Genomic DNA, 144,179 nt, shown 5'->3' on the forward strand with positions numbered 1-144,179 from the left:
ACAGGGCTTGCTGTGACTGTCTCTGCATACCAATAGACAGATTTTTACAGACTGTAATATGCATCCAGTCAGCCCAGAAGAGCTGTTATCATCACCTCCTTAGTGAAAAATATGGTACCTGCCAGCTACTTTATTATTTTGATTTCATTAGATTCTGCAAACATTTATGGAGTACCTAAAACATCTGAAATTTTGATGAGGATCAAATATGAACACGACAATGTTGTTGTCCTCAAGATTTCACAATCAAGCGGAGGGGATGAGAAATTGGTCACAATTATTCTAATATCAGAAACATGCTAGAATGTACTTTTGAAAGAACTACGAAGTGCTGCAGAGGTTTGAAGGAGGGATCATTTGCATCGGGGTAGGCTTTGTGAAAGAGGTAGTCTTTCAAGGGCAGACTGAGCAGAGATAGGCACTGCAGGCAGTGGGAACATGAGCAAAGGCACTGAGGGAGAAGAGAAATATTTGTGGTATACTACTATGTGTCAGGTACTGTACCGGTGCTTCATATATGTTTGCTTGTTTAATCTTTGCAACCACCCTGTGATGTGCATGATACTATTTCCATTTTGCAGGTGACACCAAGACCCAGAATTGGTAAATAAGTGGTAGAGCTGGTATTGAACCCAGATTGGTCTGACATCAAAGTCCATGTTTTTTCTTCACAGAGGCAGGAGAAGGTGCAATCTATTTGGAAAAAAGAAGGAAGAGTTACTTAGACTGTGGGATCTCTGAAATATAGAATAGTAGATAACAAGATGGTCAGTGAAGTTCATATAGAACCAAATGAATTCCAGTAGTAAATAACAAGTATTCTGGACAAACAATGTCCCATGGTCAAATATATATGGAAAACACTGCATGCTATAGTGTAGGGCTGCCACATATAGGTTGCACACTGCTTAAATGGGTGATATGTAATAGGCTATAATGTGAATATTTGCACAGTTGCACAGTGAATGTTGCCAATCAGCTGTATATCTCTCTTGGACATTCATAAATCACCTCAGCATGTGAAGAGTTCGAGAAGTCTTACAGTAATAAATTCCATTTAACCTATTAAATTTCAAAATTATTTGACCATGGAAGGAAATCATTTTATTGTCTATTACTATCATATGGAATACTAGTATTCTATGAAATGCAGTTTGGAAAACACTGGGTTACCCAGTTGTACTTGACAAGTCAGGATAAAATGGAGTGACTTGGCCCATAACCTGTCTAAATATTCTGCCGAAGACACTTATGTATTAGTCCAGATGATGTGGTTTTCACATGGTGCGCATTTTCCTTTTCCAATTCTTAGTCTGGGAAGCAGGGCTATCTAGAGCAGAGCTTGTGTGCTGATACGGGTTATGGTGTGACAAGATATTTATTCCCTCATTCTACCAGTGGCCTGATGGAATCTGGGACAGCTGGAGTCCCTGGGCTAATAAGCTCCTGCCCAGGCAGCCTCATCTACTGATCCCGGTGTGCTGTACAAACATTGTCATTTTCTAGGTTTGCCATGATATGGGAAAGGTTTGGAAGCACTGCTTTTGAAAATGGCAGCAGTTACTTGTTAAAAACTCTAGTCTAGATTTATAATGAAGAGGGATTTTTTTTTTACATTTTGTTTAGCAGCACCAGAGTTATTAGGTGATGCAGCCAGTGTTAGGAGAAAACAGCATTATTACAAAATATACTGCAAGGAAAGAAGAATCACATATTTGAGAATGATCTTTTTTTTTCTTTTTGTCATTTTGCTTATCAAGTTGTGAACATCACATTAATCTGTTTTCCTCTCATGATTAAAACTTTTTGGGATAACAGCAATTACTCATTTATGTGCAAATATCTAGAAGATGAGCAATGTAAATCCATAACAGTAAAGAAGGCATTCAGGATGAGGTGGCACAATTCCTTAAACAGTCATACTTCATCTCAATTGAAAAATGGTACACAACTGAAAGAATGACAAAAATGCTATTGTTAAAGAGAAAAAACACTTTGGAAAGTTATGAATGTCTAAAATTTCCTGCAGTTATTTTTGCAAGGATTGATTCATATTCAGATTAGCTTCCTGCCAGATGGAAGAAACACACAGTAAATCAGCTTTTCCAGGAGAGAAATCAAAAAGAAGCACAAGCTGCTATTTAAAGGATTTTCTTTCTTTTTTTCCGTATTAATAGTACATTAACCCACAGGGAGTGTTATTGCAAGAAGCTAAACCACGGAGACTACCATTCCATCCTTTAGGAAGAGTATTTTTCAGTCCACTGGGTTGGGGAAAATTATCTCCTTGGATGGTACATCCAAGAATGTATTTCTGTGTAATGATGATCTAGTCTGATGCATTCCAAAGCAGAAATAAAAACAAAAAATGTGTGGAAAATGGAGATAAATTCTTCCTCTTGAACCCAGTGAACTATTGCTTTATGTGGTTGGTCTTAGGAAGGTTTAAGCATGCACTAGGTGAGATGAATCAGGGTCCTCAGGGGTTCTCTAGATCAGGGATGTGAGGTTTGGGGGTGGTGCTGGTGGAGCCATGTCGTGCCTTTGAGGAGCTACCTTTATTCTGGCCGTGTGAGCCAAGTGCATAAGCGCACCATCGTAGCACGTGCCCAGTGCTGGAGATGAGGTTTCCTCTCTCCAACGGGAGTCACACTCCCCACTCAGTTCTCTTTTTCCTGGCTTCTAATCTTCAATTTTTCTTGTCATGATGTCTTTGTCCTGCCCATTCACCTCCACACCTATTTTTGTTTGGCTTGTGCTGTAGGTTTTTGTAACGATAATACTGTTCTCTTCACTGTAGTAATAAATATCTAGGCTGTGACCCTCCAGGCTTGACCTATCCCTAAGTGCTCTCTCACCCACATGCTGACTCGATGGAGACAGCTTTCACTTGGCTTATCTCAACCTTGAAGAAAACTCTGATGATAATGATAAAATCTAGCTATTAACATTTGTTTATTGAGCACCTACTGTGTACCAATCTTCTCAACAGAGCTGTGAAAGAGGTATTATTATTCCATTTTTATAGCTGAAGAAATCAGGTTTAGGGAGTTTAGGAACCTGCTCAATGATCACAGAACTTGTAAGTGACAGAACTTGGCTTCAGATGCAAATTGGTCTGAATTCAAACCCTGTGCTCTTAACCACTGTGCATAGTGTGCCAGTTAATCACCTGGGAATCTTACAAAATGCAGACTCTGATTCAGTAGGTCTGAGCTGGGACTTAAGAATCTTCACATTTAACAAGCTCCCAGGAGATGCCAGTGGTGCTGGTTCCATGCACCAGACTTTGAGGAACGAGGGACTATATGGGGTATATTTCAAGGAAACAGGAGCTTTAGAAATCCCTTCCACCTCAATTTCTAGAAGAGATGGAACAAATCCACTAAACCACATCTGAACATTATTTATGGTGGATGAGGGATTTAATGAGTGCTTTCTTGCTTCCAGTCACTGTTGTAAGTACATTAAATATACTAACACACTTAACAATCCCATGCAAAAAGTCATAAAGCTAGTAAAAGCAATGGAACTGGAATCAATGCCTAAAGAATCTAGCTCTAGAGCCCATATATGACCAATATGCTCTTTTTAAGTATAGCAGAGTGGTCTGAAATCAACTTAGGACAATGGTTACAAGAGTAAGCTCTGACACTAGTTTTGAATCTAGATCCATTATTCTTAGTTGTGTAACCTTGGATATATTCTATAACCTTTCTGTGTTTACTTTTCTACCACTTCCAGTGTCTGCTCCAACAAGTAAGAAGCTTGGAAGTTGTTACTCCTTCCTAACAAGTAAAGAGTTGAACAAACTGAAAAATCAACAACTCTTTTTAGATCTTAAACTGTCAGAGAAGTGAAGTCACAGGGTAAACTGCTGCTCCCCAAATTGGACAGACAGGCAGATGCAAATAATCACAACTTACTGGAGCAGAAGCCCGCAAGCAAAAGCCTTCACAGGAACTGGAGCCAGGGTGAGAAAACATAAACTGTAATTGATGAAATGCTGAAGGTTCAGAGTGGACAAGTCTTAAGAGTTAAAAAGTTCAGTCATAGGAGTATCCCTACACTCTTGTGAGTTTTACCTCCAGGAGCTATACCAGGACCTCATAGTAAATATCAGGAAAAATCCCCGCATTCCTCTAGCAGAGGGAGGAGAAACAGAACCATTCTGAAATATGCCAAAGCATTCTGTTTTTCAGAAGGCCTGTCATCAGAAGAAACTATTTTACTAGAGTCTAACCTGCGGGAGGTACATCAGAGCCTTACCTACCTGGGGGAGAGGAAATACCCAACTCCAGCCCACTCTACACAACCCCTCCTACATAAGTGGGGAGGGGAAATGCTAAGCACTGGTGAAGTTCACAGTCCAGAGGACAGGTTCACCAAAAGACTGAAACTTACAGAACTATAGAACACTTCACCCTTCCACAGACAAATTTTACCACTCCATTACTAAAGGCCTATTTTTACTGCAGTTCCTTTCACCCAGTATATTATGCCCATCTTTCAACAAAAAATTACAAGGATTCTAAAAGGAAAAACACAGTTTGAGGAGACTGAACAAGCATCAGAATCAGAGTCAGAAATTGGGTAATGGACACAAAGAATGATTATGGTTTGTAACGATGAACTTGCTAATAATACTGTTTTGATCATTATGTATTGTGCACAAATACTGATATTCAACTCTGTACCCCATAAATATGTATAATAAATTATGTTTCAAGTATAAAATTAAAAAAAAATCAGAGTCAGATATGGCAGTAATGATTGCATTATCAGATCAGGATTGTTTTTAAAAAGAAAATTATGATTACTATACTGAGGACTTTATTGAAAATAATATAAAGCATGCAAGAATAGATGGATAATGTAAGCAGAAAGATGGAAATTCTAGGGAAGAACCAAAAGGAAATGCTAAAGATAAAAAATGCTGCAACAAAAATGAAGAATGCCTGGGATGGGCTTATTAGCAAACTTGACACAGCTGAAGAAAGACTCACCGAGCTTGAGGGTATAATAGAAACTTCCAAAACCAAAAAGAAAAGAGAAAAAAGACTGAAAAGAAAAACTCAGGATAGAATTTTCAAGACCTGTGGGACAATTATAAAAGGTGTACCATACAGATAACGAGAATATCAGAAGGAAAAGAAACTGAGAAAAGAAGAAATATTTGAAGTAATAATGACTGAGAATTTCTCCAAATTAATGTCAGACACAAAACCACAGATCCACGGAGCTTGGAGAATGAAGCAGCATAAATTCCAACAACAACAACAACAAAAATATCTAGGCATATATCATTTTCAAACTGCAGAAAATAAAAGATAAGGAAAACATCTTGAAATAAGCCAAAAGGAAAATATACCTTATATATATAGGAGCAAGGATAAGAATTACATCTGACTTCTCAGAAACCATGTGAGCAAAGAAAGTGGAGGGAAATATTTAAAGTTTTGACAGAAAAAAAAAACAACTTAGGATTTTGTACCCTGTGAAATTATCCTTTAGAAGTGAAGGAGAAATAAAGACTTTCTTAGAAAAAAATTGAGGGAATTTGTTGCCAGTAGATCTGCATTGCAATTAATGTTAAAAGAAGTTCTTCAGAGACAAGAAAAATAATATATGTCAGACACTTGGATCTACATAAAGAAAAGAGCATCAGAGAATGAATAAGTGAAAGCAAAATAAAAACTTATTTTTCTTATTCTTAATTGATATAATATAAAGGATAAGGTTGTTGAAAATAATAATAGCAATGCTCGTGTATTTATATGGTTATGTGTAAGTGAAATGAATGACAACAATGTTACAAAGAACAGGAGGGAAGAATTAGGAATATTTTATTATTATGAGGTACTTGCAGTACCTGTGAAGTGGTATAGCGTTATTTGAAAGTGGACCTGGATTAGTTGTAAGTATATATTGTAAACTTTAGGAAAACCACTAAAAAAGTTAAAAAATAAATATAATTGATATGTTAAAAAAAGGAGAGAAAATGGAATCATATAAATGCTCAGTTAAAATTCTGAAAGGCAGAAAAAGTGAGGAAGACAAAAATAGGAACAAAAAAACAGGGCAACACAAATAAAACAGTAATAAACCTGGTAAATGTTATCCTATTGTACTGCTAATCACTTTAAATGTCAATAGTCTAAATATATCAATTAAAAGAGATTGTCGTAGTGGATCAAATCCAAAAACCTAACCATACTCTGTTTACAAGAAACCCACTTTAAATATAAGGATGCTTATAAGTCGAAATAAAGGATGGAGAAAGATATACCATGTTACCAGTTATCGAAAGAAAGTGAAAGTATCTCTATTGATATCAGACAGAGCAGAATATAGAGCTAGGAAAGTTGCCAGGGATAAATATGGGCATTACCTAATAATAAAGGGGCCAATTCCTCAAGAAGATATAACAACCTGCTATGATCAGAATGTTTCTCTTCCCCCCAAATTCATAGGTTGAAATTCTAATCCCCAAGGTGAGGGTGTTATGGAAATAGGGCTTTAGTGGATAATGAAGTCAGGAGGGATGAGCCCTCATGAATGGAATTAGTGCCCTTATAAAGGAGATCCCAATGAGATTCCTCCCTCCCTTCACCACATGAGGCCACAGCTAAAAGACAGCAGTCAATGAACCAAGAAGCAGCCCTTACCAGACACCAAATTTGCTGGTGCCTTAATCTTGGACTTCCCAGCCTCCAGAACTGTGAGAAATAAATTTCTGTTTATGAGTCACTCAATTTGTGATATTTTGCTACAGCAGTCTGAATGGACTAAAAACACCCTTAACGTGTATGCACCTAACAACAGAGCATCAAAATAAGTGAGACAAAAACTGATAGAGCTGCAAGAAGAAATAGATGACTACAATGTTATAGTCTGAGACATTTTTCCTTTCTGTAAAATAGGAATAATATCAGTGCTTACTCAATAGAATGAATGTGAGGATTCAATGAGTTAACACAGGTAAGGCCCTACATGTAAGGCCCTTAGACTAGGTGCCTGGCATATTGCAAAAGCTTTAAAAAATGCCAGGCATTATTATTACTATTACTGTTATTATCATTATTACAGTCTACCCAGAAACATTATTATTTTCTGTGTTTGACACACAGATCGCTATACTAATCTGTCACCTTTGCTTCTCTTCTGGAAACCTAGTAAAAAGGGAGGGAAAGAGAGGAGTATAGAGATGTTATTTAAAAAGAAAAAGATCACAAAAAGAAGCCATTTATTCTTCGAATGCTACCCTTGACATGACCTCTGCTGAACTGAAGGGAGAAAGAAAATTGCTGAGAGAAGAGATCAATAAAAATTATTCTTCCTCACTGTCTTCTCCTGCCGTTTAAATCCATCCCTTAGGCTGGCCATATGGCAAGATTTAGGAAGCAGAGGAAATGGGATCCTTCCCTAGTCACTCACTCATGCTACACTTTGTCCAGCCTTGGCAGAAATACTGTGGGACAGTAGGTAAGGTGGCACATGAATTCATAAGAAAATTGGAAAGAGGGTAAAAAATACATTTGGAGCAATAAAAATGAAAGAGAAGAGGTGGACAATATACATTTGCTTATAATAAATGCTAATAGGTAGTATTTTGTTACTGTTAGGGGAAACAAATTTCTGTTACATGGAAAAACTTCTGAAAAATTTAAGTTTGGAGGAAGCCTATTTTTTTGTTGTTTTCTATTTCCTGTGCATGAGACCGCATTAAGTGTAAATAGCAGTGCCTTTGTCATGGGAATTAGGTAGGAGCCAACATTTATTGAGCACCTACTATGGGAAAGGTGCCTAAGTTTCACCATCCCCTGAACAAACCAATAAGGTAGTTTTTGTCCATTTTACACATGTGAAAACTGTGATGCATAGAGATTGAAGTCAATTGCTGAAGTACACGCAGCAAGTAAATTGCATATCCGGAATTCAAATGCAAACCTGTCTGATTCCAAAGACTCTGATGCTCTCATACCACCTTCATTTAAAAAATACTATGTACCTAAAAGAAGAATTTGGAGATCTCCTAGAAAGACAGTATGTGATATAAATTGTACTTCTTCATACATGACCAGACTTGGGACCCAAGTTTTGGTTCCTGGTGCCTGGAAACTTCCATACTGGTCACAGGTCATCTCCATCCAGAACTCTTCAGGTAGGTCAGGTTGACTCCTCTGAGACCATGCAGGCTGGTGTAGGAAAAAGAGCACTGGGTTTGAATGAGACAGTCCTGAATTCTAGCCTTAGCTTCATAATTTCCTTGTCCATAACTTTGGGCAAGTTTCTTAGGCTCTCTGAGCTTCAATGCCCTCCTTATAATTCTATTTTACATCTCCCTTTTTCCTAATAAGAGGCATCTGTCTTCTTATCTTTGGTCAGTTCCCTTGTGTGAGTTAAATATTGCTACAATAATTATGTGTAGCAATAGTCCTTCAAACTCTGCAGCATGAAGTTGTAAATTATTCTCATGAATCTGTGGGTTGGCTGGGTGTCTCTTGTCTCTATTTCAATGACATAGCAGCTAAGGAAATTCTGCTCCATATGTTTCCTTCTGGGGCTCAGGTTGAAGGGTGAACAGCTACTCTGAGTACGTTTTTCTCATTGTCATTGCAGAGGCACAAGAGGGCAAGCAGAAGTGTGCAAGTTCTCCTAAGTTATAAAGTCAGAACTGTCATACTATTACTCCTGCACCATGCTGTTGGCCAGTGCAGCTCACAAGGCCAAGCCAAAGTTAAAGGATGGCAATGTACATTCTCTGTCCATCTGTGGCATGGAGAAAGTGTAGATGCACTTGCGGGTGAAGAATAGGAGTTGACTTGTCAATCCCTGCTTGAAACTACTATATTTGAAATTTTCTGCATCCTTCTCAGGCTTACTATATTCTACTTTACCAGGAATAGAATCCTTCAGTTTTCTGACTTTCTACCTATGAGCTTTCTGTGTCCATATTTAACCATTTTCTCTTCTCTTTCAGTCTCAGATTAAGATATGTCGTTCAGCCTGTGCATTGAATTGCATTTCCTTCTCAGTCCTCTGGGGATCATCAATTATCTTCTTTCTCTCCCATATACTCAACTTGTACTTGTCTGTATTCTCCTTCTTTTAAAATGCCAAAGTTTTCCCACTCTTAAACAACAAACAAAAAACAAACAAAAAAGTTCATTTGACCCAACATCTTCCCTCTAGCAAGTCCCCTATATTTTTATTTCCCTTCTCAGCCAAACTTATAGAAAGAGTTGTCCCATTTTCCTACATTACATTTATTCTTCAGTGTCTTTAAATCTGGCTTCTGTCCTCATCACTCTATTGATAATGTTCTCTCAAATACCACTGTAGATCATTCCTTTCCTGAAACACTCTTCCTCTAGTTTATGTGATTTTACACTCTTCCCGTGTTCCTTTTACATCATTGTATGTTCTTATTTTTTTTTCACTGAATCTTCTCTCCTGCTTGCTTTTTAAAATGTTGTTTCCTAGGCCTGAGCTACAGTCCTTATCTTATTTGCCATTTTTTTCCACAAATTATCTAAGCTACTTTTCTGGTTTTACTTATGTGTTAATACTTTCAAAGTCTCTATCATAATTTAAAATCTCTTTCCTAACCTTCCGTTATCTCCAAATGGATATCACACAGGTAACTGAAGCCCAATCTGTTCCATTATGAATTCACTAACTCCTACATAACACACACTAATTATTTTAGTTCATATAGGGCTAATGTTGCCAGCTCTTCGCATTCATTCTTCCTCTTTTTTCATCTCTTCACATCCAACCAGTCACCAAGTTAGATGGAAGTGAAATCAGTCCTTCACTACCACTGCCATAGTTTACACTCTTGTCATTTTTTGTTTCTTTATTGTTTCATTTTGTTGCTTTAGGCAGGAACTATTCAGTAGCTTCCTAATTGGTTTCTTTCCCTTTTGCTTTTTAGAGGTAACATTTTAAAAATGAAGTGCCTGCCACAGTATTTGATATATTGTGGTGCTCACTGTGAGGATGGCCTCCCTCTCTCCCTCATCCTCAAGACAAACCCATAGCAGTGTGCTTGGCACAAAATGAAATTAATCCTATGATTTGATGAGCTGATTCTTCTTTTAAGAAGGGGTATGTGTGTGGTGTGTGTGTGTGTGTGTGTGTGTATCTTAACATGTAAGGATTTATTCTCTTAATATCCTTCTATGTTTTTACTCAATCACAGTTTTCATCTTAGAGATTACCTTATGACCCAAAATGCTATAGAAGCATCTCTATATTGTTGCAGCCAATTGATTTGATCAACTCCCTTCAAACAAATATCAAGGATATTTTATACACTGTGTTCCTTTGCATCTCACTGTGTGTTCAATCACACCAGCTGCTAGGCAGGCTGGGAAATGTAGTTTTAAATCTGGGTGGTGATGGATGTAGCTTGCAATTGGAATTCTCTGACTAAGGAAGGAGAAGAGAAGTGCTGAGAGATAACTAGCAATTGGTATGTGCAGCACCTAGCAAGGAATCTGGACTATTGAATGCCCAGTTAATGTTCAAGGATTGAAGGTTTCTTAATGTACTTTCCTGAAATTACTGAGCGCTATTTGCCTTATTTGTCTTTGAACTGTCAATCTTTCCTTTGGGACTTTTGAATCTGACCTATTTTAAACATGTTGCTATTTATGAATCCTTAGCCTATTTTCCAGAAGGGTTTTGGGTTTTTTTGCAAAGTGAAAATTCAGCTTATCTGGCATCTCTAGCCTTCCATTTACTTTTTGCACCTTGTTCCCTTTGCTTGGATCTCAGTGTACTCATTTTTTCCACTTCTCTTTCTCTATCTGGTCATGTTCTCAGGATAGGTTATGATGAACACCATTAGGATGATTAAGTTTAAAGCATGACTTCTTTCAGGATTAGTATTTTAATAAGCTCCAAAGCCTTAAACTAAAGGAGAAATTCTCTAATAGCAGAATTTCAGGACTAAGTAATTGGTTAATGGAAGTGTTAATGGATGGTATTGGAGGTATCCTAAAATCATAGCCAAGTCTCTGGCCTGCTGCCATCCTCAGGCCAGTTCTGTATCTTGTTATGGAGTTAATGCTATAAACAGCAATTATTTAAGAGTCTTCTCTTCTGTGTGGAAATGCAAGAAAGATTGCAGTGGCAGCTCAAGTGCCTTCTGCCATCAAGTTCAGTTTCCTACAGTAGCTTCCAAATTGTTATTTTAATTAGTCAATTCATACCCATATTACTGTTGGTGGATTATAATAAAAATATCTTGTTGACTGAATAATTTTTGAAACAAATTGGAGTCTGAAGGTGAATTTGATTGTAAATATAGACTAAATTTGAATTAATTTGTAAAAAAACAGTGTTTAGGACAGCAACATCAATTCTGAATACATAATCATGAAATTCAATGACCTTGAGCAAAGATGTTGTTAGAAAAAATTAGGTTACATGAAGAAATAATAATGAGTAGTGGATAAAGAAATAGGTTGCTAATTTTAACTATTGATTTAAAATTTGAAATGGCAGTGAATAATATTGTCATCTTCATTTTCTCAAATGAAAGAATAATTGGAAAGACAGATTGATTTATAACGCATGCTGGAATCATGTCTAATAGGCTGCTTATATTGTTTTGCTGGAAATCAAGAGAAAAGATCTCCTTTATCATGACACATATTAAAAATAATTTGTGCCCGTTTTTCTGTCTGCTTTTTTCCATCAAGTTTTATGAAAGCCTTTTCTTTTGTTCCATCCTCAGCACAGAGGCTCAAAGGAGAGTTGTTGTTTAAGAAAAAAAGTCTACATAAAAGAGATTCTGGATGTAGTACTGCAGAGAATGTATCCTTAGTATCCTTAGGCTCTTTCCTTTTGTTGGAAATGATTGATGAAGTGTTAATTTCAGATTTACTATATTTGAATTGGTATTACCTGAAGATAAACCCTCAAAGTGAAGAGTTGCAAGAAAAAATGCTCAGGACTTCTGATCAAGATGGTGGAATACACGGTCCCCAGCATCACTCTCTCCCACAAATCAACCAATTTACAACTATAAAAAAGCAACAAGAACCAAGCTGGGGCCACTAGAGCTCAGGGGAAGAGGAGGAGAGACCTATAGAGTGCATGAAGGTGGGAGAAGCCACGATGAGAGAAAGAAAAAACTGCTCTGACAGTTTCGAACCCTCACTGCTTCCACGCTGGAGCTGCTGAGTGCATGAAGCAGGGGCTGGCAAAAGGTGCAGCTGTGCCCTTCGGATGAAGTTGCTTGGAGACTGCGGAGAAGAAGAGGGCCTTGGTGGCCCCCAGGCCAGTAAGACCACTAGTAAGGTTCCCGTGGACCCACATAGGAGTGAGGAGCCAGGACAACTGAAAAAAGGAGCCACTCAGAGGCCAGTGAGTCATCGCAAGGGACTGGAGCATGGCCTGATCCATGGGAAGTGTTTGCAGCATGGGTGGTGGGGGAGATGGGCCCACCAGGGGAACAGTGGGGCACGGCAAAGACAGCTGATCTGCTCCCCAATCAGCATAGGACCACTCAGAGGAGACTGGTCAGGAATGCAGAATTGCATGGGGGGCAGTTTGATGAAAAGACTCAGGCCCAGACCAGAGTTTCTACAAAACTCAGGTGCACCAGATTTCACTAGATCAGGAAGAACCTAAAAGTCAACATTAAAACCTGAGCTGCACAAAAAGCCTTCCCTAGGGAATCAGCAGCAAAGGAGCAATTTAGCTCAACCACAGAGCTCAAGTACTGGTCCCCACAGGAAGTTCCCCCATTTTAAAGCAAGCAAAGGACAACAAATTAATTCCAGTGCAGAGTTTAAGTGGTGGAAACAGCAAATAATCTAATACCAAACTGAAAGAAAAAACAAAGTACCCACAACCAGAGAAAAAGTTTGATATTAACTAGTAAAGGTCTCATTTCATCAAAAAACGCCTATAACACCTAGAAGGACCAGTAGTCCCCTGGGCTACTAAGCCAGAAAGGGGGGAGGCCCAGGGGCCTCATCAATGCCCCCCGACACCCACAACCAGTCCAACAGTGGGGGCCTTGGGCCTTGGCCATGCATCCCTGACACCCACAGCCAGCCCAGTGATGAACACTGAGCTGCTACAGGAGCACCCCAGGCTCTCCTGAGCCAGGGTGGTGGGAAGCTGAGGGCCTTGGCCATGCATCCCTGACACGCACAACCAGCAGAGTGACGACCACCAAGCTAGGGTGGTGGGGGGCCTCGGGCCTTGGCCATGCCCCCCTGACACATGCAACCAGCCCAGTAATGACCACGATGCTGCAGCAAGAATGGCCCCAGGTTCCCAAGCTGGGGTGGTGGTGGGCAAGGGCTTTTGCCACACCCCCTTGACATCTGCACCCAGCCCAGCAATGACCAAACCACTGCTAGAAGTCCCTGGTCTCCCCTGTGGGAATGAGGGAGGTGCCACAGGCCTCAATCCTGCTGTTCCTCTTTCCTCCTTCCATCACATTTCCTTCCCCTTTTCCCTCTCCCCCTCCCTCGCAACTCTCCACAACAACATCCTAGAATATGAAAGAATAGTATTAATAAAAGAAAAGAAAAGAAAAAATACTCAGATACTGATATCTTTGGTTACATAGACTTGATGTTGACATAATCTTAGGTCAGTAAATTTCTCATTAGTTTTATATTTCCAACCAGACAGACATGGATTTGAATCTCAACACTGCTAGTTACTATAAGTGATTTGGGTAAATCTTTGATCTTGTCTTCCCATTTGTAATATAAAAATGGCATGACTTAACTTATGGGGGCATTATGATGGTTAATGAGATAATTTATGTAAAAGTATAGGTACTCCATAAATGCTAATTCCCTGAATGCTCCCTCTTTGACCATGCCCTCCATTCCTCACAGGTAAGAAGTATTACTGATAATTATACAAATAAACAAGATTTCATATAGCTAAATGCATGTTATCCACTTCAAAGTAGGTCCCTTGAGAAACTACCGACTTTCTAATGGTATTTCCAACATTCAGTTCAAAGCTGCTCTTTGAGAACTCATTTCAAATCAGTCTGCACAAGCAAACCAGTTTTATTACTTCAAATCCACAACTTTTTCAGTAAGAAGCAGAGAGTAAAAATTATGTAACCAAGTTTATTCACCCACTTCAAATTTTTATTGTGTATATTCTTATCTCTTTTTCTTTTCTTGAACTCCAAAGATGTATGTACTGTAAGATTTTATATTGTCCCAAACTCATTATGACTGTTCATTTTTTCAGTCTTTTTTCTTCTCTGTGCTTTAGTTTGGATAATTTTTATTGCTATGCCTTCTAGTTTGCTGATGTGTGTTTTTGTAGTTTTCATCCATTAATAATTCCATCCAGTGTATTTTTATTACATATATTTTATTTTTCATATCTTAAAATTCTGTTTGGTTCTTATTCATAGCTTTAATACTACTCTACTATTCTGAGAGGCATAGGATTGCCTGTATAATCTAATGTTTCAGCTTAACCATTAGTAACAAATTGTTTCCTACTCTTTGAGTACTGACCTTGGTAATCATTTTACCAAGAGAGCCTTTTAGACCTCTCTGATTAGTTCACATCCTCCCTAGCACTAGTACTGCTTCTTCACAGCCCTCATCAATGCTGTAATAATACATGTTTGGGTTCAACTTAATTAATGTCTGTCTTTCTTAGTAGATTGCATATACCATGTCTATTTTTGATCAGTGACATATCTTCAGTACTTAGCACATTGTAGTGCCTAGCATATTGTTGGTATTCAAATATTTCAGTGATGCTTTCCGGAAACTTAAAGACTTAAGAACATTTTCTCAATGTTCATTTGAAGCCTTTGTATACGGGAAAAAAAAAAAAGCTGCAGAGTTAATGGTGAATAAACTCACCTATAATGATCGTGACATAATGGATCATGAAGTCTGCTTTTGTAATTTTGCATGGCTTGAACATTGTAATTTGTAAAAGTCCTATAAGGCATATATCCAATTTATTTACTGACTTCTGTTTATGAAGTACATTTCTCTCAATTAAAAAGCAGATGGCCATAACATACCTTATAATGAATGAATAATTGTACTTTAAAGTAGTAGTCTTTCAGGAATACACAGAATCCTAACTTTCCCTCATCTTAAACTGAAAAAAATATAACTTTCTGCTCAGGAAATCAAGAAAGGTATTATGCCACCTAGTTAATTTTTGTTTTAGTTGATCAGGCCAAAGTTTAGGCTTTTGGAGTTGCCAGTAAAGAGCATTTTTATGATGATGTACAATGTTATTAGCATCATCAGCATTGCTACCATCCTGCCAGCATTGTCACTTACTAAACATCTGTTAATGATCAGGTCAATACTGTTCCCATATATACCATCTTGAATCATTTGAACATTCCTACATGGTTGGTATTATTATCTTCATTTTTGTAGTTGTGGACAATGAGACTTAAGAGTGGCTAATAACTTGCCCCAGGTAAAACAGCTAGTTAAAGTCCCCAAGTTGATATTTAAATCCATGAGTAGGGATCAGAAGGGTTGGCTTTTGTTTTACTCTGGTAACATGAACATAACATAAAATTTATTGTTTTAATCATTTTAAAATGTAAAATTCAGTGATATTTAGTATATCACAATGTTACGCAATCATTACCACTATCTGGTTCCAGAACATATTTGGCACGCTAAAAGAAAACCCTATACTCATTAAGCAGTCACTCCCCATTCCCTGCAACTGATTTTTGAGTATTGATTTTGTACCCTGCGGTTTTCTTGCAGTCATTTATTTGCTCTAGTAGCTTTTTGTGAATTTTAAAGGATTGTCTCAATATAAGATCAAGTCATCTGTGAAGAGAAATCATTTTCTTGTCTTCATCTTTTTCAATTTGATTGCCTTTAGTTCTGCTTCTTGCCTAATTGCTCTGGCTAGAAATATCAATACAATGTTGACTAGCAGTGGCAAAAGTGAGCATCCTTGACTTGTGCCTGATCTTAGGGAAAACACTTTCAGTCTTTCACTACTGAGTATATTAGATGTGAGCTTTCCGCAAATACCCCTTACCATGTTGAGAAAGTTACCTTTTAGTTCTAATTGGCTAAGCGTTTTATTATTATTATTATTATGAAAAGGTGCTAGATTTTCTCAAATGCTTTCCCTGCATCAGCTGACATGACAGTGTGATTTTTTTTCATTCGTTCATTTAGTGTGTTTTATTACATTAACTGATTTTCACATTTTGAACCTCACTTTCATTCCTAGGATAAATCCCAATTGATCGTGTTGCATAATCCTTTCAGTATGTTGCATGTTTTGGTTTGCTAGTATTTTGTTGAGGAAATTTCTGTCTATATTCATAAGGGACATGAGCCTGTAGTTTTCTTCTATTGCGTTGACTTTGTCTGGCTTTGGTATGAGCATAATGGTGGCTTCAGAGAATGAGTTAGGAAGTGTTCTCTCTTATTTTTCAGAAGAATTTGAGAAAGATTGATATTAACCCTTTAAAATTTTGTAGAAAATTCAACAATAAAGCCATCTGGCTTTTTAAAACATGTTGTTTAATTACTGATTCAATATTTATATATGTTGTAGATATATTCACATCTTCTATTCCTTCTGGAGTTGATTCTGATAGGTTGTGTGTTTCTAGGATTTTGAGTCTTCTCTTCATCTCTTATTCTTGATAATGGTTTATCAATTTCATAAATCTTTCCCATGAACAAACTTTTGGTTTTATTGATTCTCTCTATTATGTTTCTATTTTTTCTTCCATTAGTTTCTGCTCTAACCTTTATTTCCTTCCTTCTGAAATTTTTGGGTTTGTCTTCTTTTCCTAATCACTTGAGTAAAGTTAGGTTATTGATTTGATATCTTTCATCTTTTTGAATGTGTGCATTTACACCTGTAAATTTACCTCTGAGCACAGCTTTTGCTGCATCCCATAAATTTTGTTGTGCTGTGTTTTCACTTTCATTTGTGTCAAATCTTTTCTAATTTCTCTTGTGACCTATTTCTTTGACCTATTGGTTATTTAAGAGCAGGTTGTTTGATTTCCATATATTTCTGAATTTTCCAGTTTTCCTTCTGTTATTAAGAAGATGGTTTGTGTGATTTCAGTCTTTTAAGATTTATTGAGACTTCTTTTGTGGCCCAACACATAGTCTACCCTGGAGAATGTTCTGCAGGCACTTGAGAAAAATGTATATTCTGTTGTTGGGTGGAATGTTCTATATATTTCCACTATGTCTATTGGTTTATAGTGGTGTTCAAGCCCTGTATCTCCTTACTGATATTCTGTCTAGTTGTTCTATCCATTATTGAATGTGGAGTATTGAAGTTTCCACATACTATTGTAGAGCTGTTTATTTCTCCCTTCAATTCTGTCATTTTTTTTCCTCATATATTTTGGAGCTTGTTGTTACATGTGAATGTATTTATAATTATTGTATTTTCTTGTTGGATTGACCCTTTTATCAATATGTAATGCCCTTCTTTGTCTCTTGTAATAATTTTGGACTTAAATCACATTTTGTCTGATATTAGTCTAGCCATCCCATCTCTCTTTTGATTGCCATATGCATGAAATATCTTTTTCATTTCTTTTACTTTTAACTTATTTGAATCTTTAGATCTAAAGTAAGTATTTTATAGACAACATACATATATACCTCCTTTTTACCCATTCTCCCAATCTCTGTCATTTAGTTGGAAAATTATTGTGTTTATATTTAAAGTAATTACTGGTAAGGAAGGACATACTTCTGCCATTTTGCTATTTGTTTTCTGTATATCTTATATCTTTTTTGTTCCTCAATTCCTCTATTACTGCCTTCTTTTGTGTTTGATTGTTTTTTTAGTGTACCATTTAAATCCTCTTCTCATTTCCTGTTCTGTATACATTTATTTATTTTCTCAGTGGTTATCTTGGGAATTTTAGTGAACATATTAAACATAACAACCTAGTTTGAATTTATACCAACTTAGCATCAATATTATACAAAAATCCTGCTTTTATCCATTCTCATTCCTCATCCTTTGCATTGTTATTGTCACAGATTACATCTTTATACATTATGCACTCATTAACAAGATTTATACTTATTACTTTACACATTTGTCTTGTAAGACATAGGAAATGAATAGAAGAGTTGCAAACCAAAAATACAATAATACTGGCATTTACATTTACCTATATAATTACCTTTACCTGTGTTCTTTATTTCTTCATATGGCTTTGAGTTACTGTCTAATTAAAGGACACTACCTTTAATTTCAACCTAAAAAACTCCCTTTAGCCTTTTATGTAGGACAGTTCTACTAGTAATGAACTCCTTCAGCTTTTGTTTATTTAAGGATGTATTAATTTCTTCTTCATTTTCAAATAATAATTTCGCTTAAAATAGAATCTTTCAATGACAGTTTTTCTTTCAGCACTTTATATGTCATACTAATGCCTTTTAATTTCCATGGTTTTTGATGAGATGTCAGCTGTTAATTTTACTGAGTATCCCTTTTGTATTCATCAGGGTTTTCCAGAGAAACAGAGCAAACAGGATGAGAGAACAAAGATATTTATTATAAGAAATAGGTTCACATAATTATACAGATTAAGTCCTAAGATTTGCAGTTGACAAGTTGGAGACCCAAGAAAGAACTGTTTTAGTTCCAGTCTAAATCTGAGGGACTGAAAACCAGGAGACACACTAGTTTAGTTCCAGTCTAAGTCCAAAGGCCTGAGAAACAGAGGAGCTGATGACTGAAGTTCCAGTCTTAAAGCAAGCAGTCTTGAGACCCAAGAAAAGTCATATTTTCAATGTTTCAGCTTATGCAGTCAGGCAATAGAAATTTTTTCTTACAGGAGGGTCATCCTTTTTGTTCTACTCAGGCCTTTAAGTGAGTAGATGAGGGCCCACATTAGGGAGGGATACTATACTCAGTCTACTGATTCAAATGTTAATCTCATTCAAAATCACCCTATGAAACACCTTCAAAATAATGTTTGACCAATATCTGAGCACCCCATGTCCCAGTCAAATTGGCATACTAAAATTAACCATCACAAGTCCTCCCCTTGCCTACTTGGCACGCATATGCATCTTTTAAAACTATAACCATTTCCAAAGGAAGACAATAAAAAGGTCATAATTTCACCTAACATAATGTAACTATTCTGCATACAACCAAAAATGCAATAACACTTTCTCTAGAAGACAAAGGAAGGTACTTGAGTGATGTTTACTTTATTCCTATATATCCCATAACTTAAATACTATGATGTAAATTTAACAATGGTTAAACATTATGACATAAAGCCACTAAATCTTATGTGGCATTATAAGGAAATAATAGAGGAAAGAAAACAAAGATATTTGCTACACACACACACACACACAACACACACAAATGCACTTATAATAAAATAAGGAAGAAATACTCATAACAATTATGGTCCTGATTTCTGTAATTGGTCACATCTGTAGCTGGTATTTATAACTACCTTCTTTCATTACTTGTTCTGTATTTCCCTTTGCCTGCAACAATCACCTAATGGTTCTTTACCTGGCAGAGTGACCCAAACATTCATCCCTGAAGGGTCTGGGCCATTCATAGTCCTGCCTGGATTACATTGTTGTAGTTTTCAATTGAACTTAATTGCAAGTCATGGTAATACTAAGAGACACCCTAAGGGATCTCTTGTATTCTAGACATACTCTTTCTTACCCCTACTGTGGAGGAGTAGTTCAATTTACCCTTAGTAGTCCGGATCAATCATCCCAAGCAACACCGTATCTCTCTTCTTTGCCTGTTGACTCATAGTCATGAGGAGCCCAAAGTGGCTGGGTGGCAATCTTAGCTACTAATTCAATGGAACCATTTTTGATTCTTCTGGTGCAAGCATTCCTCCCTCTGGAACTAAGACCTCTAAGCCAGTAGATCATAAAGACACAGGAACAGGAAGCAAAAATTTTGCTGGTGGGTCAATAGGGGCAATAGTGAGTGTGCCACTTCCATTTCTACCCCTGATTCCTCGATCCATGAATCCTTGCACTATATATTGGATGCTGATTTAGATCATATACAGACTTTTGGAGAACCTTGCCCCAAGCCTGAAAGGTATTGCACCTAGCTGGCATTGTAACTAAGTTTTCAAAAGACCATTTCGCTATCTTGTCAAACAAAATGCTTCAAAGAGGTGGGGAATGTGGTAAAACAAGTGAATTCCATGAGCATGGGCCCACTGTTGCACTTTCTTTTCTTTTCTTTTCTTTTTTTTTTTTTTTTTTGCTGTGAAATGAATATCTTAATCAGAAGCAATGCTGTGTGGAATAATATGACAATGGATAATGCATTGTGTAAGTCAACGAATAGTAGTTTTGGAAGAAGCATTTCATGTGGGGAAGTCAAATCCATATCCAGAGTGTCTTTTCCAGTAAGAAAAAAACACTGCCCTTTCCATGATGGGAGAGGTCCAGTATAATCAACTTGCCACCAGGTAGCTGGCTAATCACCCCAGGGGATGGTATCATATTGAGGGCTCAATATTGGTCTCTGCTGCTGGCAGATTGGGCACTCAGCAGTGGCTATATGTCTTGGTGAGTGGATATCTATGTTGCCAAGCCCGTGAATAACCTCCATTCCTGCTACCATGGCCACTTTGTTTACGAGCCCATTGAGCGATGATGAGTGGCTAGGGAAAAAGGCTAACTGGTATCTATAGTACTGGTCATTCTATCTACTTAGTTATTAAAAACCTTCTTTGCTAAGGTCACCCTTTAGTGAGCATTCACATAGACACAAATATCTTCATGTTTTTGCCTGTTAAGCGAAGTCTATCCACATACCTCTTCCTTGTCACCAATTTTCCAATTGCGTTCCTTTAAAACCTCTGACCTTCCAGCCAAGCTATTGGCCGCAGCCCATAGATTGATACCTAACCAGCAATTTTCAAGCAAAGTAGGCAACTAGCGCACTGCTCAAAATTCTGCCCACTGGAAAGATTTCCCTTCATTGCTGTCTTTTAGGTATGTCCCAGAAAGGGACTGTAGCACTGCAGCTGTCTACTTTTGGGTGTTGCTGGAATATTTTGCAAAACTATCTGTAAATCACGCCCAAGTCTGCTCTTTGTTGACTGATCATAGGAAACTCTCCATGAGGCCACAGGTGCAGGCTGGGAAGGAAAAGACAGTGTAGCAAGAATTGGGACCATGGGCACTTTGGCTGCTCTTTCACAAAACTTACTTGTGCCTCAGGTCCTGCTTCAGCCCGATCATGTATATACAACTTCTATTTGATGCTGGAGGCTTCTGTGCAAGCTCAACTTTATGGCTTGGTGGATCAGATAACTCCTACTTTATGATGGGCAGCTCAGGTTGTATGGTAACTTCGCAGCTTATAGTTAAGTGTCCAGTCTCTACTAAGGCCCAGCAGCAGGCAAGGGGGCTGCTTCTCAAAAGAAGAGTAGTAATCAGCAGAGAATATGGCAGAACATTTGATATTATCCATCAGTTGACTGAGGCTCTATTGGTTTATTTTTTGATATTTTATTTTTTTATTCAAACGGGACCAGTACATTAATTTATTTTGCAGTCACATACTCTTCTCTGTATTTTCCATTTTAACTGTCAAGTCCATCTAGTGAATTTTTGAAATTTCAGATATCTATCTATCTGAATAGATAGATTTTTACAGTTCTAGAGTTTCCATTTGGTCCTTTTCTGTAATTTCTGCATTTATACTGAGTATACTAACTTTCTGTTTATAACAAACATATTTTGTTTTACCTCATTTTGAATTGTTATAACGACTTATTTTAAAATACTTGTCTACTGATACCAATGTTGGGGACATCTTGTGATAAGTCTCATTTGGTTGATTTTCTTTTCACTTGAGAATGTGTTGTACTTTGTTGGTTTCTTGGTTTCTTGTTTTGTTTTGTAGTCCAGATAATTCTTGATTATATCTTGAACATTATAAATGTTAAAGTTTGAAGTTTTTGATCCTATTAATTTTTTATAGTGAGTGTTTCTTCTTTTGTTTTATCATTCAATTATCTTAGCTTGATTGAACCTCAAATTCTTTCTTGAGTAGCAATTCTGGTTTCATTTTAATTTTGTTGGCTTTGACTATAAAACTTTGATTTTATTCCATGCATGCATGGTTTAGGGGTCAGTAAGAGATGTGGGTACAAACAATTTGTGTATCCTCTCTCTGGATCTTTTCTTTCTTAGATTTCCCCATTTTATTCAACAGCCATAATTTCCATGTCTTTAATTTTATAATTTTTGGGGCCAGAAAGCATATGATTATTTCTCTGGTGCCTACACCACTTTATGTACTACACAATCATTGGTATTTAATCCCAGAATAAAATCCAAAAAAGCAGAAACTTACTTCATGTAGCTACCCACCTCTCCTCTTCTGAGCATATACTACCAGAGTCTGTCAGCTTCTGTTGACAGTCCAGTACCTCTAGGTAGTTGCTTTCTATATTAGGTCTAGGTTTTATAATTATTTCTGCAGGGGACTTCATCTGGTAGGGTCTTATTCTATAATTACAGAAATCAGAAATCTTCCAGGTAAAGTTTTATTTGGATGAAGTGTAGGGTTTGAGTACATAGTGGTGATAAACTGGAAATACGTAGTTGAACTTTTATGTTAAAGTCCCTTAAATAACAGGCTGCGAGGTTTGTGCTCAATTTGGAAGGTAATGAGGAGCAACCAGAGTATGGCAAGCTGGTGTTGTATTCTTTTAAAAAATATGTGTATGTTTAAGTTAATTAAAATAATACACAAAAATCATTTGTGAAAATGATGTGAACGTTTGGAAAAAAATTTCTGTACTGATATGTATTTTTCTCCCAGAGTTTTATGAATAGATTTCAAAAAGAAACACAGAAGAGTTACAAAACCCACTTTCCTTCTTCCTAGGGCAACCAATTCTAAGCTAGGAGCAACAGGTGGCCAGCACATTGAAATTCAGTAACTGGCTTTCAATTTCACAGACCATAATTCCGAACTGACAGGAAGCAATGAGACTCAAACTAAGGCACTTTAGTGAAGAGGGACCAGTAATTATGTGGAGTGCTGCATGTTCTACTTTTGTTTGCTAAATAATAGGATACTCTGGGGTGCTCTCATAATTACATTATAGTTATTCACTCAATGCACTGTACTAGCCGCCGACCCTGAACATTTTGAGTTGTTTCTAGCCAGGTAAATGAAAATGATGGGAGAAAATAATAACCCTTGATTGTATGAAACCCTTAGGAAAAATTTGTTATATTAACCTGATGGTCTGAGTCATCACAGGTACTGATTTTGAAAGATGTCTTGTAATTTAGTTTTATAGAAGAGCCTTCTTTTTGTTGTTTATAAATTAGCAGCAGGGTAACCAATGTTGTGTGGCAAAGGGATACTGAACAAAGAGGTTTGGGAAAAAGAGTAATTTAATGATTATGCTTTTATTCTTCCTAATCATCTTTTCCATTAGTAAACCTCCCAAGGATAGCAGTGACACATATAGCTTTTGAAGTGTCAATGAAGGTCGAAATCAGCTAAAATAATAGTTTGCTGCGTTTAAGATATAACAGGGGCAGCAGTGCATTGAGGTTAGTATGAAGGTGAAAAGATAAAAAAAAAATAATGGGATAAAATTGAAAAATAGATTTCTTTGTGATTACCACCCTGGAATGGGTACAATTGCTACCTTGCAAAGAGATTTTTACTTTATCACTTCTATTCACCTTAGGGGGCAATAAGGTAGGTTAACATAGCCTGCGAGGCCTTAGGGAAACATTTATATTCATGATATTGGATTTACTTTTATATAAGTTAGAACTTACTTTATCCTGGATTCAGTTATCCTTCACTATAGCTGGGAACATCTAAAATGTCTCTCTTGTCCTTGCTCTCCTCTTGAACATTATCACAGTCTTCAATTGGAGTTTGTACCCCTGTTAGCCTTTTAAAAATAGGTTTACAATTGTTTGCAGAAGTGGTGCATCATATATTTTACAGCAGATAAATCTTGGTTTGAATGCTAATGCAATATCTATGAATGCTCTCTAATTGTTCGTCTAACAGTGAACCATGTTGGAGAAATATCATTGTTAACAAATGATACTGATGCTGAATCCCAAATGTCAAGTGTTGATGATGGTGCTGTTATAAATGAAATGATTAACCACACGAGGGACTTCAAAAAGTTCATGTAAGTATTCATATTATCTTTCAATTCCATTTTTCCAGGAACTTTTTGAAGTACCCTCATATACTTCATTGTGCAAGCTGGGAAACTTTTGAGAATGAAACAGGGAGTTATTGATAATCACACTAGGAAAAGAGACATAAAATAGACTAATTATGAATTGAGCTCACCCTAGTCATAACCAAAAATAAATAACGATAAACAGCCAATTAAAACATATATATATATGTTTTAAGTGGGACATTTGTGTATATACATATATTCCATTGCATTATTCTAGATATATGTATTATAGATATCTAGAACAATGTAATGGAACAGAGCCCAAAGAAAGCATCCTTGATGAGAGAGAATGAACAATTATTTTAAAATAATAATGCTTATTGTTTGTTACTTATATAACAATAATGCATGTTAATTGTATAAACTTTTTACAATATAGAAAATATAGAGAAGTGGAAAATATTAACCACCACAGAGAATGCACTGTGTGCAACTTTTTTGTATTATTACAGATATTTTTTTTCTTGTGAATATAAACAATGCTAGTATAAGTAATATTCTATTTTAATATACTATCATTTTACTTTTTATTATTTCATCATCATTTTTTCATTTCATTAAATATTTTTCTACAATATAATTTTCTAGAGTTATTACTAATTTACTTATTCAATTAGTATTTAATAAGAAGTCTATATATTTTATTAATGAACCATATTTTATTTAATGAGTTATTTTGTTAGACATTTTGATTATTATTATTATGTGTCCTAGGACTGGAATTTCTGGGTCTGATTGTATGTGTATTTGAACTCCAGAAAGATTATATTAATTTCCACTACTTGTACAGTGAATGAGACAGCACAGCCATCATACCCCATACTTACCAGCATTAAACATATCCTTTTGAAAATATTTATCAACTTGAAAGGCAAAAATATATATTATGTTCAGTACTGCTGATATGTCTCTTCAACTTGCATTAGTATCACATTGTTTAAATATTGTCCATTAAAAATAAATTTTAATATCTAGTTGAATTTCCCAACCCCTATTACTTTGCTTTAAAAATTATATGCAACTGTTGGCCATTTATTCTGCCAAATAAACCTCAAAAGTATCCACTCCTTTAAACTTACAAATTAATGTATCCATTAAGAAGACATGAAAATCATAAATATATATACACCTAATGTCAGAGCAGCCAGATTTACAAAGCAAACACTATTAGATCTAAAAAAAGAAATAGACACTAACACCATAATAGCAGGGGACCTGAACACGCCACCCTCATCAATGGACAGATGATCTAGGCAAAAAATCAACACAAGATCTAAACAATACCTTAGACCAATGGGATTTGGCAGATACCTACAGAACAATCCACCCAACAGCCTCAGAATATTCATTCTTCTCATCAGCACATGGAACATTTTCCAGGATAGACCACATGTTAGGTCACAAAACAAGTCTTAACAAATTTTTTAAAAAATGGAATTATTCCATGTATTTTTTCTGATCACAATGCATTAAAATTAGAAGTCAATAATAAATGAAACTCTGAAAACTATACAAATTCATGGAAATTAAACAACATTCTACTGAATGACATGTGGGTCCAAGAAGAAATTAAACAGGAAATTAAAAAAATGTCTTGAAACTAATGAAAATAATGACACATCATACCAAAACCTGTAGGATACTGCAAAAGCAGTATTAAGGGAGAAATTTATTGCATTAAATGCCTACTTCAGAAGAATGGAAAGATGGCAGATAAATAACCTAACACTTCACCTTGAAGATCTAGAAAAACAAGAACAATCCAAACCCAAAGTTAGTAGATGGAAAGAAATAATTAAGATTACAGCAGAATTAAATGAAATAAAAACCCAAAAAACAATACAAAAGGTCAATGAAACAAAAAGTTGGTTCTTTGAAAAGATTAATAAAATCGACAAACCTTTAGCAAGACTAAGGAAAGAAGAGAGAAGACCCAAATAACAAACATTAGGAATGAAAAAGGTGATATTACAACTGACACCTCAGAAATACAAGGAATCATTAGAGACTACTATAAACATCTATATGCCAACAAATTTGAAAATCTGGAGGAAATGGATGCATACAAATTAACAAAACTGAGCCAAGAAGATATAGAATAACTGAACAGACCGATAACAATAAAAGAGATTGAAGCTGTTATCAGAAAGCTCCCAACAAAGAAAAGCCCAGGACTGGATGGGTTCACTGCAGAGTTCTACCAAATCTTTGAAGAGGAACTGATACCAATTCTCTATAAACTGTCCCAAAAGATTGAAACAGAGGTCATTCTCCCAAACTCATTCTATGAGGCAAATATCACACTGATACCAAAACCAGACAAAGATGCATCAAAAATAGAAAACTACAGGCCAATATCCTTGATGAATATAGATGCAAAAACCCTCAATAAAATACTAGCTAACAGAATACATCAACACATACAGAAAATTATACATCATGATCAAGTGGGATTCATCCCAGGAATGCAAGTTTGGTTCACCATAAGCAAATCAATTAATGTGATACACCACATTAATAAAAGCAAAGACAAAAACCACATGATCATTGCTATTGATGCTGAAAAAGCATTTGACAAAATTTAACATCCTTTCATGATACTCTCTACAAGTTAGGCATAGATGGAAAGTATCTGAACATAATTAAATCCATATACGATAAACCCACTGCCAATACCATCCTGAGATGAACTAGACAAGGATGCCTACTCTCACCACTCATATTCAACATAGTGTTGGAAGTACTAGCCAGAGCAATCAGAGAAGAGAAGGAAATAAAGGGCATCCAGATTGGAAAGGATGAATTCAAGCTGTCCCTTTTTGCAGATGATATGATCCTATATATTGAACAGCCTAAATCTTCTATAAAGAAAACCCCCAGTTGATAAATGATTTCAGCAAATTGTAGGTTACAAAGTCAACAAACAAAAATCAGTAGCATTTCTATACTCCACCAGTGAACATGCAGAAAAAGAAATCAAGAAAGCTAGCCCATTTACAATAGTAACAACAACAACAACAAAATACTCAAGAATAAAGCTGACCAAGGATGTGAAAAATGTCTATGAAGAGAACTACAAACCACTGTTGAGAGAAATTAAAGAGGACACAAGAAGATGGAAAGCTATCCCATGCTCTTGGATTGGAAGAATTAACATTGTGAAAATGTCCATATTACCCAAAGTGATCTACAGATTCAATGCAAACTCCATCAAAATTCCAATGGCATTTTTCTCTGAGATGGAAAAAGCTATCCAGACATTTTTATGGAACAACAAAAGACTGCACATAGGCAAAACAATCCTGAGCAAAAATAAATAAATAAATTAATTAATTAATTAATTAAAGTTGGAGGCATAACACTAGCTGACTTTAAACTATATTACAAAGCTATAATAACCAAAACAGCATGGTGCTGGCATAAAATAGACACACAAACCAATGGAATAGAATAGAGAACCCAGAAATCAATCCACACATCTACAGCCATCTGATCTTTGACAAAGGCAGCAAAGCTACATACTGGGGAAGAGACTGCCTTTTCAAAAATTCGTGCTGGGAAAACTGGATATTCATATGTAAGAGAATGAAACTAGACCCGTATCTTTCACCATATACCAAAATCTACTCAAAATGGATTAAAGAATTAAATATATATCCTGAAACAATAAAACTCCTCAAAGAAAATGTAGAGGAAACACTCCAGGAAGCAGGAGTCAGTACAGAATTCATGAATAGGACCCCAAAAGCACAGGCAACTAAAGGTGAAATAAACACATTGGATTATATCAAACCAAAATGCTTCTGCACAGCAAAAGAAACAATCAAAAGAGTAAAAAAGCAAGCAACAGAGTGGAAGAAAATATTTGCAAAATATACACCTGACAAAGGATTAATATCCAGAATATACAAGGAACTCAAACAACTTTACAACAAAGAAACAAATAACCCAATTAAAAAATGGGCAAAGGAGCTGAACAGGAATTTCTCAAAGGAAGACATATGAATGGCCAACAGACACATGCAAAAGTGCTCAATATCACTCAGCATCTGGGAAATGCAAATCAAAACCACACTGAGATACCATCTCACTCCAGTTAGGATAGCTAACATCCAAAAGACTGAGAATGATAAGTGCTGGAGAGGTTGAAGAGAAAAAGGAACTCTCATCCACTGTTGGTGGGGCTGTGAAATGTTGCAGCCTTTATGGAAAATGATATGGAGTTTCCTCAAACAATTACAGATAGATCTACCATATGACCTAGCAATTCCACTGCTGGGAATATACCCAGAGGAATGGAAATCATCATGCTGACCCAATGTTTATTGCAGGTCTATGTACAATAGCCAAGAGCTAGAACCTGCCCAAATGTCCATCATCTGATGAGTGGATAAGGAAACTGTGGCACATCTACACAATGGAATGCTACTCTGCTATAAAAAAGAATGAAATACTACCATTCGCAACAACATAGATGGACTTAGAGAAAATTATATTAAGTGAAATGAGTCAGGCACAGAAAAAGAAATACCGCATGTTCTCACTTATTTGTGAGAGCTAAAAATTAATAAATAAATGAACACACAAACAAATAAAGGGTGGGGGGCAGAAGACAGAACAACCACAAAAGTTCCTTGAACTATTTAAGTCAAGTGTACAGATATGATACTGGGGGGTGGGGGTTGGGGGGTGGAGAGGAATGGGTAAAAGGGCATGAAAATCAAGTACAATGTATTTTGAGAAGTAAAATAAAAAAATAATTTGAAAGGGATTGGACACATGTACAATATTAAATCTTGCCATTCAGTAGCATGGTACACTACACATCTCTAATTCTTCAAGGTACTTTCTGTTTTCTTTCATAGAGTTTTTTAGTTAACCTCACATAAGCCTTGCACATTTCTTGTTTTGCTTATTTGTAAGTAATTTATAATTTTATAGTTTATTATTATTGTAAAATAAATCTATTTTTACAAAATTTCAAATTTATTTGTGCCTATATACATACAATTGTGTGTATATACATATACAAATATAAATATAAAAAGTAAATATGTACAAAAAAGTGTATATGTACAAAATATTGCGTGTAGATATATATACACAGACTATAATGGGTAGATATATACATACAAACTATATATAGAAGAGAAAGAAATGAATTTTTCCCTTATTTATTTGTCATCCATGAAAGTTGCCAATTTTTTCATAAAAATTTCTTTTGATACTGTAGTAGATAATTTCCAGTAGCATTATATTCCTTTGAATCTTTAGTGTTGTTTCCTTTCTTTGGTTCAATGGTTCCTCCATTTTTTTTCCTCATACATCTTGGAATAAGAAGTAATCGTCCAGAAGTAGTGTTTAACAAAACGCAATCCAGAAGCTGCCACCTCTGCCATCAAGACGTCTGAGCTGCCCTATTTCACAGGAGAAGCGTGTATAGGCCACTAATTGGGTTTCTTCACTCAAGTGTGCTGACCTTGTAGTTCTTAGGAATTGCACTCTATTTCTTAAGATTGTTTATTTTTAGTTTTCCTTCTTTCTATGCTTTCCATAGTACTTTACTGAGAATTTGGCAGAGACACTTTCAAGAGATTTATAACCAGGTAACATTTTGAACAAAAAGTGACAAATGGGCAGTTAAATGTTTCTCCTCAAATTCTTTTATGTTTTAAACTCTCAAATAACTGAAACTACACTTTCCTTCTCCAAAGGATTTTGAGAAAAAAATAGATGCATTAAAATTTAAGCTTTAAAGAATTTTTTAAGAATTAAGAAAATACAAAAAATATCAAATGAGATTACCTTATTCTGATTTACCTCCTATAAGCTTTTGAAATTTGTTCATGTGGCTTTTTTTTTAAATTTAAAGTTATCATAATTGTTCAATTTGCTCTAGTGAATAGGTTTCAATGAGGTTTTATGGAAAACTGTGCTTAGAAGACAGATATATTAGTTAAAACTTATTGTTCTATACTTTATATTGACTTCTTCCACATAGTGGAGAAAATAATATCATGCCAGATCTCAATTTTCACATTTTGTAGTTCCCATTATCCACTAGGAACTAACTCCCTATTCATGTTGGAAATATTCTGGAGAAGGACTATGGTCTAATGAACTTGGCAGGGCATGCACATTCAATATTTCCAACTAAACATTAATCATTGACATTTAAGATAAAGCAGAATTTGGGGATTTCTTATAATTACATATTTTGTGACCTCACAGAGTTAGGAACATAAGATTCTATTTTCAGCAGAGAGCAGTACTAAACGTTAATGATGGGGTACAACTCTGTGTAGTACAAGTGTCCTGTAAATTAGAAACTGAAGCAATATTTTTATCCTAAGTGGCAACCAATCAAGGCTGTGGGAATTGTTTTTTTCTTTTTTGCAAAACTTGACCTTTCAAGAATTGAATTAAATGCTAATCTTTAATGATGCTAGTACATGCGCCTAAATAATAGTCAACTATTAAGGATTTCAGGAAGTGTTACATATTTGATAACATGATGATCATGGTAACTTTACATAAACAGTTCAGGAGGTTTTACATTGTTTTGTTCCCTGATGAATACTAGCCATTATTATCGTAGTGATCAAACGGAAGTACAAAATGAGAACTTTCAGTTTTTCTTTCTTAGACTATGGTATTCTTGATGCAGAGATTTTGTTAGTCATGCATTGTGTTATGTTTAATTTAGCAATCTGTATCCCAAGTTGAACTATATGCCAAGGCCCCTTGGTAGAATAATGAATGAATTATAGTCCCAGAATTTAAGGTCCTAAAAAATGTAGTGTGGGTTATTGGGTAGTTTCTTGTGAAAAGTTGGTGCATATGGAGTTTATGGTTGAGTGTCCTATTGCATAGATTTTTAGTGTTCACCAGAAATGCATGAGGACTTTTATATACTTGAGACTCCCTTCCAGATATGTTAGGACTATATGACTAGGTCTGGCCAATGGGATGTGTACGGAATTGACATAAGCCTATTCTAGGACTGGTGCTTTAACTTTCCACATGACCAATGCTCTTTCTCCTCCTGCTGCAGAAATCTAGAAGGTCATATTTTCAAGAAAGGATGATCTTAAGATAGAAGAGGACAACTTGATTTATTTTGAACTATTAGTGAGAAGTAAATTTCATTTTGTTAAGTACCACCATGCCAGAAGATCCAAAGTGTAATCCAAAGAACATTAGTGTGGGGTCCCTGAGAACCTTAAGGAAAGTCGTCAAAGTAAAAACTATTTTTATCAAAATTCAAAAATATCATTTTTCCTTTCCACTCTAATTTTCTTAGAAGTGTATAGAATTTTCCAGAGGAGAGGCTACATGACCTGTGATAACATCATTGCTCTGATGACTATTGGAATGTGTGCTTTTATATTCCTGTGTTTTCTAGAACACTGTAAGGTAGTACATTTAGGACGTGATATGCATTTCAGAGATAAATACCATTTGTTCTTGATACTGCTTCTGTTATTACTATCTATTTTTGAGTTACACCTGCTCTAATCTCTGTAATCTCAGAATTATGCATTGAATTATTTTTTAATCCTTTAATTTCTTTGGGGCTTATAGGGAAGTACAAGTAGAAATGAGTATATATTGGTGTCTTCTTTTGCAATGTATTTAAGAATGCTTTTTAAAAAAAATCTGATTTTTAAAGTTTTGTCTAAAACTGTTATGACTTTATAATGTAAACATGTTTTTCTTTCTTTTTTTTCTAAAAAAATAAAACACATTCATATTTTTTATATTTAAAATATATTTTGTCTTAAAAAGAGAGATTAAAATTGCATGCTCAACTCTCAGTGTAATGTCTACGTCTAAAGATGCTAAAAAAAAGATTAAACTGACATGTTAGAGAGGCATCTATTTTATGGAGGAGAAAAATCTACTCCAAAAAAACTGTGAGAAACTAATAAGACAAAAGATATGATGAAAGTTTTTTTTTTTTTTTTCCCTCAGCTTTATATGTGGCAATAGTTTATTTTGTCTTATGAAAAACATTTTTGAATAGTATTATGGAGTCTGCTAAGTTGGGGCATGTTTTTGAGATCAATTTTTCAGAATTTTTTTAAAGAAGTTGCAATTATATACATTGAGAAAGTCTAGCGATTTAATATATAGCATGAGGACTATAGTTAACGATATTGTATTGTGTACTGAAAATTTGCTGAGAGCAGATTTTAGGTGCTCTTAGCACACACACACGTATCTATGTGAGATAATGGATATGTTAATTGGCTTGACTGTAGTAATCATTTAACTAAGTATATGTTTATCAGAACATCATGTTATATACAATAAAAATCAAATTAAAAAAAAGGAAAAATGCATATTTTAATATGGACACGATAAACTATTTAAGTTGAAAATTGCTAGCTACAGACTTCTAAACCATAAATGGAAAGGCCTCTTAAGCGCGTTATAGGATAGTTTATTGTGTTTCATTGGCTGGAGAAGTACACACAATTTTGTGCATTTTATTTTGTCCAATACCTGCTTGATGAAAAGTCAGTAAAAATAATACTTGCGCTGCCACTTTTCAATAATATGGTAACTAACTGATGAATATTTAGCTGCAAACATTAGGGCTGAATTAACATCAAGTCTTCAAAAGTGTAGTTATGCCTTACAAATGAAGGAATCTACACATGTAGCTGGACTTCCTGTTTTCCATGTATTTATCTGGCATTTGTCTGGTACGAGCAAATCAGCGAGGTAGATCTTCCTTTATGCAAATTTTGGTCAACAAACAGAAGGGTGCTGAAATATTCACATGTAGAATAACATTTTTGAATCTCATAGTCTATCCAGTGTTGACAGTTACACTGATGGTGCTAGGGCAGTGGTAGATGAAACTGCTGGTGGATTAGCCTGAATCAAGCCAATGACACCAGATTGTACTATTAGTCACTGATTTCTTCATACCATGCACTCACAGCAAAGAAATTTTTTTTTTTTGCCAGTTTCACTTGAGAATATCCCTGATGAAAGAGATGAAAGAGTAAAAGTATTAATTAAGTCAAGAGATCTTGACTCTTGAGTATATATATTTTTAATATTGTGTGTGAAGAAATGGGAAGTATGCATAAAGCATTTTTTTTCTGTATACGAAAAAACAAATGGTTTTTTCAGGGAAAACTGCTTGTGCAATTATTTGAGTTGTGAGCTGAATTAGCCACATTTTTCATTGGAGATTATTTTAGCTGAAAGAGAACCCAGTTGGCATTTATGCTTATTCATACTTGGATATTAGGCAGAATTTTTTTTCTGAAGTTAAAGTGAGCTGTTACCTTAAGGAAAACAACTGAACATATTTGTTATCAATTGTAAAATATGAAATTTCAAGTGAAAATTAGAATTTTGGAAAACTTGGATCCCTCACCTTGAATTTAATAGCTCTCCAATACTTAGACTTTTCTGAAGAGATTGGCGGTGATATGAACAAATTTGATGTTTTTGATATTGTATAATAAAGATCTGATTAACTTGTGAACTAATATTTTCCAAATGACTACAAAATCATGCATGGATAAAAGATTCATTCAAGATGTAAGATAGATCGGTAGATTTTAGTGTAAATGAGTATGAAAATTTCACTGATATATTTTCAGATCCCACATTCAAACCAACTTTTAAGAGACCACCCCTTGCTGATTTTTGGTATGGTGTTCGAGAACAATATAAACAATTATTTTAAAGGCTATTAAAATACTCTTCACTTTTCTAATTACATATATATGTGAGGCCAAATTTTCTTCATATACTTCAACTAAAATGACATATTGAAAGAGATTGAATACAGAAGCAAGTAAGACATTCCACCTGTCTTTTATTAGGCCAGATATTAAAGAGATTTGCAAAAATGAAAACATTGTCAGTCTTTAACTAATTTGTTTTGTTTTGGAAAATATAGTTATTTTTCATAAAAATATATTATGCTAACATGTAATGGGTTATTATTTTTATATGTTTATTTATTTATTTAATTGTACTTTCAGTATTTGATTAATTAAAAAAAGAAGATCCCCGCTGTCATTTTTTACAGTTATATATATATATTAAATTTTTTATTGAAACATATTGATTGTACATATTTATGAGAAACAGTTATATTTTAATACATGTATACAATGTATGATGATCTAATCAGGGTAATTTGCATCATCATCATTGCAAAACTTAATCATTTCTTTGTGATATGAACATTTGATCTCCTTTCTTCTAGTCGTTTGATAACGTTCAGTAAATTATTTTTAATTATAGATTCCTGGCTTGACTGTACACCAATAGAACTTATTTTTCCTATATACCTGTAATTTTGTGTCAATTTTTAAATTAATTAATAAAGTAATACTTTTTAAATGTCCAGTTTTATTTTTTAAAATGATAAATATCAATAGATATGATCCATTTAAAAACTTCATTGGGGTCCTCAATAATTTTTGTGAGTTTAAGGGGGTTGCGAGACCAAAAACTTTGAGAATACCGGCTGACATTATTCTGATTAACACAAAGGTACTTCAGAAGCATTGTGGAAAAATAGGATATAAGAGAATACAAGTCTTTCAGTGAACTTTTTGAAGTACTGTTGTGCGTAGTCTGATAAAAGTTCTAGACCAGCAGACATATTGTATAGCCATGTTTCCAAGTAAATGGTTTATGGGTGTACTGTATATGATATGATTTCCTTTCTGTACTAATCTTACTATATGTAGTAAAGTATGCATAATATATGGAGTGGCTGAAAGTCTTCAAGCTATTCACAAAGACCAGTAGACCCTATCTGTTCACAAATAATGCTCTTCTTTCTCTGTGGAAATGGGATTTTTTTCACTGGAAATGGTTATCACTATATCTGGATAACCATTCAACAAGCGTCATTCAACAAACTCTTTCTCTACAGCAACAACTTTTGCTCTGATACAGTTATCTGCAGAAAATGGATTGCCGGACAGTATTATTTTTACAAAAGTTTTACAGGTACTTCAGTTGAGTTTAAAGAATTTGTGAATGAGAATGTTATTCAATTTGTCACCATCTTTCTTAATTAAGCAAAAAGCATGGTGCAGCTCTACTTGTCTGATCTCAAGTACTGCATGACTTTTCAGGAAGTGAATTTAGACATCTTTGCTTATTTGTGGCTATTTGGCCTGTGTCAACAGAATTTATTGAAGAGAATAGTATCTTTTCAAGGATAATCTGAATTATACATTTAGTTCTACTTTTCAACACACATATATCAATCTCCTGCTATATTCAAGGAATTGTGCTAGGTCCTGTTCTTACAGACAAGACTAAAAGTGATAAGGGCCCATATAAAATTTTAAACAAAGTTTTCATAATATAGCATGAGGATGAAATACCCTTTTTAGCATTGTATTATGAAACTAGGTAGGTTATGTGCACCTAGCAGCCAGAGGTAGTAATGTAGACAAATTCCTTGTCCTCCACTTAAATTAATCCTTGTTTTAGTTTTACAGCTAAAATATGCTTACTTGTAAGGAATATCTAAAGGTTATGTAGAGGGTTAACAGCTAAATGCATTTCTGAGCTCTGTGACATTGCGGTTTGCCATCCTGTCAGCCCTCCTGTGTGAGTGAGACTGGGTTACTCTCTAGTTCAAGTTGCAGAAAGCCCTTTAACCATATCCCCCCTCTCCATGACCCAGTTTTGCCCACCTGCTGAAGCCCCTTACCCACCTTTAACCACCTGATAAAGACCCCAATTTGGGTGACTCTGCCTGGATACAGACAGAGCCAATAGAAAAGCTTGCTTGCTTGCTCAAGAAAGGTATATAACCCCAGTTCTCCCTGCATTCCGGGCCCACGCTGTTGGAATGTGAGTTCGCCTGGGACTCCTAGCATAATAAATCATCTGACTTCTCCATTTCTCCAAGTGTCTGCATTTTCCTTAGCGACTTTTTCCATAACATTCCGTAACAGTAGCTCATCACTCTTAAAAAGAGTGCGAGGTCTTTCAAAGTTCCAAGGAAGAGATGGGATTTGAACTTGGCCCTGAAAGACAGTCAGTGACAGCTAGATATGCTGCAGGGGAGTGTGGGACTGAGAGTGTGGGAGTGGGAGTGTGGTGAGGAGTTTCCAGGTGAAGGAAGGTGCATCATACATAGGTGATGAGAAAATACCAAGCCTTTGGAGGGCTCTCTGGAGAAGTGTAATAACCTGGGAGTGGAGGTGCAGTGGTTGATTTTATATAATGTGAACAGGTGGGCTGTGGCCAGGTCCAGACCTGGGTGGCAGAGGAGGAAATAAACAATTATGAAAAGAGAGTGAAAGGGAAACCACTAATCAAGGGTGGCATTATGAGACCAGAACAGATGTCTTGACCTGGTCATATGCTATTTGTCTGTTGTGCTACTCGAATTCTGGCCTAAAGGCATTTTGGTGCCACAATCACAAAAAGCCCAGAGAGGCTACTTTGGACTTTCAGGTGCCCACTTTATATTAAAGAGGCAATTGTGATAAATAATCCCAATCTTATAGAAAAATTGAAACATTTTCCAAAGTGAGCTTTTATGGTCAGTATTTGAAAGTCCCTCTCATAAAGAATTTATATTTTATCAGGTTCATGCTAATTTAATGATAATTTTATGTAAATCAAAACCATTTTTATCTGCATTATGTATGTTACTTGCTCTTCATATGTACCAGTATGATAATGACGTCTGTGACATAATAAGAAATATATATTTGGTCTCTGCCCTCTACCTCCCTTTCCTGGCACACAGCTCCTAAAGCCCTTGGAGTCTCAGAAGTGATGCCTTTTGTATGCTAATGAGAGAACTGGTTTCTGGGGACTCCTGGATAGTCTCATGATGGGGGATGGTTGCTAAGGGAACCAATGGAGTCATTAGAAGGTTGTAACTTTCAGCGCCATCCCCAAAGCTCCAGGGAGGGAAGAAGGACTGGAGATTGACTTAATCACCAATGGCCAATGATTTAATTAGTCATGCCTATGTGAGGAAGCCTCTGTAAAACTTCCAAAAGTGCCAGATTCAGAGAGCAAAGTTGGCAAATACAACCATGTGCTGGGAGGGTGGCACACCCCAGTTTTCTGGGAATGGAAGCTCCCACACTAGCAACCCTTCTAGACCTCACCCTATGTACCTCTTAATCAAGATATTCATCTGTATTCTTTATCTTATCATTTATAATAAATCAGTAAACGTTAAGTGTTTCCCTGATTTCTGTGAGTCTTCCTAGCAAACCTCAGGAGAGAATCATGGGGGTCTCCATTTGTATCCAAGTCATACAGAAATGTGGGTAACCTGGGGACTCACTAATTGGGATTGGCATCTGAAGTGGGGGACAGTGTTGTGGGACTGTTACAGGCAGTCAGCCTCGGCTTGCTCTCTTGCATTAAACAAATGACTTGAAAGTCCAAAAGTTGGTGCATGGATTGGAAAGTTTATTCAAATAACTGGCATCTGGGGGATGACCAGGCTAAAATCATCAGAACTTCTGATGCCTATTCTGGGGTTTATAGATGGGAAGAGTGAGGAAAGTGAGGCAAGAGTTCTGTTCTGCAGGAAAAAGGGGGAGGCTGGTCACAGAATCAGTAAAGGGTCTGAGTCAGATGTCAGGGTCCCATGATGGACTGAGCACTTTGGCATCATGGAGTCTACAGCTGGTGGACTGGTCAGCTTCAAGTCCTTGATGTTATTTTGGGATTGGAGTCCTTGTCTCCTAGGGAGAGCTCAAAGACAATGACTTCACTTAAACATCACCGGAACATAAAAATACCTGACTCGGACCTTTAACTAATGTGGATGCAATTCTCCTTTAAGCAAGATGGTGAGTTAATAGTCAGCTAGGGTGCTTTGCCTCTCTCTTGTATTTCCTCCGTTTGCAGTTGACTTAGGGAAGTAAGAAAACCAAGAAAACTTAGTTTCAATCTTTAATTGTAGGGGGAACACATATGAAATAAATCAACATAACAGGATGTAATGGGAGGTAAACAGAAATAAACCTTTGAGTCCATCATATTAAGTGAAACAGGTGAGGCACAGAAAGAGAAATACCACATGTTCTCACTTATTTATGGGAGCCAAAAATAAATAAACACACCAACAAAGTGAGGGCGGGGGGCGGGGAAGAAGACACAGCAATTACAATTCTTGAACTTGTTAAGACAAGTGAATAGATGTGATGTCGATGGCTGGGAGGGGGGAGAGGGAAGGTGGAAGGAAGGAATTGGTAAAGGGACATGAAAATCAACTACATTGTATATTGATATAATAAAAAAAAATTTTTTTTAAAAAGAAAGAAACCTTTGAGAAGGATCCTTTTAGATCCTGATTTCATCTCAGGGCAGTTTCAGCCATAAGGTTAGTTTCTTATTTCCTCTACTTAAAGTAGCTGAATTCCTTGTCCTTCCCTTGTTTTAATCTTTCTGTTAGTTTTCCAGTAGGAATATGCTTGCTTGTAAGAAATGTTTCAAGTTATGTAAAAAGTTAGCAACATTAAAAGCTAAAATGTAGTTTCTAAGTTCTGTGATCTTGTGGTTTACAGGGCTGTCAGTTCTTAGTCTTCCTGTGTGAGTGAGGGGCTTAGCTAAAAACCACAGCCTGCCAGCAGATTCCTGCATAAGTGAGACACTGACCTGCTTTTACAATAAGCCCCCTAACCACATCTCCCCATCTCTGTAACCCAGTTGCCCACCTGGTAAATCCTCCCTACCCAAAGTCACTGACCTAGTTAACCACCTGTCAAAGACCCCCGATTTAGGGAACTCTGCCTGGATACAGGCAAAAGAGTCAGTAAAAACTCTTGCTTGCTTTGCTATTTAAGTTCAGTTCCCCCTGCCTTTGGGGCCCAGGTATTTGGAATAAAAGTCCACCTGGAAATCATCTGACTTCTTCTCTCTGAGTGACTGCATCTCCTTGGTGACTCCTTTCCACAACATACTAACCTCAGGAATTGATGATTATCAGTTCCCAAGTTAATGGCTAACTGAAATTTTCTGCTTGGTCTTAGTTACCCCAAAGATGGCCATCCTCTGGCTAAGGTCCCTTTCAGGAGTAAGCCCTTAACCGGTGAGGTCTGCACTAACTCAAGGTAGTTAGTGTCAGAATTGAACAGTGGGACACCAGTTCGTGTCTAGAGAGTAGGAGAATTGGTTGGTGTGTTGGGGGAACCCACACATTAGGACCTGGAAGTGTTGAGTGTGTAGAGAAAAACAGTGACTTTTCCTATTATACATAAGATAAACTTGAATCTCTTATCCATCTACCACATCTATGGTGCCATTTCTTAACTATTCTGTTCAGATGCATTTTGGTCTAATTTTATGGTAATATTCTAACATACTCGGGAAGTCTTGCTTCTTAAGTTTTTACTGATATAAAAGTCTAAACAGCTCCCCATTGATTTACAGAAAAATATTCAGAATAACATTTAGGCCTTCTTTCTCAATACTAAAAAGCTACCATTCATTGATTGCTAGAGTATGTGTCAGGCAACAGGTTGGTCACGGTTTTTTCATTTTGGCTACAAATAAAAGTCTCTTTTGGTCTGTATTTTTAATAGCAATTAAAACATGTATAAACCTCTAAAAACTCTGTAGCATAAATCCTACCTTACTAATGAATATTTGTTAGAAAAACGTTTGCATTCCAGGTTGTGAAAAACATGCAGATAAGCTTAATCTTTACTAAGGAAAGTATTCAATATCATATCTACCTAATGTTAAAGCAGGTAGACTTTTTTTGTGTAAAAAGCAGCCAAAATGATTATTTAGCTAGATCAAATAGCCCAAATTTGGTTGATTGTGTTCTGGGTCTAACAGTTCTTTTTTTAATTATTGATTATGTAAATTCATGGGGCAGAAAGCTGACTGTCACCACCTGTGCCCAAGGTGTGGATGATCAGATTGATACTATCAGCCTACCCCCTATGACAAATTGCAGTTATTCCCCATGTACCCCATCCAACTTCTCCCTGACCTCCTTCCCCCATGCCCTTCCACCCTCACTCCACCCCTAGCGATCCCAGGTATGCTCTCTCCTTCTGCAAGTCCAATGCACCACTGTGGTCCTTCCTTCTTTATCTCTTAGCTCCCACTTATGAGTAAGCACATGTGGTATGTTTTCCTCTGTGCCCGGCTTATTTCACTTAACATAATGTTTTCCAAGCTCATCCATGTCGCTGGGAACGGCAAAATTTCATTCCTTTTTATGGCTGAGTAGTATTCCACAGTGTATATATACCACATTTTCCTTTTCCAGTCATTTGTCTATGGAAAGTTAGTTTGATTCCATATTTTGGCTATTGTAAATAGAGCAGCAATGAATATGGGAGTGCAGGTATCCCTTCTGCATGATGATTCCATTCCTTTGGATATATACCAAGAGGTGGGATCGCTGGATCGTATGGTAGATCTATCTGTAGTTTGAGAAATTTCCATAGTGTTTTCTATAGTGGTTGTACTAATTTACAGTCCTAACAACAGTGTAGGAGAGCTCTCTCCACATCCTCACCAGCATTTGTTATTCTCAGTCTTTTTGATTATGGCCAGTCTAACAGGAGTGAGATGATATCTCAATGTGCTTTTAATTTGCATTTCCCTGATGACTAGTGATGTTGAGCATTTTTTAAAGTATGTATTGGCCATTTGTGTGTCTCCCTTTGAAAAATGTCTATTCAGCTCCTTTGCCCATTTTTTAATTGGGTTATTTGTTTTCTGTTCGTTTGTTTTTTTAGTGTAGTTGTTTGAGTTCCTTGTATATCCTGGATATTAATCCCTTGTCAGATGTATAGTTTGCAAATATTTTCTCCCGTTCTGTAGTTTGTAATTTCACTCTGTTGATCACTTCCTTTGCTGTGCAGAAGCTTTTTAGTTAGATAAAATCCTATTTCTTATTATTTTTTTAATTTTGTTGCTTGTGCTTTTCAGCTCTTATTCATAAAGTCTTTGCCCAGTCATACATCCTGAAGTGTTTTCCCTATGTTTTCCTTTGGTAGTTTTATAATTTTAGGTCTTATACTTAAGTCTTTAATCCATTTTGAGTTGATTTTGGTATATGGTGAGAGGTGCAGGTCTAGTTTCATTCTTCAGTATATGGATGTCCAATTTTCCCAGCACTAGTTATTGAAGAGGCAGTCTTTTTTCCAGTGTAAATTCTGGTTGCTTTTGTCAAAGATCAGTTGGCTGTAAGCCTGTGGGTTGATATCTGGATTCTCCATTCTGTTCCATTGGTCCTAGCATCTATTTTTATGCCAGTAACATGCTATTTTGATTACTATAACTTTGCAGTACAATTTGAAGTTATGGAGTGTTATGCCTCCAGCTTTATTTTATTTTATATTATTTTTTGCTCACAATTGATTTGGCTGTCTTGGGTCTTTCGTTCCATATGAATATTAAGATTGTTTTTTCTATTTCTGTGAAGAATATCATTGGTATTTTGATGGCAATTGCATTGAAACTGTAGATTGCTTTGGGTAGTATGGACATTTCCACAATGTTAGTTCTTCCAATCCAAGAGAATGGAATGTCTTTCCATTTTTCTGTGTCCTCTTTAATTTCTTTCAGTAGTGATTCGTAATTCTGATCATAGAGATTTTTCACCTCCTTTGCTAAATGTTTCCTAGGGTTTTTTTTTTTTTTTTTGAGACTATTGTAAATGGGCTTACTTTCTTGATTTCTTTTTTCTGTCAGTTTGTTATTGGAGAATATAAACACAACTGATTTGGGGGTATTGATTTTGTATCCTGCAACATTAGTGAAATTATGAATCAGCTCTAAGAGTCTTTTGGTTGAGTCTTTAGGTTTTTCTATATACAGGATCATGTCATCTGCAAAAGGACAGTTTGACTTCATCTTTTCCAAACTGGATGCCCTATAAATCTCTTTCTCTTGCCTAATTGCTCTGCCTAGTACTTCCAGTACTATGTTAGATAGGAGTGGTGAGAGTAGGCATCCTTGTCTTGTTCTTATTCTTAAGGGAAAGCCTTCAATTTTTCCCCATTCAAGATGATACTGGCGGTGGGCTTGTCATAAATGGCTTTTATTGTGTTGAGATACTTTCCTCCTATATCTGATTAGCTGACAGTCTTTATCACGAAGGCATGTTGAATTTTGTCAAATGCTTTTTCTACATCTATTGAGATAATCATATGTTTTTTGTCCTTTATTTTGTTGATGTGGTATGTCACATTTATTGAATTGCATATGTTGAACTATCCTTGCATCCTTAGGATGAATCCCACTTGACAATGCTGTATAATTTTTTTGATGTGTTGCTGTATTCTGATTGTGAGTTATTGGCCTGTAGTTTTATTTATTTATTTATTTTTTGTACCTTTGTCTGGTTTGGTATCCAGGTGATCCTTGCCTCACAGAATAAATTTGGGAGAGTGGCATCTGTCTCAATTTTTTGGAATAGTTTGAAGAGGATTGGTTTTAATTCCTCTCGAAAGGTTTGGTAGACTTCAGCAGTAAAGCCATCAAGTCCTCTCCTTTTCTTTGCTGGGAGACTGCTGATCACTGCTTCAATCTCATTGCTGGTTTTTTGTCTGTTCAGGTTTTCCATTTCTTGTTTGTTCAGTCTTGGTAGTTTGTATGTGTCCAGAAATTTATCCATTTCCTCCAGACCTTCAAATTTGTTGGAGTATAGTTGTTTGTAATAGTCTCTTATGATTTTTTGTATTTCTGTGTTATCAGTTGTAATGTCTCCTTTTCCATTTCTGATTTTTGTAATTTGGGTCTTCTCTCTTCTTCTTTTTGTCAGCCAATCTAATCATTTGTCTAGTTTATTTTCTCAAAAGGCAACTTTTTGTTTCATTGATATTTTGTATCTTTTTTTCAGTCTCTATATCATTTAGTTCTACTCTGATCTTATTTCTTTTTGTCTACTACCTTTGGAATTGGATTGTTCTTGTTTTTCTAGTTGTTTTAGATGTAGTGTTAGGTTGTTTACTTGAAATTTTTCTATTTTTTTGATGTAAGCATTTATTGCATTAAACTTCCCTTTTAGTACTGATTTTGCAGTATCCCACAGGTTTTGATATGATGTGTCTTTATTTTCGTTGGTTTCTACAAATTTTTTGATTTCCTGTTTCATTTCTTCTTAGACCCAGAGGTCATTCAGGAGCATGTTGTTTAATTTCCAAATATTTGTATAGAGTCCTGAGTTTCACTTGTTATTAATTATTAGTTTTAATCCCTCAGGGTCTGAAAAGATACTTGAGATGATTTGGATTTTTTTTAAAAAGTTATTCAGACTTGATTTGTCACCTAACTTTTTATCTTGGAGAATGTTCCATGTGCTATTGAGAATAATGTATATTCTGTAGCTGTTGGATGAAATGTTCTGTAGATATGTGCCAGGTCCAATTGGTCTAAAGTGTAGTTTACATCCTGTGTTTCTCTGTTGATTTGTTGTGTGGACGATCTGTCCAAAGATGACAGAGGGGTGTTCAGGTCTCCCACTATTATCATATTGGGGTCTACCTCTTTCTTTAGGTCTAATAGTGTTTGCTTTATAAAGCTGGGTGCTCCCATGTTGGGTGTATATATATTTGTGATTATTATGTCTCCTTGCTTGATAGATCCCTTTATCATTAAATAATGGCCTTCTTTGTCTCTTTTTATGGTTTTTGGTTTAAAGTCTGTTTTATCTAATGTAAGAATAGCTACCCTGCTCGTTTATAGTTTCCCTATGCATTGTACATCTTTTTCCATCCTTTCACTATTTGTGTACATCTTTACAGGTTAGGCCAGTCTCTTGAAGACAGCATATAATGGGTCTAACTTTTTGATCCAATCCATCAGTCTGTGTACTTTGAGTGGAGATTTTAATCCATTTACATATAGGGTTGTTTTTGAGAGGTATTATCCCTTTCTTCTCCTTTTATTATTATTCATCTTCCATGTTTGTTGGTTTTTATTTTTTGAGGTAGTATGATTTAGTTTCTTTTCTCGTTCTCATTTTCATTTGTGTTTTACCAGTGGGTTTTGTTCTTTCTCATGAATTTGTAGTAGTGATTACTGTTTTTCAGATTCCAGATGCCGGGCTCCCTTGAGAATTCCTTGCAGGGCTGGTTATGTGAACTCCTGTGTTTTGTTTGTCTGGGAAATACACTATTTCTTCTTCACTTCTGAAGGTGAGCCTTGCTGGGTATAGTTTTCTTGGCTGGAAGTTTTTTTTTTTATTAATTTGAATATATCATCCCATTTTCTTCTCGCCTGTGGACTTTTAGTTGAGAAGTTTGCTCTTAGTCTGGTGGGAGCTCCCTTGTTAGTGACTTGATGCATTTTTCTTGCTGTTTATAGGATTTTCTCTTTTTCTTTGAGCTTTACCAGTTTGACTATATCGTGTCTCAGAGAGGATCTTTTTGTATTGAATCTGTTTGGGGATCTTTGAGCTTCCTGGTTCTGAAGACTGTGTATCCCTCTATACCTGGGGAGTTTTCCGTTATTTTATTGAATAGATATCCAATGCCTTTACCTTTCTCCTCCCCTTCAGGAACACCCATGATTTAGATGTTTGTGCACCGAAGGTTGGCTGCTAGCTCTTTTAGACTTTCTTCATTAAAAAAAAAAATTCTTTCTTTCTTTTTTTTTTTTTTTTTTTGTCTGCCTGTGTTAGTTCATAAAGACCATCTTTGAGTTTGGAAATTTGTTCTTCTGCTTGCTCTTATCTGCTGCTTAAGGTATCAGTTGTGTTTTTTATTTCATTGAATCAGTCTTTCAGTTCCAGGAGTTCTTTTTTTTTTCTTCCTAAGAATTTTTTAATCAATATGCAATATAGTTGATTTTTGTGTTCCTTTACCAATTCCTCTTTCCCCTCTCCCTCTGCCCCCTCCCACCCATCAACATCATATCTATTCACTAGTCTTAACAAAGTCAAAGAATTGTGATTGTTGTGACTTCTTCCCCACCCCCCCCCATTTGTTTCTGTATTTATTTATTTATTTTTAGCTACCACAAATAAGTGAGAACATGGTATTTCTCTTTCTGTGCCCGATTTATTTCACTTAATATAACTTTTTCTAAGTCCATCCATGTTGCTGCGAATGGTAGTATTTCATTCTTTTTTATAGCAGAGTAGAATTCCATTGTGTAGATATACCACAGTTTCCTTATCCACTCATCTGATGATGGATATTTTGGCTGGTTCCAACTCTTGGCTATTGTAAATAGTGCTGCAATAAACATGGGAGTACAGGTATCCCTTCAGCATGATGATTCCATTCCTCTGGGTATAGTCCCAGCAGTGGAATAGCTGGGTCATATGATAGATCTATCTGTAATTGTTTGAGGAACCTCCAAACCATTTTCCATAAAGGCTGAACCATTTTGCAGTCCCACCAACAGTGTAAGAGGGTTCCTTTTTCTCCACAACCTCACCAGCATTAATCATTCCCAGTCTTTTGGATATTAGCCATCCTAACTGGAGTGAGATAGTATATCAATGTGGTTTTGATTTGCATTTCTCGAATGCTGAGTGAAGTTGTGCATTTTTTCATGTGTCTGTTGGCTATTCATATGTCTTCCTTTGAGAAATGCCTGTTCAGCTCCTTTGCCCATTTTTTAATTGGGTTACTTGTTTTTTTGCTGTAAAGTTGTTTTGCTACACTACTTTTCAAGGTATTAATCTCTTCTTAAATTTTATCCTTCATATCCTGGATATTGTTTCTCATTTTTTTGTTGTCTGAATTCTCTCTTATCTCATTGAATGTCAAGATAGTTACTTGGAATTCCTTTTCTGTCATTTCAAGTGTTTCTTGTTCTGTAGGGTCTCGTGCTTTAGAGTTAGTAAATTTCTTTGGTGGTGTTTTATATATATATTTATATTTCTTATATCTATCTATTGATTTCTGGTGATCTGGTAGATCAATTTCTTCTTCTATTACTCTGGTGTGGACTTTGCAGAAAAACACTTCTTCCTCTTTTTTCAGTCTCCTTGAGTGACTCTCCTTGTGTCAGAGAAGTCAAATATGTGGTTGGCCACCTGCACGGTGGTTGTGGATGTTGCTGTGGCAGCAAGCCATCCTTGCAGCAGTAGAAGTTCTGATGGTGGCCTTTGTGGACCACCTCCACGGAAGCTGTGCAAGTTCTCCTAGGTAGCAGTAGTTTGGTGTTCTGTCTTCAGCGCATGTGGTACAGGGCAGGGTGGCAGCTGCCCAAGTTTTCTTCCTGCCTGGGGCCTTCCTGGTGATGGTGGCTTGGGGTCCTGCCTTCTCTATCAGTTATTAATGTGTTTAAAATTAATATGACTATAGAACTTTCCATATAACTTTCCTCAAGTACATATTGTAATTTTTTCAGTGATTGTTATTATCCTGTTTTTAAGAAGTTTTTTTTTTTTTAAATTACTATGCCATTATAACTAGGTTACCTTCTAATTTTAAAAAAGTTGAAGAATAATTTTCCCTATCTTCATCTTTTCTGATATTTTAAATTATTATTTAAATTTAATGTGTAATTAAAATAGCCTCTAATTTTAAACATTATCCTCAGTCAGGCAGGTTTTCAAAAGGAGAAATAATCCTGAAAAATAAGGAACCATTGGGGAATGTAGCATTATATTCTCTAAAAGTTAAATTTTGTACATTCCAATTATGGATTCCCTGGGTTACTTGGAGTAACATTCTGTTTCTTGCACCCTATTGTACCAAGAACAAAGGACCATATGATGACACAGCTGTCTTTACTGGCACAGTTACTTGCAGTTTTTAACTTTTGATTATTTCAATTCAATTCAATTTTGCCCATTTTTCTTCCTGGATAGGTGTCGGGCATACTAGACAGCCATACAAATTTGAGTTATGTCAGCTTTTGTTGAATACATTCCAGGAACTAACATTTCAGATTTTAGAAAATTTGATAGTAAAAACCAATATGTAAGACCAAAAAAATATATACAGATATGACTGTATGATGGACTGAAAATAGCATGGGGCTTTAAATTCAGCTCTACTCCTCTCTTGATGTGTAACCTTGGGCAAATTATCTTCTCTCTCTGAACCCAGTTTTCTCATCTATAGAGTAAGTTTTGGGATAGATGATCTTTAAAGGAAGTGGTCTTGCAATGCTGGCAGAAGATGCTTCTGTAAAATGCTTTATTTTAGTGTGCAAAGATACAGGTAGTTTAGGAACAATTGGATATTATCCCTGGCTAATTGTGCAGTTACATATGAGAGAAGCTTCAGGAGACTGAGCAACTTTTTCATTTTCGTTTTTTCATATTCTTAGGGAAGATTTGGCTCATAACCCACAAAGACATTATGAAAATGATGCTATTCATTTTGCCTATGCCATGTTCTTTTAAATAATGATTACTTTCCCCTGTTTCATTATGTAGCTAGGATATGTACTTTCAATTGCATATTAACTCCTTCTGTCCATGTAATAATTTTCTCTGTAACATTCCAGCACTGTATCATGTGTACTTATGGAATAATAAAATGTCTACACATCACTTTTCCCACATAACTGTTTTAAATATGCTTTTTCAATGGAAATTCTTCCAGAAAGATTTATTAACGAGCCAAATATAATCCTTATTTTTAAATCTGCAAAAGTCATTTTGTGAGGTACAGATAGCTCATTCTCATTACCTAGGGTTTCAAAAGAAAGAGAACTATATATGGGGTAACTCCTATGGTTTGAGGCACTAGGCAGTGGGAGACAAAAGGTAAACTTTTTTCTAATAGACCCAGCAAATGGAATGCTTTTTATTATGTGTGACTTTAAAAGATGTGCTACCCTTTGAAGGTTAAGTGGAAAATCAGGTTTGCATTCCAGTTATACTTCAATTTAAAAAATTTTGATCTGATCTGATTTGTTTTCAAGTTATATAAATAAGATGGTGTATTAGTCCATTTTGTGTTGCTATAACAGAATACCTGAGACTGGGTAAGTTATAAAGAACAGAGGTTTATTTGCTTAAGATTCTGGGACAGCTGCATCCGGCACAGGCCTCAGGCTGGTTCTACTCATGGCGGAAAGTGGCAGGCAGCCGGCGGGTACAAGCAGATCACATGGTGAGAGGAAGTGAGAGAGAGACAAAGACGGGGACAGAGAGAGAGAGGGAGAGAGAGAGAGAAGGTGCCAGGTTCTTTTAACCAGCTCTCTCGCAAGAACGAATAGAGCGAGAACTCACTCACTACCCCCAACCCCCAGGGAGAGCATTAATCAATTCATGAGGGATCTGTCCCCATGACTCAAACAGCTTCCACCACTGCCACATTGGGGATCAGACTTCCACATGAGTTCTGGGAGGACAATAAATCCAAACTCTATCAGATGGTTAAAATATAAAATGTGTCCCACCACTCTGAGTTCTCGTATGCTAACAACTCTACGATCTTTATCATTTGAGCCGATTTTGTTCTTTAGCAGCTGGCCCCCAGTACCCCCTAAGATTCCCAATCCCTTTCAATTATATTCATTTTTATAAAGTTAATTCTATATGAAAATTCTACAGCTGAATTTCAAAAATAATTCGTTAACTTCCTATTCCATTAATTGCAAAATAGCTGTACATGTAATAAATGCATATGTCCAGCACTAATAACTGAAATTCAACATGTCTAAAATTGAACTTATTTCCTCCCTACCCTCTCTATCTTCGGTTTACTATCAGATTCACATACTCCAAAACAATTGATCATCTCCTTTTGGGTATTACTTCAATTGTTAATGACTTCACCATTTCCCTAGTCTTCCAATCCAGAAATTCTTTTCTTTACCTTGCCCACCTGAGTTGACTTAGTTACCTGGTTCTTTAGCAGGTATATCAACAACTGCTGTGCATTTTTCTCATCCTCCACTACCACTGCCATAATTCTATAGCAACAGCCTTATAACTGGACTCCCAATGTCTAATTGAGAATTAAAAGGCAATGCTTGTGAAGCAGTTAACACAGTGCCTGGCACATAGTGATTGCTTAAAAAGCATTAGCTGGATTATAGGTGTGACATATTGAAAAGAGCACATTGTAAATAACACTGGCTTTGGGTCAGACAGCTAACATACTTGGCAGTGTGATTCTGTCCAGTATATCATGCTGACCTTTTGGCCTTCAGGTTGATTGTGGAATATTAAATTGGGTTTTAAAGTGGTGAGCCAAGATTAGTGTCTCTAGCACTGCTTGTTACATTCTGCTAGTCCTTGACAGTCTCTGCATCTCTTAGTCTTACATGGTGGCTAGAAGCTCTTGATGGCCAAAGTAAGGGCTCTTGCTCTCACTATATTCCCCGCGTTGGTTTCTCTTGCCCTTTTCTGTCCATTTCCTTAGATCAGGTATCACAAATCTTGCCCCAAATTCTTTTTATTTAGCCTGTTATAGGGGGTGATGTATAAGTGAGATTGCTCAGTGTTCGTTATCTTTGTTTTCCCCATCTTTGTCAGGCCTAGGTAGAAAACCCATTTCTCCACTGGCTAGCTACATAATTTTTTGGCAAGTCATTTTATCTCTCTGAGTTTCAGTTTCCTCTTCTTGACATAAAGTATGTTAGTATACACTGGTTTGAAAAATATCCAATGGTAAAAATGCTGTCCAGAATTAAAAAGTACTTTTAAATACACTTACATTTTATGATATAATAGTGCATATGTCTAGGATATGTAATTTTTGTTCTATCTGTAGTTAACACTTGGTATGCAAATGAATTTGTGGCCCCTTTGCCAGAACTGTGTGGTTACTTGAGCTCCACAGACTGTTTGTTGTGACAGGGACTGCTAATTTGCTTCCAATATCCTTTCTTACCTTCTTAGATGATCAAGTAACTTTTAGTTGGCCACAGAGCTGTCTGACTGATGTTTTTATTCCATTGCCTCCCGTGTAACTATGAGTAGTTATGTGATCAAGTTATGACCAATGGGATAGAAGCCTAAGTGAAATGTGCAACATCTGGCAACACATAAAGAAAAAGCACTGACTTTATTTTTGGTCACTTTCCTGCTGGCTGGAATGCAGAAGTCCTGCTTGAAGCTGCAGCAGCCACTTTGGATCATGAATTAGAAAAGCCACGTTGAGAAAGGTAGAGCAATAAGACACTATGATCCTGGACCCTTCATTATTGTGGAGTACCCATACTACCCTGATCGACTGAGCTGAAGCTTTATGTAAAAGAAATCTGTTTATATATTTTTCTATTATATTTTTCTATTATAACAACCAAAGAAAATTCTAATTAATACAGTTGGAAGCTACTAAAATAATATATGTGAAAAAACTGATTAGCCTTTTTTGAGTGAACATACCTTGGGTTTGTTCTGTCACCCTACAGTGATGCTGGGTTATGGATTCATGAGCCTTTGCAAGATCTTAAAAGCTTCCCATCCCCTGGGTAGACACATCCTGTCCTATATTAGTTATATTGACCTTCATGAACAGTTATGCATAGCAGTTCTCTGAGATGCCCTCTGAATGTTCTGAAGCTATAATACGCAGCACTTTTCATAAGAGGCACTTTCAATTATTAGCTTCACTGAAAGTAATAGGCAGGCAGATTTGTGGTGCCGTCTGTTTCTATGTGTGTTCAAGCTTGTGTTGCCATTTCATAAGGTTCCTCGTTATTCTCATGCTGATTAGATAGAGTGTAGAAGCCAAATGGAAAAGTGACACAATTTATTACCTTTACAGAGAGTATTGTAAAAATATTATAAACACTAAAAAATTTTCAGAATTAATTGAATATAAAGCACTCTTTTTTCTCCCAGTATAAAATTGTAGGTGGAATTTGATCAAATCTGGGTAGTAATGAAACATCCTGTTAGCTTTCAGTTACGGTCCTGAACAGCAGCTCTCACTCTCATGCTCTCTCTCTCGTCTCTCCTACTTTCCTCTCTCAATTGAACAGATATTAGGGTTTTAGACCAGAAGGTAATCCAATTGACCAAACATTAGATGCATTACATGATAATAATGGTATTTTCATACTTTAATATGTACGTGAAAATGTACTAAACTATTCCAGAAGACAAAATTACATTCAAACCAGAAAGTTTAATTGCAGTGGAAAGAGGCATATTGGTTGAGCTTCGGAGAACAAAATTTTACCACATTCCTTTGTTTTTTATGTGATGCATTTTCCCCTCAACTTTACAATGTTGGTTTGGGGTGTTTAATGCTTTTAACTGTTGCAATGAGATATTGGGAAGTTTTGTTCTTTACTAGGACTGAAAATATGTGCCCACAACCAAATACTTAAAGAACTCTATTCTTAATGTTCTGCTGCTAATTGCAGCAGTGCCTCACTGTAGCACCTCCATTAGCTTGTTCAATATTACAGATACTGCTGTGCCTAGCAATTGCACAGCATTAGGAAGATAAACTCTATGAGAGACATTATTCTTTCATATATGGAGCACATCTGTTGACATATTAAATGCTAATTAATAAGTAACGGACTCAGGCCTCATTCCGAATGGATACAAGATGAATTATTTCTATTTTCTCTCTTTGTATCAGTCCATTTCTATTGCTTATAACAAAATACTTGGAACTGGGTGATTTATAGCAAAAACAAAATATTGATTGCAGTTTCTGAGGCTGAGAGGTCCAAAGTCCATCTCGTGGTGGCAATAGTGACCCAGGGGTCTCACATTGCAAGACAGTGGAGCAGAGAGAGCCAGAGACAGAGAGACCGACTCTCCTCTTCTCTTAAAGCTCTCAGAAAAGCCCCTGACCACCATTTTTAATCCATTCACTACTGCATGGTCCTACAATCTAATCACCTCTTCAAGGCTCCACCTTTCAATTACCATAATAGGATTTCCCACCCTCTTAATAGTCAGAGTGGGGGCTAAGTTTCTAATACATAAAACTTGGGGGACACAATTCAAGCTTCAGTGAGCTTTGGGGGGACTTAATTCAATCCACCATACTCTTCAACTATAGAACTTAAAACTGCAGTGGAGTTCTCCTTTCAGTAAGTGAGTTATGTTTTCAGTTTGCAGAGTCAGCAAAACAATTCTCAAAGCACAGATTTACATTCAAAGAAATAGAGAGGAAATAGTTTTTTTAAAAAATGGTATTTGGCTGTCACCGTAGGAAAATGCATGAATGATTTTATAGGCCATGCCAAGAGAAACAAGGATATTTTGAGGGCCACCTGAACCGTTTTGTTAATTAGAATGCTGGCTGTGAGTTATTCCTGTAGGTTTCAGGGCTGCCTTGATCAACCTTATCAACAAAACTTTAAGAAAAGGCCATTATCATGCACGTTTTTAAAAATACATGTAACATTGAACACCTGCATGGATATGACTTATTTAAAAAGAAAACACCTTTAAATGGCAGCACTGTAATAACCAGAAAGAGTTCTCACTTGTGTGGTAGAAAATACTTCATGGTAATATGTTTTAGTGACATGAGCCATATTTCTCTCTTTAGATTTTTGGGGTGGAGAAAATTACTGTTCTGAAAAGAATATAGACATATACTATTACTGGAGCAGAGTGTAATTCATGTTCTGTGATGCTTCTTCAGTAAGCTATATTTACTGAAAAAAGGAGAATAAAAAGTCTTAACCTTCTTCATGTAGTTGTAGTTCCTTGACTGTTACGTTTTGAACTAAATCCTTAGGAGTACTGGTGTATTTGTGGGAGAGAAAAGGTGATTATATATTTTATTAAATTGTAACATAGTTTATTCTGGTATCTCATAGTGGTTCATGCTCTAGAGTTTCCCCCTCCTCTTTTTTTTTTTTTTTTGCATGGAAGACTGCAAGACTTCTTATTTGTCAGGGTTATAGGTTTGTGTCTAGTTAAAGGTTAGGTGCTGAGCAATAAATCAAATCAGATTGCTGAACCACTGGGTCATTAAGTTGCCTGAAATAGCCCTGTTGCAAATGTTTGTTGGTGAACCAGTCTGGGACTCTGTACTCAGGGCTTGCATTAGGGCCCGTGAAAAATACTAAGTTGAATTTTGCTTTTTAATTGCAAAAAAATGTAGTCAGAGATATATATGTCACAGGAGTAGAAGATTCTTATGTGAAATTGTTGGTGATTTGAAGGTATAAAAATGTTGCCTTCCTTTCCAAGCCTTTTTCTAAGGCCTAAAATTTCACTATTAGAGATTATTTATTTATTTATTTGCATTCAAAACTGTGGCAACCCTGGGGAGTGGGATGACAAAGGTCTCTGTCTATGAAACAGCCCAGAAGAATTGCACCGCCTTCACAGAGATGCTGAGCTTGTGAACAAAATGGGAATGTTGAATGCCTGGAGAAAAGTTTTGAGAGATTGGGCAGGGAAGCCAATGCCAAACTGTGCCTTCTTCAAAATTTGGTAAAGAACAGACTTTTGTGATCCCATTCTACAAAATCCAAATGAACCTAAAATCAAGCCAATAAAAACAAGAGCACTGGACTTGGAGTCCAGGGTTGTAATCCCACTGTGCTTGCCCATTGTGTTGCCTAGGACTAGTCAGTGAACACTTATAAGGAAACTCTGCTTCCTCATGTAAAATATGGAAATTTGGGTTGATGCTCTCTAAGCTCTAACATTCTGTATTTTATAGTTTGATCCCTAGAATTCAGTTTAATTTTCAGTGAAAGCCATAACAGTTAGCAAACTGATGAATTATGTTTCCATTTAAACTACTATTGCCCAAATTAATTCTTTAACCCATAGAGTCTTTCTTGATTATTTTTTAATGGTGACTTTCAGGTTATGGGTCTGTTTTGGAATTTTGGATGGTATGTTGTAGAATGAATTTCCACATACAGAGTGGAAAAGTTCTAACTTTGCCACTAAGTTTCAGGAAATTTCAATTCACTCCTTTCAGCTTAGTTTCATATTTCTAAAGTCTTTTTAGCTATTCTACTTTATTCTTTACTATTTCCCTTATCAGTCTATAATAGACATGTACATTTTTAGTTTTTATATTTTTCCAGGAAAAAACAGAATTTAATAGTTTTAAATAGTTGTCATATGGTAATGATTTAAAAGAACAACTTCTAGTCTCTAAAATACTTCTAATGTAGCCACATTTGTTAGTTCCCAGAATCGTGTTCATAAACTGCTTATTGGGATTTTAATGTCCCTGAGAGTAAATGTCCTCATGTGAGATAGTTTGTGTCCATATTATGTCCATAGTATTTTGGTGACTGTTAAGCATTTCTCTGTGAATCAACCATCTCAGGCTGCTTAGGTGTACCTATGTTCTTCCAATCTGCATGCTCATGCCCAGAGAATATATATATATATATATGTACATATAATACACACACATGAAGGTACTACAATACATTCATGGAAAAATGGAATTAAAAGAAATACAAACCTTTCCATGAACTTTTCGAGGCGTGTGTATGTATATATGTCATTTCTATGCTGTATCCTCTTTTTCTGAGGTAACATTAAATACCACTCATCAATAGCAGTGTCAAGAACAAGCCTGCATTAAAGTACAGGAGAAGAGTTGCTTTAAGTGTTGCTGAGAATACGATCATAGGTCAACTTGAGAGAGAGAGAGTAAGTGTGACGACTGAGACAATCTCTGCTTGCTCTCTGAGGTCACCCCTCTGCGGATGTGGGAGGGCTGCATTTATACAGTATTGTGAACCACTTCCTGGACTGAAGCAGTAGAGGATGGAGCTCATGGCTAATGCGTGTGAAACAAATGAATCTCCCACAGTCACAGGTAGAAAATGACTCACCAAGATATTATCTGCTTAAGTGCTTTGTTTTCTAGTGGAGTAAAGATGAAAGCGAGTTATTGAAGACAATTTTCCAAGGAAAGTCACAGATAATCCCTTCACCTTAGCACACCCATTTTGTTGTTGTTGTTTTTCATATGCCCTGATCCTTGTCCTGGTTCCTCTGTTAGCTGTGTGGTCTATGGCAAGTTTTTCTTGATTTCTTCATCTTTAAAACAGAGATACTAGTGGTACTTATTTCATAGGCTTGTTGTAAGAATTAAGTGGAAGGAAACATCTTTTTAAATGGTTTAGCACAGCATTGAGGTCTTAGTAAGTGCATATAATTGTTACTGGTTTTAGTTATCTACAGCTTTGGATGATTCATGAACTCCTGGAGAGCAGCAACTGCATGTGTTGTATTATTCATCCTTGTATTTGATTGACTCTCCACTTGGTGGGGTGTGATAAACACTAGTTTTGGAGTCTTGGCTCTGCCATTTACTAGCTCTGTGCCTTTGGAGGAGTTCCCCTTTTCTATCTGCCCCATCCTTGCCTTAACTTCTGTGAGCTCCAGTGCCATCATCTGAAACCCAGGGATAGTAATAGTAATTGCATTATATGTTTGATATTGGGATTCAGTGAGATGAAGCACATGCTGCTTTTAAAGAGCTCAATAAATTGTAATTATTATTTATTTATGTGTGTTCAATTAATGGTAGATATGTATATGCACTACTTTATTAAGTGTATAAGTTTTGTTCCATTCTGCTTGCTTAGGTTAGTTTACCATAAATAGTTTCCATGTTTCTTCCTGCCATTCATAATAATTTTGGTGAAAGGTGTCTCAGTCCATTTCTGCTGCTGTAACATAATATCTTAGTCTGGGTGATTTATAAACAATAGAAATTTATTTGTCACTGTTCTGGAGGCTGGGAAGTCCAAGATAAAGGTGCCAGCAGATTTGGTTTCTTGTAAAAGCTTGCTGTCTGCTTCCAAGATGGTGCCTTGTTGCTATGTCTTCCAAAGGGAACAGACACTGTGTCCTCACATGGCATAAGGGGCAGAAGGGCAAAAAAGGGACTAAGGTACTCCCTTCAACCCCTTTTATAATAGCACTAATCTTGTTTATGAGGTGGAACATTCATGACTTAATTACTTCCCCGAAGGCCCTACCTCTTAATACCATCACAATGGGTATTAAGTTCCAACATATAAATTTTGGAGGGACACTGCTATGGTCTAAATGTGTCCCCCATAATTCACGTGTTGGAAACTTAATCCCCAATACAACATGAATGAATGCTGTTATGAAAGGGCTTGATGAAGAAAGTTTGTCCCTTTATGGATTTCTCTGCCTTTTGCCATGTGATGGCACAGCAGTTGTCCCCTCCAGAGGATGCAACATCAGAGTGCCATCTTGGAAGCAGAAATTGGATCCTCACCAGACACCAGATTAAACTTTGATCTTGGACTTCCCAGCCTCTATGACTGCAAGAAAATAAATCTATCTTCCTTATAAATTGTGTAGTCTCTGGTATTCCATTATAGCATCACAAACAGACTAAGACAGACACATACATACAAATCATAGCAAAGGACTTTATAATTTTGTTCTTCTGATATTGTTCAGGATGATTAACATGTAGGGACCCAACAGAATGTACAACCTCATGAAAGCAAGAATTTGATATATTTTGTTCACTTATATATCCTCTACATATCTATGCCAGACATTCAATATGTGCTCATAAAATATTTTTGAATGAATATATGAACATAACTAGGAAGTTTGATTTAAGCATACTGCAGTGTAAGAAAACAGTGATAACTGAATAGAGCACTATAATTAGAAGATTGGAAAAAAAGTTTCAAATTATCTATTTTTCACCATTTTTATATAGTAGTGAAGAAAGTCTGCATTGGTCCTTAGGACTGAGAGTTATGCACATGCTATTAACAAAGTAAGAAGACTCACATGTGGGGAAACTTGAAAACATTGGTCTTAATTTGTATCAATTTAATGCCATTTTACAAACATTTACTGAGTATCTATTGTGTACCTTACCATGTTAGTCTTAGGTAAATGATAGTTCCCTGACCTCGAGGAGGTCCAAGTCTAAGATACTATATGGTCTTCAATCTTCCTGTTTTCTTAAAGATTGTTTATCAAGGAGAAATAATTAAGTTTGGAAACTACCCCAATAAAGCTATATCATGCTGGATATGTATCAAGACTTTGCATTTATTCTAGACTATTGTGGGAATTAGGAAAAGGCAGAGTTGATGCCAGCCTGTGGAATACTGTGTGATTGTCATTGGTCAAGCAGTTCCATATAGGGTAACATCTCAAAAGAATCACCTTTTTTTCTTCCAGTATCTTTCTTTCTATCATCATGGACTAATATTTTAGTTAAAATTTATAATGGACTAAGGTCTCACACTTTTCAGTCTTAAAGTGTCTTTACAGTTTCATTTATTTTATTGATATTGGTTGATGTATCTTGAATCAAATCCAGGGCATTTTGCCTCTAGTCTATGTTGTTAATTACAATCATATACTACTTCTTTTATGTCATTCAGAAGTATAAATTTTGTCTGTAGAATTTGTGAAAAAAATTACAATAGGGATATTCAGGGTTAGACTATTATCTCAGTTAAGTACTATAACTAGCTGTAGCTGTTATTATAACTCTCAAATAGGGCCTCCAATAATTTTTAAAATTCAAGTTATCATTGGAAGTGCACCATTTTGAAAAATGGGATTTTTTGAAGTAGTTCATATACGTAAAAAATATATATATATAATGCGTATGTAAGGTATAGAGAATAAAGAGAGAATGATCCCCTGTGTACTCACTCATCATAAAGGTAGCTAGCCACTATCTTAAATTATATTTTTAAAAATTTTGCCCTATGTATGTATTTTGCTAAATATTATACCATTATTTTTTTTATTGTGTCAGTGTCAATATCTTGGTTGTGATATTGTACTATGGTGATACAAGAGGTTAACTTTGGGGGAAACTGGATGAAGGGTATATAGCATCTCTCTGTATTATTTCTTATTGCATGTGAATCTACAATTATTTCAAAATAAAAAAGTTAAAACACACACATACTATACCCTTAAGTTTTGCATGATTCTGAAATCTTCTATATACTTGTTTGACTTTATCTTTTTTCATTCAGTGTTATATTTAGCAGTGGACTTTGTGCGAGTGAGTATACCTTTGTTTTTTAAGCCACTGAGATTTTGAGGTTGTCTATTACCACAGCATAGCTTAGTCATATCCTGACTGATAAATATAGCCGCTTTTATTTTTTTAATAGGTAACATTTCAAGAGCATAAAAGAAAAATAACATAGGTAATAGGCGAAAGAAAATAAATTTAAGGCTACAATTGCCTGAATCTTTATATGTCATAATTATGGTGGTGTAACCCACACAAGATTAGCGTTAATTCTCATATAAATACATGGTGTCAGATATATAAATGAAACTTTTTTGACTAATGGAAAGGTATAACTATAGCAACTCATGAAAAAGAGATTCTAAAACTGAATTGAGACTGGATTACACTACTGAAGAAAAATAGTGTTTAACACCATCAACTTGCAACCTTTTGAGGCATTTGGTTTGGATGGCTACCTTGTCATGCAGGCACCATCTAGTGATCTTTCTGTTTCAGTTGGATACCCTGAATTACCAATCTAAACTATTTTGGAAGACCTATCATAATGCTGAGTTTCCTGGATTCACAAGCCACTTTTTTTATGATAGGAGGAATCTAGAGAAATCTCATAGCCATTTCATTTTGTCTCTCATACTGGAGTACAACACACTAAAGCCATATGGTGACTAATGGTCTATGAAAGATAAAAACAAATCAAAATAAAGAAATTAAGTTCATAAAATATGTTTTAGAATAAATTTGGAGGGCTTCCAAAAACTTTGTTTAGATTATTAATATTGAAAGGGGAACTCTCTTGCTCCAGACTTCTTGGAAATGATCTTAATTTGAAAGTGTTTTTTTTTTTTTTTTCTTTTTTATTACAGAAGCACATACTACTAAAGTCAGGCAATATGGAAATATTCAACAGATTAGCAGATTACTGTTTGCCAGGGATTAAGGAGGAGCAGGGTCGGAAGAAAATGGGTGTTGCTATAAAACGGCAACATGAAGGTTTCTTGAGGTAATAGAAATGTTTTATTATATGGTTATATCAATGTCAATATCCTGGCTGTGCTATTGTGCTACAGTTCTGCAAGCTATTACCACTGTGGAAACGGGGTAAGGAGGATATGAGAACTCTTTGTATTATGTCTTCCAATTGCAGGGAAATCTACACTTATCTCCAAAATAAAAGTTTAATTAAAAAATGAGAAGAGATAGAAAGGGAGGAAGTATTTGCAAAATACATATCTGATAAAGGATTTGCATCCAGAATATACAAAATAACTCTCACACCTCAACGATTAATAGAAAAACAATCCAAACAAAACATGGGCAAAAGATTTGAATGGATATTTACCAAAGATTATATTCAAATGAGTGATAAGCACATAAAAAGATGATCCATATTATTAGTCATTAGTGACATGCAAATATAAACACAATAAGATACCCCTTCATATCCACTAGTATACTTTAATCAAAATGACAGACAATAACACTTGTAGAAATTGGAACCCATAGGGAATGTAAAATGGTACAGCTGCTTTGGAAAACAGTCTAGCAGTTCCTTAAAAAATTAAACCTGGAATTGCCACATAACCTAGCAATTCCACTGCTAATTCTATACACCCAAGAAAATTCAAAATATGTGTCCACACAAAAACTTATACACAAATGTTCATAACAGCATTATTTATAATAAACAAAAGGTGGAAAACACTCAAAGGTCCATCAACTTGTGAGTGAATAAACAAAATGTGGTATATTCATACAAGGAAATATTATTCAGCCATAAAATGAGATAAAAACATGCTATCACATCTCAAAAATATTAAATTTAGTGAAAGAAACTAAACACAAGAGGCCATATATTTTATTATTCCATTTATATGAAATATCTTAAAAAACAAACTATACAGATAGAAAGTAGATTAAGGGTTGACTGGTGTGGTAATAGTGGGTAATGGGAATTAATATTAAATGTGCATGAGGGGGCCAACCCCGCGGCGCACTCGGGAGAGTGCAGCGCTGAGAGCGCAGCAGTGCTCCCGCCACGGGTTCGGATCCTATATAAGGATGGCCGGTGCGCTCACTGGCTGAGCGCTGTACGGCCGGTCACAAACAGACAGAAAAAAATAAATAAATAAAAATAAAAATAAAAATAAAAATAAATAATTGTGCATGAGGGTTTATATTGAGTGATGAAAATGTTCTAAAACTGATTTATGCTTTGATAATTTTACCAATCACGGAAAATCTGTCAAAAAAAATCAGTGAATTGTACACTCAAAAAGGGAGAATTACATGATATGCAGATACACAGTCATGAAATTATTTCAAAATGACAGCCACAACGAAGTTCTGCATATTGATAATCTATCAGAAGTTACTGGGTAGTGTAAGTTTTACTCTTAAAAATCCTGGTTACTTGGTTATTTTCTTCCTCATGATTGTTCTCAGTTGAAGCCTATCAGCAACTCTAATCAGATGCAGAATTTTTAGTGTAACTGGTATCTTGAGAATTGTTAGAGGATGGACTATTGCTTTTTCCTTTGCCGTAAATGATAAAAACAATATAAGAATATCGTTTAAAAATATTTAATGCTATATAGTAATAGCTTGATTTAGCCTTTCCACAATGTATACATATATCAAAACATTATGTTGTGAACCATAAATACATACATTTTTACTTGTCAATTAAAAAAAAACTTAAAAAATCACTCCAATCACTATGTTATTTTAATTACATTTAAAAATTACTGAGCAAAATTCTTCCTCAGAAGAATTCTTCACCAGTTACAGTGATCATATTGAACAGTCTTTTGCTGGAAATCTACAGAATATTTGCAAAAGCAATTATCTTTATCGTTCCAAAGTGTTTTGACAGATGTGTCTTTTAAGTGTTTGCATTACTGAAGACATACATCAAAGATGATTCTATTTTCTAGGTTTAACCAAGAATTGTTATTTTTTTAAAAAAAAATAAATTTTTATTATTTATTATAAGCATATTCATTATTACATATCACGATTTTTCTTCATGTCCTTTATCCAACCTATCCCTCCCCAACCTACCCCCACCTTACCTCCACCCCATCTCCAGTATCCATAGGTTCGTTCTCTCCTTCTCAAAGTTCAATGTATTCTTTTGGCCTTCCTTCCTTCCTTCCTTCCTTCCTTCCTTCCTTCCTTCCTTCCTTCCTTCCTTCCTTCCTTCCTTCCTTCCTTCCTGTCTTTCTTCTGTCTTTCCTTCTTTCTTAGCACCCACTTATGAGTGAGAACATGTGGTATTTCTCTTTCCTTGTCTGGCTTATTTCACTTAACGTAATTTTCTCCAGACTCATCCATGTTGCTGCAAATGGCAGAATTGTATTATTTTTTATGGCTAAGTAGTATGCCATTGTGTAAATAAACCATAAAATTACTAAAGGAATACAGAGGGGAAACACTCCAGGAAGTAGGACTGGGCAAAGACTTTATGAATAAGATCCCAAAAGCACAAGCAACACAAGAAAAACTAAACAAATGGGATTATACCAAACTAAAAAGCTTCTGCACAGCAAAGGAAATAATTAACAGAGCAGAAAGACAACATACAGAATGGGAGAAAATATTTGCAAACTATACATCTGACAAGGGATTATTGTCAAGAGTATATAAAGAACTCAGACCACTATACTGTAAAAAACCAAAGAATCCAATTAAAAAATGGGCAAAGGAGCTGAATAGACAATTTTCAAAGGAAGACATACAAATGGCCTATTGATACATGAAAAAATGCTCAGCATCACTAGTCACCAGAGAAATGCAAATCAAAACCACATGGAGATATCATCTCACCCCAGTTAGACTGGCCATTATTAAAAAGACCAAGAACAACACATGCTGGCAAAGATCCAGCAATCCCACTACTGGGCATATATCCAAAGGAATGGAAATCATCATTTCGAAGGGACACCTGCACTCCCATGTTCATCACAGCTCTCAAAATATGGAACCAACTTAAGTGTCCATCGATTGACGACTGGAAAAGAATTGTCATTTAAAAATATACATTATGATAGAAATTCATAGTGACAAAAGTAAATTATGCAGATAACTTTTAAACGTTCTGATATTTGTTACTTAATGAAATAGATACATTCCTTCAAGGTCTGCTTGAACTAATTGGATGTGCGTGTGTGTGCATATTTGTGTGTGAATATGGACTGGATAGAAAAAAAATAAATGTCCCTACTTACAATAAAACTGATTGTCTATGTAGAAAAATCACAAGAAATCTGAAAAAAAAAACTTGTAGAACAAATTAATTAGCTTAGCAATGTTGCATAGTATAAGATCAACACACAAAAATCAATCATTTTTCTATATACTGGCAATAATCAATAGGAAACTGAAAGTTAAAATGAAATTCAATTTATAATCAGCTTCCCAAAACATTAAATGTTTATTGATAAATCTAACAATACACAAAAAAATATATTTTAAAAATTAAGACTTCATTTTTTAAAGAAATTTTAGGTTTACAGAGAAAGTGAGTAAAATGTGCATCTGATGCCCACATTTTCTCCCTTAACCCCCTCAGTTTAACCTATTGTTAATATCTTGCATTACCATAGTATGTTTGTTTCAATTGATGAACCAATACAGGCACATTATTGTTAACTGAAGTCCATAGTTACATTACAGTTCACTCTTTATGTTCCTCATTCTACGGGTTTTGAAAAATACATACAAAAATCATAACCAAATAGTTTTACTGTCTTAAAATCCTCCCTGCTCCACCTAGTTATCCCTCCATCTCTCAAGCCTGAAACTTGGCAACCACTAATCTAGTTACTATCTCTGTAATACTGTTACTATCTCTGTAATACAGAATGTCATATAGTTGGAAACATAAAATGCACATGCTTTACAGATTCGCTTCTTTCACTTAACGCATTTAAGATTCCTTCATTTGTTTTTATAGCTTGATAACTTATTTATTTTTATTGCTGAATAATATTTCACTATATATGTACCATACAGTTTTTAAATGTTATTTATAATATTTTTCACTTACTGAAGGACATGTTGTCTGCTTCCCTGTTTTGGCAATATGAATAATGTTGCTATAAACCTCCGTGCGCAGGTTTTTGTGCGGACATAAGTTCAACTCATTTGGGCAAATATCTAGCAGCAAAATTGCTGGATTGCAAGGTAAGACTATATTTAGCTTTGTAAGACACTGCCAGACAGTCTTCCAAAGTGGCTATTATCATTTTGCATTCCCATGAGCAATGATTTAGAATTTATATTGTTCCACATCCTCACCAATACTGGGGATTATCAGTGTTTAAGATTTGGCAGTTTAAATAGGTGTGTAGTGGTATTTCACTGTTTGTTTGTTTTTTTAATCTTTTAAAAATTTTATATGTGCTTTATTTTCGGTTACAACATTAAACAATATAATCATTTTTCATGTCCCCTTACCAATTCTTCCCTTAACCTCCTTCCCCCTCCCCCTTCTCAACCTCTGGTAACCTCAGTTCTGTTTTCACCTTTTGAAACTTCAATGTATTATTGGGATTGTTGTATCTTTCTTTCATTTTTAAAAATATTTATTTGTATATTTTTTAGCTCCCTCTTATGAGTGAAAATGTGGTGTTTCTATTTCTGTGTTCATCTTATTTCTTAACATGATATTCTCTAAGTTCATCCAATGTTGCTGTGAATTGCAGTATTTCATTCCTTTTTATGGCACAGTAGTATTCCATTGTGTATGGGTACCACATTTTCCTTATCCAGTGGTCTGATGATGGACATGTAGGTTGTTTCCAACTCTTGACTATTGTAGACAGAGCTGTGATAAACATAGGAGTACAGGTATCCCTTCAACATGATGATTTCCATTCCTTTGGGTATCTACCTAGCAGTGGGATTGCTGGATCATGTGGTAGTTCTATCTGTAGCTGTTTGGGGAACCTCCGTACCATTTTCCATAATGGCTGCACCAATTTACAGTCCCACAACCAGTTTAGGAGGGTTCCCCTTTCTCTGTATCCTCATCAGCATTTGTTGTTATCTGTCTTTTTGATAATAGCCAGCCTAACTGGAGTGAGATGATATCTCAATGTGGTTTTGATTTGCATTTACATGATGCTGAGTGATATTGAGCATTATTTCATGTGTCTGTTCGTCATTTGCATAACTTCCTTTGAGAAATGCCTATTCAGCTACTTTACCCATTTTTTAATTGGATTATTTGTTTTATTACTGTTAAGTTGTTTGAGTTCCTTGTATGTTCTGGATATTAATCCTTTCTCGGATGCATAGTTTTTGAATATTTTCTCCCACTCTGTAGCTTGTATTTTCTCTCTGTTAATTGTTTCTTTTGCTGTGCTTTGTAGCTTGAAATAATACTATTTGTATATTTTTCCTTCTGTTGAATGTGCTTTTGGGGTCATATTCATAAAGTTCTTGCCCAGTCCTACTTTCTGAAGTGTTTCCCATATGTTTTCTTTTAGGAGTTCTCAGGTCTTATATTTAAGTCTTTAATCCATTTTGAGTTGTTTTTGGTATATGATGGGAGGTATGGCTCTAGTTTCATTCTTTTACATACAGATGTTCAGTTTTCCTGCACCATTTACTGAAGATGATATCCTTTCCCCAATGTACGTTCTTGGTGCCTTTGTCAAAGATCAGTTTGCTATAAGATTGTGAGTTGATTTCTGGATTTTCTATTCTATCCCATCGGTTCAAGTGTCTGTTTTTATTCCAGTACCATGCTGTTTTGGTTACTATAGCTTTGTAGTGTCATTTGAAGTCACATAGTGTTATGCCTCTGGCTTTATTTTGTTTGCTTAGGATTGCTATGGCCAGTCAGGGTCTTTTGTTTTTCTGTGTGAATGCTGGGATTGTTTTTTCTACTTCTGTGAGGAATGTCATTGGTATTTTGATGGGGATTTCATTGAACCTGTAGATTGCTTGGATAATATGGACATTTTTGCAATGTTAATTCTTCCACTCCAAGAGCATGGAATATCTTCCTATGTATTTGTGTCCTTTTTAATTCCTTTCAGTAGTGATTTTTGTAGTTCTTTTTGTAGAGATCCTTTTCCTCCATGCTTAAATTTATTCCTAGATATATATTTTTTGGTGACTATTTTAAATGGACTAGCTTTCTTGATTTCTCTTCATGCTAGTTTGTTGTTGGAGTATAATAATGGTACTGAATTTTGCATATAGATTTTGTATCCTGCAAATTTGCTGAATTCTTTATCAACTCAAAGAGTTTCTTTTTTTTGCGGGGGGGAGTCTATAGATTTTTCTATATATAGGATCTTATCATCTGCAAATGAGGACAATTTGACTTCATGACTTCATCTTTTCCAATCTGGATGCCCTTGATTTCTTTCTCTTGGCTGATTGCTCTATATAGTATTTCCAATACTATGTTAAATAGGAATGGTGAAAGTGGTTGTCCTTGTCTTATTCTCATTCTTAAGGGAAAACCTTTCAGCTTTTCCCCATTGAAGATAATATTGGCAGTGGGTTTGATGTATATGGCTTTTATTGTGTTGAGATACTTTCCTTCTATACCTAATTTGTGAGAGTCTTTATCATGAAGTGGTGTTGAATTTTGTCAAATACTTTTTCTGCATTTATTGAGGTAATCATATTGTTTTTGATTTTGTTGATGTGATGTATCACATTTATATAATTGCATATGTTGAACCATCCTTGCATCCTTAGGATGAGTCCCACTTGCTTGTGTTGTATAATTTTTTTGTTGTGCTGATGTATTCTATTTGCTAATATTTTATTGAGGATTTTTGCATCTACATTTATCAGAGATATTTGTGTATAGTTTTATTTTTTTGTTGTATCTTTGGTTTTCCTAAGAAGGTGATGGTGGCCTCATAGAATGAGTTTGGGAAAATGGCCACTGTTTCAATTTTTTGGAATAGTTTGAAGAGGATTGGTATTAATTCTTCTTTAAATATTTGGTAGAATTCATCAGTAAAACCATCTGGTCCTGGGCTTTTCTTTGCTGAGTGATGGTGATTAATGCTTCAGTCTTGTTGCTTGGTTTTGGTCTGTTCAGGTTTTCTGTGTCTTCTTGGTTCAGTCTTCATAGTTTGTATGTGTCCAGAAATTTATCCATTTCCTTTGGGTTTTCAAATTTGTTGGTGCATTGTTGTTTATAATATTCTCTAATGATTTTTTGTATTTCTGTGATATCGGTTGTTATGGCTCCTTTTTCATTTGTAATTTTTGTTATTTGGGTCTTCTCTCTTCTTTTTCTAGTTAGCCTGAGTAATGGTTTGTCTATTTTGTTTATCTTCTCAAAAAACCAACTTCTTGTTTTATTGATCTTTTGTATCTTTTGGGGGTGTTTCTATTTCATTTATTTCTGCTCTGATCTTAATTATTTCTCTGTGTCTACTAATTTGGGGATTGGGTTGTTCTTGTTTTTAAGTTCCTTGAGGTGTAGCATTAAGCTATTTATTTGAAATCTTTCTATTCTTTTGATGTAAGCATTTCTTGCCATAAACTTCCATCTTAGTACAGCTTTTGCAGCATCCCACAGGTTTTGGTGTGATATTGCTTTATTTTGTTAGTTTGAAGAATTTTTTTGTTTTCCTGTTTAATTTCTTTTTGGATCCACATGTCATTCAGGAGGAGCATGTTGTGTAATTTCCATGTGTTTTTATAGTTTACAGAGGGTTGCTTTTTATTGATTTCTAGTTTTGATCCATTTGTCATCTGAAAAGATACATGAAATGATTTCAATTTTTAAAAAATTTGTTGAGGGTTGATTTGCGACCTAACATGTGGTGTATCCTGGAGAATGTTCCCGGTGTTGATGAAAAGAATGTATATTCTGTGACTGTTGGAAGAAATATTCTGTAGATATCTTCCAAGTCCAATTGGTCTGAAGTGTGGATGACAATTAAGCACATAAAAAGATGTTCAAAATCATTTGTCATTAGTGAAATGCAAATTAAAACCACAATTAAATATCAGAATACATTGATTAGAATGGATATAATGAAGAATACTTATACTATTAAGTGCTGTGAATGCAGACCAACTGGATGTCTCATATATTGCTAATGGAAATGCAAAATTATACAGTCATTCTCAGAAAAAGTTTTGCAGTTTCTTTTAAAACTAAACATATTTCCCATACAACCCAGCAATCTCACTGCAGGAATGCAATTTAACCTGGAATAATGATGACTTATTGAATTAGTTTACTTTGGCCGAGGTAATAAATTACCACAGAGTTAGTGGCTCAAAACAGCAGAAATATATTCTCTCACAGTTTTGGAAAACAGGAGTCTGAAGTAAGTTTTACTGGGTTGAAATCAATGTGTTGACAGGGAGGCTGCACTCCCTCCAAAAACCCTAGGGGAGAAACTGTTCATTGCTTCTTCCAGTGGCTGCTGGTATTCCTTGGCTTATAACCACATCACTCCATTATATGCCTCTCTGGTCACATTGCCTTCTCCTCTTTTCTCTGGGGTAATTCTGTCTCTGCTTCCATCTTACAAGGATGCTTGTGATTGTATCTAGGGTACACTGGGATAATCCAAGATAATCTTCCCAACTCAAGGTCTTTAATTTAATCACATCTGCAAAGTATATTTTGCCATACAAGGTAACATATTCACAAGTTCCAGGGATTAGAACATAGATATCTTTGGGGACCATTATTTAGCTTGCCACACTATATTCATACAAACTCTTGCATGTAAAATTTCATAGCTGTTTTTTTCACAGTATTGCAAGGTGAAAACAATCCAGATGTTCTTTAATGGATGACTGGATAAACAAACTGTGGTATATTTATACAATGGAATACTACTCAGCAGTAAAAGGAACAAACTACTGATTCACAGAACAATCAGGATTAATCTCATAGGCATTATGCCAAGTGAAAAAAGCCAGTCTCAAAATATGATATTGTACGATTTCATTTCTACAGGTAACATTCTCAGAAAGACAGAATGATATGACACAGACTAGATCAGGAATTTTCCAGGGTTTAATGTTGGGGGCAGTGTGTGACTCTAAAGCACTAGGGAGTTTTGGGGGTGATGGGACTGTTATCTATCCCAAATATGGTAGTTATTACATGAATGTATACATGTATTAAAATTCATAGGACAATACAAGAAGAATAAGTTAATTTTACCTTATGTTAATTTGAACAAATCTGGGCAGAAGGACTTTCTTCACAGAAAAACGTATACAAAGGTCTGGTGGTAAAGAAGCATGGCACATTTGTGTAACTGTGGTAATACTTTTGGTTTTAAATGGCAGAGACTTAGAGCACAGCTTTATAAGAAATATGGTAAGAAAGGAAAAGCACCGGAATTTCAGTGGTTTTTCAATAATCATGAGATCAAGGGTACAGAACATTGATACTAAAATTGTCTCTATCAAATCTAATGCCTGACAGTAATAGTGTTCTCATCTCTCCTGGTGACTTCTTTCAGTAACTGAAAGCTGGTGTCTGTAACAGGAAAATTTAAACATCAAAATGGTGATGATTGAGCCTACCAAAAGGCCAGTAATTTTCTAAAAGAATTCAGTTACCAGGATTTGTTTCATTCTGTTGATTCATGAATGATCTATCTAAGGAAATGAATATGCCCTCCGTCTCTACCATCTCAAGAATCAAGAGAATCACTTCATTTGTCCTCTTCACGAACTTATATTCTCTCAATATTCTACCACTCAGTCAGCTTCCCTATGCATCTGTTGCCTATTCTTTGAACAATTCACTTGAGAGCAACTTCCTTATATTCTATCTAGAGCCAATTTTTTATTATTTCACAGAGGTTCACATGAAATTTTGAAAAAGAAATGTATGATATAAATGTATTGGGCTGAATTATTGATAGATCATGCAAAGTTCTTGTGCCTTGTAGTAATGCAGAGCAATTGAACAGAATAGAAAAATTTTAAAAAGGTAATTTTACACATATTTTTGATACCTTATATAGGTATGCAGAAAACATGAGTCAGCCATCAATTTATCTGGCTACATTTTTCTTTCACATATAATGTACTTCAGCTATATTGAGCTATAAATAAATGCCTTAATTTTGAGTGCTTTATATGTATATATATTTTTGATGTTGGCATCTTACCAATTTCACAAAAATAATTTCGGTTTTTGGGTCATAAACCACTTCTAAGTCAGCTATATGCAACTCATTGTTTTAAAAGATCTTCTTTACTTGTTGATTTTACTTTTAATTATAGACTGGCTGCTTACCTTATGCTTATCACAAAGGTCAAGAGCATCTCATCATGTCACAACTTTCTCCTCTGAATAACTCTCATATTCTTAAATGTCAATTCAAATTTAATAAAACACTTTCAATTTACGTTGCATTGCAGTTTTTAGCAAATGATTGTTTCTGATGTCTCTGATTTCAGAAAATATCTTTTTGGTGGTGTCTTCTCTTGATTTCTATTTTGAAATACAAGAAGATATATTGAAAACATTTATAGTATTGCAAGTAGTTTGTCTCATTTTTCCATATGTTATTAGAAATCAGATTTTATTTGACATTTCTATTAGATCAATTTTATTCTTCCAATAAAGATATATTTCCATTTCTTGAGTATCACATGCAAGGTACAATGTAAGAAGGTATACTGTAACATATAAAAATATAAAATATAATCCTTACATTCTAATAGCTTACACTCTAATTAAGGAAACAAAACAAGTGTGCATGTGCACATACATATACACATACATGGAGCTAAGAAGCAAAACTAAGATATGTAGTGGCAAAACACAGAACTTGGAGTTCGAGGACTAAAGTTTGGTATTTGGATCTGCCTCTTTTTGTGTGACTGGGGAGTAAGTTACTTAATACTATTCAGTATTAAGTTCTCTTCCCAGTTCTCTCATCTTTAAAATAAGGGTAATAATGCACAGTGATACTATGTGAAATTATATAGACTGATATGTATGAAAGTATACAGGGTCTTATACCCAGAAAGATATAGTCCTTTTGTTCTACTCAAGTAGAACACCAGGACAATGACTGCAGCCATTGCTTAGACCTCTAGTTCAGACAGTCTTTTATAGTACTTCAAGGCACCATGCTATTCCAAAAAAGAGTCAGAACTATTGGATTTTGAATCATGACTTGAGAAACTGATGATTGTATGACATTGTGCAAGTGACTTAACCTTTCTGATTCTTAATTTTATTATTTTCAATAAGGATACTATTATTAACTTACCTCAGAGAGCTACGTGAGGATTTAAATGTTATTTACAACATCTGGAACCCCCCAAAAGGTGAAACATATATTTACTAAAGTTCACCGTTTTCTCAGAACTTTACAAAGACACAGAAGGCTTAGATGAGAAATGAAGAACCCATACATCGAAATAGATTAGAAAACATTGATTACTATCTGTACAGGCATACCTCAGGGATATTGTGGGTTCAGTTCCAGACCACCACAATAAAGTGACTATCATAATAAAGCATATATATTTTTTGGTTTCCCAGTCCATATAAAAGTTATGTTTACACTATACTGTAGTCTACTAAGTATGCAGTAGCATTATGTCTTAAAAAGTACATACTTAATTAAAAATACTTTATTACTAGATAATGCTAAGGATTATCTGAGCCTTCAGTGAGTCACAATCTCTTTGCTGGTGGAGGGTTTTGCTCAGTGTTAATGGGTGCTGACTGATCAGGGTGATAGTTTTTGAAGATCGGGGTGGCTATGGCAATTTTCTGAAATAAGACAACAATGAAGTTTGCTACGTTGACTGACTTTTCCTTTCATGAAAGATTTATTTATAATGTGCAACGCTTTGTGATAGAATTTTACTCACTGCAGACCTTATTCCAAAAATTGGAGTCAATCCTCTCAAACTCTGCCACAGTTTTGTCAACTAAGTTTATGTGACGTTCTAAATTCTTTGTTGTCATTTCAACAATGTTCACAACATCTTCACCAGGAACAGATTCTATCTCTGCCACTTTCTGTACTCATCCACAATAAGCAACTCCTCATCTGTCCAAGTTTAATCATGAGCTTGCAGCAATTCAGTCACATCTTCGGGCTCCGCTTCATATTCCAGTTCTCTTGCTATTTCCTCCACATTTGCAGTTACTTCCTCCACAGAAGTCTTGAACCCCTCAAAGTCATCCATGAGGAGTGGAATCAACTTCTTCCAAACTCCTATTAATGTTGATATTTTGAACTCCTCTCATGAATCATAAATGTTCTTAGTGACATCTGGAATGGTGAATCCTTTCCAAAAGTTTTTCAATTTACTTTGCTCAGATCCACAAGAAAAATCACTATGCATGCAGCTATAGCCTTACAAAAAGTATTCCTTAAATGATAAGATTTGAAAGTAAAAATTACTCCTTGGTGCATGGGCTGCAGAAAGGATGTTGCATTAGTAGGAATGAAAACACATTAATCTCCTTGTACATCTCCACCAGAGCTCTTGGGTGACTAGGGCATTGTCAATGAGAAGTAATATTTTAAAAGGAATCTTTTTTTTTTTTTTTTTCCTGAGCAGAAGGTCTCAACAACAGTGGGCTTAAAATATTCAGAAAACCATGCTATAAACAGATGTTCTGTCATTCAGGTTTTGTTGTTCCATTTATAGAGCACAGGCAGAGTAGATTTAGCATAATTCTTAAGGGACCTAGGATTTTTTGGAACGGTAAATGAGCATCAGCTTTAACTTAAAGTCGTGAGCTGCATTAGCCCCTGAAAACAGAGTCAGCCTGCCCTGTGAACCTTTGAAGCCAGGTATTGACTTTTCCTCTGTAGCTATTAAAGTCCTAGATGGCATCTTATTTCAATATAAGGCTGTTTTGTCTACTTTGAAAATGTGCTGTTTAGTTTAGCCATCTTCATCAATTATCTTAGCTTGATCTTCTAAATAACTTCCTACAGCTTGTACATCAGCGCCACGCACCTTTATGTTATGGAGATGGCTTCTTTCCTTAAACCTCACGAATCAACCTCTAATAGCATCAAATTTTTCTTCTGGCTGGTTCGATCTTTTATCCAGACCAGTAAAACTGTCTTCATATCAGCAACAAGGCTGTTTCACTTTCTTATCATTTGTGTGTTCACTGGAGTAGCACTTTAAATTTCCTTCAAGAATTTTTCCTATGCATTCAACAACTTGGCTAACTGTTTGGTACAAGAAGCCTAGCTTTTGGCCTGTCTTGTCTTTAGACATGCCTTTCTCACTAAGCTTAATCACTTCTAGCTTTTGATTTAAAGTGAGAGATGTGACAGTCTTCCTTTCACTTGAACACTTAGAGGCAACGGTAGGATTATTAGTTGGCCTAATTTCAATACTGTTGTGTCTCAGAGAATAGGGAGGCTGGAGGAAAGAGACAGAGATGGGGGAGCTGCTGGTTCATGGAGCAGTCAGAGCACACACAACATTTATTAATTGTTTGCTCTCTCCTATAAGCACAGTTTGTGGTGCCCCCAAACAATTACAGTAATAACATCAAAGTTCACTGATCACAGACCATCATACCAGATATAATAATAATGAAAACGATTGAAATATTGAGAGAATTGCCAAAATGTGACACAGAGACACAAAGTAGGCACATGCTGTTGGAAAAATATCACCAAAAACTTGCTCAACACAGGATTGCCCAAAACTGTCAATTCTTTAAAAATGCAATATCTGCTAAGTGCTATAAAGCAAAGTGTAGTAAAATGAGGTATGCCTGTGCATGTTAGAGTGTATGTGCAATTACAGATAGATTGGTCTATAGCAAATCACCAGAACACAAAGGTGTAACTAGGATGCCCTTTTGTTGGTAGCCAGCAATCCCTACTCATCAGGTGAAAAAGATATGAGTAAAGTGGTACTTTTCCTACCCAAATCTTATTATTTACGCATACTGGCAGCTATTGTGGCAGAAGTACTAATGAGGAAAGAGAAAGTCACCAGTTAAAAAGAAACATTTGATGGTATTTCTTGTCCTCTCCCAAGTTAGGGTGTTTCCTGCAGTTTGTTTTCAAGAATATTTAAAGGTCAGTGGTCTGTTTTAATTCTGATTTATTATTTTGTCATTTTGAGCTGAACTCCAGTAACTTCTGCTACTGTTTTTATGTGTATCCTTTCTTCCACTGTTTAGACTGTAAGTGCTTCTAAGTATTTTTATTTTATTTTTTTTTGTAAAAAGAAAGACCAAATACCAATGACTCAGGTCGTATAGCTTGTTATGCAAGCTTTTGGAAGGCACCTGCTTGTAAAAGAGAAAGGCAGAACAAGCAAAACTTAATTGGACTTATTAATGTTAGAATTGTCATGGCTTTAATTTAATTGTTATTTACTGAGTAGTTAAAATGTGTTAGGTAGTATAAGGAACACACAAAAAGCATGATCTGGATATTAAGAATTTTACACCCTAAAAAAGGAAGTCTATTAACTTACACACAGAATGTATCCCATTCTGAAATTACTTGTGAAATCTTGGTTGGGGAACTCATTTAGCTAGCCTTATATGTAGAATGTATTTTTATATATTTCTAGTTGAAAATTGTATTGCTCCAAATAGCATTTCAAGACACTGTAATGCACTGGTGTTCACATATATAAAATTATTCCTCCTCGCTTGTAAGGTAATCCAACAAATATCTCATCAAGTGCAAAAATGTTAACAGATAGAAAAGACCCTGAGCAAACTCAGTCCTCAGATGATAAAGCCATACTCATTTTGGATTCATTTTGGGAAAGTGATTATGTAAGGAGAATGGATGCCCTCAGAATTAGAAATCAATTGCCCAGTGGGGAGTTGAAGGAGGAGGGGTATATTTGAGGTTGAAGAAAAAAACGATTCAAAGTTACACAGCAGCTTGATACATACAAATGTGACAGATTGTCCATTTGTACTCTTCCAATCTCAATTTAGCACTCATTGTGTCTTAGGTCCCCTGCAAAGCACTGGGAATGTAATTGAGAAGACAAACATGTTCTTTGCCTTTTGAGACATTGACAGTGTCGCCGTACAGACAGACAGGGAAATGTAATCATTCCTTTGTTCAACAAATATTTATTAAATGCTCTCTTCTGGCCAGACACTGTTCCTGGGGCTGGAAAGACAGTGAACAAACAAGACAAAAATTTTCTGTCCTCAAAACCACATTACAATTGGTATAAACTTATGACAAATGAATATAGTATGTATAGATAGATATATGACCTATATCTACATCTGTATCTATATTTATGTAGATGTATTTGTACCTGTATCTGTATCTATATTCACATCTATATTTGTACGGTGACACATTGTATAGAAATATAAAGCAGGATGGAGGGAGAGCATGTGCTGGGTGGGATAGGACTGTGGAAGAAGACCTCAGTAGGAAGGTGATATTTCAGCATGTCATCTGAAGACATGCTTCCCCTATCTGACGACATGATGGAGTAAGCCATGTAAGATATGGGTGCAAGGTGGGACCGCATTCCAAACAGAGGTAATAGAAAGTTTAAATATCTGTAGTTGTTTGAGAAACCTCCATACTATTTTCCATAATGGCTGTAGTGTTTTAAAGTCCCATCAGCAATGTATATGAGGGTTCCCCTTTCTCTGCATCCTCACCAGAATTTTTTATTTTCTGTCTTTTTGATAACAGCCAGTCTAACTGGGGTGAGCTGATATTTCATTTTAGTTTTGATTTGCATTTCCCTGATGCTGAGTGATATTGAATATTTTTTCATGTATCTGTTGTCCATTTGTATATCTTCCTTTGAGAAATACCTATTCAGTTCTTTTGCACATTGTTTTTCTTTTGCATTTTTGAAAATTAAATACAAATCTTATCATTTAAATAAAATTTTGATTGATGTGTGACTTTTTAGATTTATTTTCTCTGTTTTCTTTGTCTCCATAATTGAAGTAAGAGTATTTATTTTTTAAAATTTTTCCAGTTGCTAAGTAATATGATTTTACTGCTGAATAAAAGAAGCTTCTATCAGAAGAAATAAAGCATTTGTTCACAGGGAAAATATGAAAATGAAAATAAATTTTTTTTTTTTTCTTTTTTTTTCCGTGACCGGCACTCAGCCAGTGAGTGCACCGGCCATTCCTATATAGGATCCGAACCCGCGGCCGCTGGGAGCGTTGCCGCGCTCCCAGCGCAGCACCCTCCCGAGTGCGCCACAGGCTCGGCCCAGAAAATGAAAATAAATTATTAATCAAACAATGGATTTTGGCTGACTTATCAAAACATGCAAAATGGATTGAAAATTCTTAATTCTACTGATATGCTGCAAACCAACCAGGGATATTAAAGAAACATTTGCTCGAAGGACTTTAGTTATAAGAAAATGTTCCAATAAATTATTTTTAAGGTATGTGTTCTTAGGCAATTCTTAACTTCATGTGTCCTTAGCACTCTTAGTAAAACTTCTCTTTTTAAAAAATATTTATTTGTACATATTTGTGGATTACACTATGTTGTTTCAATACATGCATATATTGCACAGTGATTCACTTAGGGCAGGTAACAGTTTTGTACCCATTAGTCCACTGCTTTTCCTCCTTCCCTGCCCCCTCACCTCTGGTAACCATTATTCTACTCTCTACTTCTATGAGAACCTCAAGAACCACTATATTTTTTTTTAGATTCTCCATATGAATGACATCATGCAGTATTTGTCTTTTTGTGCATGACTGACTTCACTTAACATGATGGTGGTTTCCAGTTCCATCCATGTTGCTACAAATGATAGGCTATCATTTTTTTTTAAATAACTGAGTAATATTCTATTGTGTATAAACACCACAGATTCTTATGCATTCATCTGTTGATGGACATTTAGGTTGATCTATCTCTTGCCTATAGTGAATAGTGCTGTGATGAACGTAGGAGTGCAAGTGTCTTTTTGATATATTGATTTCATTTCCTTCGTGTTTATACCTAGTAGTGAGATAGCTGGATAGCAAGGTAGATCTGTTTTTAGTTCTCTGAGGAATCTCTATATTTTCCACAGTGGCTGTGGAAAACAATTTACACTCCCACCAGCAATGTAGGAGAGTTTCTTTTTCTCCATATCCTCTCCAGCATTTGTTATTTTCTGTCTTGTTGGTAATAGCCATTCTAACTACAGTGAGATATCTCATTGTGGTTTTAATTTGCATTTCCCTGATGACTAGTGATGTTGAGCATTTTTTCATGTGCCTCTTGGCTATTTATATGTCTTTTTTTCAGAAATGTCTTTTCAGGTCCCTTTCCCATTTTTAAATTGGGTTATTTGTTTTCTTGCTGTTTAGTCATTTAAGTTCCTTATATATTCTGGATATTAGCCCCTTGATGTGTGGTTGGCAAACACTGTCTCCCATTCTGTAGGTTGCCCCTTCTCTTTGTTGATAGTGTCCCTTGCTGTGCAGAAGCTTTTTAATTTGATGTAGTCCCATTCATGTATTTTTGCTTTAGTTGCCTGTGCTTTTGTAATCTTGCTCAAAAAAGTGCTGCACACTCCCACTTCTTATAACATTTCCCCTATATTTTCTTCTAGTAGTTTCATAATCTTGGGTCTTAAATTTAGGTCTTTAATATGTTTTGAGTTGATTTTTGTGTTGGTGAGAGATAGAAGTCTAATTTCAGTCTTTTGCATGTGGATATCCAGTTTTCTAGCACCATTTGTTGAAGAAGTTGTCCTTTTTCTATTGTATAATTTTGGCACTTCTGTTGGAAATCAGTCAGCAGTAAGTGTGTGGGTTTATTTTGAGGCTGTCTATTATATTCTGTTGGTCATTTTGTCTGTTTTTATGTCAATGCCATGCTGTTTTGGTTACTATAGCTTTATAGTATATTTTGAAATTAGGAAGTGTGATGCCTACCACTTTGTCCACTTTGTTCAAGATTGCTTTCACTATATGGGGTCTTTTGTGGTTCCATAAAAATTTTAAGATCATTTTTTCTATTTCTGTGAGGAATGTCTTTGGTATATTGATAGGGATTGCATTGAATGTGTAGATTTCTTGGGGAAATATGAATATTTTGAAGATGTTAATTCTTCCAACCCAAGAACATGGGATATCTTTCTATCTAGTTGAGTCCTTTTCAATTTGTTTTTTACCAATGTTTTACAGTTTTCTTTGTAGAGGTCTTTCACCTCCTTTGTTAAGTTAATTTCTAGGTATTTCATTTCTTTGGTAGCTATTGTGAATGGGATTATTTTGCCCATTTTTAAAATCAGTTTATTTGGTTTTTTATCATATGATCCAGCAATCCCTCTACTGGTTATATATCCAAAGGAATGGAAATCAACAAGTTGAAGGGACACCTGCATTCCCATGTTTATTACAGCTCTATTCACAATAGCCAAGAGTTGATCCGTCTTTGTCCATTGTTGAAAGTGGGGTATTGAATTTCTCTTCTGTTATTGTATTGCAATGTCTTTCTCCCTTCAGATCCTTAAATATTTGTTTTATATATCTAAGTGCTCTGATGTTGTATGCATATGTATTTATAATTATTATATCCTCTTGATGAATTGATGCTTCTTATAATGCCCTTCTTTGTCTCTTTTTACAGTTTTTGTCTTAAACTCTATTTTGTCTGATATAAGGATAGCTATTCCTGCTCTCTTTTGGTATCCATTTGTATGAAATATATTATTCCATTCCTTCATTTTTAGTTTATGTGTGTCCTTAAAAGTGAGATGAATATCTTATATGGGTCTTGGTTTTTTATTCATTCAGTTACTCTATGTTTTTGTTGTTGTTTTGGTTTTTTTTCTCCATTTAATTCAAGGGCTCTATTATTACCTGGAGCTGCTGACTGGGTATTGGGTTTCTGGTCAAGCCAGTGAAAATATGTATTCCCTGGCTGGGGAATTCTGGTGCTTGGGATCTGCAGTTGGGTAGGGCTGCAGGCTCCAAGGTTAGACAGAGTTGCTGCTTGGCATGGGCAGAACCAGAGGCTATGCTCCTTAGAAATGCATGATTTAGAATTTCCTCTCTCGGGGCCGAGCCCGTGGCGCACTTGGTAGAATTTCCTCTCTGTCCAGGTGAAGCAATGGGGTAGGCTTTTGGCTGAGGTAAACAGCTGTTTGACCTCCTTGATCAAGCAAGTCTAGCCCCTGTGCTTCTCCAAATGCACAGAGGTGGGAGTCCCCCTGACTGGCTGGGGTTACTGAGTGCTTGACTTCTTGGGTCAAATCGGTCTAGCCCCTTTACTTCTCCAAATGTGAAGATATGAAAATTTCCCTTCCTGGGCAAGGTCATTAAGCAGCTTTTTGGCTGAGTGGAGCTTCTGCTTGATTTCCCAAATCAAGCCAGTCTAGACCCTTTGTATTTCTAAAATGCAGGGAGGTGGTAGTTTCCCTGCTTTGGTGCAGTCACTGGGGCTGCTCTGAGGCTGGGTCTAAAGACTAGCTCTCTAGGGATTCAAGCTAGGTTGAGCTTCCTACCATGCTTTGAAGGTGACCAGCTCAACTTTGTGGGTGGGCTATGAGGTTGGCTGGTATCTCTGATCAGGTGCCAGAGCCAGCAGTAACACAGATTTACCACCAAGATCTACACAATGGTCACTAAGATCTCTGCCTCCTTTCTTCGTTTCTGTCTAATCTTGGACAGTCTAGCAGTCATGCCATTTTCCCTAGTGCTTCCCATAAGATGAGACCAGAGTAGCTTCCTGGGAAGTGTCTCAAAATGCTAGGGATGATGAGTGACTGTCTCCAGTTCTCTTTTCTTCCTGTAAAAACCGTAGGCCCAGAGAAATCCTCTCCATTCTGTGTTGTGTTGACTTGGGGGAGGAGGATGGATGGTTTGCTTGGAGTAAAAATGTTCTAATCTTCTAATTCAGATTTCATTCAGTTCTACAGACCACACAGGAATCTCAGGATTATTTTCATATAGTGGGGTTTTCAAAAAGATATTGTGGTCTGTGGATAGTTGCCACTTGTAATTTCTGTTGGGGACAGTGGAGCCTGACATTTTCTATTCTGCCATCTTGTTGACTTTACCCCTAGCATGACTCTCTTGAAGAGCTACCCCATGTTGTGGTAGCCTAGGTTTACGTAAAAGGAACATTCCACAGCACCGCTAATGTTTGCAGACATCAACATTTCTGAACCAATTAGTTCTGTCCACTTTTCACCCTTACTCTTTGACTCAATATTTCAGTTTCCTTGGTCTGCACCCTCCCTATCCTCCTACTGTCACCTTGGCACCTGGATATATGATTCAGCTTCTCCTGGCTTGTGGCCTTGACTTTCTTATGTCCCCACTTGGAATGCCTTCCTTGAGTTGGTGTATTTCCAGAATTTCCTAGTTTTAATGACCGTCCCTGATCTCCCTAACTTCCCACATGCCTTTCTGGAAGATCCCAAACAATATCTGCCTCATGGATTTACTGCGAGGCACAAAACAGATAACGGATAAGTAAGCACTTTATAAACTTTGTAGTGTTTTACACGTGTAATAAAATCTCTTGTCCTGAGGCCATGAGCTCCCCCCCCAAATGATTATACCAACAGTAATGCATTTTACAATACCAAAGAGAGTGAAAGGAGGGAATGAGCAAATGAACAGCTGGTCAGGAGGTCTATCTCTGTCAGAGGTAAGATAAATCACCAGGAAGAAATAGAGAGGCCTTTGGAAGTATCAGGGAAGCTGGGTTGGGTCCTCTCCATCACTGGGAGAGAGCACTACACAACTTGTCTTCTTCTCTGCCATTCTGCCTCAAATAATTTGTAGATTATTTTCCTCATGCCAGATTTTTTTCTTAATTTTGCCCCATGCTAGATTTGTTCTCCTGTTTGTTCATAACTTTGTGTCTTTTTGTTTCTCTCCTTGTATCACTTTTCTGCTTCTTCTGCCTTATTATTTTCTAGTTCTTGCTCTTTAACCCTGAAGTGGATTTAACTATGGTTCTTGGGCAGGTGATCTAGAAGTTTGTGGCACATATGATATCAGGAGTCAACCTGACCACTTTGCCTGCTTGGAGAAGACTATTTTGTAGAGGGAAGGGATTTCTAGAGAAAGAGGAGATGAAAAGCGTGATGAAGAGAGTGATATATAAGGAATCTGTAAGTCCTATTATACCGCTGATATCATGGATAAATTTTGGCAAGTCCCTAGCTTCATGTAGGTAGCAGTTTCCACTATTTATACAATGATTGTGTCGAACTGGATAATCTCTAACCATTTGGAAATGATGGACTCTGAAAATATGTTAATATGAAACACAGAGAATTGTTTTTTCAGGGAGGGTAGTAGGACTTGAGCTAGTGACTTACCTATTGGAATAAATTAGCTCTCATTTCCAAGCACATTACATTATGTTTCTACCCTTATGGTCTCTAATCAATGCCTGAAAATACAGATTGGAAATCCTGCCTCCCAAAATAACTTTACAATGTGTCAGCATATGGTGTCTGCTCATTGAAAGTAACTGACTGTATCATGGGCTGACAAACTCTGAATAATGTTTCCAAAATATGGCATCGGCAGGTTGCCTAGAATGTGACGAAAGGGGATAAAGCACCACTGGAGAAAGCCCCTAGGGACAGTTCTCAGACAAGGTGAGTGATGAAGTGAATAAAGCTTTCAGGTTTCTTAGCTAAATTCACCAAGAGCTCTACAGTCCACTAAACCCTAGATTGGTCAGAATCAAGCACCGTTGATTCTAACTTCAACTTTACCAAGCATTAAGAGACCTCTGTCTCTAAAGCAAACAATCCTTTAGACACCACACTAAAAGTCAGTTTCAGAGAATTTGGAATTGCCTTTGTGAAATTGATTTGTAAAATTATTACAGGTCATCTTACTGATTTAATTTCCCTAACACCAAGCTTGATAAACCCACATTTTGAAGAATAACCTGTACAGGAGTATATGCAGCAATGACTTATAACCATGGAGTCTGAGTACAGGCCTAAGCTGAATGTTCAAATTTGTAGAACTGATTACAATCATTTTTTATGCCCCTGAATCCTATTCCTGGTGCAGCCGAGTCAGAAATTTCAAAATCTTTCCAAAACCCAAACTCAACCTCGCTGCATCTGTATTCACACTCCTTTACGTTCCTCCTATTACTGTGGATGCAGCACCTCTATTAGTAACTAAGGCCAGCTCCTCAACTGTGTTTCAGAACTCATCTCCTCTCATCCTCTTCAGGATGTCATTCTAGCAATGAATGTTCCCTTCTTCTTCCCATTAGAAAAAAATAAATTTAAAAAGTACTTAGTATATCTTCTTATGTTATAGACAAAAATAAAAAATTATCTTATACTATATCATGTTCTAGCTATAGCCCCTTTTTTTTCAGTTTTCTTTTGCAAAAAACCAATACTTTCTGGAAGAGACGCCTTTTTTATCTCAAATACTCTCAAATACTTCACCTCCATTCTTCATTTTTACTTTCTCTTGGCTTCCAAGATGCCACATTTCCCTGTTTATTTCCTATATTACTGGGCACTCTGTTTCAGTCTCCTTTGAGAGGCTCTATATATTCCCCAAGCACAGACCTCTTCCTTCAGATTTGGACTCACATGTGAAACTGACTAATCAATATCTCTAATCAATATCAATAGGCATCTCAAACCTAAAATTTTAAACAGGACTCTTGGTCTATGCAACCCCGCACCCAACCTGTTCCTCCACAACCTTTTTCTTTACAGTACCATCCACCCAGCCCTTCAGGTAAGACATCTAGGAGTCGTCCTTCATTTTTTCTAATTTTCTCACTCCCCACATCCAATCCATCAGCAAGTCCAGTAGGCTCTACCTCCAGAATATTTCCTGAACTCAACTTCTTTCTGTGCTCTTTACTACAAACCTAGTTCAAATCACCATCATCTCTTTCCTGTACTCTTGTAATAGCCTCCAATTAGATCTCCTTGCTGCTCCTCCTGTCCCTTTTTAGTTGATTTGCCACACAGCAGACAGAACGACCCTTTCAGAAGCTGGTCAGATCATGTCATTCTCCTGTGCAAAACATTGCTCTGACTTTCCATTGCCCTTAGAATAAAATCTAGACTCTTTACCATGGCCTTCAAAACCCTGTAGGATCTGGCCTCTGGTGGCCACTTTTATCTCATCTTCCACTGTCCTCTGGCTACATCATATTTTTTTTTCTCAGACATGCTAAGCTTGTTGCCATCCTAGGACCTTTGCATTAGCTGTTTCCTTTTATATTTGTCATCTATTTTTATCATTCTTAGACCCAATACCTGTAGGGGTAGAACTGTAATTTGCATGTGAGATTTGATGAGACCGAACTGTAGACATTGCAGCTGCACTACAAAAGATGCACCTAGTGAGACTTGGAAAGAAAATCAGATATAATAAACTGCAAACTTACTCATAAATAATCCCTTAATAGTCTTTTTTGAAGAGAAGGTTCTTGAATTGTGTTACTCTTAGTTCCCTGTTACATAATTACTTTAGGAAAAAATTGTGTACTGTAATTAAAAACATGATAAAAATCATAATATTTGTAAAAATAATTTCTCTGCCATTATGATAATTTAGATTGGCTTTTATTCATTTGAAATATTATAAAGTAATTGACATTTTGTTTGAGGCTTGGTTTCCTTAAGTTAAAACAGAAAAAGGGTATCAGATAATAAAGTAAATACAAGTTATATTTTCATAATTATCAGACATTTTTCATCTTATAAAGCTCCTGCTAAATATTTCTGCATTAGGAATGATATACATAAAACCTGATTTGATTGCTTCACAAAATTCATTTACCAAGAATAACCTCTCTTTTTTTTTGCTATCAAAATTGATTAAATCAAGCTGTTCATTTGGGGTGACACTATTAGGCAAGGAATAAGACAGTCTGTGTGACTAAATTGGGACCACCACAATCAATACATTCAGTGACCTTTCTTAATTCTTTTACCCTGAGCAATTGCCTGAATTGAATTTTAGCAGGAACTTAAAATCTTAAAACTAGTTATATTTAAAGTATCCTCTAAGAAAGCTACAATAACAGTTGAGATTAGATTCTCTAGCACTGTGCTACTGCAATATGCAATCAGTCAGCTGTTTTAAAATGAGGTTTAGCCAGGGATTTGAGGGCGGGACTATACTTAGGATCTGGAATAAAAGTTGACTCCTAAGCATATGGGTCACACATTATTGATTTTTCTTTAGAAAAAAAAAAATTAACAGTGTAAAATCAGTTTATTTGACTATTCTAAATATAATTTCCTTTTTTGAAATAAGGGAAATTTCCCAGAGTATTTATACAAATCTTGTCCCTTACAAATGCAGTTCACACACTAAGACAAACCATGTGTTACCTCTCTAATTTTGCCATGATGAAAATTACTATTACAGTGAAGTTTGAAAGTATATATTTTTAGGTATATGAAGACAAATGTGCACAATGATATAAAATTTTAGAAATTTGCTTCTGGCTTTTGTGATTGATGTGGGTATCCTGAAAAGCAGACTTTTTTTTTTTCTGATTATCATCAAGGTACAGGCTTGGTAGGTTTAGGTCCCACCAACACTGTGTTTCAGTCAGGGTTATCATAAAAATAAGCTGAACTTTGCACTGGGATGTTGAGATTGGATTGGAAGAAACACAAACTCAAGAAGGTACACGTATTTTTTTTTCTTCTAAACAACTCTTGCAACAAGAATTTATGAAGTGAGCCTCATCTTGAAAGAGCAAGAATGGAATAAAAATAAGTCAAGTAGAGTGTGACTTTAAAGAAAAACTGAAGCCATATCATGGTGTATCAAACTCAAAAAATGTGAGAATAAGGGACATATTTTTGTCAGTGCAGTTACCTTTTAGCTATGTTTTGAAAAAAAAAATGAATCTCAGATTTAATTAAAATTTTCTTTGGGTAATCTGATTATTTGGGCAAGAAAAAGTTTGAAATTATATGTATTTTTATAAACCACACAGGGGGAAAAAAATGGCCTAGGAGCAGCAAAAAATAACAACTGTGTGTGATTAAAAATTTAACCAGTTATTACTTTTTGCTTTTTCTTCCTTCTTGTTTCTTCTCCATCAGTCCCGAAATCTACACTGTAAATCCAAAAATCCAAAAATATCATTAAAATAACAAATCTGGCCTTTTTCTCCTACATTCTGCCTTCAGTTATGTTATCAACTATAGGACTGAGGCATTTGTGGAACATTCTTAAAGTAGCAGTGTAGTATTAGAATCAAATCTAAGTTCAAATCCTATCTTTATGACGCTGGGTAAATTTCTCAGCTTCTCTGAGCATCCATTTCCTCATCAATGGAAAGTGTTAGTAAGTCTTACATCATAGAAACTTTGTGAGGGTTGAACGAAAAATGTATAAGAGGCACTGAGTTCACAGTCAGTGATCAATAAATGGTCATTTCCCTCCCTCACGTTTGTATACTGAACAGTAGACTAGTCTTATCTATATGTATTTCTTCCTGTATTATGTACTTGAATTCTCTTATCAAAACATTGCTTTTAAGATCCCCCCAAACCATATGTTGCAGTAAATATTTTTATAAAACTAACAAATATGTAATAATTTCTGTTTCCAATTGCCTTATTTATTCTAGACATATTTTATTATTATTTATTTGTTTGTTTGTTTTACAATGTAGTTGATTTTCGTGGCCCTTTACCAATTCTTCCCTTCCCCCCCAACATGTTTTTAATGGTTTTATTTTGATGTTGCTAAGTTAGAATTAGTTTTTTGAGTATATTACTGTTGTTTTGTTTTGTTCTGAAGTGATGGGATGCTACTCACAGGCCTGGAAAAGGGAATAAGCTAACTGTTATCCAAAGAAGCTTCTAAAAAATCAAACCTATCTTAGAATGTGCCACTTTTATACCAAAAGAAATTCACCCCCAAGCAGTCCTGCCCTCTTGCTGAGGTCCTAGCATTGCCATCAGTCATTTCGACTGTCATGTTAGTTTGATGCTTCTTGATGAGACCACCTGCTGTTCAACTCCCGGTTATTCTGCCTACTTCAGTATTTAAGGACTTTTGAATTACATTAAGTAGAAGGTCAAAAAAAATTTCTCTTTAAATTATTGGCTATATTTAATTTTTTAAAATAATTTTATAAGTTAGGATTTTTTTCCATTCCTAGGTGATATGGAATTCAAACCTGTAGTATTAATGATTTTTTAACAAATTATTTTTTTACATACTTTCTGTAAAACTTACTCTTTCTGGTATACGTTTCTATGAATTTTGACAAATGTATAGAGTCATGTAACTAGTACAGTTAAGATAAATAAAGAATAGTTCTATTACCCCAAAATATTCCTTTGTGCTAAACTTTTAGAGGAACATGCTCACCTCCACCCTAAACCCTGGCAACAAGTGATGACTATGGTTTGCCTTTCATAGAATGTCATATAAATGAGCCTTTTGAATTTGTCTTATTTCACTTTGGGGTTTCATCCCAATGTTCTATGTGTCACTAGTTCATGCCTTTTTATTACAGAGCAGGATTCAATAGTATGGGTGTATCACAGTTTATCCTTTCATCAGTTGATGGACATTGCGTTGTTCGCACTTTTTGCCTGTTACAAATAATGCCATGAAAATTCATGCACCAGGTTCTTTGTTAGCATATGTTTTCATTTATATTGACCGGCTGCTTCAGAGTAGAGTTGCTGGATGATGTGGTGACTATATGTTTAGCATTTTGAGGTACTGCCAAACTTCCAAGGTTGCTGCATTATGTTGCATTTTCCTGAGTTCCAGTTGCTCCACATCCTTGATAATACTTGAATTATTTTACACACCCACACACATACATGTGTATACATGTATACATTTATATGTAAATGTATATAGAATTCTTACATGTTTATATGTATATATAAAATGTATATGTGTATACATATATATAGAATTACATATATGTATATGTGTATATATATTTTATTTTAATTCATCTATTTACCTTTTCTCTGTATCTTGTCATATTATTATTTTTAGTGTTTGTTCAAGGCATTACTATATACATACTTAACCATTCACAGTCAATTTAACATTTTACCACCTCTAGTGAAATGTGGAAGTCTTACAACCACATAGGTCTATTTACTTTCCCCCCCTTTAAGTTATAGTTGTATGTATTGCACCTACGTACATTGGAAAAGTCCACTATATATGAGGGTACTTCAAAAAATTCATGGAAAAATAGAATTAAAAGATAATACGAATTTTTCCATGAGCATTTTAAAGTACCCTCATCCTCATAATGTTATATATTTTTGCTTTCACAGTGATAAATATTTTAAAAACATAATAGGAAAAAAATAATTTGTTATATTTATCCAGATATTGGTCATTTCTGTTACAAATATAAAACACTTGCAAGTTTTATACTTGTCAATTAGGTCAAGTTGGTTGATAGTGCTATTCCAGTTTTCTATGCCTCTCCTAGTTTTATTTGTCTTTCTCTTCTGTCAATTACTGAGGTATGAATGGTGACATCTCCAATTATTGTTGTGAATTTCTCTATTTCTCTTTTTAGTTTTGTCAGTTTCTGTAAATCTATTGTGAGGTGCATACTCACTTAGGATTCTTATGTCACTTTAATGAATTGATACTTTTATCATGAAGAAATGCCCTTTTTTATTAATGATAGTAATAATCTTTATCCTGAAATTTATTCGTCTGATATTAATATAGGCACTTTTTCTTATTAGTTGTGTTTGTGTGATACATATTTTTTTCTGTCCTTTCAGTTTTAACATATTTATATCCTTATGTTTAATGTCTGAGGGTTAGTTTGTGTCCTTGAAGAAGCAGATGCCAAGGAGGAATTAGATATGCAAAAGATATACATATTAGGTAAAAAGCCTGTGTGGGAAAATATAATACCGTGACATAGGTCTGACACTTGTGAAGTAAGATGGAAGAAAGGAGGGTTTGATGGAAGAGTCTTAGACTGCAGGACATTTCTAAGTTCTCATAAAGCCAATGAGCAGTTTTTCAGCCAAAGTTGCCTGTCGGAGGATCCGTGTGTCTACCAAGAATTGGCCTAAATTAGTATACCTACTGCATTTAGTCACAGGCTGGGAGCAGCCCATTGGAAGTGTGGCATAAATATGAATTTTACAGCACAGCAGCTGGGGCCTTTGTTCAATTGTGTACACTGCAGTCAGAGATTTGAGAGGCAGGTTTTCATGGCCACCACAGTATGATTTTTGTAGATAGCTCATAGTTGGGTCTTTCTTTTTTATCTAGTCCAACAATCTCTGCATTTTACGTGGTGTGTTTAGACAATTTATCTTCAATGTAATGTTTGATATAGTTAAGTTTAATTCCATCATCTTGGTATGTGTTTCCTACTTCTTTCAACTATTCTTTGTTCATCCTTTCCTCTATTCTTGCCTTCTTGTGGATTGGTTTGACTCAGTATTCCATTTTATCTTCAGTATTAACTTTTTAGCAATACTTTATGTTCAGTGTTTTTAGTTGTTGCTGTAGAGTTTAAAGAATGCCCCTTGAAGTTATGCCAGTCTATCTTAAAGTCATATGGCATGATAGCATATGCATAGTATCATGTAAGAACCTTACAACATTATCCTTTCATGTATCTCCTTCAATCCTTTGTCTATTTTTGCATGAATTTTAAATTTATATATGATAAACCCCAAGATATAGTATTATTTTTACTTTTAACAATCAATTATTTAAAAAATAAATTTAGCTTTAAAATTTTTTAAATGAGAAAAAATTCTAAATATTTATCAACTCATTTACTATTTCTGTTGTTCTTTATTCTTTTGTGTTGATGTAGGGTTTTCTATGGTATCATTGTCCTCTCATCTGAAGAACTTCCTTTCACATTTCTACTGTTATGGATTTGCTGAACACAAATTCTTTCATTTTCTTAAAATGTCTATTTTGTCTTTATAATTGAAGGATATTTTTTCTGTATATAGAATTCTAGGTTGAGTTTATTTTTTTTCTAACAGTAACTTGCAGATGTCATATCATATTTTTTTTGTTTTGTTTTGCATGGTTTCTGATGAGAAGTCTATGTTCACTTTTTGTTCCTCTGTATGTTAAGTATCATTTTCCCCCTTCTGACTGCTTTGTACGTTTTCTCTTTATCAGTGGTTTTCACCTATTTTATCACCCTGTGTCTTGATGTGTTTTGTTGTTGTTTACACTCTTTCCTATTTGCTAAACTTCATGAATCTGTGAATTTACACTTTTCATAAAATTTGAAGACTAAATCATTCCTAATTTTTTCAAATGTTTGTCTCTCTTCTCCAACTGCATTGACTATAATTGCATATATATTAAAACTGCTTTATATTGTCCCACAGATTGTTAAGACAATGTTTTTTTTTAAGTCCTTTTTCTTTCTCAAATGCAGATTGGGGAGTTGTCTATTGTTATGTCTATTGTTTTGTCATTTATTCTGCAGTGACTAGATTGCTGTTCAGCCCGTCTTGTAAATATTTCATTTTCTAACACTTCTATTTGTTTCTAATTTAAAGTTTTTATGTCTTCATGATGATGTTCATGGTTTCCTTTAAATCCCTGAACAAATGTATGTAATGATATGTAATCATTATTTTAAAGTCTTTGCTTTTAATTCCATCATTTTTGTCATTCTTGAATGTTTCTATTGGCCCATTTTTCTCCTGGTTATGTGTTTTCTTCTCTTGCTTCTTTGCATATGTCTAGCAATGTTTGGTCGGATGCTGCGTAATTTTATATTTTTAAATATCTTAATTTCATTATCTATCTTTTAAAAATGTTGAACTTAGTTTTGTCAAACAGTTAAATAACTTGCATATCAGTTTTGTTAGGGTGGATCGAAAGTAGCCTTTACTCTAAGGCTACTTTTATCTCTACTAAAGTGTGATCTTCCAATAGTCTCTACTGAATGCCCCAGTTTTTCAACAAGTTATCTCCACTTTGGCTGGTCAGAATTCGAATGACTTCCAGCCCTGTTGTATGTTCTAGAAATAGTTCAGTTTACAGCTCCCAGAAGTACTTTATCCAGCGTTGGGGATTTTCACCTTATACATGCATGCTTTAGTATTCAACAACTTTATCAGCAAGACTCCTGTGAAGATTTCTGGGACTCATTCTTTCTGTAGCTTAACAACCTTTTCTCTACTACCTTTTCCTACAAATTCTACATGCCTCAGCTTCTCCAAATTTTGATATCTGAGTTTGCAACTGAGAAAGATTATTATGCTCTGCTTTTTTTGCTTCCATCCTGCACCACAGTCTGAGAATTCTTCCAAACAAAATATTGTGGACCTGATGACATTTATTTCTCTAATGCCATGTATAAAAGTCCTCTACTGCCTGTTGTTTACTATCTGAAATAGGTATTTTATATTTCATGTACTTTTTCCAGATTCTAGTTGTTTAGGGCAGGGTGGCAAGTGTGGTTTCAGTCATTTTACCATGGCTGGAAGCTAAAAGTCTAATAGGAACATTTTGAACAGTTTTCATATTGCTTTTATTCTTATTTTGTCTGATTGCACAAATAAAACATGTTCATATAAGAAAAGTATAGATGAGTGAAGAGAATAAATTAAAATTGCCTTCAGTCTCATCACCCAGGGATAATTACAATCTCATTTTAATCCTTGTCTAATTTATCTCTATATCAGAACCTATGGAAGTCAGATTATCTGTAGAGCTTGTGTACTCAGCATTACTCTATTCTACAACTAAGTATGCAGCTGTCTATCTGAGACAGACATTTTATAAAACAGTGAAGGAATTTTTCAGAGGGAAGTGCTTTCCTGTGAACATTTTGGCCATGAAAATTAGGGAGGGATTGTGAGATAACACTGTTGTCATGGGCAACCTGTCTTACTCTTTCTGTGTCTTTTGGCAAATTCTCTATTCCCTGTTCTTTCTCTTGTATGTAGTTACTCACTGATTTTACTTCAAATCTAGAGGTATAGTATATTCAATAATAATTTGTAGAAGTATATTATCCTCACTCCTGATTTCTGCTTGAATTAAACATGTAGAATAGAATTGTTCAATCATATACATATAGTCACATGAAGGCGTTATGCTCTCTTAAAAAACAAACAAAAACTCTTACATTTCAGTTAAGTATCAGTGGTTCCCAAGCATGTGTGCACGTAATGTATACACTGAGCATGTAAATTTCTGCTCCCCTCCTCACCCTTGGCTGCAAGGTTTTGAGTCAGTCACAAATATATCTCATTACCCAAATTTTCAAGTCAGATTACATTCAATTGAATTAAATTGTAAAACTTGAAGATCATAGTCATCCTCAGTGTAATCTTCAGAGAAAGTTAGAAAACAGAAAGAGAGTCATAATAGCAATATTTATTCTCTCAGAGGTGACTACGTAAAACAGCGCCAGCTACTTCAAGGGGCTAATTTAAGAGTGGGGTTTTAAATAAACTGCATGCAGATTTTTGAAGCTGCCAGTTCAAAAATTGAGGTATGAAAGTATATATGAGTAGTCTTCAAAGCATTCATGGAAAGACATATATTATCTTTTAATTCTACTTTTCTTTCTTTTAAAAATGTATTTATTTATTATTGGCTATGAATATTCATGAGGTGTAAAGCTGATTGTCACTCCTCATGCCCATAATGTGAGGGCCAGGTTCATACTGGCAGCATACCCATTACCACAAATTGCATTTGTACCCTGTATCCCCCACCCAATTATCCCCTTCCCCCCTGCCCCCCACTTTGTAGCGCAAGGAATGTTCTCTCCCTCTGCAAGTCCAACGCACTACTATGGTCTTTCTTTCCTTCCTTCTTTCTCAGCTCCCACATATGAGTGAGCACATGTGGTATTTATCCATCTGTGCTTTGCTTATTTCACTCAGCATAAGTTTCTCCAGGCTCATCCATGTTCTTGCAAATGGAAGTATTTCATTCTTTTTTAAGGCAGAGTAGTATTCCATGGTGTATATATACCACAGTTTCCTTATCCAATCATCCATCAGTGGACATTTGGCTTGGTTCCATGTCTTGGCTACTGTAAACAGAGCTGTGATGAACATGGGAGTGCAGGTATCCCTTCAACATGATGATTTCCATTGCTCTGGGTATATTCCCAGCAGTGGGATAGCTGGGTCATATGGTAGATCTATCTGTAGCTGTTTGAGAAACCTCCATACTGTTTTTCCACAGTGGTTGTACTAATTTACAGTCCCATCAACAATGTAGGAGTATTCCCTTCTCTCCACACCCTCACAAGCATTTGTTATTCACCGTCTTTTTGATTATAGCCAGTTTAACTGGGGTGAGGTGATATCTCAATGTAGTTTTAATTTGCATTTCCCTGATGACTAGTGATGACAAATGTACCTGTTGGCTGTTTGTATGTCTTCCTATGAAAAATGTCTAGTCAGCTCCATTGCCCAATTTTAATTGGGTTATTTGTTTTTTTACTGTATAATTGCTTGAGTTCCTTGTATATTTGGGATACTAATCCTTTATCAGATACATAGTTAGCAAAAATTTTCTCTCACTCTGTTTATTTTTAATTTGAATTTATTTTTTCTTTGTACATTTTTATGAGGTACAGTTTGTTGTTTCCATACATGCATATATTGTGTAATGATCCAATCAGAGTTGTTAACATATATATCACTTAATCATTTGTCATTTTTCTGTGGTTATAACATTCAAGATCCTCTTTTCTGGCTTTCTTGAAATATTCAATATAATATTATTAGCTATTTTAACCCTAGGGCATCAGAGCTTATTCTTGCTACCTAACCATAACTTTTTAGCACAGCCCTTTCTTTCCAGTTGCAGGGCTTGGGTCATGCAGTCCCCTTTGCCCAGAGAACTCCTTTCATGTAATCAGCCCTTACATCCCTTTTGATCTTGGCTCAAACATCATCTCCACACCCCTGTGACTAACATAGGTTCCCTGCTCTATCTCCCAGTTGCACACTGTGCATGTATTTGTTGCATAAAATTATTTTACAATGTTTGACAGCTGCACAATTTCTCTCATTCTCGATCATATGTGTGCAGTTTCACCTAGGAGGGTAATACCTCTTGCTTTTGAGAGGACTTAGGCAACCTTAATTCTGATCAGTTTCACCAGAACCACAGAAAAGCTCAGAAGTTGCATTAAACAACTGCATCATTTATACCCATATTTAACAGATATTTCATAAGCATATGTCAGGTCCCAGGCACTGTGCTGAGACTTGGAAGAACATGAGTGAGCAGAAACAGAGGTAGACACTGATCTCATGGTGCTCACAATATAGTCGAGGAGACAGGCATAAAACTAGTTAAGTAAAATAATTACAAGTTGTGTAACTGCAAAGAATGAAGAGCACACAGAGCTGTCACGTTTGAGTCAGTAAATTTGGGTTTTCAGAGACCCACTGTGGTTAGTGAGAGCTGCCATGTTTACCAATTTTAAGAAGTGCATTTTCCACTACCTCCATTTATTTTTTTATTCTTTTACTTTTTTAAAATTAATTTTTATTTACTGCACATGTTTATAGGGTACAGTTTGTTGTCTCAATACATGTACAATGATTTATTTTTTTAATTTAATTTTTTTTTTTTTACAGTTTGTATTTTTTTTTTAAATTTTATTTTGTCGATATACATTGTGGTTGCTTACTGTGACACATTACGGAAACCACCCTCCCTTCTCCCTCTCCTCCCTCCCACCCAACAATGTCCTTTCTGTTTGCTTGTCGTATCAACTTCAAGGAATTGTAGTTCTTATGTCTTCTTCCCCGCCGCCCCCCCGGTTTTGTGTGTGTGTGTGTGTTTGTGTGTGTGTGTGTGTAAATTTATTTATTTATTTTTAGCTCCCACCAATAAGTGAGAACATGTGGTATTTCTCTCTGTGCCTGACTTGTTTCACTTAATATAATTCTATCGAGGTCCATCCATGTTGTTGCAAATGGCAGTATTTCATTCGTTTTTATAGCTGAGTAGTATTCCATTGTGTAGATGTACCACATTTTCTGTATCCACTCATCCGATGATGGACATTTGGGCTGGTTCCAACTCTTAGCTATTGTAAAGAGTGCTGCGATGAACATTGGGGAACAGGTATACCTTCGACTTGATGATTTCCATTCCTCTGGGTATATTCCCAGCAGTGGGATAGCTGGTTAATATGGTAGATCTATCTGCAATTGTTTGAGGAACCTCCATACCATTTTCCATAGAGGCTGCACCATTTTGCAGTCCCACCAACAATGTATGAGAGTTCCTTTTTCTCCGCAACCTCGCCAGAATTTATTGTTCAGAGTCTTTTGGATTTTAGCCATCCTAACTGGGGTGAGATGGTATCTCAGTGTAGTTTTGATTTGCATTTCCTGGATGCTGAATGATGTTGAGCATTTTTTCATATGTCTGTTGGCCATTTGTATATCTTCCTTAGAGAAATGCCTACTTAGCTCTTTTGCCCATTTTTTAATTGCGTTGCTTGTTTTTTTCTTGTAAAGTTGTTTGAGTTCCTTGTATATTCTGCATATTAATCCTTTGTCAGATGTATATTTTGCAAATATTTTCTCCCACTGTGTTGGTTGTCTTTTAACTCTGTTAATTGTTTCTTTTGCTGTGCAGAAGCTCTTTAGTTTGATATAATCCCATTTGTTTATTTTTCCTTTGGTTGCCCATGCTTTTGGGGTTGTATTCATGAAGTCTGTGTCCAGTCCTATTTCCTGAGGTGTTTCTCCTATGTTTTCTTTAAGAAGTTTTATTGTTTCAGAGTGTATATTTAAATCCTTAATCCATTTTGAGTTGATTTTAGTATATGGTGAGAGGTATGGGTCTAGTTTCATTCTCCTGCATATGGATATCCAGTTATCCCAGCACCATTTGCTGAAGAGGCACTCTCTTACCCAGTGTATAGGCTTGGTGCCTTTGTCAAAGATCAGATGGCAGTAAGTGTGTGGGTTGATTTCTGCATTCTCTATTCTATTCCATTGATCAGTGTGTCTGTTTTTATGCCAGTACCATACTGTTTTGGTTATTATAGCTTTGTACTATAGCTTAAACTCGGGTAGTGTTATGCCTCCAGCTTTATTTTTTTTGCTCAGCATTGCTTTGGCTATGTGTGGTCTTTTATTATTCCATATAAATGTCTGGATAGTTCTTTCCATTTCTGAGAAAAATGTCTTTGGAATTTTGATGGGGATTGCATTGAATTTGTATATCACTTTGGGTAGTATGGACATTTTCACTATGTTGATTATTCCAATCCAAGAGCATGAGATATCTTTCCATCTTCTTGTATCCTCTCTAATTTCTCTCAGCAGTGGTTTGTAGTTCTCATTATAGAGATTTTTCACCTCCTTGGTTAACTCAATTCCTAAGTATTTTATTGTTTTGGTGGCTACTGTAAATGGGCAGGCTTTCTTGATTTCTCGTTCTGCATGTTCACTATTGGAGAAAAGAAATGCTACTGATTTTTGTGAGTTGATTTTGTATCCTGCTACTGTGCTGAAATCCTTTATCAACTCCAAGAGTTTTTTTGTAGAGGCTTTAGGCTGTTCGATATATAGGATCATGTCATCTGCAAACAGGGACTGTTTGACTTCATCTTTTCCAATCTGGATGCCCTTTATTTCCTTCTTGTCTCTGATTGCTCTGGCTAGTACTTCCAACACTATGTTGAAAAGGAATGGTGAGAGTGGGCATCCTTGTCTAGTTCCTGTTCTTAAAGGAAAAGCTTTCAGCTTTTCCCCATTCAGGATGATATTGGCAGTGGGTTTATCATATATGGCTTTAATGATTTAATCAGAATAGTTAGCATATCTATCACCGGAATATTTATCATTTCTTTATATAACATTCAAGATCCTCTTTTCTGGCTAATTTGAAATATAGTATACAATATTATGAACTATTGTTACCTTCGGACCCCAGAACTTATTCTTCCTATCTAACCGTAGCTTTGTACCACTCTACCAACCTTTCCCTGGCCACCCCTCCCTTTCCCTTTCCCTGCCTCTGGTAACCAATATTCCACTTCCTATTTCTCTATTTTCCCCCCTCTTTTTAATTTATTTTTCTTCATTGGCCCATGATATTTGTATATATTTATGCAGTAAATATGATATTTGGGTACACTCATACTGGGTACATTTGTATCAGGGAGCTTAGTAAACCCATCACATCAAACATTTGCCACTTCTTTCTGTTAGGAACGTTCAGCATCATCTTGACTAGCTATTCAAAGAAGTGCAGTACTTTGTTGTTAACTGTAGTTTCCTCATATTACTATAGAACACTAGATCCCATTCTTCCTACCTCTGTAATATTTTATATGCACTGAGCACCCTCTCCCCATGCCCCCTTACCTTTCCTCCCACCAGTCTCTAGTAACCACTATTCTTCAAGCAACTTCTATGAGATCAACTTTTTTAGCTTCCAGATAGGAGTGAGAACATGTATTATTTCTCTCTCTGTGCTAAGCTTATACCACATAATGTGATTTTCTCCAAGCTCATCCATGTTGCTGCAAATGGCAGAATTTTATTCTTTTTATGGCTAAGTACTCCATTTGTGTATATCCACATTTTCCTTATCCAGTCTTTCCCTAGTGGACATTTAGGTTGGTTCCAACACTTGGCTATTATAAATAGAGTTGTAATAAACATGGGAGTGCTGGTATCAACTGAACATGATGATTTCCATTCCTTTGGGTATATACCCAGTAGTGGGATTGCTAGATTTTATTTTAGTTCTATCAATAGTTGTTTGAGAAACCTGCATACTGTTTTCCATACTGGCCGCACTAATTTACATTCCTACCAATAATATATGAGTTCCCCTTTCTCCACATCCTCACCAGCATTTGACACCAGTAATTTTCTGTCTTTTTGATAATAGCCATTCTATCTGAGGTGAGATGATATCTTATTGTGTTTTTGACTTGCATTTATCTGATAATTAGTGATATTGAGCATTTTTTCATATGCCAGTAGGCCATTTGTATGTGTACTTTCAAAAAATATCTATTCAGTTCCTTTGTCCTTTATCTATTTATTTATCTATCTATCTATCTATTTATTTATTTTTATTATTATTTTTTTAGATTTCTAAAGTTGAATATATTTGTAACCAACTATTTATTTATTTATTTATTTATTTATTTATTTTGAATATTCATGAGATACAAAGATGATTGTCCCCCCTCCTTCCCATGATGTGGGGGCCAGATTCATACTGGGGACATACCCATTACCAGAAATTGCTTTTGTACTCTTTGTCCCCTTCCAATTATCCCCAACCTCCCTCCTCCTCCCCTCTCCTCTCAACTTCAATTTGTAGCCCTAGAAATGTTCCCTGCCTCTTTTAGATCATGGGACTACTGTAGTCTTTCTTTCTTGCCTTCCTTTCTCTCTTAGCTCCTACATATGAGTGAGCACATGAGATATTTATCCCTCTGTGCTTTGCTTGTTTCACTCAACATAAGTTTCTCCAAGTTCATCCATGTTGTTGCAAATGGGAGTGTTTCATTCTTTTTTATGGCAGAGTAGTATTCCATAGTTTATATATACCCCCATTTCCTTATCCAGTCATCTATTAATGAACATTTATGTTGGTTCCATATCTTGGCTATTTTAAACAGAGCTGCAATGAACATGGGAGTGCAGGTATCTCTTCGACATGATGATTTCCATTCCTCTGGATATATACCCAAAAGAGGGATTGCTGGATCATATGGAAGATCTATCTGTAGTTGTTTGAGAAACCTTCAAATTGTTTTCCAAAGTGGTTGTACTAATTTACATTCCCACCAACAATGCAGTAGGGTTCCCTTCTCTCCACACCCTCACCAGCATTTGTTATTCACTATCTTTTTGATCATAGCCAGTCTAACTGGGGTGAGCTGGTATCTCAGTGTGGTTTTAATGTGCATTTCCCTCATGACTACTGATGTTGAACATTTTTTTGTGTATCTGTTAGCCATTTGTATGTCTACCTTTGAAAAATGTCTATTCAGCTCCTTTGCCCATTTTTTAATTGGGTCATTCATTTTTTTACTGTATAATTGCTTGAGTTCTATGTATATTCTGGATATTAGTCCCCTGATGGATGCATACTTGGCAAAAATTTTCTCCCACTCTGTATGTTGTCTTTTCACTCTGTTGATTGTTTCTTCTGCTGTGCAGAAACTTTGTAGTTTGATATAATGCCATTTGTTTATTTTTTCTTTTGCTGCTTGTGCTTTTGGGCTCATGTTTATAAAGCCTGTGCCCTGATCTAACTGCTGAAGTGTTTCACCTATATTTTCCCTTAGCAATTTTACAGTTCCAGGTCTTACACCTAGGTCTTTAATCCATTTTGAGTTGATTTTAGTGTATGGTGAGAGATGCATATCTTCTTTCATTCTTCTAAATATAGATATCCAGTTTTCCCTGAAGAGGCAATCTTTTCACAAATATAGATTTTTGTTGCCTTTGTCTAATATCAGATGGCTATAAGCCTGAGGAGTGATTTCTGGGTTCTCTATCCTACTCCACTGGTCTGAGTGTCTATTTTTATACCAGTACCATGCTGTTTTGGTTACAACAGCTTTGTAGTATAATTTGATGTCAGGCAGAGTTATGCCCCCATTTTTTTTTACTCAGGATTACTTTGGCTATTCAGCGTCTTTTGTTTTTCCATATGAAAATTAAGATTGTTTTTTGTATTTCTGTGAAGAGTGTCATTGGTATTTTGATGGGGATTGCATTGAATCTGTAGATTGCTTTGGGTAGTATATACATTTTCACAATGGTAATTCTTCCAATCCAAGAGCATGGAATATCTTTACATCTTTTTGTGTCTTCTTTAATTTCTTTCAAAAGTGGTTTGTAATTCTCATTGTAGAGATCTTTAACCTCCTTGGTTAAATTGATCCCTAGGTATCATATTTTTTTGGTAACAATTGTAAATGGGCTTACATTCCTTATTTCTCTTTCTGTTAATTCCTTATTTGAGTATATAAATATAAATGCTACTGATTTCTAGACATTTATTTTCTATCCTGTGACCTCACTGAAGTTGTTAACCAGCTCTAGGAGTTTTTTGATAGAGTCTTTAGGTTTTTCTATATATAGTATCATGTCATCTGCAAATAGGGAAAGTTTGACTTCATCTTCTCTAATCTGGATTCCCTTTATTTCTTTCTCTTGCCGGTTGCTCTAGCTAGTACCTCCAGCACTATATTGAATAGAAGTGGTAAGAGTGGACATCCTTGTCTTTTTCCTGTCCTTAAGGGGAAGGACTACAATTTTTTCCCATTCGGAGTAATACTGGTGGTGGGCTTGTCATAAATGGCTTTTATTGTGTTAAGATATTTTCCTTCTATACCTAATTTGTTGAGAGTTTTTATCATGAAGGAATGTTGAATTTTGTAAAATGATTTTTCAGCATCTATTGATATAATCATATGGTCTTTGTCCTAGAGTTTGTTGATGTGATGTATCACATTTATTGACTTTCGTATGTTGAACCATCCTTGCATCCCTGGGACGAATCCCACTTGATCAAAGTGTATAACTTTTTAAATTTGTTGCTGTATTCTAATTGCTAATATTTTGTTGAGGATTTTAGCATCTAGGTTCATCAAGGATATTGGCATGTAATTTTCATTTTTTGTTGTGTCTTTATCTGGTTTTGGTATCAGAGTTATGTTGGCCTGATAGAATGTGTTTGGGAGAGTAGAGTCTGTTTCAATTGTTTGGAACAGTTTCTTGAGAATTGGTATTAACTCCTCTTTAAAAGTTTGATAGAATTCAGCCATAAAGCCTTCTGGACCCAGGCTTTCTTTTTGTTGGAAGATTGCTAATTACTGCCTCAATCTCCTTGCTTGTTATTAGTCTGTTCAGGTTTTCTATTTCTTCTTGGTTCAGTCTTGCTAATTTATATGTGTCTAGAAACTTATCCATATCTTCCAGATTTTCAAATTTGTTGTCATACAATTGTGTATAATAGTCTCTAATGATTCTTTGTATTTCTGTGGTGCCACTTGTATTGTCTCCCTTTTCATTTCTGATTTTTTTTACTTGGGTCTTCTTTTTTTCTTAATCTAGCTAATGGTGTGTCTATTTTGTTTATCTTCTCAAAAAAACAACTTTTAGTTTTGTTAATCTTTTCTATTGTTTTTGGTGTCTCTATTTCATTTAGCTCTGCTCTGCTCTTAATTATTTCTTTCCATCTACTGCCTTTAGGTTTGGATTGTTGTTGTTTTTCAAGTTCTTTGAGGCATAGCATTAGGTCGTTAATTTGGAGTCTTTCCATTTTTTTGATATAAGCATTTACTGCAATAAATTTCCCTCTTAGTACTGCTTTTGCAGTATCGCACAAGTTTTGGTATGGTGTATCTTTATTTTCATTAGTTTCTAGAATTTTTTTAATTTCCTGTTTAATTTCTACTTTGACCCATAGGTCATTCAGGAACCTATTATTTATTTTCCATGTATTTGTATATCTTCCAGTGATTCGCTTATTGTTTATCTCCAGTTTTAGTCCATTGAGGTCTGAAAAGATTGTTGGAATGATTTCAAGTCTTTTAAATTTGCTGAGACTTGATTTGTGATTTAATATGTGGTCTATCCTGGATAATGTACCATGAGCTGATCAGAAGAAATCATATTCTTTAGCTGTTGAGTGAAATGTTCTGTATATATTTGCCAAGTCCAGGTGGTCTAGGGTGCAGATTAATTCCTGTGTCTCTTTGTTTACTTGTTGCCTGGAAGTCTTGTCCCATACTGAGAGAGTGGTGCTCAGATCACCCACTATTAATATATTAGGAACTATCTCCTTCTTTAAGTCTATGAGTATTTGCTTGATATATGTGGGTGCTCTGGTATTGTGTGCATACATGTTTATGATTATTATGTCTTCCAGCTGGATAATTCCCTTTATCATTATATAATGGCCTTCTTTGTCTTTTTTAGTGTTTTTTTGGTTTAAAGTCTATTTTGTCCAATATAAGAATAGCTGCTCCTGCTTGTTTTTGGTTTCTATTTGCATTTTATGTCTTTTTCCTTCTGTTAACATTTAGTCTATGAGTATCTTTACAGGTGAGGTGGGTCTCTTGAAGATACCATATGCCTGGGTCTATCTTTTTAATCCAGTCAGTTAGTCTGTGTCTTTTGAATGGGGAGTTTAGTCCATTTACATTTAGAGTAGTTATTGAGAAGTGTTGTTTAATTCCTGCCATTTAATTGCTATTTAAGTGGTTTAAATATCTTTTATCATTATTTCCCCTTTTATTTCTCTTCTTCAATGTGAGTTGGGGATTTAAGGTGGAATAGTTTAGCTTCTTTCTCTTTCTTGCTGACATTTTTGTTTCAACTGTGGGTTTTGATCTTTCTCGTGTATTGGTGATGATAGTCACCATTATTCAGAATCCAGATGAATGACTCCTTGAGAGTTTCTTGCAGGGCTCATCGTGTGGTGGTGATCTCCCACAAATTTTGTTTGTCTGGGAAATACACTATTTCTCCCTCATTTCTAAAGGAGAGCCTTGTTGGGTAAAGAATTCTTGGCTGGCAATTTTTTTCTTTCAGTATTTTGAATGTATCATTCCACTTTCCCCTGGCCTGTAGGGTTTTGGTTGAGAAGTCTGCTGTTAGTTTGATGGGGGTTCCCCTATAAGTGACCTGATGTTTTTCTCTTGCTGCTTGTAGAATTCTGTCTTTGTCTTTGAGCTTTGCAAATTTTACTATAATACGTCTTGGGAAGGATCATTTTGGGTTGAATCTGTTTGGGGACCTTTGAGCTTTCTGGATTTGAAGGTCTGTATCTCTCCCTACACCTGGGAAGTTTTCTGTTACTATTTACTTGAGTAGGTTTTTGATAACTTTTCCCTTCTCCTGCCCTTTAGGAATATCCAGAATTTGGATGTTAGAGCACTAGATATTGTCTGCTATCTCTCTTAGGTTTTCCTCATTATTTTTAATTCTTTTTTTTTCCTTTTTTTTTGTCTGCCTGAATTATTTCAAAAAGACCATCTTCAAGCTCTTAAATTCTTTCTTCTGCTTGCATTACCCTGCTGCTCAAGCTCTCAGTCATGTTTTTTATTTTGTTGAGTGAGTCTTTCATTTCTAGAAGTTCTGCTACGCTCTTTTTAATGGTATTAATCTCTTGTAGGTTTCCTCCTTCATATTCTAGATTTTTTTCCTTGTTTCATTGTGTTCTCTAATTGAATATTTCTTTATTTCTTCAAGTTTTCTTTAGATCATTACTAGAAATTCTTTTTCAGACATTTCAAGGTTTCCCTGTTCCATGGAGTCTGACTTTGGGGCATTACTGTATCCTTTCGGTGGTGTCATTTCTTTTTTATTGTTTGTACTTCTAGTGTTTTTTTGATGATGTTTGGTCATTCGGTAGGGGGTTTGCTTCTTCTATTACATTGAGGTTGGCTGTGGAGTGGCCTTGGTTGCTACTGTGGTAGGTGAATTGTCTTACTCGAGAGTAGGTGTGGTGGTGGTAATGTTAAACCAACTTTGTTCCCATTCTAGACTCTGTGGTTGTAGAATGAGCCCCTAATGCATGGAGTTCTGCTGAGCCAAACTTGGTGGGTTGGATCCATAGGCTGGTGCTCCCCACTGGGTCTGAGGCAGGATGAGGGGCAATGTGGAGCTATGTTGTTCCGCTGGCTGGCTGGCGCCAGTGAGCTCACCTGCACAGTGCTGGTTCAGGGCAGCAAGGCAGGGCCTGGAGCTCCCCCCTTGCCTGTATCCAAGGCGGCAGGTGTGGGGTCCACATGGAGCCGCATAGTTCCACTGGCTGGCTGGTGCTGGTGGGCTCACCTGTGAGGTGCCAGTTCAGGGTGGCAGGGAAGGGCCTGGAGCTCCCCCCCTGCCTGGTTCCAAGGCAGTGGGGTCAGGGGGCCGTGTGGAGCCACATGGTTCTACTGGCTGGCTGGTGCTGGTGGGCTCACCTGAATGGTGCCAGTTTGTGACCCCTTTGTCCATTTTTTAATCAGATTGGTTTTATATTATTGAGTTCTTTGAGTTCTTTTCATATTCTGGATATCAATCCCTTGTCAGATGCATAGTTTGCAAATATTTTCTTCCATTTTGCAGGTATTTTTTCATTCTATTCTTTCCTTTGCCATACAGAATCTTTTCGGTTTGATATAATCCCTTTTTTAAATGTTTGCTTTTGTTCCCTATGCTTCTGAAGTATTATTCATAAATTCTTTGCCAAGAATTATGTCCCAAAGTGTTTCCCCTATGTTCTTTTCTAGAAGTTTTATAGTTTTAGGTCTTACATTTAAGTTTTTGATTTATTTTGAGATGGTTTTGGTAGATGGTGACAAATAGGGACCTAGTTTCATTCTTCTGCAGGTGGATCTCCAGTTTTCCTAGCACCATTTATTGAAGAGACAGTCCTTTCCCCAATGTATGTTCTTGGCACTTTTGTGAAAAATCAGTTGACTGTAGGTTCCAGGATTTATTTCTGAATTCTCTATTCTGTTCCATTGGTCTATGTGTCTGTTTTTGTGCCAGTATCATGCTGTTTTGTTTAAAATCAATTTGTAGTATATTTTGAAGTCAAGGAGTTGGTACTCACATTGTTATTTTTGCTCAGGATTTCTTTGGCTATTTATCATCTCTTTTTGTTCCATGTAAAGTTTTGAATTGTTTTTTTCTATTTCTGTGAAGTATCTCATTGGTAGTTTGATGGGGATTGCACTGAATCTGTATATCACTTTGGGTAGTATGGTTGTTTTTATGACATTGATTCTTCTAATCCATGAACATGGGATGCCTTTCTGTTTTTTGTGTGTATCTTCTTTAATTTCTTTAAACAGTGTTTTATAGTTTTCTTTGTAGAGAATTGTAATCCTCTTGGTTAATTTTACTCCTGGCTATTTAATTTTTTTGTTTTTACTATTGTAATTGGGATAGCTTTCTTGATTTCATTTTCTTCTAGTTTGTTCTTGGTTATAGAAATGCTACTGATTTTTGAATGTTGATTTTGTATCCTGCAACTTTACTGAATTTGTTTATTAGGTTCAAGAGTTTTTTGGTAGAATCTTTAGGTTTCTCTCTATAGAAAATCATGTCACATGTAAACAGGGACAGCTTTTCTTCCTCCTTTCCAACTTGGATGCCCTTTGTTTCTTTCTCTTGCCTAATTTCTCGGCTAGGGATTTTAGTACTATGTTGAATAGAAGCAGTGAGAGTGGGCATCATTGTCTTGTTCCAGTTCTTAGGGGGAAAGTTTTCTTCTTTTCCTCATTCAGTATGATGTTAGCTGTGGGCTTGTCATATATAAGCTTTATTGTATTAAGATACTTTTCATTATACCTAATGTGTTGAGAGTCTTTATTATGAAGAGATGTTGAATTTTATCAAATGCTTTTTCTGCATATATTGAGATGATCATATGCTTTTTATTCTTTCATTCTGTTGTTGTGATGTATTACATTTATTGATTTGTGTATGTTGAACCCTCCTTGCATCCCTGTGATAAATCCCACTTGATCATGGTGTATAATCTTTTTGATGTGCTGTGGCTTTCAGTTTGCCAGTATTTTACTGAGGATTTTTGCATTTGTGTTTATTAGGAATGTGGTCCTGTAGTTTTCTTTTTTGTTGTGTCCTTGACTGGTTTTGGTATCAGGATAATGCTGGCCTCATAGTATGAGCTTGGAAGAATTCCATCTGCTTCAATTTTTTGAATTAGTTTAATAAGTTACTGGTATTATTTCTTCTTTAAATGTTTTGTAAAATTCAGCAGTAAAGCCATCTGGTCCTGGGCTTTTCTTTTTTGGGAGAGTTTTTATTCCTGATTCTATTTTGTTATTTGTTATTGGTCTATTTAGGTTTTCTATTTCTTCTTGGTTCAGTCCTAGTAGGGCGCATGTGTTCAGAAATTTATCCATTTCCTTTAGATGTTCATATTTATTGGTGTGTGGTTGTTTATAATAGCCTCTGATGATCCTTTGTAGTTTGGTGCTATCAGTTGTAATGTCTCCATTTGCATTAATTATTTTATTAATTTGGATGGTTTTTTTTCTTTTTTTGTTGGTTAGTCTGGCTAATGGTTTGTTGATTTTGCTTATTTTTTCAAAAAACCAACTCTTTGTTGGATTGATCTTGTGTATTGTACTTTTAGTCTCAATTTCTTTTATTTCTAATCTGATTTTTATTATTTTTCTTCTACTTATTTTGAGCTTAGTTCTAGCTTCCCTAGTTCCTTGATGTGCATTGTTAGGCTGTTTATTTGAAATATATTTTTTTTAATGTAGGCATTTATTTCTATAAACTTTCCTCATAATACTGCCTTAGCCATATCCCATAGTTCTTGGTATGTTGTGTTTCTGTCTTTATTAGTTTCAGGAAACTTTGTGGTTTCCTTCTTAATCTCCTCTTTGACCCATTGGTTGTTCAAGAGCATGCTGTTTAATTTCCATGTGTTTGTGTAGTTTTGCAAGTTCCTCTTGTTATTGAAAACCAGTTTAATTCCATTATGATCAGAAAAAATACTTGGTATGATTTTGACTTTTTAAAAATTGTTGAGACATTTTGTGTCCTAACGTATGGTCAGTCCTAGAGAATGTTCCATATGCTGATGTAAAGAATGTGTACTTTACAGCTGTTGAATGAAATGCTCTGCTACTTCCATCTGGTCTATGGTCCCATTTACATCTGATATTTCCTTATTGATTTTCTGTCTCAATGATCTGTGCAATTCTGAGAATGGGGTTTTAAAGTCCCCAACTATGATTGTGTTGGTGTCTCTCTCTTTCCCTTTATATCTGATAATATTTGCTTTATATATCTGGGTGCTCCAGTGTTGGATGCATATATATTTATAATTGTTATAGCCTCTTGTTGTATTGATCACTTTGTCATTATATAGTGCCCTTCTTTGTCTCTTAGTACAGAATTTGACTTTTAAAATCTGTTTTATATGACATAAGTATACCTACTCCTGCTTGTTTTTGTTTGCCTCTTGCATGGAGTATCTTTTTCCATACCTTCACTTTCAGTCTATTTGTGCTTTTGTAGGTAATATGAGTTTCTTGTTGGCAGCATATGGGTGGGTCTTGTTTTTTTAATCCATTCAGCCAGTCTATGTCTTGTAATTGACACATTTAATCTGTTTACATTCAAGGTTATTATTGATATGTGAGGTCTTATTCCTTTCAATTCATTGGTTGTTTTCTGATTGTTTTTTGTATTCTTTGTCCTTTTCTTCCTCTCTTAATGTTTATCCTTGTAGTTTGGTGGTTTTCTGTATTGATAAGGTTTGATTACTTTATCTTTCTAATTTGTGCATCTACCAGTAAGTTTTTTTTTTTAATTTTTAGGTATTTTCATGATGGTTGTTATTGCTCTTTCTCTAGAATGAGATGTAAGACTTCTAGATGTAAGACTTCCCTGATCATCTCTTGTAATACTTGTTTGGTGGTGATAAATTCCCTCAGTTTTTGCTTGTCTGAGAAAGATTTTATTTCTCTCCCATTTCTGAAGGATAGCTTTGCTGGGTGTAATATTCTTAGTTGGCAGTTTTGGTTTTTTTCTTTTAGTACTTTGAATATATTATCCCATTCTCTCCTGGCCTATAGTTTTTCTGCTGAGAAGCCTGCTGTTAGTCTAATGGGGATTCCTTTATAAGTGACTTAACATTTTTCTCTTGCAGTTTTGAGAATATTCTCTTTGTCTTTAACTTTGGATGGTTTCACTTCAATGTAAAATGGAGATGACCAACTTGGATTAAATCTATTTTGGGACTTTTGAGTTTACTGGATTTGGATGTTCACCTCTTCCCCAAAACTAGGGAAGTTTTCAGCTATTATTTTGTTAAAAAGATTTTCAATATCTTTTTTTGTTTCCTTCTCCTTCTGGAATGCCCATATTTGCCTGTTTTTTCACTTAATAGTATCACATAGATCTTGTAAGGTTTGTTCCTTCTTTTTATTCTTTATTCTTTCTTTTTTTTTTGTCTTCCTGTGTTATTCAAAACCTGCTGTCTTCAAAGCAGAAATTCTTTCTTCTGCTTGACTTAGTCTATTTTGACTCAGTTGTATTTTTTACCTCTTTCAATGAATTCTTTAATTCCAAGATTTCTGCTTAATTTTTCAATGATATTTCTCTTTTGTTTATTTCTCATTCAGATCATAAATTGTTTTTCTAATTTCATTGAAGTGTTTGTCTGTATTCTCTTGTATCTCAGTGAATTTGAGCTCCTCAAATTCTCTCATATCTCAGTAATTTGAACTCCTTTTCTGGCAAGTTGGCAATTTCCAAATCTTTAGGATCAGTTACTAGAGCATTATTTTGTTTTTTTGGTGGTGTCACATTACCTTGACTTTTTATGTTTTTTGTTTTCCTGCATTGATACCTGCACATTTTGTGGAACAGTCACATTTGGAATTATGGAGAGTGGCTTGTGTGGGAGAAGACTTTCATGTGCAAATATATTCTAGGGCATTAATTCAGTAGATTGTAAGGGCTTTGTTAAGGATGGATGTAGTAGTGTAGACTACGCGTAGTTTCTTCAGGTGTAATCCACTTTTGCTATGTCTGCAAGTCACTTGGTGACCTATGCTTTGGATGATTGTGTTGGTGGTAGCACAACTTTGCCTGGAGGGAGGTATCACTGGGTTGGTTCACAGGCTGGGGGTGTACATATGCTCACTGTGGGTCAGTTGTCTCAGGATCTGGCTCACAAGGCATGCAGTTGCTGGATTGATTTTGGGGCTGCGGGTGTGGGTGTATGGTGATTCAAGGTCTCTAGTGGCAGAGTCACTGTTCTGCTTTTCTGACCAGGGGTGGGTCTGCTAAGGACACATCATCCAAGCTGTTTCTCACATGGGTGTACATGTATGATGGCCCCAAGACTCTGAGGCAGGTGTTCCAGGTATTTGACCACTGAGCTGTTCCTCTGAGCCAGGGTATGGGTTTGCTTTGGCTCAGTTAGATGAGTGTGGTCTGCCACTGGCCCTTCTGTTGTGCCTGTTTGGGGGGTTAGATGTGAGGTTGGGCTTTCCTCTATGGTTCAGGAGATGGTCTGCTAAGCGGGGGAGATTCTGAGCTGCTTGTCAGGAAGTGAGTGAGGCCACAAGGTGACGATGCAATGAGGAGGCCTATCCAGCTGCTTTTCACTTGGTGCCCATCCAGCTACTTTTGGGTGGTGGTTGGGTCCACTAGGCAGGCCTGTAGTGAAGACCAATTCAGCTGCTTCTGGGCAGTAGGAAGGGCTGCTAGGCAAGCCTGCAGTTGAGGGGCTGGTGTGGCTACTTCTGGAACTGTTGGCAAGTCTGCTAGGTGGGACTCTTCAGGATAGAACTGCCTGGTTGCTTCACCAGCAGGGCCAGATGCACTTTATTTCCACCTGCCCAAGGGGGTATTCAATAGGGTAGAGACCTGGGAGCTGTTTATCTGGCTTGGGGGCTCATGTGCTCACAACTCAGTCAGCTGGCAGGGCTGTGGGGTAGGGAGAGAAATGGGGGCTGGTCCATCTGAGCAGGGTCTGAGTGTCTGCTCTTTGGCAGGAGACACAGGGGTGCATCAGTTCAGCAGGACTAGGGTTGGCTTCCCAAACTGCAGAACTAGAGTTACAGCTGCTTGAGCCCAGTCTTCAGGCCACTGGGATCAGGGATTATAGCCTCTTGTGTGGGTACACTGGGATGAGGTCAGAGTTTAATGGCTGAGGAGGTGCCATGGCGACTGGCCTCAGGGCAGAGTGCACTACTGTTAAGGTTCTGGTTTAAGATGGCACCATCCTGCATCATCTTGGGTCCTGACGGTTGGGGATAGAGAGTACACAGTTTTACTACTGTTCTAGACTGATGCAGTGTGTATATTCTAGGCAACTCCCAAACTTGGCTCCAGGCTTGTCCTGCCAAAGGATCTGTGGGCCTCTGTGGTGAGGATGGGGGTGGAGGTTGGTGTAGGTCCTCTTCCTACCTTTTCACAGCAAGGGAAAATTCTTCCTGTGCTGATCCTAGTGTCAGAGACATGGTGGATGAGGCCATGTGCCCCTCTCTCCTCTCTATGCTGCCATCCTGGGCTTTTGTGCTCCACAGGCATCTTACCAGTCTCCTGCTGCACTACAGCAATCTCCCACAGATGCTTCTGTCAATATTTAGCAATATTTAGTTAGTTGTTCTGCTCCCTTTCTGTGGGAGGAATGTGCCCTGGGTACCTCTAGTCCTTCATCTTACTCTGTCTCTCTTTTAATTCTATTTCTCCATGAGCTTTTTTGAAGTACTGTCATGTACTAAATAGTAAATAACATTTTTGGTTTGGAATTAATTATGAGTGTATGCTCAGGACCAAATATGATTTTTTTCCACAACACCTGAAGTACAATAATTTTGTTTCTTTGTTTTTTTAAATCAAATCAAATCTGGCTTCAAGACCTCTACTTGCCAAATACAGTGAATAGTTCATTGAATCTCTATTTTCCTTCATTTCTTCCTTTGTGGTCATACCAGCATTGAATAGCACAGCGCAGTAGATCAGAGGCCTCTGATCATCATTCCATTGTAGTCATGACTGAGAATGTTCCTTGCCGTAGCTTAAGTGACCTGCTCTTGAAGGTAGGTGGTGCTGCTTCCTCTAAGTAAGAATGGTCTGAAGGACCCTTAGCATTTAGCACCTGGTCTTCAGGGACATCCATGAAGCTATACTCATTTCACAATCCTGCCACCTCTAGTAAGCTTTATGGGATTTGTGCACAAGTATTAACCACTTTTCTAACTCACCTAACTCTCTCCAGTCCTCAGAGATTCACTATTCTCTCCTAGTCTCCTGTTAAGCCACATCTCTCTGTTACTCTCAAAGTAAGAAAAAGACACCACAGTTTCCATCTGTGATGATCCAGACTAATTTCCCTCAATGGGACCTAGACCTAACCTATGAAAACAAGTGTCTTTATTACTGAAGTAAATGTATTTGCTCTTACATTGTCATTCATTTATTCAATATTTGCTGGTGATGTACTATATGCTAGACATTGTGTTAGGAAGTGCTTGCCCTCAGGTTTATAAGGGCTTCCATTTGCTTAATATACTCTCTTCTGATTTTGGAAGATCAGAGAGACCATTTTGTAACTACACTGGTTGCCTTCAATACCTCTGCTTTCCCCTTCCTCTTATGACTATTTATGATTATACTATTTATTTGTGTGCTCAGTAACAGCTACAGAATTTCTATATCAGGGACTTAATTGAGAACTTATAGGGGTTTGTCTCCAACTACACTGGAATATCAAGCTCAGTGCTTGTACTTAGATTTCAGATTTGTTTAGAGTGGTTTGGGAAGCGGCTGATGGAGTGTGGCATAGTAAAAGCCCATCCTTCATCCATCTCTTGGTACTGTCCCTGCTTCCCAAATTTCTTGAGTAACTTTCTTTAATGATTCTGAAACCATAAAATTAAGCTCATATTTTCCCTGTTAAAAACAAAATGAAACAAAAGTGTGGCGCTTCCCAAAGTGTGTTATGTAGAATACTAATTCTGTATAGTACTGTATTCCAATGGCTATTTAAATACTTCAAAAAATATTCTGGAGCCAAAGAAGTTAGAAAACACTATGTTGAACAAAGTTAAGGTGATTAGAGACTCTAGTACACATAAGCACATCTTGTGAATTTTGAATCTTCAAGACGGGAAAATAGTATAAAGAGTCTCACACTAATATTTGATCACAGAACTCTTTACAAGAATCATCTCTTAGGACTTATATTTTATAGAACTTTTTCGGGAAATTCTGGCTGTATGTGTATGAATTATTAGTATTAATGTTCTATTCTTGCCTGTAATGAACTCTAAGAGAACATGGAGGTTTTCTCCTATGGTTTTTGGATTTTACCAAATCCTCTCTTTTGTTCAGAATTAGGTCTAGAGTAGTAGCACATCTCCTAGCTATACTTAGATCTGTTTTGGAGGTGAATTTTTCAGCACAGCAAGTCAAAACCTTGTCATATTTTCTGATCTTTGCTGAATTGTAACTCCAATTGTTTTCCAGAAAAGCAAAAGCTTCTATCTGAAATGTATCTAGCCTTTGGGTGAGTTTGGGGATCAGGGTCAAAAGGGCATCTTCTGCATCTGCCAGCTGGTCTGTGCTAAAGTCTACTATGCCAGTGTTTTCTAAACTCCAATTTTTGATTCATGTAGAAAAATCACAAAAATATTTCACAATACAATGCTTGCAACTCATGTGCCAAGAAAACACAACTCTTTAATTTTCTCTATAACTAGCCTGTTCTTTCTCTTAAGCTCTCTGCTACTGGTTAGTAGGGAAAAAATAATTTTTAGGTTTTTTTCTGCTTATATCTTATTCAAATATAACAATTGAAAGAGTTATTTTAAGTACTTCCTAGTCCCTCTAAAAAAAATCAGCATCTCAGATTTCTTTTCTCCATATCTTCACTCCAGGTCATTGTAAAAATCATAAATTGTGTGTGTGTGTGTGTGTGTGTGTGTGTGAGAGAGAGAGAGAGAGAGAGAGAGAGAGAGAGAGAGAGAGAGAGAGAAAGAAAGAAAGAAAGTGCACGCTGTGATTTTATGTGACTTATGTAGGAGGAGGCGGAACATTAGAATCCTCTGGCTGCTCTTGTCACTTATTGGTATCTCTACTAGCTGGGTGCCCCACTGGGCTTTATGCTAAAATCTGCAGCCTGCATCCTACTCTTTCTTGGCTTGATCAAGACCTGGTCATCTCTGGCCAGCTAGTTGGCTAGATCTAACTCATGTCCCCCTTGGTGAAGACCCCTGAGGTCTCCACAATGTTCTCTATGTAGCTCCCATTGCCTAATGGTAAGTTTGCTCCCACCGCCATGGTGAGGCTAACTTGTTCTGCCCTAACAGTTCCTATGGCAGGCCACCTCAGTGTTCATTCTACATATGAATCTAAGAAAGCTGGGAGAGCCACACTTCAGTCTCTCTTTGCCTAACCACACTGCTTGGCCAAGTGTGTTTTGATGCAGGTCGGTGCCGGGTTGACTTTCTCCTCGAGTGCCAAATAGGAAGTGAGAGCCGGAGACCCTCTTCATTTTCATTGTTGCTCTTCCTGGTTGGGCACATTTCTGAGTGCTGTGCCCTTGTCCTTTCTACCTCTTTCTTATCTCTTGTTTTTGCCATGTCGTATCTGCCTTCAAGACTCCAGCTAATCCAGGAAATTTGCTCCACATTACAGAAATTTCTGTGAACTGAGTCCAAAAGTTTAAGAGGAGAGAATAAGGAACTTAGAAATTCCTGTTTTAAACTAACAGTTTGGCTGGTGAAGATACTGACCTGAATTCATTCTTTCTGCAACAAATCTCATTCTCTTTCCAGGCAAATTGATACTTCAGGTCACTTAAGGAAAAAGCCTCATACTCAGAAAGGCAAATAGGGACAAAAACCACACGATATTATAAAAAATAATCACCTCAATTATATTTACCGTCTTTCTATTATCTATTATCTATATATATCGTATTTATGTCATAATTTTCTTTATCCCATCCCCCTCTAAAGTTTCCTTTAAAAGGAAACATATCAAGCATAGATAAAGGGCTTTCCCTAATTGCTCTCCAAGCCAACTTTCTCCTTAACTACATTTAAGTGAGCCAAAAGCTGGAGCTCCTCAGAACCCAGGAACAGGCAGCAGAAACAATGGGCCCATCTTGGAAGAGGTGCTTGCCGCCACCAATCTACTCATCTGCACTTACTACTCTTTCTGCTCACCTCTTCCTTCCTTCCTTCCTTCCTTCCTTCCTTCCTTCCTTCCTTCCTTCCTTCCTTCCTTCCTTCCTTCCATCCTTCCTTCCTTCCTTCCTTCCTTCCTTCCTTCCTTCCTTCCTGTTACAAATGAAGGATCCCTGCCCCAAGTGGTAAATTCTGCTGGCTTCCCTGTCCCCGGCAAAGAACCAACTCTTTCTGGTTTGTGCTGGATGATCTGCTTGGGTAGAGAAGGATTATCTATACACCTACTGAAATAATTCTGCATAAGACCATTAGTACTTTTTTTCACAGTCCAGGAAACTGTACGTAATGATGCCGCTTCTCTCATTTTACCCTTTCAGAATGCTCTCCTGGTGAGTGCTGCAAGAACATCAAGCATATAGAAAAGATCTTTCATCATGGATTTTAATCTTGATTCTCATCTTACCAGAACGTGATACTACTTATGAGAGCAGCTTCACCACATTATTTTTGTAAACTTATGTTCATCCTGTATATTATCTATGCTTGGCATGTTGGCATATACACATCCGAAGCCCTAAATTCCTTCAGAATTATTTTCTTACATTTGTCACTAGTACCTCCCACATTCATGTTTTTTAAATGTTGCCTTCTTTTCTCTTTAGTAACTGGTTTCATGTGTTTATCAAATCACATTTTCTTTTCATCACATTCAATTCAAACGATGACATTTATTCCTGCACTTTTGAGATGCATTCCAAAACTCATACTGTAATTCCTCAATTGACAAATATTATTGAGAACTCACTAGGCTCGTCAGGCACTCTTCTGGGCCCTGGATATATAGTGGTAAAAAGGACAGGTGAAGTTCTTGGTCTCACAAAACTGACATTCTGGAGGAAGGATACCAACCTACAAACAAATAAATGTAACAGAATAATACATGCTGGGCAGATAGTAAAATAGGAGATGATATTGTAGTCTGACAGGGCTACTTTATATCTTGTGAGGAAAAGTGTCTCTGAGGAAATGACATTGGCGCTCAACCTGAGCAATAAGGAACCAGTCATGTGAAGTTCTGGGAGAAGAGCCTTCCAGAGAGTGCTCAGCTAGTGCAAATGCCCTAAAGTGGAAAAGGATCTGAATTTGTTTGAAATGAAAACAATGAAAGAAGTTTAAAAAATGAAACAAGCGACCAACCCCGTGGCTCACTCGGGAGAGTGCGGCACTGGGAGCGCAGTGGCGCCCCCACCGCTGGTTCGGATCCTATATAGGGATGACTAGTGCGCTCACTGGTTGAGCGCAGTGTGGGCGACACCAAGCCAAGGGTTGCAATCCCCTTACCGGTCACAAAAAAAGAAAGAAGATGAATTTCAAGAAGTCAGTAGTAGCCAGATCATAATGGGGCTTTGGCAGTCTGATTAAGGGTTTACAAAGCGGGACTTCCCTGGGATCCCTTCACCAATCAGAGCTACCTCTCTCTTTTCAGGTCCCAACCAGCAATAGAAGGGAGGGAAGAAAATGCTACTTGTATTACCAAGTCTTTCAGTTTCTTGTCTAAGCCACACGCTTCCTTGGCCTTTATTAATAATCATTGGACACCATGTGGATAAGCAGAAGAAAATATTGGACAAGGTGTTTCGTAAAATATTCTGTGCTTTCTATACATGATATATGCCCCAGGGTAATAGCACACCTTCCTGCAAAAAGGCAGGTTTTTCTTGCCTCTAATTTATACAGGTGTGCTCTAAGGAATGCTAGGCAGATTCACAGCCTGAAAGCTGAGTGCAAAGCTACAGAGATTTAGTAGGAAAGATCATTTATTTAAGAAAAGAGAATTAAAATTGAGATCCTAATGTCACCTTCAGTTTGTTTGGCATCTGTGTCACTGACTGCTGTTAGTTTCTGCTATTTCTCTTTGATTCTGAAATTTGTCTTTCTAAAACAGTGAACCTAGTTTCACACAACCTGTAATTTAGAAATGTTCTGTGTTGTAAATTGTACTTTGCTTTCTTTAAAAGCCTTTATGTGTCAAGTAGCAAAACAAGAATGTCATGAAAGAAGGTGAAGTTTCCCATTAAAAAGAGAGAAATTGGGTAGAGACCTGCTAATGTATACTGCAGAGAATAAAAGAGATGCTGATATGAACATGCCTATCAACTTACACTTATAATATGGTGATTTTCAAGTGATAGAGGAACATTTGTGAGCTTGTTTTGTCACAGTGGAATAGTGCTAGAGGATGCTGTTTTCAGAAGGTCGGAGTCCCACAGCTGCTCAATCAGTATGTTGAGAATTAGACTTTAATCTTCTGGCTTCACCGTGGTTCAAATATTGTGTCCTTTCTGTTTTGCTATTATGGAACCATCCCTGAGGCAAATATTGTTGCTGGTTGTACTGTGACATTTACCCTGTCCTCTTCAACAACAATAATGATAATAATAATAATAACAGCAGCTATAATTTATAGAGCATGAGGCACTTTGCATCATGATTTTACCGAATCTTCAAAAGAGTCTGGTAAGGCAGGAATTAGGCCCAATTTCCACAATAAGAAAATAAGGCTATTTCCATCCTATGACAGTTAAACCATATTCAGGGAGAGGTTGGAAAATGGAAGCCTCTGCCCTTTCAGTACCACAGAGAAGTGGAAACAGCTTGGTATCCTCTACAGGAGCTTTGCCAGTATTAAACAAAAAATTGAGTTCTCACTGTCATTTGAAGTAAGGATCTTTAAACCTTCTGGTTCTATTTAGCTTGCTATAGACTGTCAATCTAACAAGAAATAGACTCTTCCAATTTTCAAACTGTCCACATATAAAAGCTTTCCTATGAACACATAAGACATATAACACCCAATTATTGCCAAATAGTAATGATTGCATAGGATAATCTGATATATTAAGTTTTTCTCGGTTGCCTCCCAGCTATATTAAAGTCAGCTTGAAGTTGCACTTCTGGTAAAAATTACAGCTTTTCCTTCAGTAAAAATACCTGGTGCCCAAGCACTCATTATAACTAGAATTCCTGAGAAGCAAATTTGAAATGAGAGAAGAGCAGTTGTTGCACTAATGGGAAGGAAGCCATGCTTTCATCCCCAAAGTTTTTTCACTTGAAAAGAGAACTGACAGGATGGGAAGGGCACAACTCTTTTTTTGTTTCTGTGACATTAGAAGATATGAGAATCATGATATCAGGGCCCTCTGAACCAGTTTGCAGTTCCTTCTTGTCTCAGATATGTGTGAACATGACAAAAATAGCAATGCCGTCACTCTTGAGATAATACCACATTACTTTCAATTTAATCCGGACTATTTAATCTAATGACTTCCAGAAAAACTATTTATCTCTATTCCGTGTGAGAAAAATGTGCATATTAGCAGTGGGAGGGCTGATGTATACTATATATTTCAAAGCCATCAGCCTTAGCACAGCCTCTGCTGGCAGTGGAATTGGTTTCTTCATTCCCGTTGACACACAAACTATTCACTTTGATCTCGCAAAATCACCGCTGTTTATTACAATGTCTGTGTCTTGTCTGTGTGCCCTCCTGTTTATATACTACTTTTTTTGAAGAAACTACACATCTTTATACTTATGTCATAAAGTCTGCATCTAGTATGGAAGTGCTCAACAACATTACCACATGGAATAAATAGTATTCATTATGAGAGACTACTCAGGATTCACTCCTCCGATAGGCACTAGTCGTTACATAGAACTAATTTGACACTTTGTCTCTAAAACGTGTTAAGACTCTATGATGCTGAAAATTGCATTTGCAGAAGTGATTGTTTGAGGTTACTACAACACTCTGAGACAATGCAGTGTCCAGCTCTCAATGGAAGCAAATGACCTTCAGGGTCATTACTCAGACCTCCCTTCCCATGGCTGAATTCTGGCCTGAGAGATAGCAAGCCCAGCTTCTGTCTTTTCCACCCAATATCTTCCCTGGCTTTCTGTTGGCTTCCTGACGTGCAGAGATGGACTGGTAGCCAGGAGTCTGACCCTAAACCACCTGGTGAATTATGCGTCCAGATCAGCTGGGGAAGGCTGACCTGAATGGGGAGCTGGGTGATGTTAAGGAGACATCTGCCGTGTAACTGTTTGAGGCTCAGCTCTGCTCCTTATTGGATGGATTTGTCTGCTAATTTACCTGCCTTCCAGTGTCCTCATTTGTGAAATGAAGATGATTAGGACACCTTGCGAAGTTGTTGTAAGAATTAAATGCTATAACATGTAAAAGCACTTCACAGAGTACCCAGAATATAATAGGCATTCAGTACGTGTTAATATAGTCTTCTTATCAATGAATTGGGGAGAATACTATTTGTCCTGCTTATCTCAAGCTTATTATTCTCTCCAGTGGTCATTTTTTCACCTCTAGGCTTGCTCATGGAAAAAAATGATGTAGTTATTTAAAATCATTCTCTTGAATCTGATCTTGATTGTCAAAGCTAAACGAGCAGCGGTCGTTTAAGGAGAGTACATTGTGAACCTAGCCTGAAATCTATATACATACCTATTCACACCTTTTTCTGCAGTTGTCCATGCTGGTATATACGGCATAATTTTCTTCCTAGAGACACTGATACATGTGGGCCTCGAGGTATCAAGGTTCCCACTTGTCAGGAATGATGATTTTACATGTGAAAAATGGGCTGACCACATGACCCATTCTCTTTAATATAAAATATAACATGGTACCATTTTGCTATAATACTGTTTCCTACAACACTGTTGGTTAGGACAGTGATGTGTTTAAGATTCCTTTCCTGTTCTGCACCTTGCCCTGCAGCAGCGTGTGCCACTTGTCAGCACAGGCTCTCTTCATTCCTTGCCTGGAATAGTGCAACCCTGCTTGTCCTCTTTATTTCTACATCTCTTCCTAGCACTATGGCCTTTGTGATGTTTCTGAAACAAAAACCAGGCCATATTGAGTTTCAGTTACAAACACTTTGGTGGCTTCCTATTGTCCTTATCGTGGAGCTTAATATTCTTAACTTGGCTGGCAAGGATTTTTGTGATAAGGCAAACATCTTTTCCCAGTTTACCTATATCAATGTGCACAGAGGTGGGGGTAAGGGGGGTCCAAGAACAGATTTTATCTGCATTACAAGCCCTATCGGCAGTGCCCGTTTTTCCTCCTCCTTTTTTTATGGTTCTTTTTAGGCTTGCTTACCTTTCCTGATATCAGTTGTACTGTCCCTGAGTTTTCTTCGGGTGTGTTTAGTAGCCATAGCCAGGTTTTGTCTCTGAATCTGGTCACTGTTTTTAAAACATCACTAAGACTGCAGTGTGAAGGATGGACAGTATGCTCTCCACAACGAAGTGAACCAGTGAGCTACATTAAACAGCCAAGAAGGGATCAACAGTTCCCTCATCATGACTATACAGGTATTACATTGAAAGGGTTTGCCTAAGCAGTGCAAAATGTGGGATAAGTTAAATAGTGTCACCAGACTTCTCAGTTTATTAGGAAGAATAACCCAGGGCCTCGTGGTGGCTCACAGTTCCTCTATGACCTGCCAGCTAATCTCTGACTTTATCTCCTACTCTTTCACCCTTTCCCTTTGTTTTCTGTGGTAGATGAAAAAATGACCCTCCTAAAAATATTCATGTGAAATTCCTGGATCCTGCGAATGGTATCTATATGGCAAATAAAAAAGATTAGGTTCAGAATCTTGAGAGAAGGAGCTTATCGTTGATTATTTAGGTGGACCCAAAATAATCACAGGGTTTCTGTGATTAGGGAGAGGCAAAAAGAGACACATGAAGGAAAAAACAGAGGCATAAGAGAAAGCAAGTAATGCATGCAGTCACCAGAAACTATAAGAGGCAAAGAACAGATCCTCCACTAGAGCCTCTGAAGGGAGCATGGCTTGATTTTGGCCTCCAGAGCTGTGAAAGAATAGATTTCTGGTGCTTTAAGCAATACCCAGTTTGTGGTATTCTGTTATAGCAGCCCTAGATATTAATCCACCTTCCTTTCAGCACCAATGGATTCCTTGCTGTTCCTCAAACAGGCCATGTGAGCTCCACTTTAAGACTTTTGTGCTCACTACTCCCTCAGACTGGAAAGCTCTCCCATCAGATTGCTCCCTACTGACAAATAGCACCATAGCTTTCTTCTTCACTTCCTTCAGATCTCTGCTCAAGAGTTACTTTCTCAGCAATGCTTTTATTGACCACATTAATGAAAATAATCCCGTTGGAACTCCCGGACATTCTTGCCCTATTTTTTTTTTCTTTGTAGTACTTATTACTCATCTGACATACTAATTTTTAAATGTATTTACACATTTGTTATTGTCTTCATTTGGTTGTCTATACACCCAGTAGAAGATAACTTCCATACTCTCAGGATTGTTCTCTGTATCATTTATTGCTGTGTTCCCAACGCATAGAATAGTGCCTCAGTACCTAGGACAAGGCCCAGTGTATATAAGGATTCAATGAATATTTGTTAAATGAAAGATCTTATAAGATCAGAGATAGAGATAAATGAAGCATTTTATAGCTTACCAGTCATGCTTCCTAAATTGCCATTGCCACTTACCATGCAACCTCCCTAATCCCAACAAATCATTTAATTTCCCATTTTCAAATGTTGAAGTGTGATGGAAGACTTTGGGACATTTTATGTATTACAGTTGACTGTAGCTACTTTTTTAGTCATATATTTACTCAACAAGTGCATTGTGCTGTTTTCTGTTGCTTATAAGAGAATACCTGTTCTGTGGATTGAATATCCCCGAAACTCATTGAAGTTTAGCCCCCACTACAACTGTTGAGGATGGAAAATCTTATTATGATAATTAAAAGGTAGGGCCTTGGAGAGGTGATTGGATGGTAGGACCAGGCCCTAGTGAATGCATTAATAATGGTGGTCAGGGGAGTGATTTTGAGGGCTTTAAAAGGAGAGCATGTGAGAGGCACTCTCTCTCTCTCTCTCTGCATCTGCCACCTGCCATGTGACATCCTGTTCTGCTGTGAAGAGTCACCACCCACCAACAAGGCCCTCACCAGATGTGTTCCCTGGACTTTAGACTTCACAGACTCTGAAACTACGAAATAAATACTGTTTCTTTATAAATTTCTCAGTTTCAGGTATTTCTGTTATAAATTACAACAGAAATGGACTAACACAACCTGAAACCTCATAATTTATAAAGAAACAATATTTATTGCTTAGAATTTCAGAGGCTGGGAAGTCCAAAGTTCAAGAAACACATCTGGTGAGGGCCTTGTTGCTGGTGGTGACTCTTCACCGCAGAACAGAGTGTCACAAAGCAAATGAGCTTCAGCAAGAGAGACTTACCTCCTCACTTGCTCTCCTTTTAAAGTCATCAAAACTACACCCATTTCTCCATTAATGGATCAGTCCATTCACAAGGGCACAGTCCGCAAAACCCAATCACCACTTCAAGGACCTACCTTTCAATTACTACAGTACGATTTTACACCCACAACACTGTCACGTGGGGATTAAGTTTCAGTGAGTTTGGAAGGATATTCAATCCATAGCAAGAAGTTTTTTAAAAATCAAAGTAAAGTTACTAAGTATTTTCTGCTTTATCATGCTGAAAATTTAATCACAGGTTTTTAAAAAATTAAACAAACAAACAAAAACTCTGTAGGTATGACAAAAAATGTTTGTATCTTAATTTTGAGGGGTTTTTTGAGGGGGTGAGGGATTTGCTAAAGAAGAACCATATTTTTCATATGCCATTGTTTAAACCTCCAGATCTCTTTGTAAATATGAAGATCATGAACAGTTTCTTTTCTTGTTTTTATTTTATCAATGCAGTTTATTTTTCTGTCCCTTTACCAATTCCTCCTTCCCCTCTCCCTCTCCCCCTCCCACCCATCAACATCATATCTATTCACTTGTCTTAACAAGTTCAAGGAATTATGATTCTTGTATCTTCTTACCCACCCCCCCATTTCTTTGTGTATTTATTTATTTATTTTTAGCTCCCACAAATAAGTGAAAACGTGGTATTTCTCTTTCTGTGCCTAACTTATTTCACTTAATATAATTTTTTCTAAGTCTGTCCATGTTGCTGTGAATGGTGGTATTTCATTCTTTTTTATTACAGAGTAGAATTCCATTGTGTTGATATACCACAGTTTCCTTATCCACTCATCTGATGATAGATATTTGGGCTGGTTACAACTCTTGGCTATTGTAAATAGTGCTGCAATAAATATTGGAGTACAGGTATCCATTTGACATGATGATTTCTATTCCTCTCGGTATATTTCCAGCAGTGCAATAGCTGGGTCATATGGTAGATCTATATGTAATTGTTTGAGGAGCCTCCAAACCATTTTCCATAAAGGCTGCACCATTTTGCAGTCCCACCAACAGTGCAAGAGTGTTTCTTTTTCTCCACAACCTCATCAACATTTATCATTTTCAGTCTTTTGGATATTAGTCATCCTAACTGGAGTGAGATGATATCTCAGTGTGGTTTTGGTTTTCATTTCCTGAATGTTAACTGATGAAAGACCATGAATAGTCAAAGCAATACTGAGCAACAAAAAAGTAAAGCTGGAGGCATAACACTACCTGACTTTAAACTGTACTACAAAGCTATAATAACCAAAACAACATGGTACTGGCATAAAAACAGACACATGGATCAATGGAATAGAATAGAGAACCCAGAAAACAACCCATACACCTACAGCCATCAGATCTTTGACAAAGGCAGCAAGTCTACACACTGTGGAAGAGACTGCCTCTTCAGCAAATGGTGCTGGGAAAACTGGATATCCATATGCAGGAGATTGAAACTAGACCCATACCTCTCACCATATACCAAAATCAACTCAAAATGGATTAAAGAATTAAATATACACCCTGAAACAATAAAACTCCTTAAAGAAAACAGGGGAAACACTCCAGAAAGTAGGACTGAGTACAGACTTCATGAATATGACCCCAAAATCACAGGCAACCAAAGGAAAAATAAACAAATTTGATTATATCAAACTAAAAAGCTTCTGCACAGCAAAAGAAACAATTAACAGAGTTAAAAGACAACCAATAGAGTGGGAGAAAATATTTTCAAAATATACATCTGACAAAGGATTAATATCCTGAACATACAAGGAACTCAAACAACTTTACAGCAAAAACACAAGTAACCCAATTAAAAAATAGGCAAAGGAACTAAATAGGCATTTCTTAAAGGAAGATATATGAATGGCCAACAGACAATTGTATCTTAATTTTTAAGGTCTTGTACTTTTTTTTTTTTTAGTGGAGGGAGGTGGGCAGGGACAGATGTCAGCAAGAAGCACAAAATGAAATCCCCCAGGAGCTCCAATGAGCTCCGAACTTTCTGAGTCCCTGTGTCATAGGTTAGTTTCAGGGCTGATTCTGGTAGGGTGAATAAAGAGAGGAGATACAATAGCAGATGATTGCCACTGCAGCTAGCAAAGTTTGCATGCAACTATAAAGCAGAGGTAGATTTTCTGAGTGACCATGGATGGGGAATCTAACATTTTTGTTTCGATCTGAGAGTAGAGCACACTACTGTTTGAATACCTTAGCTCCATTTTGTGAAGGAAATTTGTTCCAGAGATAGAAGAAGGGAGTTGGGGGACATCCGAGAAAGGATTATAGATTGTAAACTGCATGACAGTCCAAGCATTATTGTTGCCAATTCTAAGAATTTCTTGATCATCAGTCAGAATATGTAATGTTGCTATTATACTATGTCAACTGGAAAGGTCAGAGACAGACTTTTGATGATTTTGAAACTTGCTTTGTTGAAATAAAGCTTCTCTTGGACTGAAAAGCTGAATCTACTCAAAAGTGAATAGGGATAGAATCATTAGTGAAAATCTTATGTTTTGATGTTGCAATACTCCACATAAATTATTGCCTTAAACATTAGAAAAATACTTAGAATTTTTATGGCCAATTACTATAAATATTTCAGAGTAGATTAGGATGATTTGGAGAAAGAAAATGGTGTTAGAAAAAATTGTTTTCATTCTTGAATTATTATTCTTTTTTAAGTAAAATTGGTTAGTTTAAAAAATGACATCCATACAGAAAAAACACATAACGGAACTGTGCACCTTGATAGTTTTTCCCAGTATTACTCAGATAAAAAAGAATAGAACACTGCCAATACTCTGAGAAGTTCCCCTGCTGTCTGTGCCAAGTTACTAACCCCTTCTACTTCAAAGTTAGCTTCTACTCCAACTTCTTTGAATTAGTTTTATGTGATTTTGAGTTTTACACAAATGAAGTCATACAGTATATTCTCTTTAATGTTTAATTTTTTCCGTCAAATTTATATTTGTGAGATTTAGCCATGTTGTTGCCTGTAACAGTAGTTCATTAATTTTTGTTGTATAGTTTGCTGGTTTATTAATATACCACAATTTATTGTCATTCCATTATTTATAAACATTTGGATTTTTCCTAATTTATTGCTACTACAAATAGTGCTAATATAAATATTACTTACATGTGTGTTCAATAAACATATGTATACATACATATTGAGTTTATATGCTGAAGTAAAATTGCTGAGTCACAGGATATGAGTATGCTCAGTTTTAGTAAATTCTGCCAAAGAGTTTTCCAATGTAGTTGTACCAATTTACATTCATACCAGCAGTGCATGAGAGTTTCAGTTGCTCCACATATTTCACAAAGTTTCTGGATATATTTATTTATTTATTCATTTATTTATTTATTCATTCATTCATTCATTTTTATTTATTTATATTTATCTATTTCTATTTATTTATTTATTTGTTATGCATATTCATGGGGTTCAAAGCTGACCATCATCACTTGTGTCCAAGATGTGATGGCCAGATCCATACTATCAGCATATCCATTACCATGAATTGCAATTATTCCTCGTGTCCCCCACCTAATTAATCCCCAACCTCCTTCCCCCTGCCACCCCACTCCACAATCCTAGGTGTGCTCTCTCCCTCTGCAAGTCCAGCATGCCAATGTGGTATTTCTTTCCTTCCTTCTTTCACTCTTAGTTCCCATTTATAAGTGAGGACATGTGGTATTTCTTTCTATGATGGCCTTATCTCACTTAACATAATTTTCTCTGAGCTCATCCATGATGCTGTGAATGGCAAAATTTCATTCTTTTTATGGCAGAGTAGTATTCCATTGTGTATATATACCACATTTTCCTTATCTAGTCATCCACTGTGGACATTTAGGTTGATTCCATATTTTGGCTATTATAAAAGGAGCTGTGATGAACATGGTAGTGCAGGTATCCCTTCAACATGATGATTTTAATTTCTTGGATATACACCTAGAAGTGAGATCACTGGATTGTATGGTAGATCTATATGCAGTTAGTTGGGAAGCCTCCATAGTATTTTCCATAGTGGTTATAGCAATTTACAGTTCCACCAACAGTGTAGGAGTGTTCCCTTCTCTCCACATCCTTGTCAGCATTTGCTGTTCTCTGTCTTTTTTATTAAAGCCAGTCTAACTGGGGTGAGGTGGTATCTCAATGTGGTTTTAATTTGCATTTCCCTGATGACTAGCAATGTTGAGCATTTTTTAAAGTGCTTGCTGGCCATTTGTATGTCTTTGTTAGAAAAATGTCTATTCAGCTTTTTTGCCCATTTTTCAATTGGGTTATTTGTTTTTTTACTGTGTAATTGCTTGAGTTCCTTGTATATTCTGAATAATAAGCCCTTATCAGATGTATAGTTTGCAAATATCTCCTCCCACTCAGTAAGCTGTCATTTTGCTCTGTTGATTCGTTTCCTTTTATGGGCAGAAGGTTTTCAGTTTAATATACTCCCATTTGTTTATTTTTTTCTTTTGCTGCTTGTGCTTTTGGGTTCTTGTTCATAAAGCCTTTGCCCAGTCCTAGTTCCTGAAGTGCTCCACCTATATTTTCCCTTAGTAGTTGTACAGTTTCAGGTCTTAAGTGTTTCATCCATTTTGAGTTGATTTTGGTATATGGTGAGAGGTGCAGGTCTGGTTTCATTCCTCTGCATATGGATACCCAATTTTCCCAGCACCACTTATTGAAGAGGCAGTCTTTTCCCCAATGTATGTTTTTGATGCTTTTGTCAAATATCAATTGGCTGGAAGTCTGAGTATTGATTTATGTGTTCTCTATTCTGTTACACTGCTCTAAGTGTCTATTTTTATGCCAGTACCATGCTGTTTTGCCTTTATTTATTTATTTTTGCTCAGGATTGCTAAATTAAGATTAGAGCAGAGCTAAATAATATAGAAACCCCCAGATCTGGGTTGTGCTGGTTGCCCTTCCCCATGGACCCAGAGTGAAGCAACTGCAGCTGCAGCAGGACATGATGAGGTGAGCTTCGACCAGGGCAGTGCTTAGGGCTCATTCTACGGCCACATATTTTGGACCAGGACTCAGGGTGATGTAATATAGCCACTTCCACACCTACTGTCACACAAGGACTATTCACCACTAGAGTAGCAGCCAGAGCCACTCTACAGTTAATCTATTACTCACTCAACTACACTGATATAAGAAGAGTAACCAGTAAAGACTGCAAATAAAGGAAGAAATCTTTATTCTCATAGGCAAACTCAGAGTAATAGAAGAAGCAAATCCTCAACAAGATGACCAAAAGTCAACAAAAAAAAAAATACTAGAAATACAAACAAGCAAGGACATATGACAACACTGAAGGAAAACAACAATGTTCAAATTTCAGACTCCATGGAACAAGGAAAACTTGAAATATCTGAAAAAGAATTTCAAGCAATGATCTTAAGAAAACTCAAAGATACAAGAGAAAGTTCAATTAGAGAACACAATGAAACAAGACAAAATATCCAGAATATGAAGGAGGAAATTTACAAAGAGATTAATACCTAAAAAAGCGTGTAGTTACACCTAGAAATGAAAGATTCACACAATGAAATGAAAAACACAATAGAGAGCTTGAACAGCAGGGTAGAGCAAGCAGAAGAAAAAGTTTCAGATCTCGAAGATGGTCTTTTCAAAATAACCCAGGCAGACAAAAAAAAAAAAAAGGAAAAAAAGAATTTAAAATAATGAGGAAAATCTAAGAGAGGGAGCAGACAACCTCAAGTGCTCTAACATCTGAATTTAGGGTATTCCAGAAGGGGAGGAGAAAGGAAAATGTATTGAAAACCTATACAATAAAATAGTAACAGAAAACTTCCCAGGTGTAGGGAGAGATACAGACCTTCAGATCCAGGAAAGTCACAGGACTCCAAAGAGATTCAATCCAAAAGGATCCTCCTGAAGACACAATACAGTTAAATTTGCAAGGCTCAAAGACAGAGAATTTTAAAAGCAGCAAGAGAAAATCCTCAAGTCACCTTTAGGGGAGCCCTCATCAGACTAGCAGCAGACTTCTCAACTGAAACCCTGCAGGCAAGAAGGAAGTGAAATGATATATTCAAAATAATAAAAGAAAAAAATTGCCAGGCAAGAATTCTTTACCCAGCAATGTTCTCCTTCAAAAATGAGGGAGAAATAGTGTATTTCACAGATAATCAAAATTTGTGGGAGCTCACCACCACACGATGAGCCCTGAAAGAAATTCTCAACAGAGTCTTTAATCTGGAATGTGAATAGTGATGACCACTATCACAAATACACAAGAAAGAGCAAAAACCACCATTAAAACAGAAATGCCAGTGAGAAAGAGAAAGAAGCTAAATCATGCCACCTTAAGTTTCCAACTAACATTGAAGAAGAGAAATAAAAGGGGAAATAATGATCAAAAGATATTTAAAACATCTAAACAAAAAGCAATTAAATGACAGGAATTAAACAATGCCTGTCAATAACTACCCTGAATGTGAATGGGTTAAACTCCCCATTCAAAAGACACAGACTGACTCATTAGATTAAAAAGCTTGTACAAAGTATATGCTGTCTTCAAGAGACCCACCACACCTATAGAGACACACACAGACTAAAAGTGAAGGGATGGAAAGATATGCTAATGGGAACCAAAAATGAGCAGGAGTACCTCATATTAGAAAAAATAGACTTTAAACCAAAAAACATAAAAAGAGACAAAGAAGGCCTTTATATTATGATAAAAGGATCTATCTAGGTAAAAGACACAACAATCATAAATATGTTTGCACCCAGTACTGGAGCAGCCAGATATATGAAGCAAGCACCCTTAGACCTAAAGAAAGAAATAGGCCCTAAAACATTAATAGAGGATGATCTGAACACCCGTCTCTCAGTATGGGACAGATCTTCCAGGCAACAAATCAACATAGAGACACAGGAATTAAACTACACCTTAGACCACTGGACCTGGCAGATACATATATATAACTTTTTGTGGGACAACTAAAGAATATACTTTCTTCTCATCAGCTCATAGAACATTCTCCAGGGTAGAAGACATATTAGGTCACAAATCTAATGTCAGCAAATTTTAAAAAATTGAAATCATTCCAAGTATCTTTCAGACCACAATGGACTGAAACTGGAAATCAATAACAAGTAAAACACTGGAAACTATACAAATACACAGAAACTGAACAATAGGCTCCTGAATGACCGATGGGGTCCAAGAAGAAATTAAACAGGAAATCAAAACATTTCTTGAAGCTAATGGAAATCAAGATACGTCATACCAAAACCTGTGGGATACTGCAAAAGTAGTACTAAGAGGCAAATTTATTGCAATAAACACATCAAAATAATGGAAAGACTTCAAATTAATGACCTAACACTGCACCTCAAAGAGCTTGAAAAAGAATGATCCAATCCTAAAGGTAATAGATGGAAAGAAATATGTAAGTGCAAAGCAGAACTAAATGAAATAGAGACTCAAAAAAACAATAGAAATGATCTTCAAAACAAAATGTTGGTTTTTTGAGAAGATAAATAAAATAGACAAATGATTATCTAGGTTAACAAGAAAAAGAAGAGAGAAGACCCAAATAACAAAAATCAGAAGTAAAAAGGGAGACATTGCAACTGATACCACAGAAATATGAAGAATGATTAGACACTATTATAAACAACTGTATGACAACAAATATGAAAAACTGGAAGATATGGATAAGTTTCTAGACACATACAACCTACCCAGACTGAACAAGGAAGAGACAGAAAACCTGAACAGAACAACAAGCAATGGGATTGAAGTGGGAATCAGCAGTCTTCCAACAAAGAAAAGCACAGGTCTGGATGTTTTTACAGCTGAATTTTATCAAACTTTAAAAGAGGAATTATTATCAATTCTCCTCAAGCTATTCCAAAAAATTGAAACAGAAGCCACTCTCCCAAACTCACTCTATGTGGTGAACATAACACTGATACCAAAACCAGATGAAGACACAACAGAAAAAGAAAATTACAGGCCAATATTCTTGATGAACATAGATGCAAAAATCCTCAGCAAAATATTAGCAATCAGAGTACAGCAACACATCAAAAAAATTATACACCATAGTCAAGTGGGATTCATCCCAGGGATGCAAGGATGGTTCAACATACAAAAGTCAATAAATGTGACACATCACATCAATAAACCCAAGGACAAAAACCATATGATTACGTCAATAGATGCTGGAAAAGCATTTGGCAAAATTCAATGTCCCTTCATAATAAAGACTCTCAACAAATTAGGTGTAGAAGGAAATTATCTCATCACAGTAAAAGTCATCTATGACAAGCCTACTGCCAGTTTCATTCCGAATGGGGAAAAACCAAGGGCTTTTCCCTTAAGAGCAGGAACAAGAAAAGGATGCCCTCTCTCACCACTTCTATTTATCATAGAACTGGAGATAATATCCAGAGCAATCAGACAAGAGAAAGAAATAAAAGGAATCCAGATTGGAAAAGATGAAGTCAAACTGTCCCTATTAGCAGATGACATGATACTATATGCAGAAAAACCTAAAGACTCTATCAAAAGCTCATAGAGCTGGTTAATAATTTCAGTAATGTTGCAGAATACAAAATAAATGCCCCCAAATCTGTTGCATTTATATACTCAATGAACTAACAGAAAGAGAAATAAAGAAAGTAAGCCCATGTACAATTGTCATGAAAAAAGTAAAATGCCTAGGAATCAATTTATCCAAGTAGGTGAAAGGTCTCTACAATGAGAACTACAAACCACTACTGAAAGAAATTAAAGAAGATACAAAAAGATGAAAGATATTCCATGATCTTGTATTGGAACAATTAAAACTATGAAAATGTCTATACTGCCCAAAGCAATCTACAGATTCATTGCAATCCACATCAAAATACCAGTAACATTCTTCACAGAAATGGAAAAAACAATCTTAACATTCATATGTGTAGTGGATTGAAATGTGTCCCCCCAAAACTCCCTGATGCTTGAATTGTGTCCCCCATGTTTTATGTATTAGAAACTTAGCCTGCATTGTGGCTGTTAAGAGGGTGGGCAATCCTATTATAGTAATTGAAAGGTGGAGCCTTGAAGAGGTGATTGGATTGTAGGCCCATGCAGTAGTGAATGGATTAAAAACAGTGGTCAGGGTCATGGTTCTGAGGGCTTCAAAAGAAGAGGAGAGTCTGTCTTGCTCTCCCTGTTCTCTGTGCTTCCAACATCTTGCAACGTGAGACCCCTGGGTCACTGTCACCACACCCAGATGGGTTTTGGACTTAGTCTCAGAAACTGTAAGCAATACATTTCGTTTTCTTTATAAATTACTCAGTTCCAAGTATTTTGTTATAAGCAATGGGAATGGACCAATACAAAAAGTTGGTACCAGAGAAGTGAGGTGTTGCTTAAAACAAGTACTTGAAAATGTGGATATGGCTTTGGAACTGGGTGTTAGGCAAAGGTTGGAGGAGTCTGGAGGACTCAGAAGATGAAAAAAAGATGAGGGAATATTTGGAATGTCTTAGAGACTCATCACATGGTGGCAAGCAGAATGCTGATAGAAAATTGTACTGTAAAGACCATTCTAAGTATGTCTCAGATAGAAATAAGAAGGAGTTTTTCAGAAACTTGGACAAAGATCACTCTTGCGGTGAACTGGAAAGAAACTTGGCTGCATTGTGTACATGCCCTAAGACTTTGTGGAAGTTGGAACTTAGGATATGTGGAACCATTCCAACTTAGGAAGTTGGAACCAGAGTATGTGGTGGAAGAAGTTTCTAAGTAGCAAAGCATTAAAGAAGCTGCATGGCTACTTCTTTTTTAAAAATTTTAACTTCTTAATATGTATCATAGTTGATTTTGATGACCCTTTATCCATTCTTATTATCTCCCACTCTCCCCCTGCCCCACATACCTGTTCACTTGTCTTAGAAAGTTCATGGAATTGTTGTGATTGTTGAGTCTTCTTCCTCCCCCACCCTTTGTTTGTTTGTTTGTGTTTATTTATTTATTTATTTTTAGCTCCCACAAATAAGTGAAAACACATGGTATTTCTCTTTCTGTGCCTGACTTGTTTCACCTAATATAATTTTTTCTAAGTCCATCCATATTGTTGTGAATGGTAGTATTTCATTCTTTTTATAGCAGAGTAGAATTCCATTGTATAGATATACCACAGTTTCCTTATCCACTCATCTGATGATGAACATTTGGGCTGGTTCCAACTCTTGGCTATTGTAAATAGTGCTGCAATAAACACAGGAGTAGAGGTATCCCTTCGACATGATGATTTCCATTCACCTGGGTATATTCCCAGCAGTGGAATAGCTGGGTCATATGGTAGATCTATCTGTAATTGTTTGAGAAGCCTCCATACCATTTTCCATAAAGGCTGCACCATTTTGCAATTCCACCAACAGTGTAGGAGGGTACCTTTTTCTCTGCAACCTCTCCAGCACTTATCACTCTCAGTCTTTTGGATATTAGCCATCCTGACTGGAGTGAGATGTATCTTAAGGTGGTCTTGATTTGCATTTCTTGGATTCTGAGTGATGTTGAGCATTTTTTCATGTATCTGTTGGCCATTCTCATATCTTCCTTTGAGAAATGACTATTCAGCTCCATTGCCCATTTTTTAATTGGGTTATTTGTTTTTTTGCTGTAAAGTTGTTTTAGTTCCTTGCATATTCAGATTCATATTTTGCAAATATTTTCTCCCAATCTGTTTGTTGTCTTTTCACTCTGTTCACTGTTTCTTTTGCTGTGCAGAAGCTTTTTAGTTTGATGTAATCCAATGTGTTTATTTTTCTTTTAGTTGCCTGTGCTTTTGGGGTCCTATTCATGGAGTCTGTACCCACTACTCCTTCCTGGAGTGTTTCCCTTATGTTTTCTTTAAGGAGTTTTATTGTTTCAGGATGTGCATTTAATTCTTTAAGCCATTTTGAGTTGGTTTTGGTATATGGTGAGAGGTACAGTTCTAGTTTCATTTTCCTACATATCAATATCCAGTTTTCCCAACACTATTTGTTGAAGAGGCAGTCTCTTCCCTAGTGTGTGGAATTGCTGCCTTTGTCAAAGATCAGAGAGCTGGAGGTGTATGGGTTGATTTCTGCGTTCTTCATTCTATTCCATTGATCTGTGTCTCTGTTTTTATGCCAGAACTATGCCATTTTGGTTATTATAGCTTTGTAGTATAGTTTAAAGTCAGGTAGTGTTATGCCTCCAGCTTTATTTTTTTTTGCTCAGGATTGCTTTGGCTACATGTGGTCTTTTGTAATTGCATATAAATGTCTGGGTAGGTTTTTCCATTTCTGAGAAAAATGTCATTGGAATTTTGATAGGGATTGCATTGAATCTGTAAATCACTTTGTGTAATATGGACATTTTCACAGTGTTAATTCTTCCAATCCAAGAGCATGAGATATCTTTCCATCTTCTTGTGTCCTCCTTAATTTCTCTCAACAATGGTTTGTATTTCACTTCATAGAGATTTTTCAACTCCTTGGTTAATTTTATTCCTAAGTATTTTATTTTTTGGTGGCTAATATAAATGGGCTAGCTTTCTTGATTTCTTTTTTTGCATGTTCGCTGTTGGAGTATAGAAATGCTGCTGATTTTTGTGTGTTGATTTTGTATCCTGCAGCTTTTTTGAAATCAGTTATCAACTCTAGGGGTTTTTTTGTAGAGGCATTAGGCTGTTCAATATATAGGATCATATCATCTGCAGATAGGGACAGTTTGACTTCAGCTATTCCAATCTGGATGCACTTTATTTCCTTCTCTTCTCTGATTGCTCTGGCTAGTACTTCCAACACTATGTTGAATAGGAGTGGTGAGAGTGGGCATCACTGTCTAGTTCCTGTTCTTGTAGATATATATATGGCTTTAATTGTGTTCACATACTTTCCATCTATACCTAACTTGTAGATAGTCTTTATCATGAATGAATATTGAATTTTGTCATATGCTTTTTCAGCATCTGTAGAGATGATCATATAGTCTTTGTCTTTGATTTTATTGATGAGGTGTATCACATTTATTGATTTGTGTATGTTGAACCAACCTTGCATCTCTGGGATGAATCCCACTTGATCATGGTGTATAATTTTGTTTATGTGTTGCTGTATTCTGTTAGCTAGTATTTTATTGAGGATTTTTGCATCTATATTCATCAAGGATATTGGCCTGTATTTCTCTATTTTTGATGTATCTTTGTTTGGTTTTGGTATCAGGGTGATGTTTGCCTCATAGAATGAGTTTGGGAGAATGGCCTCTATTTCAAACTTTTGGAAAAGTTTAAGGTTTGGCAGAACTCTGCAGTGAACCTGTGCGGTCCTGGGCTTTCCTTTGTTGGGAGCCTTCTGATAACAGCTTCAATGTCTTTTATTGTTATTGGTCTGTTCAGATTTTCTATACCTTCTTGCCTAAGTTTTAGTCATTTATGTGTATCCAGAAATTTATCTATTTCCTCCAGATTTTCAAATTTGTTGTCATATAGTTGTTTATAGTAGTCTCTAATGATTTCTTATATTTCTAAGTTGTTAGTTGTAATACCACCTTTTTCATTTCTAATTCTTGTTATTTGGGGCTTCTCTCTTCTTTTCTTAGTTAGCCTTGCTAAAGGTTTTTTGATTTTATTTATCTTTTCAGAAAAGCAACTTTTTGTTTCATTGACCTCTTGTATTGTTTTTTGGGTTTCTATTTCATTTAGTTATGTTCTGATCTTAATTATTTCTTTCCATCTACTTCCTTTGGGTATGGCTTGTTCTTGTTTTCTAGATCCTTAAGGTGAAGTATTAGGTTGTTTACTTTGCATTTTTCCATTCTTCCAAAGTAAGCATTTAATGCAATAAATTTCCCCCTTAGTACTGCTTTTGCAGTATCCCACAGGCTGTGGTATGATGTGTTATCATTTTCATTAGTTTCAAAAATTTTTTTGATTTCCTGTTTAATTTCTTCTTGGACCCATATGTCATCAAGTAGAATGTTGTTTAATTTCCAAGTGTTTGTATAGTTTCCAGAGTTTCATTTTTTATTGATTTCTAATTGTAATCCATTGCGATCAGAAAAAATACATGGAATAATTCCAATTTTTTTGACTTTGTTGAGACCAGTTGGTCTTAAGTATTGTTTAGATCTTGTGTCTCTCTATTGATTTTTTCCCTAGATGATCTGTCCAATGTTGACAGTGGGGTGTTCAAGTCCCCCACTATTATGGTGTTAGTGTCTATCTCATTCTTTAGATCTAATAGTGTTTGCTTTATAAATCTGGCTGCTCCAACATTGGGTGTGTATCTATTTTTGATTGTTATGTCTTCTTGATGGATAGATCTTTTTATCATTATTTAGTGGCCTTCTTTATCTCTTTTTATGGTTTTTGCTTTAAAGTCTATTTTATCTGATATAGGAATAGCTACTCCAGCTCGTTTTTCATTTCTATTTGCATGATATATCTTTTTCCATCCTTTCACTCTTAGTTTATGTGTGTCTTTACAGGTCATGTGAGTCTCTTGAGGGCAGCATATTATTGGGTCCATCTTTTTAATCTATTCAGTCAGTCTGTGTCTTTTGAGTGGGGAATTTAATTGCTTTATATTTAGAGTTATTATTGTAAGGTGTTGATTTACTCCTAGCATTTTATTGATTTTTGTTTAGATGTGTTAAGTAACTTTTGTAACTTTCTAATTTTCTGTTTGTCTTCTGTATTTGATGGTTTCTTGGGGTGGTGAAACTATGTTTTTTCTTTATTGTTAGCATTTTTGTTTTTCTGGTAGGTTTTATTCTTTCTTGAGTATTCATGGCAGTGATGGTTCTTTTTGAGGTATCAAACCCAGTACTTCCTTGAGAATTTCTTGTAAGGCTGGTAGTGTGGCAGTGAACTCCCACAGTTTTTGATTGGCTGAGAAATATAATATTTGTCCTTCATTTTGGAAGAATAGCCTTGCTGGGTAAAGTATTCTTGGCTGGCAATTTTTGTTCTTTAGTGTTTTGAATATATCATCTCATTCTTTTCTGGTTTTTAGGGTTTTGGATGAAAAGTCTGATGTTATTCTGATTGGGGCTCCCTTATAGGTGACTGGCCACTTCTCTCTTGCAGCTTTTAAGATTCTCTCTTTCTCTTTGAGTTTTTCCAGTTTGACTATCACATGTCTTGGAGAGGACCTTTTTGGGTTGAATATGTTTGAGGATCTTTGGGCCTCCTGAATCTGGAGATCTGTGACTTTCCCTATACCTGGTAAGTTTGCTGCTATTATTTCACTGAATGTGTTTTCAATGCCATTTCTTTTTTCCTCCCCTTCTGGAATATCCATGATTTGGATATTTGTGTGCTTAAGTTTGTCTGTTATCTCTCTCAGATTTTCTTCAATTTTTAAATTCTTTTTTCTTTTTTCTGGTATGCCTGTGTTAATTCAAACAACCTATCTTCAAGGTCAGAAATTCTCTTTTCTGCTTGTTCTAGCTGTTGGTTAGACTCTCTGTTTTGTTTTTTATTTCATTGAATGAATCCTTCAGCTCCACAAGCTCTGCTACATTGTTTTTCAAGGCATTGATTTCTTTGTACATTTCTTCTTTCAGATCCTGTATATTTTTTCTCATTTCATTGTGTTGTCTAACTGAGTTTTCTTGTACCTCATTTAGTTTCCTTATAATTGTTGCCCTAAATTCCTGTCAGTCATTTCAAAGACTTCCTGTTCTATAAGATCTAGGGCTTGAGAGTTATTATTTTCCTTTGGTGGTGATGTACTTTCTTAATTTTTCATATGTCTGGTATCTTTCCTTTGGTGTTTTGTCATTGTGGCTTGGGGTATCACAGTCCACTCATTTCACCCTGATATCTGGCTTGGATCCTGAAGGGACTCCTATTCTAGGCAGCAGGTACTATTTTGGGCTGGGGATTCCATGGTGCCTGTCTTTTCCAATGTGGCTGTCTCAGGGCATGTGGGCCCAGAGGCTTCTTAAGTCTCTCTAATCAGCGGGAACTGTCCTGGGCTGAAGGTCCTGCGGTGCCTGCCATTTCTAGCACAGCTGTTTCAGGGTATGTGGGCCAAGAAGCTCTTAAGTCTCTGTGGTGAAGACCAACCTGGGTGGATGTCCATGGCACCTGCCTTTTCTGGCATGGCTATCTCAGAGCGTGTGGGCCCAGAGGCTCTTAAGTCTCTCTAAGTGGTGGGGACTGACTTAGGCTGGAAGTCCCATGGTAATTGCCTTTTCTGGTGTGGCTGACTTGGGGTGTGTGGGCTCCATGGCTCTCAGGCCTCTCTGGGCAGTGGATGCTGAGCTGGACTGGGGTCCTGCAGCATGCAGCTCCTGCCTGTTCTGGCACAGATCTCAGGCCTCCTGTTGTTGCTTTTTAATAGTTGCAAATTGGTCACTTTGTGGGAGAGAGCGACACTAAGAATTGTCTACTCCACTATCTTGACTGGAACTCCCCTGCATTGCTACTTCTAGCAGCCTACTCTGAGTTATGGCAGCAAAGGCATGACATAAAGCCATAATTTAAAAGGGAAGCAGAGTGTAAAGATTTGGAAAATTTGCAGCCTGACCATGTGGTAGAGGAGCAGAGAGCATTTTCAGAAGAAAAATTCAATGGTACTAAGAAGATTTACACAAAAGAAATGGATTATCAAGAGAAGGAGAAAAAGTCCCTGAAGTCCTTGCAGAAGCCTCTGGTGCCAACCCTTCCTTTTCAGGCCCAAAGGCCAAGGGAGAGAAAATGGTCTTGGGGAACAGACTTGAGACAACCCCATGGGCTCACTGTCCAGCACCAACCTCCCAGCTGCTCTGGCTGCTCTAGCTGTGGGTAAATTGGTCTCAGGTGTGGCTGGACATGCAGCTTTGGAAAATACAACCTGGAAGTCTTGGCAGCATCCATGTGGTGTTAGGTCTGTAGGCTTGCAGAATGCTAAAGCTTTGGGGAGTTGGGAGCCTCCACCCCAATTTCAAAGGATGTATGGAAAAGTCTGGGAGCCCAGGAAGAGCTCTGTTGCAGGAGTAGATACACTGCATAGAGCCTTCACTAGAGCATGTCAAGTCGAAGCATGGGGTTAGAGTTGCAGCAGAGAAACCACATCAGTACCATGCCTAGTAGAGATGTGGGAGTGGGACTGCCATGGAGACCCCAGACCTGTGGAGCTACCAGCATGCAACACCAGTCTGTGATAGCTAAAGCATCACCAGGAAAGCCATTGGAGCCGAGCTGCCTGAGGACTTGGGGCCCCAACCCCTACACCAGCATGCAGAGGTCAAACATGGAGTCAAGGTTTGTGATCACCAGCTTTGAGATTTAATGCCTACCCTGCTGGGTTTCAGACTTGTTTGGGATATATTACCCCTTTCTTTTGGCTTTTTTCTCTCTTTTGGAATGGGAATATGTACCCTATGTTTGTCCTACTATTGTATCTTGGGAGTAGCTAACTTTTATTGATATCACAGATGGGATTTTAAACTTTGGACTTTTAAGCTGAAACAAGTTAAGACTTTGGGGTAAAATGAATGTATTTACATTTGAAAAGGACATAAGTCTGGGGGCTCCAGAGGTGGAATGTGGTGGATTGAATTGTGTCCCCCCAAACTCCCTGATGCTTGAATTGTGTCCCCCAAGTTTTATGAATTAGAAACTTAGCCTCAACTGTGACTGTTAAGAGGGTGGGAAATCCTATTACAGTAATTGAAAGGTGGAGCCTTGAAGAGGTTATTGGATTGTAGGACCCTGCAATAGTGAATGGATTAAATATGGTGGTCAGGGGCATGGTTATCAGGGCTTTAAAAGAGGAGGAGAGTCTGTCTTGCTCTCTCTCTCTCTGCTCTCTCTTCTTCCACCTTCTCTCAATGTGAGACAACTGTGTCACTGTTGCCACCACCAGAGGGACTTTTGACTTCCCAGCTTAAAACTGTAAGCAATAAATTTTGTTATCTTTATAAATCACCCAGGTTCAGGTATTTTTTTATAAACAACATAACGGACTAATCCAACATAGAACAACAAAAGACCCCAAATAGCCAAAGCAATCCTGAGCAAAAAAAATAAAGCTGGAGGCCTAACACTACCCAACATCAAATTATACTACAAAGCTACAGTAACCAAAACAGCGGGTGCTGGCATAAAAATAGACACTCAGACTAGTGGAACAGAGATTGAGAACCCAGACATCACCCCTCAGTCTTACAGCCAACTGCTATTGGACAAAGGCAACAAAAATCTACATTGGGGAAACAACAGACTCTTCAACAAGTGGTGCTGGGAAAATTGGACACCCACATGCAGAAGAATGAAACTAGATATGCACCTCTCACCATATGCTAAAATCAACTCAAAATGGATTAATGCCTTAAGTATAAGACCTGAAACTATAAAATCACTAAGGGAAAGTATTGGTAAAACACTTCAGGAACTAGGTCTGGGCATAGAATTTATGAACATGAGCCTGAATGCACAAGCAACAAAAGAAAAAATAAACAAATGGGACTGTATCAAACTAAAAAGCTTCTGCACAGCACAGGAAACAATCAACAGAGTGAAATGACAACCTACAGGGTGGGAGAAAATTTTTGATAACCACGAATCTGAGAAGGGATTAATATCCATAGTATACAAGGATCTCCAGCAATTACACAGTTAAAAAAACAAATAACCCATTTAGAAAATGGGCAAAGGAGCTGAATAGATGTTTTTCAAAGGAAGACACATGAATGGCTAACAGGTACATGAAAAAATGTTCAACATCCCTAGTTGTCAGAGAAATGCAAATTAAAACCACATTGAGATACCACCTCACCCCAGTTAGACTGGCTATGATCAGAAAGATGGTGTATAACAATTGCTGACAAGGGTGTGGAGAGAAGGGAACACTCCTACACTGTTGGTGGGACTGTAAATTAGTACAACCACTATGGAAAAGAGTATGGAGGTTTCTCAAACAACTACAGATAGATCTTCTGTATGATCCAGCAAACCCGTTTCTGGATATATACCCAGAGGAATGGAAATCATCACATCAAAAGGATGCCTGCACTCCCATATTCATTGCACCTCTGTTCAGAATAGCCAAGATATGGAACCAACCTAAATGTCCATTGATGGATGATTGGGTAAGGAAACTGTAGTATATTTATACTGTGGAATACTACTCTGACATAAAAAAGAATGAAATCCTCCCATTTGCAACAACATGGATGAGCTTGGAAAATCTTATATTGAGTGAAATAAGGAAAGGACAGAAGGATAAATACTGCCTGTACTCAGTCATAAGTGGGAGCTAAGAGAGAAAGAAGGAATGAGAGAAGGACCACAGTGGTGTGTTGGACTTGGAGATGGAAAGAACATACCTAGGTATACAAAGTGGAGTGGGGACAAGGGGGACAGGGAGGGAGTTCAGGGATAATTGGGTGGAGGACATGGGGTACAATCACAATTTGTGATAATTGGCATGCTGCCAATATGGATCTGGCCTTTACATCTAGGGCACAAGTCGGGACAATCAGCTTTGTATCTTATGAATATTCATAACCAATATAAAATATATACAATGCCCCCAAATACACAAAAGATCAATGAAACAAAAAGTTTTTTTGAAAAGATGAACAAACTAGACAAACTATTAGCTAGGTTAACAAAAATAAGTAAATAAATAAATAAACAAGAGAAAAGACCAGATGACAATATCAGAAATGAAAAAGGAGACTTTCAAGATGGCGGTGGCTGCGGCGGCTGGCGCGGAGTAGCTGAGGTGGAAAAGGTGGCCACTGGGCCTCAGGCAGCCGGGAAACTTGTGGACATTCCTCTTGCCATCTCTTAAGGGAGGACCGCTGCTGGTGGCCGGTCGTGGGGGGTGACCGCCACTTTGCCCTCGGCAGGAGAGGCTGCCTCAATTACAGGCAACAGCTTTGAAGTGTGGAGCAGGAAAAGAACTGTTTCTTAGCTGCAAAAGCGAGTCTCGAAACAGGGAACACGGCGCCAGGGCTGCTGTGGATGCAGACAGGATCCCGGAGGCCGGGGCCGCGCTGAAGGAGGCCAGCTGCCCTATTCAGGATTCGAGGTTTCAGGCCGGCATTAAAGAAGACTCCTGGGAGCGCCTGAGCCGCACCGCGACTGAACAGCCCGAGGCGGCAGCGGCCGAGAACAGGGAAGGTGACAAACCAGAGACAGAGAGTGAGCACCCGACCTGGCACAGACCTGTGAGTGACCCCTGGACCAGTCATGTGGGTGGCAGACGCCCACCCGGCTCCCGCCTGCATCACCAGGCCACTCACCGCCCCGGGGCTGCCTCCATTTTCCCAGGTCCGGGCAGCTCCCCCTGGCTCAGCTGCCACTGAACCCTCCCACTTGCTTGGCCCAGCGCAGGGCTTTCCAGAGCCTGCGGACCAGCCTCCCCTCCCACTCCCTCCACGGTTCTCTGGCGGGTTGGTGGCGTGGGGCATCCCTGGCCAGTGTTGGGAGGGTAAGGAAGGACGGGCGGGCCGACTGTCACTCCACCGGACCCTGGACTCCGGCCCCCGGTAAACTTCCTGTTACTGGGAGGCAGATACCATCTCTGTGGCCACCAGTTCGGAAAAAAAGCCTAACCAATTTCTGGTTGGGAATAGTGTGGTAGGAGAGTTCCCAGGTCCTCTCGAACCTGCCGGAGAGCTGGCTGCAGGTGGGCGCTAGACTTGGTTTATACCGGGGGGATACAAAGGTGAACAAGTCCCGAGAAAGATCTACACAGTGCTACAAAGGCACCCAGAGCGACCGGTCATCTGTGCCTAGCAGAAACCTGGTAGACTTCCTGGGCGAGGCGGTGCCGAGCAGGGTCTTGAAGGCCCAGCTGATAGACGAGGGTTGCAGAAGACACACCCCAGCCCAGCACAGTGCGCACAGAGTGGGGAGACGTGTGGCCAGGGAGGCGGAGACACAACAGAAACCACACACTCTGTGGGGTCGCCACTGCACGATACAACAGTCTGGGCCAGAGCACACGGAACAGGGAGAAGTCCTGCACAGGAAGTGAAAGCTCAACAGCGATCACACACGCTGTGGTATGTGATCCACCAGCCCAGCAGAGTCCAAGCTGACCAGAAAGGTGGCTCCCCAGAGAAGCCCAAGACCCGAGGCAACCACACACACAAGGCACTAGAGGCCAACTAAGCAGCCACGGAGGTAGCCATACGAAATTGGCAACCACAGCAACATCTTAGTTAGTCATTAGTCTCAAACCGGTGGACTGTGAAACCACCTGCCACAATGAATAAACATCAAAAAAAAATACCAGAAATACAAAAAATCAAGAAAGTACACCACCAAAAGTTAATAAATCTCAAACTCTAGATCCTATAGAACAAGAAGCCCTTGAAATGACTGACAAGGAATTTCGAGTGATAATTCTAAGGAAACTGAATGAGATACAAGATAACTCAGCTAGACATCATGATGAAATGAGGAAAAGTATACAGGATCTGAAAGAGGAAATGTACAAGGAAATCAATGTCCTGAAAAAAAATGTAGCAGAACTTGCTGAACTGAAGAAGTTATTCAGTGAAATAAAAAACACAACGGAGAGTTTAACCAGCGGGCTTGTCGAAGTTGAAGAGAGAACCTCTGAACTTGAAGATGGGCTGTTTGAAATAACACAAGCAGACAAAAAGAAAGAAAAAAGAATCAAGGACATGGAAGAAAATCTGAGAGAGATATCAGACAACCTTAAGTGCTCAAATATCCGAGTCATGGGTATTCCAGAAGGGGAGGAAAATGGAGATTCCATTGAAAACATATTCAAAAAAATAGTGGCAGAAAACTTCCCAGGTATAGGAATACTAGCAAACAGAATACGGCAACACAAATGAAAAATTATTCATCACGATCAAGTGGGATTCATCCCAGGGATGCAAGGTTGGTTCAACATACGCAAATCAATAAATGTGATACACCATATTAATAAACTCAAACACAAGGACCATATGATCATCTCTATAGATGCTGAAAAAGCATTTGATAAAGTTCAGCACTCATTCATGACAAAGACCCTCTATGAGTTAGGTATAGAGGGAAAGTATCTCAACATAATTAAAGCCATATATGCCAAACCCACTGCCATTATCATCCTGAATGGGGAAAAGCTGAAAGCTTTTCCTTTAAGAACAGGAACTAGACAAGGATGCCCACTCTCACCACTCCCATTCAACATAGTGTTGGAAGTACTAGCCAGAGCAATCAGAGAAGAGAAGGAAATAAAGGGCATCCAGATTGGAAAAGATGAAGTCAAACTGTCCCTGTTTGCAGATGACATGATCCTATATATCGAACAGCCTAAAACCTCTACAAAAAAACTGCTGGAATTGATAAATGATTTCAGCACAGTAGCAGGATACAAAATCAACACACAAAAATCAGTAGCATTTCTTTTCTCCAATAGTGAACATGCAGAAAGAGAAATCAAGAAAGCCTGCCCATTTACAATAGCCACCAAAAAATTAAAATACTTAGGAATTGAGTTAACCAAGGAGGTGAAAAATCTCTATAATGAGAACTAAAAATCACTGCTGAGAGAAATTAGAGAGGATACAAGAAGATGGAAAGATATCCCATGCTCTTGGATTGGAAGAATCAACATAGTGAAAATGTCCATACTAGCCAAAGTGATATACAAATTCAATGCAATCCCCATCAAAATTCCAAAGACATTTTTCTCAGAAATGGAAAAAACTATCCAGACATTTATATGGAACAATAAAAGACCACGCATAGCCAAAGCAATGCTGAGCAAAAAAAATAAAGCTGGAGGCATAACACTACCTGACTTTAAGCTATACTACAAAGCTATAATAACCAAAACAGTATGGTACTGGCATAAAAACAGACACACTGACAAATGGAATAGAATAGACAATCCAGAAATCAACCCACACACTTACTGCCATCTGATCTTTGACAAAGGCACCAAGCCTATTCACTGGGGAAGGGACTGCCTCTTCAGCAAATGGTGCTGGGATAACTGGATATCCATATGCAGGAGAATGAAACTAGATCCATACCTCTCACCGTATACTAAAATCAACTCAAAATGGATTAAGGATTTAAATATACACCCTGAAGCAATAAAACTTCTTAAAGAAAACATAGGAGAAACACTTCAGGAAATAGGACTGGACACAGACTTCATGAACATGACCCCAAAAGCATGGGCAACCAAAGGAAAAATAAACAAATGGGATTATATCAAACTAAAAAGCTTCTGCACAGCAAAAGAAACAATTAACAGAGTTAAAAGACAACCAACAGAGTGGGAGAAAATATTTGCAAAATATACATCTGACAAAGGATTAATATCCAGAATATACAAGGAACTCAAACAACTTTACAAGATGAAAACAAGCAACCCAATTAAACAATGGGCAAAAGAGCTAAGCAGGCATTTCTCTAAGGAAGATATACAAATGGCCAACAGACATATGAAAAAATGCTCAACATCACTCAGCATCCGGGAAATGCAAATCAAAACCACACTGAGTTACCACCTAACCCCAGTTAGGATGGCTAAAATCCAAAAGACTCTGAACGATCAATGCTGGTGAGGTTGCGGAGAAAAAGGAACTCTCATACGTTGTTGGTGGGACTGCAAAATGGTGCAGCCTCTATGGAAAATGGTATGGAGGTTCCTCAAACAATTGCAGATAGATCTACCATACGACCCAGCTATCCCACTGTTGGGAATATACCCAGAGGAATGGAAATCCTCTAGTCGAAGGTATACCTGTTCCCCAATGTTCATTGCAGCACTCTTTGCAATAGCCAAGAGTTGGAACCAGCCCAAATGTCCATCATCAGATGAGTGGATACGGAAAATGTGGTACATCTACACAATGGAATACTACTCAGCTATAAAAACGAATGAAATACTGCCATTTGCAACAACATGGATGGACCTCGAGAGAATTATATTAAGTGAAACAAGTCAGGCACAGAAAGAGAAATGCCACATGTTCTCACTTATTGGTGGGAGCTAAAAATTAATATATAAATTCACACACACACACACACACACACAAACACACACACACACACACACACACACAAAACCGGGGGCAGGGAGAAGATATAACAACCACAATTACTTGAAGTTGATATGACAAGCAAACAGAAAGGACATTGTTGGGGGGAGGGTGGGAGGGAGAAGGGAGGGAGGTTTTGGTGATGGGGAGCAATAATCAGCCAAAATGTATATCGACAAAATAAGATTAAAAAAAAAATTGTATAAAAGCAAAAAATAAATAAATAAATAAAAATAAAAATAAAAAAGAAATGAAAAAGGAGACATTATAACTGATTCCTCGGAAATACAAAAAATGTCATTAGAGACTATTACAAACAGCTATATACCAACTAATTTGAAAACCTGGAGCAAATGGATAAATTTCTAGACACATCCAAACTACCAACCAATCCAAGAATCATATAAAATTTAAACAGACCAGTAACAGGCAACAAGTTTGAGGCAGTAATCTACCACTCCCAACAAAGAAAAGCCCAAGACCAGATTGCTTTACTACTGAACTCTACCAAACCTTTAAAGAGGACTTAATACCAATTCTCTTCAAACTCTTCCAAAAAATTGAAACAGAGGCCATTCTCCCAAACTCATTCTAAGGCAAGCATCACCTACATACCAAAACCAGACAAGGATATACCAAAAAGAAAACTACAGACCAATATCTCTGATTAACATAGATGCAAAAATCCTCAATAAAATACTAGATATCATAATACAGCAACACATCAAAAAAATTATACACCATGATCAAGTGGGATTCATCCCAGAAATGCAAGGATGGTTCAACATATGTAAGTCAATAAAGGTGATACATGACATCAACAAAATCAAGGACAAAAAGCATAAGATTACATCAATAGTTGTAGAATAAAGTTGTGGATATTATCAAAAAGACAGAGAATAAAAAATGCTGGCAAGGATGTGGAGAAAGGGGAACCCTCCTACACAACTGGTGGGACTGTAAAATAGTACAACCATTATGGAAAAAAGTATGGAGGTTTCTCAAACAACTACAGATAGAATTACCATATGATCCAGCAATCTCACTGCTGGGTAAATGCCCAAAGAAGTGGAAATCATGATGTCACAGGGTTTCCTGCACTCCCATGTTTATTGTGGCTCTATTTATAATAGTCAATATATGGGGCCAACCTAAATATCCATTGATGGATAACTTGATAAGGAAAATGTGGTATATATACACAATGCAATAGTACTCAAGCATAAAAAAGAATGAAATTCTGCCATTTGCAGCAACATGGATGATCTTGGAGAAAATTATGTTAAGTGAAATAAGCCTGACACAGAAAAAGAAATAACATATGTTTTCACTCATAAGTGGGAGCAAAGAAAGAAATAAAGAAAGAAAGACCAAAATAAAATGCTGAACTTTCAGAAGGAGAGAACAGACCTATTGTTACTAGAGTTGGAAAAGGGTACAGCAGGGGGGGTTAAGGAGGAATTGGGTAAGGGACAAAAAGAGTAATTATGATTTGTAATAATGAATGTGCTAATAATATTGATTTTATCATAAAAATATTGCATTTTGTAAAAAAAATGTTTATGGAAAAATAGAATGAAAAGATAGTGTATATCTTTCCATGAAATGTTTTTAATTAATTAATTTATTTATTTTTATTGAAACATAATTGATTATACATATTTGTAGGGCATAGTTTTGAATATCAATATCTGTTTGCAATTTTTGATGATCAAATCAGGATAATTAGTATATCCATCATTACAAAACGTAACCATTCTTTGTGACCCTTCACCAATTTCTCACTAACCCCTTCCTTCTCCACCCCCATGAACTTTTTGAAAACCCTTATTTTGAAAACATTTTGCATTGTCATTTATTTTAATTTGAGCTATTCTGGTGTATGAGGGTTTTTTTTTAAAGTTCATGGAAAATGCCTGTTAGGAAAACACTATGCATGGATTTCAATTATTTTTGCACCAAAATAAACTCATTGTAACTTGTTATAACATGTCTGAGCAGGATGTAGTTTGAGGCACTAGGATGGCTGAGACATCTGTTTAATCAGAGCAACAGAGCAACATGAATTCTGCTAAAATTGTAACAAGAACAAAAGTGAGATTTATGTTGAAGCTTGGGTGGAAGAATGGTGAAATCACTGATGATTTACGAAAAGTT

Source organism: Cynocephalus volans, chromosome X (assembly GCF_027409185.1).
Source record: "Cynocephalus volans isolate mCynVol1 chromosome X, mCynVol1.pri, whole genome shotgun sequence".
Classification (NCBI taxonomy): domain Eukaryota; kingdom Metazoa; phylum Chordata; class Mammalia; order Dermoptera; family Cynocephalidae; genus Cynocephalus; species Cynocephalus volans.